Here is a 143,472-nt window from a genome sequence, read left to right on the forward strand (position 1 = left end):
TCGACTTGACAAGTTCAAGCAAGTGGACGTTGACCCATGTTGACCCATGTTGGATATAGAACCCGTACACTGAATAGCCAACTCATTAAACGTTTTTGAAAGTATTCTTTAATCTTAGGGAGCGAGAAGGTTCCTAGCTACTTAACCCACTATGCTTTGTCTACCACTAACTTTACCTATAAAACAAAGAAGCAAATGAAGACAGAAAGAGATATAGACATACAGAGGAAATGAAATAAGGAAGAAAGAGAGAAAGAAAAGAAGAGAGAGGAGAGGAAGAAGAGAAAGAAGATAGATATAGAAGAAAATATCAGTGAGCTGGGCTAGAGAGGAGAGAAAATAGTAAGAGTTATTTTTATACTCCTATTATTTTACATAATCAGAGAAAATATTGCTACTACCCCGATGATGTAGGCACACTTACTGAACCTCGTAAATATTGTGTCTCATTTACTTTATATTCCATAGCACACATACAACCGATTTTACAACACGTTATCAGCTTGAGAAGCTCTTATGTTAGTGGAAAACACAACGCCACAAATCCGGTGAAGCACTACCTACCTCTCACCTATGTCGGCTATAATTTCTTAGATAAGAAAATCCTTATATTTTATTCTCATATCTCTGTACTACTAATTTTCTTAAATCAAGTTTATATCTTGTTTCTTGACTGTATATCATTATTTGCAAAAGCAAAAAGGGTACAAACTTCAAATTTGCAGAAAATCTGATAGTCATGTTACGAATTGTAAAACTCCAACTTCTTGTTCTCAAACAAAACTGGACAACCATCTTATGAGTGCCAAAACTCCTTTTTAGTAGCTCAGATAGAAATTATTTCTTCACGAAAGTTGGTCGGTATACTCTTATCCATATCATACTAAATTTGAGGTAGATTTAACGGTCTGATCTTCTCATAAATTGCAGGCATTACATTTGACTCTAAAACTTACGGGAACCATTTCGGCTTTTTCAAAACTTATTGAAGGAAGGGCACCAACTGACTTATTGTTAGTATTACCCCCTGAGTAACTAATAGAACTTGGAGATGTGAATGAAAATAAAATAAAAAAGGATGAAACAAAAGAAAGTGGTAGACAAAGAAAAACAAAAGAACAAAAGATGAAGACTTAATCATTGCCTTTTATGTTTTGGCATATTTATGTGAATAATACTGGTTTAAAGTCATATCACAAATTTTATTTATTTAAAGCAATTTTTTTACAGTGGGTGGAATTATTACCCTTTGCTTTAAGCTTTGACATTTATGTGAATGATGTTGAATTAAGACCGTTGTCACAAGCTTTAAATATATAGAACTTGTGATATGGCTTTAAATCAGTATCATTCACATAAATATGCCAAATAAAAAAAGGCAATGATTAAGTCTCAATCTTTTGTTTTTGTTTTTTTTCCTTTTCTTTGTCTGCCACTTTCTTTTGTTTCATCCTTTTTATTTTATTTTCATTTCACATCTCCAAGTCCTATTAGTTTCTCAGGAGGTAATAGTAACAATAAGTCTAGTTGGTGTCCTTCCTCCAATAAAATTCGAAAGAGTCGAAATGGTTCCCGTAAGTTTTGGACTCAAATGCAATGTCTGCAACTTATGAGAAGATCAAACTTTTAAATCTAACTCAAGTTTTAGTATGACATGGATAAGAGCATACCGAACAACTTTCGTGAAGAAATAGTTTCGATCTAAGATACTAAAAATGGAGTTTTGGCACTCATAAGATGGCTATCCAGTTTTCTGCGGGATTTAAGTTTGTGGTAGTATTTCAAAGATTTGGAATGATACCACTGTTGGATCTTTCTGGAATTTTGATATGTTATGGGAGAGGGGATAAGGAATAACTTTCGTGAAAGAAGTGTTTATGTTTGAGCATAGGAATTTGGAGTTTTAGAGTTCGTAATATGACTGTCGGATTTTCTGTGAATTTGAAGCATGTACCCTTTTTGTTTCTATAAATAATGATATACAATCATGAAACAAGATATATACTTGATGGGGTGTGACATCCACACATATTTTTTTACTTCTCACAACCCTTTTAATTTTTGACCGTCGGATCAAATGAATTGAAGAAAATCAATGGACAGAAATTAACAAAGGATGTGTGAGAAGTAAAAAGAGGTGTGTGGATAACATATCCCTACTTGATTTAAGAAAATTAGTAGTACAAAGATATGAGAATAAAATACAAGAATTTTCTTATCTGTGAAATTTCAGTTGATAGAGGTGAAAGGTATGTAGTGTTTCACTGAATCTATAAAGTTGTGCTTTCCACTGACACAAGAGCTTCTCATGCTGACAACGTGTTGTAAAATCGGTGGTATGTGTGCTGTGGAATATAAAGTAAATGAGACACAATATTTACGAGGTTAGGCAAGTGTGCCTACATCTTTAGGGCAGCAACAATACTTTCTCTCATTATGTGAAATAATAAGAGTAGAAAGATAATTGTTACTGTTTTCTCTATTCTCCCTATCCCAGTTCACTAGTATTTTCTTTTGTATCTCTCTTCTTTCTCTCCTCTCTCTTCTTTTCTTTCTCTCTTTCTTCCTTACTTCCTTTCCTCCGTATGCCTATATCTCTTTCTTTCTTCATTTGCTTCTTTGTTTTATAGGTAAAGCTAGTGATAGACAAAGTTTAGTGGGATGAGTGGGCATCCACATTGAGTGACTAGAATTACAACAAATATTTTTTATTTTAATAAAATAATACAAGATAACTTTATTTTTAATATCGAATGATAATAAAAGATTGGTTGAAAGTATTTGAAAATATTGAAATGTAGTGTAAAGTGGAAGAATATGGTTATGTGTTTGTAGAAAAAATTATAATTTTTTTTATAGAGTTATTATACAAAATGGTCATTGAGATTTGCATGATCAATAGAAATGGTCCCTAAGATTGAAAATCAATAGAAATGGTCCCTGAGATTGTCCACCATCCATGATTTTAGTCCTTCCGTTAAAAACTCTTTGGACAATTTTCAAAACTTTGTAACTCAATCGATTTTTAACCAAATTCGACCGATAATATATCAAAATAAAGATAAGAAAGTGTAGAATAAGATTATGCCTATTTGGAAGCCCAATGATTGCCAGAGATGATCAGAAAATAGCTTGAAAGGTGACTGGTCCGCGGGAAAACTGGAAAACTCGCCGGAAACTGGATAAACTTTAAACGTTCATAACTTCTTCAATACTCAACGAAATTGAGTGATCAAAAAATGAAAATCATACTTCTTGACGAGAGGAAGAGAATGTTGTCTTTCTTTACTGCTAACTCACCATGATTTGGCCGGAAAACTGCTCAAAAGTGGCTAATTTGAAAATGGTTAGCCATTTTCGAGCTGTTGTTTGACCAAACCACGGCAAGTTAGCATTCGAAAAAGGTATCATTCTCTTCGTCCCGTCAAGAAGTATTATTTTTGTTTTTGAATCACTCGATTTGGTTGAGTATTGGAGAGGCTATGAACGTTTAAAGTTTTCTCAGTTTCCAGCGAGTTTTCCAGTTTTCCCGCGGGCAGGTCATCTCCGGCAACCATTGGGCTTTCAAATAGGTATAATCTTATTCTACACTTTCCTATCTTCATTTTGATATATTATGGGTCGAATTTGGTTAAGAAACAATTGAGTTACAAAGCTTTGAAAATTGCCCAAAATCTTTTTTAACGGAAGGACCAAAATCACGGAAGGTGGACAATCTCAGGGACCATTTCTATCATTTTTAATAATTTAAATTATGATTGACGTCACCCTTGCATCACATGGGCCAGGCGCTGAGCCAGACAATTATTGCGTTACTTTTCCATCGGGCTTGCCTTGAGTCCAATTGCCTGAGTGGACTGGAGTGTTTTTGGGATAGGAGGAGTGGATTGAGTTACCTATCCCCAAGACAATTAGCAATGGTGAAGTTGCACTTAAAGGATTGAGTTGCCTATTCCTTAAGAAAGTCTTCCTACACTGGAAGTGCTCAAAAAAAGGGAGAGAGAGAGAGAGGTGGAAGCGCGAAGTCATACGAATTTCAAAGGCGAAGAGATCGTGACCGCCTTTTTTTTGTTTGTCAACAGACGACTGTTAGCGGTAGTAGAAGAGATCTAAACCGTCCATATGGATCCGAAAAGTTCCGCTTTAATGCTTGAAATAAATGGTTATTTAACTCAAATGCTCTGGTTTCCAAAAAAAAAAAAAAAAAAAAAAACCCTTTAAATTATATATATATATATATTTAAAAAAAAAACCCTCTTTATAGTTCCGCTTTAGTGCAATTTTTGTTGTTGTTGTTGTACATATCAATGTACAAAGAGTCGGATATCAAATAACTCTAGGGCTCCAATTAAAAGAGTCGCCTAGGGTTCCCAAATTCTCAAGGCCGACCTTACCTCTTTGTTCCAGATAACAACTCCAACACCCCTAAGTTTTTGTGACTCTCTACATGCACCATCAACGTTAATCTCAAGGAAACCAAGCGGCGGTCTGGACCACTTGCGACTTTGGTGGGCACGAGGGGCCACGGTGTAGGCCGACTGTGAACTCTGCCACCAGCAAATGGTGTGAGCAACGATCATATCCGGTGTTTTTGATTTTCCTTTCTTAAGTTTCTGATTGCGAGCCTTCCCAATAGCCCACCAGACTATGAGTCACAAATCAAATTGGGTGTGGTTAAGATGGTAAACTAAAAATAGAGCCCAATCCTGCATAGAATTTAGGTTAGGGTCAGTTAGAGGTTTCCTAATAATCGTAGACAACCAAGCACATGAAGAAAAACAACAATCCATCACCAAATGCAATGTGGACTCATCATTGCCATTACACAACACACACTGCTGGTCAATGCCAACATGTCTTGAGGCAAAAGTTCCATGGATGGGGACAATATCACTGCAAATCCTCCAGACCCCAACTTTTACCTTTGGGGGAACCCGAGCAGACCAAATCTTTTTCCAAATCCCAGCATAAGCGTTGAGCCCAGCGGAGAAATAGGCTCGACTCGAATTATCCATCAGAACGCCGCAAGCAACGTGATACATTTTTAACCGTGAAACGTCCCCCGTTATCGTAATGCCAGATAAACTTATCGTCGAGGCATCTCCAACTTTAGGGCATATATATATATATATATGATAGCTTGGGACTTGACATCCGTAAATAAAGACTTGATAATGGAACCTTCCATTGGTGCGACTGTCTGAAGAGTTTGTCTTGTGTTGTGTTGTTTTTTTCTTTTCTTTTTGCTGGTATGGTTTTCTTTGTCTGCCTCACAAAGAACTATGATGACATGTTCGTGAAGTCTCATAGCAGGATTTCTTTGTCGAAAAAGCATCGTCTTGTGCAAGTTCATCAGAAAGTGATGAAAGGTTTTGTCCTCATGAGCGTTATCTTTCTATCTAGTGAGATGTATGTGGGATAGATTTTGTATTGTCTTTTTGTTGCGTTTATAATCATATCATTGTATCCTGATATATAATGTTCTTCGTTTTATTTAATTAATGAAATACTTATTACCTTAAAAGAAATTCCTCATCCAAACATAATGTCATGAATTTTTTTTTTTCAAACTTCAATTGTAATATTAAGGGATACCTACAAAATGGTCATCTTTGCAAAATCTTTACTTAGTAAAACTCTTTTTAGTAATGAACATTGATATGAAAATTCTAGACAATTCTTTACCAATTGGTCATTTTTACCAATCATTTTATTCTTTACCAAATAGTCATCTTCTACCAATCATTTTTCCTTGTATGTAACGGTGTATAAGTTGTATCTACTCTACAAATTCATGTACCCAAGTTGGCCCGGTTAGGTATATTTTCCATTTTTCCTACTCAAAATTTAAAATCCTTTGTGTTTTTACATTTTCCATAAGGACTATTATGTTTGTTGAAAATTCTGTAACAGTTTGTATTGGAAGGATGAATTCGATCTGGCATGCCAACAAAATTACAAACAGATTTATTTACATATATGCATGTAGAGACGATCTAGGTACGTTGCATATGGTACGTTAATATTCAAATACAATTTTTATAGAAATTATTATGCCATAGCTATTTTTTGTAAATAAATAAAAATGAAAGAAATCCCATTTATCTCTCTCGCCCAATCATTAGTTTGTTACTGAATACAGAAAAAAAAAATGTGTGTATCAGAAGGTGATTGAGAATTAGAAGGTGATAATAAGGAGATAAAAGAAATTTATATATGGGGATAGTGATTGATTATTATCTCAACCGAGTCATAACGATCAACTAAAATAACCGAGTAACCAGAAATTCAAATAAATGACTTTATGTCATGTTGAAGTTTTCACTAACGCCCAAGAAAGATTTACAATTTATTGCGAAAATACTATCCAATAGTCAATTAACTGAAATAATGAACAACTTTTTCTCTTGACATTTTTTGTTGGATACTAATAACGATCAACTAAAATAATGAAATAACTGATAACGATCAACTAAAATAGCGGAGTAACAATTATTATTGATTAACGATGTAATTCATCTCTAGTTAGACCATTACATTCAAGCGGTTAGGTCTTGAAGCTTTCATGAAAATAACCTAGCTAGGTCAATGGACGCGACCCTTATTGTTCCATATGCACTCTAGTAAGCCACAGAATTAAAGTGGAATACCATCCGGCTTCTAATTTCTTTTTATCACGAAATGGTAATAAAATTTATCCAACAAAAGGCAGTAGTCACTGAGAGGCGCGTAGTGACAGTGTGTCTCAGAGTGAGGCTCTAATTCTGGCTGTAACCGTACAACCAAAGATTGCCAACTCGTCGTGTCTCGTCTGGCCAGAAACCACCGTGCATGCACTTTGCTATTTACCAAATGAGTCCAAATTCCCTTAAATGTCTCAAATCATCCTCATCTGCAAGCTTTCACTGTGTGTATAAAACCCCCTCTTCCCTTCACTTGTTCAGACATACGAGAGAGAGAGAGAGAGAGAGAGAGAGAGAGAGGGAGAAACAAGTTATACAATAGCGGACCTCTGGAGCCATTTGGTATAGCATCTTTCCTTAACTCTAGTTTTTTTTTTTTTTTTTTTTATTATTATTATTATTATTATTATTTTTTTATATATATTTCAACTTATGTTTATATGTCATCATATCCAATTCCGATGATCTGTATGTGCTGATCCTTTCTATATGTTCGATGCTTCTGTGTTAACTAGAGGGATTAGTTTAATGGAGGATTGGTGGGGCTAGATAAAGATAGATTAGGGTTTTAAATTGGGTAGAAAACATCAAAAGAAAGGCTTCTAGATTTTAGTCTCACTTTGGATTGCGAAGGGCCGAGGGTAACGGCCGGGAAGAACAAATCTACTAAGGGCATAGATAAACTCATCCTCATCTGTAACCTTTCACTCTTCCCTTCACTTGGTTCAGGCACACGAGTTAAGAGAGAAAGAGGGAGCGAGGGAGGCTTATACAATAGGGGCACTTCTCGCGCCTTTTGGTATAACATTTTTCCTTAACTTTAGATTTTGATGTATATATCTTTTATGTTTGTATATCATCACATTCTAGACCTACTTGCATGAGATAGCATTACTCTTTTTAGCCCAAAAAAGTTGCATTAATCTGATTTCAATAAGGCTTTATTTTTACCACTCAATTGTGTTCAAATCAAGTGTAGAAGCTCTATGGAACAATTTCACTAGGGCTTTGTGTTGTCTTGTTAAGAATCCTTGCGAGTTTAAATTCTTACTGCGTATTATATAATTTCTTGAGCCGATTCTTAGTGTTTTTACTTTTGAATTGAATTCTCTAACTCTTACAGTTTTGTACTCTATGCCCTAAGAAAATCTAAGTTCTTGTTCATTTCCATACGCTTCTCCTAACCAGATGCAGCCATGAAAACAATGTGTGAGATATTATCAGCTGGCGCCAGTGAATCCAAAGGAAACTCTTCTCCAAGAAAGTGCACCAACACCGATCGCATCAGTGCATTGCCGGATCATATTCGTCATTCCATTACCTCATTACTGAGTATAAAGGATGCCATACGCACTAGCACATTATCCCACAAATGGAGAAGAACCTATGCTTACAAGTCAAGCCTCGAGTTTAATTGGCATGACTTAATTCCAAACCCGGCCAACGAAGCTCCTTTAGGAACAGTTTTAAGGGCAAATGTGAAGCAGTTCCAAGAAAAAATAGATAAATTCAAATCATGTTATTTGGGGACGAAGATTGAATCGTTCAAGGTTCACTGTCAATTTGGAAGTAGGCATGCGCTTAAAATCAACGGCTGGGTGGACTTTGCTTTTTCAAAGGATGTTGAAGATCTTGACCTAGCTTTTACTTGTGATGAGGTGCTCTCTAAACGTACTAATGATGTTTGGGAAGCCATAGACTACTATGATTTCCCTACTCATATGCTTTTGAGTGGTGAAGAACCAAAATTTATCAGGCATCTTTCCTTGCGGACGTGCACCCTCCGGTCAGATATTTTTACCAGACGGTTTAACGCCCTAACAAATCTTGTGCTGTCGGATTGTAAGTTCATCGGAGGTGTAGAGCCGCTTGCCTTTTCATCTGGGCCAAACCTTGAGTTTCTGAAACTGGACTACTGTAAGGGATTGGGAAGTCTACTGCGCTTTGACTCACTTCACCGTTTGAAGACCCTAACGGTGACCATGTGTGACGGCTTGAAGAGGATTGAGGTAACCAATGCCCCCAGTCTCACCTTTTTTCGTTGTCACGGCGATGGAAATATAAAGCTCACTTTGGATGTGGTTCCCAATTTGCAAGAAATGTATGTTGTTTTGGACGGAATCGATGTGATTGAAAGCTTTCTTAAGTTGGAGAGAGAAGTTCCTCATGTCCCCTTCCTTGGAATTGGCAAACCTATGCACAACTACCTTCGACCGGTTTAGGGCTATTACATTTTCCTTTTTATGACTAAGTGTGTGGAGTTTAAGGGAATTACATTTTCCTTTTTATGATTAACTGTTTACAATTGAGGTCTATTGAGCTTCGTTATGTTTCTTGTGATTGTAATAAGGATGCCCACTTAGTGGCGTGGTTTGTGTTTAAGGAGGGTGGCTCTTATAGTTGGTTTGAGTTTGAGTCGGAGTGGTTATTCAATATTCTGACGGTAGATGTAAACGTTTCCGTTCATATTTAATGAAATTTCTATCGTTGAAAAAATATAATATATATATATATATATCTACATCTATATCTTCTATATATATATATATATAGAGTGAGAAGGATAAAAAGGTGAAACATTCAAAATGTCCCAATATAATACGGTTAAATGGTAATACACAAATATAATAGGGTTAAAATTGTCATACAAAAAATAAAATATTGAGAGATGTTTAGATGCAGACAATATATATGCACATAGCATGAATGACAATTTACAACCATCAAACGCAAGGCACTAACACTTTCAAATTAATTGAGACCCTTGGACTACCCATCACATAAATAATGAACTACATCATTTCTTTCTACCCAAAGTGCCTTTCTCCATGGGGGACGAGCTCCCAAGGCGGTGGCGGCTGGCCTGAATCAATCGCATGATCGCCATGACACATTTATTTTGGAATTGTTGTGGTCTTGGGTCGAACACGGTAGTTTGGGCCCTGCATGGGCTTATTAGAAAATACAGACCCTCTATGATCTTTCTTTCAGAAACTAAAATGAAGGACCATAGAATTGACGGGGTATGCAGAAGAATGGGATTCTCTGGTTGATTCAATGTATCTCCTATTGGCAGGGCTAATGGTCTCAATCTATGGTGGGATGATTTGATGAAGGTTGATATCACATTTTTATCAAAACATATAATTGATGCTCGAGTTCGGGGTGTGGGAGACGCTAGGTGGGTAAGGTGACTGGAGTCTATGGCACATCTTATCAGGGGGAAAAAGGAAGACTTCTGGGATTGGATGAACTCTCACTTCAAGCCTTCAGACACTCCTTAGTTATGTGCGGGTGACTTTAACGAATTCATTTGGGAGTCTGAAAAATCTAGAAGGGCTGCGGTCCTTTATAACCAACCTCGATACTTGGCAAACTTTATGGAGGCCACGAAGCTCATGGACCTTGACTTTAATGGGCCACCATTCATATGGCGCGAGAATAGAAATGGGGAGTTGGTGGATGAGCAAATTGGCTGAGGACTTTGTAATCAACTCTGGCAGGCTTCTTGGCCAAACACCTCTGTCACCCATGGTGCGGTCGTGGGATTAGACCACTGCCCGATCATTATCCATTGTGAGCCGAGTTTGAGAAAAGGTAGAAAACTGTTCCGTTTTAAAACTTTTTAGGCCAAAGAGGAGGAATGCAGAAGGTTAGTCGAAGCATGCTGGAACAGCCCATGTAATGGGGACGAGATAACTAGATGGCAGAAATGGATAAACAATTGTACATTTCGACTCATCAAATGTTGTACATCTCAACTCATCAAATGTAGTAATGGAAAGTTCAAAATGTGAGCTAGAGAAATTAAGACACTGATGGACCAACTCGAGGAGCTCCAAATGAATTGCGGGCCAAATGCGGTTGAAATTCAGGAGAATACTATAAAGGTTGATAGGCTTCAGGAACAAGAAGAGAACTTCTGGCAACAACCGTCTTGGGTTAAATGGCTCCGTGAAGGTGATGCCAATACCGCGTTCTTTCATCAATCCACTTTGCAAAGGTGAAGAAGGAACAAAGTGAAGAAGATAAAGACGGAAGACGGAGTATATGAGGACAACCCAAGCCGTGTGAATCAGTTGATTGATGACTACTTTATCAAGCTCTTTACATTGTCAGGGCAGAGGGACTGGGGGCAGGTTTTGGAATGCATCACCCTAGCAGTCACTGATTTTATGAATCAATCATTGCTAATGCCGATCACGGAGGAGGAAATCAGAGAGGCTGCTCGGCAAATGGGCGGCCTAAGGGCCTCAGGACTGGTTGGTTTCAAGGAGTTTTTTACTATTCATTTTGGGACAATATTGTAAAATAAGTTAATAAGCTTGTCTTGTTCTTAACGACTGGTGATACCTGTCCTCGGCAACTCAATGTGACTCACATTGTGTTGATCCTAAAAGTCCCGAACTTGGAGTCGGTCTCTCAATTCCGGCCTATTAGTTTATGCAACTTTTCCTACAAAGTACTCTCCAAGGGTTTAACTAATAAACTAAAACCTTTACTTCTGAGTCTTATTTCTCCCATGTAGAATGCGTTTGTTGGGGGACGACAAATCCAGGACAACATTGGGATTACGCATGAGTTATTCCACTTCCTTAAGCTTAGAAAAACAAAGTGTAAGTTCGAACTCGGCATCAAGCTTGATATGCACAAAATATATGACCGTGTGGAAATGACTTCGTAATGAAGAAGATGGGGTTTCACCCTTGCTGGCGGAGGCTTATCATGGGGTGTGTGAGTTCGGTTAATTTTGCTGTGATCCTCAACGATCAACTGGGTAATAAATTTGCTCATTCGAGAGGTTTAAGGCGAGGTGACCCGCTCTCCCCGTATTTGTTTCTGATGGTCAATGATGTTTTGTCAAAGATAATTAGTAGAACCATTGATACCAAGTAGATGCAGAAGGTTTGGATGAGCACTCATGGCCCGTCCATATCCCATATTTTCTTTGCTGATGACACCCTAATCTTTTTGAAAGCTAACAAGGTGAACTGCCATAACTTGGGTCGATTATTTGAGACTTGCTGCTCAGCTTCTGGCCAGGCGGTGAATCTTCAGAAATTATGTGTATTTTTTAGTGCCAATACCCCTATGGAAGTTGCGGAGGAGCTGGGGATTGTTATAGGTATACCAGTGGTTTCCGATCCGGGGACCTATTCAGGAGTTCCAACTATATGGGGCTGTTCTAAATGTCGTGGGCTCACTTATGTGAAAGGTCTAATGATGGGGAAAGTCCAAGGTTGGAAGCAGTGCACTCTATCACAAGATGGCAAAGAGGTGATGATCAAGGTTGTAGCTTAAGCTATTCTAGTGTACTCGATGAATTTATTTAAATTTCTGGATGTTATCTGTAACAAGTTGGACTCCATGATTTCTGGGTTCTAGTGGGGGTAGAGAAATGAGGAGCGAAAAATTCATTGGGCATCAAAAAATACGTTTGGCCTTCTGAAGCAGGAAAGGGGTATGGATTTCATAAACTTTGAAACCTTTACTGACGCTCTCCTTGCCAAGCAATGTTGGAGGTTGATCACGAAACCGAATTCATTATGGGCTTCGGTTCTCAAGGCTAAGTACTTCCCATATTGTTTTTTTCTTGATGCACAACGGGGAAGCTGAGCATCATGGGCTTGGACCAGCTTATTAGTGGGAAGAGATATACTGTTGAAGAGGTCGCATTGGTAAATCATGAACCGGCATAATGTACAGATCTGGGTTGACAGGTGACTCCTATCCCTCCATTTGGGCCATCCCATTCTAGGTGGTGAGGTGCCGGTCACCAAGGATACTCGGGTGGAGACTTTTATTTGTCTAAGTACTAGAACTTGGGAACTCGACTCCCTTCAACCTTTCTTATCTATGGAGGATCTTAATGCCATCAGTGATATGCATATTGGTGACTCTATGTGTGGAGATAGGTTTATATGGCCAGCGACCAAAAATGGAGGGTGCTCGGTGCTACATCACCCCTCTTTATCCCGAGTTACCCCGAGTCGGGTTTGGAAGTTTATATGGAAGCTTCAAACCCTGGCAAAAATCCATAATTTTTTGTGGAAAACCTTACACACAACATTGGCCACGATGGAAAATTTGTATAAACGGCGTTCTGCCCCTAACCCGACATGCTTGATATGCCACAACCAGGAGGAGTCGATCGAACATTTACTCTTATTATGCCTATGAGTGGAGACCATCTGGTTTGGAAGGATCCTTAATCTCAAGATTGACAGGATTGATGTCTCGAATTGATGAAGTGGTTATACTCACTCTCAAACTAGCATGTTGGTACTAGTGGTAATCGTATGTCCTTACTATTGTATGTAGCCTTTACATGCTGGCATATATGGAAAGCTAGGTGCAACCTTGTGTACAATCAAAGGAAAATCAATCTCACACATGTCCTATATGCAATCACCAACTTGGCTAGAGCATTTTTTGAAGCAGTCTGAAGGAATGCGGAGCTACCTGAGCTAGTGATGGTGGCTGATCGATCGTCCTGGTGGTCCCCTTTTGCCACACCGTATACAAAAATTAATGTTGATGCCAGTTGGTCGGCTCTGACGAGCTTTGGGTTCGTGGGGATTGTTATGCGGGATACTGGGGGCTCTTTCATGGTAGCGATCAGGCATGCCATTCAGACTCCGTGTGTGGGTGCAGTTGAAGCCGTGGCCATCCTCAAAGGTTGTGAGTTTGGTAGGGTGATAGGGCTTCGAAAGGTTATCGTTGAATTTGATTCCTATGATTCCATTTGTTCTCTTTCGAATTTGCTTGAAAATGGCAGATGGGAGGCCTACCTTTTCATAATGAAAGCTAAATAGTTAGGGGAGTCTTTCCAGTACAGTACTGTTGCTGGTTTTGGACTCAAAGATCAGCCAACATGGCGGCAGACTGGTTGGCGTCGCAGCGGTGTGCGGAGATGTGGTCGTAGAGGTGTGCGGAGATGTGCGATGTTTCCTGGGTCAACAGACCTCATCTTTGTTAGTACATATGCTTCAAAATGATGGTTTACCATGTCCTCCGTAATGTAATAGGGGCAGTGGAGGGGGCGACGCGATAGCTTGGGTATGGCATCTTCCTTGTAACTCCCTCTGCTATTTGACATATTTATTTTGCTTTGTTGTCTACTTGCCTCGTTGTAGGCTTTCCTTGCTATGTTTGGCATCTTCGCCCAGGTAATGAATTCCACAGTTTCCCCAAAAAAAAAAAAAAAAGTGTCTTTCTCCATCGGAATTTCAAAAGGAAAAGAACGACATAATCTCCTCCACGTTTTCAGCATTAACAACACATTCTTTGCAGTTACATGGAGGAGCGATAACACCATTTAGTTTTAAACTGCTATTTTCGATTTTCAATCTCCCACATGCTCACATGAAACTCACATGAATTTTATTCCAATTAGTATCAGAGTTCCAGTTTCAGCCCAATTGGAAGCGCGAGACTGTGTTATACTGTTTGGATTAATTTGGGAAGATTCTTGACACAAAAGGCTTTTGCCAACCGTTCATATCCATCTTGGGTAAAATCTCATATCTCAAATTCTATTTTATAGTGAAAAGCTTCTTGCTTTTTTTAGTTTTTTTTCATTCTCTCTCCTTTTTTTTGTTATAGGCTCTAGACGATTCTATGCGTGCTAATTGCAACCATTGGACAAGAAACAGAGTTCAAAGCTTCGACTATTTTGGGTAAATCTCAACTTTACCTATTCAGTTTTGAGGATTTTTTTTTTTTTTTTTTTACTATTTGTTATGATGACGGATTCAGTGTAAGTTAGTTTGTATGATTTTGTATTCAGTATCTCTAAGTAAATTTTAGTTTGTATTTATTAACACGAATCAAAGAACAAAGGTTATCATAATCAAGGGTTCATATTATTGTGTTAATTTACACTGCATATTATTTTGATAAAAATATTGCATATTATATAGGGTTTTAATATGCAGATGGCAAAAAGTTTAGGACTTGTTTGATGCTCTACTTGAATTCAACTTTTTAAACTCAAATACAATTTTCAAGTTTTAGGCCTTAAAAACTTATTTGGTAGGACTATTTTCAAAACTCAGGACTATTTTCAAAACTCAAGACTAACTTAAAAATATAATCTATTATCTAAAAGCATAAACCGTGAGTTTTTATTTGATTTTTTTAATTTTCTCACTATTGTTTGTAGATTGGCAATGAAAAATTGAAGCGTCAATCAGGAACAAATGGGTGGAAATTGCAGCATTGATGTCAATTTTCTTTTCAAAAGAAACAGTGACATATAGACTTCATGGGTATTGTGAATAATGTACATGTTGTGATGTAGGTTTTATATTTTGACATTTAAGTTGTTTTGTATGTTGCTACGTGTCACATCCCGGCACGGGGCGGAACACTTCCCCGGCCCGCTCCACCACCTAGCACGATATTGTCCGCCTTGGGCTTACCATTCCCTCACGGTTTTGTTTTTGGGAACTCACGAGCAACTTCCCAGTGGGTCACCCATCATGGGATTGCTCTAGCCCCTTTCTCGCTTAACTTCGGAGTTCCTAAGGAACCCGAAGCCAGTGAGCTCCCAAAAGGCCTCGTGCTAGGTAGGGATGAGAATATACATATAAGGATCACTCCCCTGGGTGATGTGGGATGTCACAATCCACCCCCCTTAGGGGCCCGACGTCCTCATCGGCACACCACGCGACCAGGGTTAGGCTTTGATACCAATTTGTCACATCCCGGCCCGGGGCGGACCACTTTCCCGGCCCGACCCACCACCTAGCACGATATTGTCCGCTTTGGGCTTACCATTCCCTCACGGTTTTGTTTTTGGGAACTCACGAGCAACTTCCTAGTGGGTCACCCATCATGGGATTGCTCTAGCCCCTTTCTCGCTTAACTTCGGAGTTCCTAAGGAACCCGAAGCCAGTGAGCTCCCAAAAGGCCTCATGCTAGGTAGGGATGAGAATATACATATAAGGATCACTCCCCTGGGTGATGTGGGATGTCACACTACGAGTACTTAATGTTTTCATCTACTCTTTTTTTATTCACATCTACTTACTATTGTTCATGAACTTTAGGTAGGAACTTGCATCCAAAATCCCATGTTGTTTGACAATTGCATGAATAACATTTAAATCATTACTTTACGCAAAGTGAAAACGAAAAACATGACAACTTTTAAGGACGTGCATGATAAAGAAAAATTTCCTCTTTGCACAATACATTTAAAATATATCTTGACAATTACAATGAAAAAAAAAATAACACAATACACCTTTAGGGGGGCACGTAGCGTCTGTAATGCAAAAATGCCTCTTGCATGCACGTTAGTGCGTGCAAAGAGGCTAGTGAATAAATTAAGGGTAAATTATATTTCACTTCATCAATTTTGGGTGCAATTGCAATCTCATATAATATTTTTAAAACATTTTAATACAATACATTTAGTTATTATTTCATTTGAATTTTTCATATAACTGTTAAAAAAATATGTTCAGTTAACTATTAAGTGATGATGCGGTGTTAGTGAGCAAGAGACCTGCTCGTCTATTAGATTAAAAAGAAAATTTGATAGAAACTCGAAATCAGATGTTTAGGGTTTATAAGATAAAAAAAAAATCTGAGTTTACTACTTTCTATTTTCAGGGGTTAAAGCTTTTTCTTTTTCAAAATACAAAAATACCACTTCTACCACATTTTTCATACCATATTTTTACTATTTTTCTAATAAAGATGAGATCCACATATGCTAGCAGCATTACCTCTATTAAAGAGATAATACAAATATGGTATAAAAAATGTGGTAAGTATAACATTACTTTTCAAATAACAAAACTAACCACATCCTAGTCATAAAAGAGGTATCTTACATATATAAATCGAATTCCATAAGAGATATTAATGTAGTCTCATCTAATACCTTTTAGAACTGTAGTAAATTTTTTTTATACAATCATATATAAGTTTACACTAAGGGGTAAAAGATTAGTATCGATACGAATAACGAGATTCGAATCTAAGAACTTCACTTACAAGTAGAAGATTGATATTTAAGTCATTTCCGTAAAGATGGTGCTATCTACACGTCTTTTTTTTTTTTTTTTTACCTTTTACACACCCCTTCTGTTAATTTTTGTCCATTGATCATCTTCAATTCATTTGATCAGACGGTCGAAAATTAGGAGTGTGTGGAAGATAAAAATGAGTGTGTGGATAACACCACCAATCTGTAATTCTAAGTTACCGAATTGCAGCAGTTAAATCTTCTCTATCATTTTTTTTTCCGGAAATTCATCTCAATCATGTTTTATTCTTCTTTTTTTTTCATTCTTTATTCAGCGTTTACGTTGGAAGGTTTTTGAGCCACTTCCAGGGCTTTGGGGCCGGTTGTAGCCCCTCTCTCTCTTAGGTACGTGGAGAGTATGTATGAGTCTCTCCTAGTGAGTATTTTAATTTTGTATACGCGTGTGTTACCAGCATCTCCTATGTCTACTTCATTATTTTTGGTAGCTTCGATAGCTGATAATGCTGAGCACAAAATTCATGGTGGTGTGTTTATTACATGAGCTCTACAAGACTCCTCCCCTTGTAATGAGCTTAGTTAACATGAGCCAATTATGTCGTTTATCATGTTTAAATCAGATTTTAATAGTTTAACGGTCCAGTGGTATTCCTCTTCACTTGTAAGTTAGAGACCTTAAGTTCGATTTTTACCAAAGGTGAATTTAAACCATAGTATAAGGCTTAACCCATCCCCTTTCCTTTAATATAGTTAATATCATTATGTATAAAAAAAAAAAAAGATTTTAATAGTTTTAGGATTTTATAAATATTTTGTTATTTATTTAATTAATTACTTTTCTATTTGGATTCCTAAGATTCTGTAGTTATGTTATGTGATAAATATGTCATCTTAGCTTATAGTTTATAAATTATATTCATATTATTTTTAATTATACTTCATATTATTATAAATAGGTCATTTTTAATTTATTTATAATTAATGATTGAATTATTATTAATTTTTAACTGTCGAATAAAATAAATTAAAATAAATCAATGGATAAAAATTTAACAAGAATGTAAGAAAAATAAAAAAAATAGTGTACGACTCTAAACAACATTTTAAGGTAGAGAATTGTAATTTGATGACCCGCGAATCTTAAATCTTTCGCCCCAACATTTTTTGTATCCCCGCTTGAACAAAACCCTTGAAGCCCTTGAAGCCGCTCTGCTCCACACCACCATCACTTTTCAGCCATGGCGGAGCTCAAGCTCTCAGAGAGTCGAGACCTGACCCGAATAGAGCGCATAGGCGCACACTCCCACATCCGTGGTCTCGGCCTCGACTCTGCTCTAGAAGCACGCGACGTCTCCGAAGGCATGGTGGGCCAGACTTCCGCCCGAAAGGCTGCTGGCGTCATTCTCCAAATGATCAAGGAAGGAAAAATCGCGGGTCGGGCCGTTCTTCTGGCGGGTCAGCCTGGAACCGGCAAGACCGCCATCGCCATGGGCATGGCGAAGTCGCTCGGCCTCGAAACCCCGTTCGCGATGTTGGCCGGAAGCGAGCTCTTTTCTCTGGAGATGTCGAAGACCGAAGCCCTAATGCAAGCTTTTAGGAAAGCTATTGGGGTTCGAATCAAGGAAGAGACTGAGATTATCGAAGGCGAGGTCGTGGAGGTTCAAATTGACCGGCCTGCGGTGGCCGGAGCGGCTTCGAAGACGGGGAAATTGACGTTGAAGACGACGGAGATGGAGACCGTGTATGACTTGGGGGCGAAGATGATTGAGGCTTTGGGGAAGGAGAAGGTGCAAAGTGGGGATGTGATTGCCATTGATAAAGCTTCTGGGAAAATTACTAAGCTTGGTAGGTCGATTTCAAGGTCAAGGGACTACGATGCCATGGGACCGCAGGTTAAGTTTATGCAGTGCCCGGACGGGGAGTTGCAGAAGCGCAAGGAGGTCGTGCATTGCGTCACACTTCATGAGATTGATGTCATCAACAGCAGGTACTTACAAATGTCGGCTTGTGTTTTTTGTTGTCTTAATTTCGAGAGCATGGTGAACTATAAGCTCATGAGTTTGTGCAATCATATAATCTTGGGAAAGTTGCAGTTTTTGGGGGGTTAATGGAAATTTGCAATTAGCTTGCTAAGTTGTTATACATTAGTGAATGATAAGTGCATTCCTTTCTTAGAAGTTGCTTTTTTACAAAGAAGCTCGACCCCTTTTTTGTCCTTCTTCACCCCAAGAACTAGCTAATGCTACCTTTTACTCCCTGTCAGTCTACAGTTGAGGATGGTGATCTATGGATGCATTATATGATGTAGTTATCAGTGTTGTAAAGTGCTAAGAATCGGTTTGTGTCCGAGTTGGATGTTTCGTATCTCAGCTGTGATTTATTTGGACTTTAATTGAGTAGTAGGTTCGACTCATTTGGAAGTTAGAAAGCAGGAGCTCCTCTCCTCACTAATTTTCAACTATTTATGTGCATCAAGTAGAGAAAATAGTTTCCTGTTTTTTTAAAAAAGCATATGCAGGTTGTATAAAGCTACATGTACCAAGAGAAGGGTTTGAAAAACAAATCTTGAATTGCCAAAGTGACTATAGCCAAATCAAATAGTTGAGAAGCTTACTGGCCGCCTGTTGTGAGTTTTCTATTTGAGGAGCTTCACACATTTCTTTAATTTTCAATTTTTGTTTTAATGAACCATGTGAGAAGGGGAGAAGAGGGGAATTGGCATAGGATTTAGCCTTTCCAAGAGGCCCTTCTCTAACATCAACATTTTCATCACACCACCTTCCAGGCAAACTTGCTTTGAATACACAGCTGCTTGCATCTATTGGTGCCTACATTTCTTGGATGGGTTTATTTGTTACAACACTCCTAGGAAAACCTTCATTCAGTCACCTTCTTACCAAACTCGGAAAGTTTTAACCTTAAGAAACTTAAAGGATACATCAGAATCTGTCTTTTTTGAAGCTTGAACCCAAACTTGCTGCCGGATTTGGGTGAAACAGTGAACTTTTTTCTGTTGCTATAAAGGGGTTCCAGTATTTACCTCATTACTCAGTACTTTTATTGGTCACTTATAATTGCGGGTTAGAACAGAATATAACAGAACTATGTATCTATCTTACATCTTAGAATTTGCAAGAGAGAAGTATTTGTATCTTACATGCTTAGGAGTTATAGAATTTTATCTAACTATTAGTTTTTCGGGTTATTAAGGTTTGATGTAATACGTGTGGAGTAGAGTGGCTTCTCTCATAGGCACACATAAACATAAATCTCTAGACAATGTCTTTGAAATTTGTCGATCTATAAGCTTGTGTTTGGTGGTTTTATTGTGATCGTGTGAGCTGTGCCTGCTTTGTTGCTTTATGTTTCGAGTGAACTCTGTTTGGTTTCTGTATAAAAGCATACATTGAAACCTGCACCCGTAATTAAAGTCTGTTCAAATTTAACAAATATATCCTGGCTTGTAAGTTGAGAGGTTTTTTTTTTTCTTTGGTGATGGGGATGGGGGGGTTGTTCTCTACTTTAGACTCAGTATTGGCTGTGGATTAACGTGATATTTTGTTATCTGATTTAATTATATCTCTCTTCCAGAACACAGGGATTTCTGGCTCTCTTCACTGGTGATACTGGTGAAATCCGTTCAGAAGTGAGAGAACAAATTGACACAAAGGTAGCAGAGTGGAGAGAGGAAGGGAAGGCAGAGATTGTGCCAGGCGTACTCTTTATCGATGAGGTGCACATGCTTGACATTGAGTGCTTTTCATTTTTGAATCGTGCATTGGAGAATGAGATGGCTCCCATATTAGTTGTTGCTACCAACAGAGGAATCACTACAATCAGAGGCACAAATTATAAATCCCCCCATGGAATTCCTATTGATCTCCTTGATCGACTGCTAATTATTACCACCCAGCCTTACACAGAGGATGAAATTAGTAAGATTCTGAACATCAGATGCCAAGAAGAAGAAGTCGAGATGTCCGAAGAAGCAAAGCATCTGTTGACGAAGATTGGTGTTGATGCATCCTTGAGATATGCTATCCATCTCATAACAGCATCTTCGTTGGCATGCCAAAAGCGGAAGGGAAATATTGTGGAGATGGAGGATATTAACCGAGTTTACCATCTGTTTCTGGATGTGAAGAGATCAACACAATACTTGATGGAGTATCAGAGTCAGTACATGTTCAGTGAGGAAGGCGACGACGATGATACCAATGCCATGCAATCTTGAGAGAATTCGTCAGACTAGAAACGACCGTTTATTTTTGTATCTTGCTTTCGTGTAGTGGCATTACTACCTTACCTTGGTATGTAATGTTTATCTTGTTAGATTTTCGGTATGAATCTGTAATCTTCTTGGCAAACAGCAATTTAGCAGAGGATTAGTATGGTGACTTTCGTATTTTTACTTTTATTAATACAAGAGATGTTTAACTTCGAAGTAATCTAAACCAACATAGATGCGAATACCAAGGGAGCGCATCCCCTCTAGTCAATATCGCTACGCCCACATTGGCATAGAGGCTTTGTTACTTCATCCACGCCATAAGACTGACGGACTTACTATCATGCTCCTGTAAGCTTGAGCTGCAAAAGCACAATGACGACCAGGGCGAATTTAGGACGTGCATTCGTCCATCTAGCCCTTGCAGAAAGCCAGCAGCAGCAGCGTGTAAGGGAGTTCCGATAGGCCAAAGTTGAACCAATGCTGGTATTATCCACGAAGTTCCGCTCCCCAGATTCAAGAGGTTGGATCCTCTGCCCAGCTTTTCCAATTAACAACCCTCTCTCTCTCTCTCTCTCTCTCTCTCTGAGCTCACTGTTTTTAGTCAGTCGAAGATTTTATCGAGTTTTCCTTTTGCAACTCTTGGAACAGTTAGATTCTCAAGTGAACTTGTTTGTATGATCCAGGCTTTCTTCAAAATCTTAGAAATTATTTCACTTTGAAGTTATGACTTATGATAATATGATTGACAAACAGGCAAATGCACAGAAAAGAGAATGGCACGGAAAGTAGAACAAATTGTTGCCAGAACAAAAAACTAGTTACATAACGATGAGAAAATAAAGTCGATGAATTACAAGGCTGGCAAAGATACAGGAGACCAACCTTGTGTATCACCAAGTCAAACTTGAAGGAAAACCTAAGGAGTTGAGATGCCCTCAAATTTTCAGTTAACGCTTCTAAGGTCCCTAACTTTGTTTTTTTTTTAATTTTTTTTTTTTATTACTAATCTCTAAATGTTTTGTAGTTCAAACAGGAAACATCTTTAAACCAGCAGCAATCGGCATCCCTAAAAATCCGATGAATACAGTGGCAAACCATTGTGTCAAGGTGAGCGGTGCTGTGCTTGCAAATTTTCCCAGGAACTCGATAATAATGATTTGGAACACAACTGTGGAACTGAGGACTCCGACGAAGACATAGTTATCCAATATGCCCTTGAAGACATCTATTTCCTCCATGTTGCGCGAGCTAATCTCGTTGAAAACCTGCAAAACCAGAATCAGGTCACCCTCCGTAGGAGTAAAAAATCGCCAGCAGTAGTCCTCCTTGTACGAGAACTTTTAGAAAAGATTACCTGACAAAACACAAATGTGTTGAAAATCAGAGTGTTGAGGATCACATGAGAATCTGGTCCGTATAGACCAAACATTGCTTCTCCTTTTGCCTGAAGGAACCAAATCACCGTAAACTGATATAATGACTGCCCTAAAATGTTCCTCCACATTACATTGTTGATAAAATTCTGTCTCTTTCCAACCGGCGGATGCTTCATTAGGTCATTATTCGGAGGCTCAGTTGCAAGTGCAAGGGCGCCTAACGTGTCCATGATCATGTTGACCCACAATAGCTGCACAGCTGTGAGAGGAGCACTCCCTGAAGAACGATGATTTATGCAGATGCACAAGAAGTGAGAAATGATTCTATGATGGATAGTAAAATATGGCGAATTTCGTTACAGAAGCAGACAAACAAATCAAAATGCGAGCCTGCTAACCTGTCAAGCAAGCCGAGGAGAAGTTCACGATCAATGCAACTATATTGACAGTCAGCTGGAACTGCACAAATTTTTGAATGTTGATGTAAACCGAGCGTCCCCATTTTGCCACTGTCACGATTGTTGAGAAATTATCGTCCAGAATTATAACATCAGCACTCTCTTTAGCCACCTGAAAGCAGGTGAAATATGATTTGTTAAGGGCCTAAACTGTATCGTTTTCTTCTTGATCAAGAAACAAAAGGGATATGGTGGTATCCAGTATCCACCAATGCGAAGAGTCATATAATTTTGCACTTGCAAAGCGTAAGTACTCACCTCAGTTCCAGCAATCCCCATGGCCAGTCCAATATCTGCCTCGTGAAGCGCTGGGGCATCATTTGTTCCATCACCGGTTACAGCAACAACTTCATCAAATGTGGTCCGCAAGTGCTTCACCAGTGTATGCTTGTCCAGAGGTGAAGATCGAGCCATCACCTACACGAGGGCTCAAATTTCAGTGTCACAGATTCATAAACTATAGTAAGTAGTCAGTAAGAAGCAAATCCGAGCAGTTATGTTCCTTGAAAGAAATGGAGATAGTACCTGAATTTTAGGAATCAGAGAAAGCAATTCTTCCTGATTCTTCTCCCTGAACTCCGGACCTTCAATGGCTATGCCATCATCGGTAAGAATCCCACATTCCCTTGCGATAGCCTTTGCAGTATTTATATTGTCTCCGGTGACCATTCTTACTGTGATGCCCGCTGAACGGCAGATTGCAACAGACTCCTTGACACCGGGACGAACAGGATCCTTAATTCCCACAATTCCTATACAGGTATAACCAGAAACAGGAATGGGATTCTCAGGAGAGAAACCAGTTTCTAGTTCTGTATACGCAAGACATAGTGTTCGAAGAGCCTCACAAGCAAACTGCTCAATAGTAACTTTGAGATGGTTGAGGGATGCTTCATCAAGGGGAACAATTTCACCATTTGAGTTGATCACCTTTTCGCAGCTGGCCAGAACTACTTCGGAGGCACCTTTGGTGTGCGCTATCAAACCTCCTTCAGGAAGCTCCAAGATTACCCCCATCCGTTTCTTCGTTGAGTTGAATGGCTCAACTTTAACAAGTTTAGAAGCTTGTCTCTCTGCTTGGAAATTTCCACCAATTGACAATCCAAATTCCAACAAAGCAGTATCTGTAGGTGTTCCCAATAGCTCATGCTTTCCGGCTTTGTTAACCACAACTTCTCCACCGGTGTTGTTAAAGATCGATTGTACCAAAAGTTTCTTAGCAGACTCCGGAAGATCAGAGAACAAGCTAGAGGCCTCATTGGGTTTACTCACCTCCTTGACATTCATGCAAATGCAAGATTTCACAACGGTCATGCGGTTGGTTGTTAGTGTCCCGGTTTTGTCACTGCAAATGTTTGTGGCTGATCCCATAGTCTCACAAGCTGCGAGATGACGAACGAGTGCTTTATCGTTCATCATCTTCTTCATGGCAAAGGCAAGGCTCAATGTCACAGACAGCGGCAGCCCCTCCGGGACAGCAACAACAACAATTGTTACTGCAATAGCAAAGAATTCCAACATCTGCTTTGCATCATCTCCATTCCATCTCCAGTGTGTCCCCTCAGCCAGTTTTCGACTAAACAATCCTTGCATCATAACTGCAAAAGTCACGACGGCGAAGAAAAGTCCTATCTTTCCAATAATGGTTGCCACTCCATTCAACTTCACCTGCAATGGGGTTTCATCATCTCCTCCTTCGCTCAGAGTCGCCATCAATTTACCCCATTGGGTTCTCATCCCAACTGTTGTAACCATCATCTTGCATGATCCGTCTTGGACCTTAGTGCCGGAAAGAAGAAAAGGGTTTTCAGCAGTTACCATTATTGGCTCACTCTCACCAGTTAAGCTTGATTCGTCAATCAACACGGAGAATCCTGATACGAATAGCCCATCTGCTGGCACCTGGTCTCCAATAGAAAGATGCACAATATCACCAGGCAGTAAATCATAGATTGACATTTTCTGCCTATATCCATTTCTTGTTACTTGCATAGCAATCTTCTTTTTCTCCTTGTCCAAGTCCTTGAACTGCAGCGATTGGCGGTAATCACTTGTTGCTGTGACAAGAACAACCAACAGGATACTCGCAACGATTCCAAGTCCATCATGTGCTCCAACTGGCCACCCTTCCATTGCTATCCCAACTATCAAAGACACGAAAGCGCACACTCCGAGGATCATAAGAGTCATATCCTGAAGGGCTTCCCAAACAAATATAAAGAAACCCCGTTGCTCACTCTCCGTAAATTTATTGATTCCATAAATCTCCTGTCTTCGAGTGTGCAAGTCAGATTCGGTGTTGAGCCCATCTTTTACACATGTGGAGATCTTTTCTGCGATGCCGCTTACCCCGCCATGAAATTTGAGCTTCTTTACATCATGGCCTTCAACAATGGATCCCAATTCATCTGCACAAATATGAAAACCTGCGTCTGTAACTTCCTTGGGTACGACGTAGTCACTTGGTTGCACACCTGCACACATTAGAAATTTAGTACAGGCATAAAATCACCATGCCTTGTTATGTGATGAATTGATGGTGTTTATCTTTAAAGCCAAAGAGACTCGCCTTGAATAAATTGAAATGCAGCTTTTGAAACCAAAACAGCAATCCTCAATTTCTCCTGCAAAATGGTGAGTAAAAAATATATGAACATAGTTTTTCCGGTAAAAATAATACAAGGAAAACTACTGAAAATGATTTCAAAACATTAAATTTGAACAAAAAAAATCACCCTATAACTTTATTTAATAATAAAAACAAGAAAAAAGAAAACAAAAAAACCTAACAACGCGCATGCAATTGCACAGCGTTTTTTCCCAGATTTTGTTTGGTTTGGTGTGCTGGTGCTTTTCCCAGCTTATGTATTTGCTTCTATGGAGTTTTTTTTTTTTATTTTATCCATTTAAAATGTATGCGGCAACTTTTAAAAAAAAATATTTATGTGGAGTGATTGATGGCAGGAGAAAGGGGATTCAAAAAAAAAAAAAACTTGCAGGAGAAGGGGTTTTTTTTTGGAAGAAAATATAAAAGCATTCTTAGAGAGAACTTGTGGAGTTCATTAACATAACATATGGAACTCCAAAAAAAACTTTGAGTTGTGAACCATATGAATTTTCAATTACCTCCGGTTCTAATTGGTTCTTTGTTAGATTAGAAAATATAAAAAATTGAAAGAGTTTAATATAAAAGACTGGACCAAGAAAGAGACATTATTTATGAAACTACACAAAAAAAAAGACACTATTTATGAAACAGTATCAATTACCATGCACTATTTATGAAATTGGACAAAAAACTAGACACTATTTATGAAACATGACCAAGAACTAGGCATTATATATAAAAGTGGACCAAGAACTAGGCACTATTTATGAAAGTGGACCAATAACTAGACACTATTTATGAAACTGCATCAATTACTATACACTGTTTATGAAACATGACCCAATAACTAAGCATTATTTACAAATGTGAATCAAGAACTAGACATTATTTATGAATCTGGACAATAAATAGTGTAGTACCGTTTGGTTTCATAAATAGTGTTCAGTTTCATAAATAGTTCATAAACAGTGTAGTACTGTTTCATAAATTGTGTTTGTGATCTAGGTGAGTCAGGTTATTATTATTATTTTTTAATTTTTTTTAAATATTAAAATTGTGTCTTTTTCATAAAAAAATTTTAAGTTCTTTTGTCCCCTTTATTAAAAGTTAAGGGGTTTTCATTAAAATTTAAGATTTTTTTCATTAAATAAAATTATAGCACTGTTTTTTATTAAATTAAACTTAACTCAAGTTCTTTTCATGAAAACTCCCAATAATATAATATGATTGTCATCAAACGGCCAATTGAGCTCCAATTTAGACAAGTTATTGCATAAATGATAGATGTCTGATCGAGGGCATGAAAAATCATGGGAATCATAACGTCCTTTTCATGAAAGCTCCCAATAATATGACATGATCATCAAACGGCCAACTGATTTCCAATTTAGATGAGTTATTGCAGAAATGATCGATGTCTGATCGAGGGCATGAAAAATCATGGGAATCGTAACGTCCTTTTCATGAAAACTCCCAATGATATCACATGATCATCATCAAACGGCCAATTGATTTCCAATTTAGATGAGTTTTTGCAGAAATGATCGAGGTCATGAAAAATCATGGGAATCGTAACATAGAATGTGCTGTTAGCGTCATATTAATTTATTACCTAATTAGCACTTGAGCGTTATATCAATATGCATCGACTGACAGATGAGGTATTTCTAACAAGAAAAAGAAGAAGCATGACAGAGGTGAGATGAAATAAAGACCTGATTGGTACGGCGCATAGCAGCGGCCTCGAAACGCTTGGAAAGATTGGCAGTGAAGCGAAACCGCCGTTTCGGGTTCTTGACAACGCTGCAAAGGCTCCTCCATTTCTGCAACGTTTCTTCCGACGAGCCCTTCGCCTTGACTTCCCCGAACTCTTGCAAATAGCTCTCCATCGCCCAACTAACTTAACTACCTTTCTTTCGCTTCTTAACCAAGTAATTAATTATTTTGATTTATTTCAACCTCCTCCTACAGACTAAACACACATGCATATATATATAAGCAAAACGCGTAGAAAAACAACTTTGGAGGAAAGGAAGTTTCAGTAACATTTCTGGGAAAAAGGAGACGCATTGTGAAGTGAGGGCCTGAGAAAATAGGGTTTGTTTTCTTCTTCTCTGCGCATTTGTGTACGGAAAATACAAAAAACTGAGTGGAGGAGGAAGGACTGAGGATCCGAAGTTTTGGTGGGAAATTGCATGGCTTGAGAGCTAATAGCGGTTCTTCATCGTCTTCCGCACAATTGTTTGCTTATTTTGGACCAATCAGCGCGGTCAACACTCAAACACTAAAAACTGCAAAGTTTTGGAGTATTTTGTTTTTCTTTCCAAGTCCCAAGTGACGGACGTTAAATAGAGTTTAGTTTGAAGCAATTCATCCAAAAAAATATATAAATAAAGACCATATAAAATAATTCTAGTCAATTTTAATTTAGTTCTTAGTCTAGTGGAATAATGTTGGAAGAGATTACACATTTGAATCTACTTCGATCGTTGATTAAAGAAAATTTAAATGAGTAAGTGTCAGTTATGTCAGTTGATTAAGATAATTTTTGTGCCTTCTAGCACTCAAGTATAATCGATTTCTATATTGTTACGTGACATGATAAAAGAATGTGAAGAATAAAATTGAAATTTAAAAAGCTAACAACCACACCGCGTTGCGTACGCGTATGGCAGAAAAGGACCACGACTTTAGCGCGAACAAGAATATAAGGAAAGACCAAAAGCTTGTCCAAAAGTCTACTAACGTAATGGCATTGGCAACCATCTTCCTCTTCTTTCAAGTCTATTTAGTTTAATTAAGGGCGATGGTGCATGGAAAAAACATTTATGTTGAACCTGTTCGTAATTGTTTTCGTTAAAAACATTTTTATTGAGAGCACATTGAAATTATAGTTAAAATTCTAAGCGTTTTCTTGTGCATTCGCGCCTAATCAATCTACAAATACTTTTAACTTTTTATCAATTTGTTTGAAATGCTATTTAGGTTCGGGATACGAATTTGGAGAGTGAGAGATCTTAGATTTGAATATCATTCAAAGCTAATTTATTCTCCCACCTCCTGAGTGTAAATATATGGTTTTATAAAAAAAAAACTTGAAGGTTGGATTGGTCCTTTTATTTTTGGTTGATACAAAAATATAAGGGGTGGAAGATTTAACCTAAGTCACACAAATGGTCAACTATATATAGATTAGTGCTGAAATCATTATTTGCAAGATTCATTTTTAAGACTTCTCAATTACGAGAAATAATTGATACGAGTCTTTTTTCAAAGATTAATGTATAAGTAATCATTGACAAGTGACCATTCTACTTGTACTAAGATTGGTTTCACGATGTAGACGTTTCGAACTTTTTATTTTTTTAAAGATTAATGTGTAAATATCTTCTTGGTAGAGAAAAGGGAGAAACATAAACGAATGACCACAAAACACTCGTTGAAAATTACTTGGAACTTTTAGTCATCTTTGATAGGGTTAAAACAATTTGTTAATCTTCTGTTTTGATAGCCTTCAGAAAGAAGATACAACATATAAAGATGCATGGACCCACTAACATCCTATGTAAAAGCCAAAGCTGTAAGCTGTGTCGATGGACTCTTAAGCACGTTTTTTTTACATTGAGAAATATAAAATTTCAAGCAAAAATAGGGGTCAAATTACAAAATCCAGAATTGATATGTGAATCAATACAACAACAGAGGCCAGGAAAAGAATCCTCCTCAAATTACAAACAATACTCAAACAAGAAATCAACAATATAATTTGGGGGTTCCTCAAACCAAGGTAAAACTAAACCGACGTAAAGGACACAGCGGGAAAGAAAATGAGCTACACCATTAGCTTGGCGGCAAACATAAGTAGAAGCAGCTCTAGTGATCTCACTTAGCAACATTTTGAATCCTCCACAATTTTCCCAACACTAGACATGTTAATAGAGGGGGCGGGAAACTTAGTAATAATCTAGAGTGAATCGCTTTTTAGAGAGAATTTTGAAAATTTCCTTTCAGTTGCTAAAAGAAGGTATTCTCGCACCGCCAGAGGCTTCTCCAACCCAGATTGCAGTAGGATTGTATTTTATTTTTTTGCCTTGCTTGAATTCTAGCATGAAATGTTGATTATCTTTGTCCACGCAATTGGGTTTTTCTGCCTTGTTTTTCAAGGCCCTCTATGATCTTGTAGGAAATCTTGGATTCTAGTAGTCAACACATTAATTCCTTTTGGGTCTCAAGTGTTTCTTTATTGAATCCGCTTTTTACTCATGTGGCTTTTAGCCCAATGAAAGTTGTGAGTGATTTATATTAAACTTCAACTGTCCTAATCGTTTATTTTTTAATTTGCACTTTATAGATCATTTTTGCAAAATATTAGTTAAATCAGAAATATTTAAGGAATCTAATTAAGTTCAAATAAATTGACGAACACTATGTTCTAAGAAACATTAAAATTTTCATCATGACAATCAAATGAATAAATGGTTTCAGATTGAATTGATTTTTCGCAAGGATGATTTATGAATGAAGAGTTCAAATATGAATAGTTGGGATTGTTGAAGTTTGATGTGTAGTGAGTTCGCAACTAGTCCCCATTTTTTTAGAAAATGGAAAAAATGAGGAGCCCTTTGGATAAAGGCTTGCATTGAATAATTTTTTTTTTTTTTTTTTTAACTGGTGTATTGATTCTAGTTAACTTAGAGCTTTGGTTTCTAAATTAAAAATTTATAAGCATTAGTCATTGAACTTATCATAACGTGGAATGATGGATTTTGGGCATTGAGAACTTACATTCATTACTTTCCTCTTTAAACCCTATATTTTGCTTAGAAGTTTTGACGATGTTACTTAAAAGGATTATTGCTCCATATTATGATAAGTTTACTAATCACAGTATTTCAAGGATCAAATCAATTGAGTCAAATTATGGTCCCTGCGCTAATATTCTAATTTGCTCATAATTAAAGATGAACTAAGAGACAACAACAATGAGATAAAAGGAAACAAGAGTAAAAATCACTAACACTGTTTTTAGACGAGGAAATTTAAGATTGTTAAAAAATTCCAAAACGACAAAAAATTGAAATAACGAAATTTATTTTTTAGAATTTGTGAATTTCTTGTTTGGTTAGCATAAGGAACAACGGAATTGAAATACATAATTTAAAGTGTGTAATGGTGGAGGCGATGGGAACAATGACAGTGGTGGTGATGACCACGGTGATGATGGTGGGTGTTGGCAACGGCTATGGTGGAGGAGACAACAATATATGGTGGTGGTGGTGGTGGTAGCTGTAATGGTGATGATGGGTGGTGGTGGTCATGGTAGGTGTTGGTGACACAGTGGTGGTGCCCACTCATGGTTGAGTGTTTTTATATTTTTGTTTTTAAACTCACGCCCATGGAATATAGGAATTGAAACATTAAATCTAGTATTCGTTTGGAGGTGCTTTTAAAATCACTGAAAGTGCTTTTGATGAGAGTGCTTTTAGAATCAATCATTAGTAAAAATGCAAATGAATAATAAAAAAGCACTTGAAGTGTTTACTGCAATAAGCATATAACTGATGCTTTTGGAACCCAAAAACACTTTCACTAAAAGAGCTTTCAGTCATTTTAAAACGAGTCCTTAAACTTGACAATTGAAGGTCTTAAATTTCCAAAAAAATAAAATTATACATAATTCTAAATATTTATGTTTATGAATACAAACAAGAAGAATAGTGTATACGTGTCAATTTATAATTTTGATTTTCGTTCAAATTTCAAATTTATTTTCCGTATCTAAACATAAAACCAAAGAGTTTTATTTTAAAAACGTTTCGTAATGGGTTCTCAAATAATTAATTTAAAGCGTATCATCAAATCATATAAGTTTATTATAATCACCAAATCAAATCATTGATTCTTCTTCCCAAAATACAACCCGAGGGTTTTTGAGTATTGAAATCAACGGTTGGCAAGCGACGTGTCAGCAGAATACCACGACAACCGTCAATCACACACCACAAACTTGCCACCACGAAATAAACAAACCCTCTTCCTCTTCCATTTCGCTTCCCCTCTCTCTTCTCCCCCACCAAAATTTCTCACTCTCTCTCCTCTGTAAAGATGAGCAAGGGACCTGGACTTTTCACCGACATCGGCAAAAAAGCCAAAGGTGAGCAATCGTTCTCACTCTCTCTGTCTCTGTCTCTGCGATCTTTCTACTGTTTGTCGCGCTCTCGATTGCGCGTAATTTGCATCTAAAACGATGCGTTTTGGCTTCTGTTGCAGATCTTCTGACCAAGGACTACAGCTCCGATCAGAAATTCACCGTCTCCACCTACAGCGATGCAGGGGTGGTACGCATTCGATGCTCTAATTTAATTAAAATATGTACAGCTAATTGAGTAATCGAGAAATATAGTTTCGGATCATGAATTAGGATTCGAATCGGTGTTGTTATGCTAGTGTTGATTGTTTTAGCTAGATTATAGTGCCAATCGCATGCTGTTTTCGTCTCGGGTTCGAAATTCAGACTGAAGTATTTGAGAAGTGAGTCATTTTTGTAGATTATAGTTTTTCTCTGTCCAAGGAAATCGGTTTATACGTTTTGTTTCATAAACTAGATTTTATATTTTGCGTTTTTCGGTGCGATGTAATCATTCACTTAGGGCTCGTTTTGATAGCCATTTCGTTTTTAGTTTTTATTTTTCGGTTTTTGAGCTAGAGATGGAGGGAAAGCGTATGGGCGAAATGACAATGGAAAGAGGAAAGTGAGAGGTGGTGGGAGGGAGGAGGGGGAGATAATGTGAAAACAAGAACTAGAAAGTTAAACAACTTAAAAATTGTTTTCGGTTCTTTGTTTTTGTTTTGTGTCGCATTCTTTTCACCTTTCTTTCTTCACATTCTTCATTCCCCCTTTTTCCCACACACTTTTCTTCTATTTAAGCAGAAAAAAAAAAAACAAAAGTAAAAATCAAAGATGAAATAGTTATCAAACGGGCCCTTAGTAGTTTTTGAGGTTCGATTACTAAATTTTTGTTAGAAGACGTTTTTTTTTTCTGCTGTTGAGTGTTAAGTGTTTCCTTATCTTTGTTTTTCTTGAAAAATGAGAGACTGGGTTATCTAATTTTCATTGTTTCCGATATTTTAAGTACTTATCTATTGGGATTTTTGTGAAAAAATATCATTTACTCACATGACAGTTTCATTTGTTGTTACCCCATTTTTCAATCTTCCTCCTATTCGTGTGTACATATGTAGTGTGTTACTTTGCATTTTGTTCAATTTGAAGTTGTTACTCTGTATTTTATTTCTCCCTGTGCAGCTCTTTTCTTTGTCTCATGTTATTATAGACTTAAGACTTTTATGTGCCTGCATCTTATAATGACATAGGAAAAATCGCTTAGTAAAACCTTCAATACCTTTTTAATTAATAGAAAAAGTGAGCTCTTAAATACATGAAGGGAATATCTTGACTTATTAAACGATATGATTTCTGAAATTCCATCTCTTTCCTTCTTTAGTAAGCTGGAGTGAATATCTTATTTCTGAAATTCCTGTCATTATGATTACATTAACATATTTGAAATGGTATTTGTGTTTACTTAGATTCATCGTGATTTAATCTCACGTAATATCATACTGAAGCTTCAAAACTTGAGTTTAGAATTTGGGTATAGAATTGAAACAGTTGGCCCGGTTGATTAATGGATGAAAGTACAACAATTTTAAGAATAAACCTTGAGATTTTGTATACTTTTCTGTACATGAACAATGTCTTAATATTTTTTTTTCCTGAAAAGAAAAAAGAAGGGGACACCTGAAATGTCTTGTATTATCTATCATTTTTAATTACCAGTTTGGCATTTATTATTTGAATAGATGTTTATTGCTCAGAATTTCCATTTCCTGCTGTGCTTTAAGATTCTTGCCGTTAAAAATTTAAATGCTTTAGTAATAACCTTTTGAAGCTTTAAAAGCTTGTATTAGAATGGATTTAGAAATCGATGGCTGGTTTCTGAGTATTCTCAAGTTGACTAATTCAAAATTTCCCCTTCATTGGGATCGACCTTGAGATTGTGGTAGTGTTGGTTTATTTGTGCCTCTTCCTGGAAGTTGTTGTGTGAGTTTATTCCTTTTAACTGTTTAAGCGATAATATAAAATGTTGTTTTTGTTCCAATATCTTTTTTTTCTTTTTGGGATCCTTTAGGCCCTCACCTCAACAGCAGTGAAGAAAGGAGGACTTTCCACTGGGGACATCTTGACACAATACAAGTACAAGAACACAGTGGTTGATGTCAAAGTTGATACAGAATCAAACGTGGGTTGCATCGTTTTCTGTGAATATATTACAAACAATTCTCTTGTTCTTTTAAGCATGTGCAGTTTTCTCTTTGTTTTGGCAGATCTCGACGACCTTCACGATCAATGAGATTGTCCCATCCACAAAAACTATAGCTTCATTCAAAGCCCCTGATTTCAACTCTGGCAAGGTACAAAATCAGGGATCTTTAGGATAGGCGATGTTTACATTTAATTGTGCATTACTATCTGATAGTCATTTTTCAATTTTATTGTGCAGTTGGAGGTTCAATACTTCCATGACCATGCAACCTTCACTACAGCTGTTGCCTTGAGTCAATCCCCAGCCATTGATTTTTCAGCCACCATTGGAACCCCAACCATTGCATTTGGTGCAGAAGGGGGTTATGACACTACCTCTGGAAACTTTACGAAGTATACTGCTGGAATTAGTATCACAAAGCCTGATCAGTCTGCTTCAATAATTTTGTAAGCTTTTTGTACCATAACCTGTATCATGTACAATAGTTTAAACTCCGTTGTTGTAAGTATTAACCGTTTCTAATATCAGCTTTCTCTCTCTCTAACCTCTCAGGGGCGACAAGGGAGACAGTATAAGAGCATCTTATGTGCATTATATGGATTTGTTGAAGAGGAGTGCTGCTGTGGGAGAGATCACAAGAAAGTTCTCCACGAACGAGAACACTTTCACGGTGGGAGGACAATATGCTGTTGATATTTACACAATAGTGAAAGCTAAGCTCAACAATCACGGAAAGCTAGGAGCCCTCCTGCAGCATGAAGTCATACCGAAGTCGGTGCTGACAATATCTGGCGAGGTTGACACCAAGGCCTTGGACAAAAATCCCAGGTTTGGAGTGGCTATTGCCTTGAAGCCTTGATTCTTTGGTGTTAATGAATTCAATACCTGGTTCAATTTTTTGGCTGGCTCTTGATAGGAGCTCTTAATAATTAGTTCCACAGAAACAATTTTCTATCTGGCGATGATTGTGGATTGATCGTTTGAGGCTTGGGCCTCTAGCGTGGTCTTTGTTTCTTCTTTCCTCTATATTCTTTGGTTTATAATCATAGGTCGCTAAGGCGTTGCACATTCTAGTCTCCTTGTATGGAGAACCATAGAATTTTGATTGATAGAAGATTTGCTTGCATATATTGTTGTGCCAAGTGATATGCGATTGTTTATTTGCATGAGTGCACCTTCTTAGAGTAGCTTCGATCGAGTTTATAAATGCGACGCAACGTTGATGTTGCTGACTATTATGTTGCCGCAGTTATGATCAGTTTCTTTTTTGTTTAGCATATCTAACATGATTTTATAGTCTTCAATTGTAGAGGCATTAGCATGGTGTTTCGGTCGACATAGTTAATTTTGTTTGTGATTGAACTAGGACCTGTCCTAATCTTAATCCGTTACCTTGTCTTCTCACAATCATCACATTTTTAGAGTTATAGCCTCCACAATGGTGGACTCTAAGATAGGGAGGGAGGCAGGGAAGGGGTGGGGTGAGGCCATCGGCCTCGTTTCCTTTTTAATCCCGCTTAATACCAAGTGAAAGCTCAGGACTAGACATTGGGGTATAGTGAAGAGCAGAGCGCACCTCGCTCTCAATTGCGAGTGTCATTTATTCTAGTCTAAGACCATACCAAACGTAGTCTTGTAATCCTAGTTAAACCAGTAACTTCTAAGGTGTAACAAACGGGCTTAGAGACTTGTACGGTGGTAGATTTCTCCAAAGCAGACTGCTGGAAGCCAGGAACAAGTTCTTGGCTCTCAGTCCGCAAACATGTTTGCAGTGCACTTGAAGAGCACGGTTGTTTTGTAGCAATGATGCTTGCTTCACAACACCATATTTGGTACGTTGAAGGACTTGTTCGATTTCCCTACCAAACTCAAAAGCAAAAAGTGGATATGACGGAAAAATGAAATTTGGTCATTCCAATTATATTTCCGGCCGTGAAAGCTGGGGGATTATGAATCCTTGAAACTTAGAAGAGATCCAGAATTTCACACATCTATTTTAGCCTAACGGAAACAATCAGTTTCGGTAAATATCTATATATATATATATATATATATATATATATATATATATATATATAGATCCGAGTCACCAATTTTTTTTGACACAACATTCAAAACATACCTTTTTGCAAGGCTCACTTCATAATGTATTTCAACCATCTAAACCACTAACTTTTAGGTATTTCTTCAAAGATCATGTCTAAAAATCACTGACATAAGAAACCGTATGACCGTTGGATTAAGACTTAGGTTTCTTTGTAGAATTGTATTCATCTATTTTCTTCATTACAAATAAACGTCTTAAGGGTTTTGGATTTTCTAATTTTTTGCAAGAATGATCTATGAATGATGTTCTAAAAGATAGACGATTCGAGTCGTTAAAAAACATTACAATGTAGAGAAGTACCACAACGATCATAAGCAATCGACTTTTCACCTTGTCCAATTTGCAAAATACAAAGAACCCAACAAAACTCGAATGGGTATGGCTCGACATGGTCATACGGACAAGGACTTTATCAAAATACATGCGGTCTTGAGACAGACACAAAAGGTTGGAGAGTGGATATTGATTGATCTCTTCTTCATCTTCATCCATTTTCATAGCTAGTGATAAGTATGTCACAACTTTCAAATTATGAAAGAAAAGAAAACTAGGTAGAACTCAACATATTCACATGTACCGTTCATTTTCGATTAGTTGATGTACATTACTTTGTTTCTTTACTCTTTAAAATATCAAAGGCCAATGGTCATATCAACATTTTGGTTGATTACTATCTCAAATTCTCAAAATCGACATTTTCAATTAATTTTTTTAATTAAAAAATATATTTACATTAAGGTTGTAAAAAATTTAGACTAAGTTACACAACAGGCCAACTATAACGAATTGATATTGGACTTGTCATCTACGAAATTCGAGCATAAACCCCTCCCACTTACAATCTAAAGGAATATCACTAAACACTAGTCCAAAGTGACTTTCAATTTTGGGACCGACTGCAACACTTACAAGTACTTAGTAACATAACCAAACAGTCAAATATGTTCCTTAGATCTCATTACAACCTATCTAACCATATAATACAACATACTTGTTGCATTTTGTACCAAAATCCCCATGTTGAACCCGTCCTACAACTCCAGCAACTAAGAGCGGAAAATCAAACAAAAAATTTTCAAAGGCTGAAAAACGTTGGCAACAATTCATCCGAAGACACAAAATGAAGTGGAACCATGTTGAACCTGTCCTATCACCACACGGACTATTAATCCAATTACTTAATACCAATCTCCGCTATAATGCCGAAGTAAGATCGGACTAAGAAAAGTGAAGCGACTAGTGCGAGAAAAGCAAAAGCATAAAAAACTTGGAGCTACCGAATTGTTGCAAAACTAATGAACCCAGAACATGAACATGCTCAAAGACATGCTGAAATTTCATTACAGTTCAAAGCAATAATCTACTTCTTATGTCTTATAACTTATGAGAGACGAGTTCTATATAACGCATACATAGAACCACACACGATCCAAAAGACGAAGCACGAAGAGCATATGCTCAAAAACTGTTATGGCTAAGAAACTGAACCACAACCCTTATACAAACTATTCGGTATCTACATCAAGCATCAAAACCTACACATATCCCCTGCCTGCCGGCATAAAGAGTTTAAATCGGAATAATGAGACCTCAATATCATACTAAAATGATAGCAATCACATACAATGAGAACATCAACTTCACAATTTGGAGCTAATGCAACTGTATACTTAGAGTAATAACCAATTTTCCCAAAACCAGTCCTTAATCCAGTCCTAATCGAACTAAACAATCTCGATCATCGCCAAAAGGAACGTAGTCACAGACTCTATTGAACATAACAGGAATCCTAACGTTCATGTGGGCATAAACTTCATATCAAACAACCATAACAAATTATCAGCACAGAATATAATAAAACGAAAAACATTACCACAGATAACAAAATATAATGGCATTGAAAATGCAGCACAAAACCCATGTCCCAAATCCATCAATGCATAATCAAAATAAAAGCGCTTACAATAAAAGCTCATATGAAAGTTGCTAGTTTCTCTACCAAAATCAGATACCCAACTGAAATCAGTCGACGTTCTGCATGATATCCTCGGCGGTGAACTTGGTACCCTTGTCCTTGTCAGCGGCGGCACGTCCCTTGGCCTTGCGGTCGAGCAGAGACTTGCGGTCCTTGTCCAGCCTGAGCTTGGTGACGACCACCTTGGATGGGTTGATTCCGACGTTCACGGTGGAGCCATTGACCTTCTCGCGGGTGATTCGCTCGATGTGGATCACCCATTTACGGCGGTAGACCTGGACGACCTTGCCCTCGCGGCCCTTGAAGGTCCCGCGGACCACCTGGACCTCGTCGTCCTTGCGCACCGGCATGGATCGGACGTTGTACTTGGAACGGAGGTCGGAGGAGAGAGGGGCGCTCATCAGCACACGGCGCACGCTGGACGGCGCGGTGAAGTGAGCCTTGCGGTTCTTCCGCCGGGAGCTGGTGACGCGAGGATTGTACTTCATCTTCACTCTCGCTCTCCTAGGGTTTCGGCTAGGGTTTTCTGGCTGCCTCAACTTTTATAAGGAGAAGCTGCGCCTGGGAACGGCGTCGTGCTAGGGTTTTATCCATTGGTAAATGGTCAAACGATTTGGTATGAATTGGGCCGTTTGAGTGTGTGGGCTGCCTTAGGCTGCGGCGGCTTCTTTATTTGGGCTCAAAGAATACTAAAAGCCCACGTTGCCCCAAAGAGTACGCTACTTTTGTTGGAAATAAGAGCGCGTCCTCGTGAAAGATAAAATGAGTCGACCTTTGGGTTTGAGTAGGTAAACGAGCAAGAAAAACCCCGTAATTAAAAGTTTGGTAAAACTCACTATCCCGTATTGTTTAGTTGAATATGGCTCTGGTAGTCACACGACCATGTTTTCTCTATCTACCGTTATTGGCAGTGCACCTTGGTGTCTGCGATCGGCGAGATGCTCTCTGCTGGACTACGGGGTCTTCTTTCCTTGCATATATGTGGCGCTATTTTGTTGGGTTTCCATCGCTTGTTGATGGTTGTGGTTCGTGTTGATCTTGGGGTAGGGTACTATTACGGCGGCGTTGGCGGCAGTTTTCTTGGTTTTTCTATTTGTTTGTTTCTAGTTTTGGGCCTTAACTTTTGTTTTTGTATGGTAGGTGCACTTTAGTTGGTTATGCGACCAGTGGACATCAAATTCTCAATAAAGCTATCACAATGGATTCTGCAAGTAATCAATTCTCAATAATGTTGTATGACTTCTCCCTAGTTGGTCCTGCGACCGGTGGACATCCAATTCTCATTCACCTTGGATTGTTTCGACATAGAAAAGTGTTTTATTTGCTTTTCACCTCACTTCTTCCCATATGAAGCCTTTCTTGGTGATATGAGTTGGCTCTCAAGTGCTAACCAAAATACATTTCAATACCAGTCTTCTTGCAACTGGCCTTCATAAAGAGCTTCCTTTCCTCTTCTTTTTCCTCCATGAGCTCAAAAGGGTTAGATTCCATCTATGCTTAAATTAAATTTATATGGATTTCAATTCACCTTGGTTATGGATGGCTAAATGGTTTGACTTGGTACTTGGTTATATTAGTTTAGTTGGTTTTTAAAGGGACTTTGACTTCTCTGCTTGCCCATGCAACTAAGCTCTAAGAGATGGGTTTTGGTTTGGGCTCTTCTAGGTTGCTTAAACGCATCATCATTTTTAAGTCTCTAATAGGAGAAGATTTTCTCATGCAACTGAGATTTAGTTTTAGTGTCATCAATCGTCATTGTCCAATAAATATTTGTCACGTGTTTAAAAAATGTACTACCCGTCCAATAAATAATTGCCATGTGAACATTTCTTGAATAACGTACCTATTCACACCACAACCCATTCGGCCAATCGTAGAGACATGTTTAGGCCGAAAGTGGCTTTGGCCCCAAATAGTTTTTAGTGAAAGTTTGTCTTAAGTTATGTTAATAGCCCCCAATAAGTCTTTATTGGTGTTTGGGCCTGAAATACTAGGTTTGGGCCAAGTTGGTTGACAGTCTAGAAAAAAGGTTGAGTCTGGGCCCACTAATGTATTGTTGGTGGCATGACCGAGTCCTAGATGAAGTGGGATTGTTCAAGGATTATGATTAATTTCAGCTACACCTTCCCACTTGACGATTTCCCTTCGGCAACAACTCGCTCGACAGGAGTTCCTTTGGCGATCGAGTTTTCAACAGCATGTTTTTTCTCGGTAGTGGACGATTTGTTTTCTCGAAGGTCTTGGCCAACTTCTTTTGCAGGCGAGGTCGATTGAGTATCCTAATTTTTTGAAACGTTAGAAACCATGTTACGACCCATGTTTGCCAGCATCTTTAGCCATTTTGGCATTTGTTTGGTTAATTTAATGCTAGGGTTTTTGGTTACTCCATCGATGTGTCACGAGGCTTTTTTTTTTTCTTTTTTTTTTTGTGTGGTAATAGGCTTGGAGACTACCACTGTTGCTTAAGCCTCATTGATTTAATTTGTCGTCTTCGCAGATGTGGTTGGTAAAGGTTTGGTTGAGGTATTGCCAGTTGCCAGAAGAGTAATAGGCCTCTTTCTCTTCGCAGTTGGTCTTCTTAGCTACCAAAGCTTTTACCTCGGTGTTCTTTTTTCGGCGACGACCTGCCAATAAGAAGAAAAACAGCTGGGTTTGAGAGATAGTCTAACATACACTGTATATAGAGCTTATGCATACCTAAAAAAAAAAAAAAATTCTTACTTTTTTCATAATAATAATTTTTTATTTATAAAAGAGGACACACACACACACACACACATATATATATATATATATTGATATTTGGACGTACATTTCCTCAGCATCAGCATCGAACAATTCACCAGTGTATTTCTACTACTATTATGTGAAATTGTAAACGGTATCTGCGTTGGGGAAACGTGGCTAAAGTTTGAACCAAGTGCATCTCTAGTTGAAGTTTTCACTGGAGGCGTCAAATTTGGTGGCCGCCTCGCAGTTGTCCAAGGCGATTCTGGGTTGTGAGATTAATGGAACTAGACAGGCTTGGCGATATCCATGTTGACGTGTGAGGAAATTCAACATATAGATCTCATAGCTTGACCAGCTAAACTCACAGTCAAACAAAATGTCACGCATGAGGAGAATTGGGTTGAAGTTCGGCGTCTTCCATTTGGTCCCATTGCAGGCACAGAAGATCATTGTAGATAGGTATGGTCTTTTATGGAAGATTGTGATTTCATTTTGAGGCTAAAGAAATGGTAAAATATTACGTACGTCGAATGTCTTGGAGAAAGAGCGCCACCAACTGGAAGCCCATGGCTTCATTATCTTGAAAATTAGGACAACTTAATAGAAGTGGAGTCGAGTAAGTTTGGAGCTACATCTAAAAAATCAAGAGCGGTCCATGCTGGTGTGGCTCCATTTATTTGGCAGTTATATCAAATAAACTACGATAAAGATGGATGAGGATTGATGAGATGAAGGCCAAGTTTTGACTGCTTGCCAACGCTTCGACCATGAGCATGTTCTCGATCAGGAATGTTGAAATTTGACAAAAAATGAAAGTGCTATACCAGTAAATGAGAAAAGCCTTGTGTTCACCTTTTTTGTATAGGCTTGTTTTCTTTGTCGTCGAAGTTCGTAATCAAAGTATTGTTGTTGAGGAAGCTCTTGGCCTATTTGGTGATCGCGTCCTTCAACCAATCTTCATTTTCATCCTCGCTTTAAGCCCTTCAAAGCCCTCTTGTCGAAGATGGCTTTTAGGTCTAGACATATTGGTAGGTCGAGAGAGAAACATGTTAAGACTCTATTGAATTGTCACTGAGCATAATAAGGACTATCATACATGGAATTAATTAATTAAAGTCAAAACCATTTAAAGGATAAAATCCCTTGTTTGTAGGACACTAAATGATTGCTTCAGTTGTGGTTTAACAACTGACAAACGTGTAGGTTTTCAGGCTTTAACGATCCTACGATAGTTAGGATGCAGTTGGGGTTATAAGTCTATATAGGAGGTGTCCCTGCTAACGGGAAGATAACGTCAAAACAAGATCTAGAACTGTCGTTAGGGTTTTGATATCAAGTTCTTCAGTGAGTAGAAAACTCTCTGTGTTGTTGTTTTACTGCTTGTATGGCATCCTCAGGTATGATCATACTCAGACTTCTCATATATATATATATATATATGTATGTATGTTATTTGTGATTCTTAGCGAAGACTAATCAGTTGTAGGTCTAACATTTGGTATTAAAGCAAGGTTAGTCTACTTGGATTCAAAACTATTTTTAGTTTAAACATATCACATATAACCCTCAATACTTGCAAAACAAAGTTGAAGAATTTTAAGGGAACAAGACTTTGCACTGATGCACAATTGCTTAGAAGATCACGTCAAAATGGGATTTTGTCAAGCATTGTTGCATGAATTAGGTTGCAGGATATTGTAATTCATTTATCATAACATACATATTGCTCTCTTCAAAAAGGGAGTATATTAAATTGATCTAATCTTGTCCAAAGACCTGAGTTATGAAGGTGTTTAATATTAAATTAAGTAGCTATGTTAATGAAACTTGTAGTAAAGTGTTTCTTGCCCAAAGGTGATACCTTGTACTGCATGTTGTTTTCATTATTTGTTTCACTAACAAATTGTAGTGGCATCCTCAGTGAATCCCATGTCCCTGAATTTTTCCTCTATTGAGCCGCTCAATGGAGGAAATTACAAAAAATGGAGACAAGATGTTGAGATTATTTTGGGACTGATGGACTATGATTTGGCACTCAAAGAAGATGAGCCAGCACCAGTGGATGCAACTAGCATAGTTGCTCAAAGGTTGAAATTTGAAAAATGGGAAAAAGCTAATCACATGGCATTACTTGTGATAAAAAGATCAATTGGGGAAGCTGTGAGAGGGGGGACGTCCTACGAATGACAAAGTAAAAAATTTCCTCGAAGGCATTGAGGCAAAGTTCAAGGTCTCTGAGAAATGAGAGATAGGAAACCTTATGACAACCCTGACTACTCTGAAATTTGATGAAAGTCACACAATTAGGGAGCACATATTGAAAATGGTTGAGGCAGTAGCAAAGCTTAGTGATCTTGAAGTGCCTATTGATGACTCTTTTGTGGTTCATATAGCTCTTAACTCTATTCCTGAGAGTTATGAGCAGTTGAAGACATCCTACAATGCTTAGAAAGAAAAATGGAGTTTGAATGATTTGATTTCAATTTATGTCCAAAATGAGGTAAGGATGAAACGAGGAAAACAAGAGGCCGTTAATGTGGTGAGCACAGACAAAGGAAATAAGCACAATGTGTTTTCTGGTAAGCCAAGCAAACCCTTTAACTTTTCTCACTCTGCTGGAAATGATACTTTTTCCTCCAAGGGACCTCAAGGTTTTAGGGTGAATATGGAAAAGGTTAAGTGTTATTTTTGCAAGGAATATGATCATTTCAAAAGGTACTGTTCAAAACGAAGAAGTGGGAAAATAAAACTGAAAATGTTTGTGTTTGTGTTAATGTCAATCTTGTTGAAGTCCCTCCAAATTCTTGGTGGTTTAACACTGGTTGTTCGGTGCATATTACCAATTCATTGCAGGCATTCACAAAAAGGGAATTTGCAAGAAATGAAGTCTACGAAGTTCACGTAGGAAATTGAAATAAGGTGGCTGTGGAGGCGATAGGCACTCTAAAGCTCAAGTTGTCAACTAATTTCGAATTAGAATTGTTAGATGTTCTTTATGTTCCTAGTTTAACTAGAAGTTTAATTTCAGCTTCTAAACTTGTAAAGACTAGTTATGTTTTCATTGGAGAAGATGAAAGTATAAGGATTTTCAAGAAATGTAATCTCAATCTTTTACTTGGTATTTGTTTATTGGAAAATGATTTATGGAGATTACATTGTGATGTTGTTACAATTCCAAATTGCATGCAAGTGTCATCAGTTCTTAAAAGTAAAAGATCATTGGTTAATGAAAATTCCTCTATGATTTGGCATAGGAGGCTTGTACACATAAGTCAAAAGAGATTGGAACTTCTAGTTAAAGAGAACCTACTGCCAAGGTTAAACTTTGTTGACCTGCAAAACTGTGTTGATTGTTGGAAGGGTAAATTAACAAACACAAAGAAACTTGGATCAACAAAGAGTCAAAAACTCTTGGAAATAATTCATTTAGATGTTTGTGGTCCTTTCCCCACTAAAACTATTTGCAAAAATGTCTATTTTGTGACTTTTATTGATGATTTTTCTCTGTATGCTTATGTTTAGTCAATATATGAGAAAAATGAAGTGGCTAGTTGTTTTAAAACTTATCAAAATGAGGTAGAAAAGCAACTAGAAACATCAATTAAAATTTTGAGGTCGGATCGTGGTGGGGAGTATTATGGCAGGTACACTGAGGAAGGCAACAAAAGGGTCCAATGGCAAGATACTTGGAGGAAAATGACATTCAAGCTTAGTACACTACTCCCGGCACACCACAACAAAATGGTGTGGCCGAGAGAATGAACATAACTTTGAAAGAAATGGTAAAATGCATGATGATCAGGACTAATCTGCCAATGTTCTTGTAGGGAGAAGCACTTAAGATGGGAAACTATATTTCAAATCATGTACCGAGCAAATTAGTGAATAAAACTCCTTTTGAGTTGTGGATATCAAGGAAGTCAAGCCTCAACCATCTTTATGTGTGGGGTTGTTCTGCAGAGGTAAAGATGTATATTCAAATAGAAAGGAAGCTTGATCCAAGAACAATGACTTGTCATTTCATTGGTTTTCCAGAAAAATCAAAAGGGTACAGATTCTTCTCACCGAGTTTATCCACAAGGATTTTTGAAACTAATAATGCTAGGTTCATTGAAGATCAACAGTCTAACAATGAAGGTTTGAAGGAAGTGGTTTTTGAAGAAGATTTGATTGTTTCGTCATCTTTCAAAGAAATTCCAATGCATGCTGACACAATTGATTTTGGGGACGTGGGAATTCTAAGTCATATTGATTGCATGGATTAGCATGAATTGGAAGACTTGCAGCCAAAAATATTAGAAATGCAAGATAATACTCAACAAACTACTGTGCAGCAAGTTCTAATGCAAAGGAAGTAGTCACAAAGAAATAGGTCTCCATTCTCGAATGACTACATAGTATATGTGGGAGAGGTTAAGCATGAGGAAGGAATTGACAATGATCCAATCACGTACAATCAAGCAATTAATTGTGATAAAGCTAATGATTGGAAGGCTGCAATGAAGGATGAAATGGATTTGATGTACTTCAATGTAGTTTGAGAATTGGTGGAAAGAGGCGAGTTTATAAAACCCATAGGATGCAAATGGGTTTTTAAGACAAAAAAGGACTCTAGTGGGGAAGTTGAAAGGTATAAAGCAAGGCTCATTGCAAAGGGTTACACACAAAATGAGGGTTTGGATTACTCGAACACATTCTCCCAAGTTTCATCAAAAGACTCACTTCGAGTCATTCTTGCCCTAGTTGCACATTTTGATCTTGAGCTTTACTAAATGGACGTTAAAACGACGTTCCTTAATGGAGTTCTCGATGAAAATATTCACATGGTACAGCTACCTAGTTTCGTTGATGAGGTCAAGAAGCACATGGTATGCAAACTAAGGAAATTGATATATGGGTTGAAACAAGCATCAAGACAATGGTTTATAAAGTTTGATGAAAAAGTCACTGGTTTTGGTTTTATTGAGAACAAAATCGATGATTGTTTGTATCTCAAGGTGTATGGTTCCAAGTTTATTTTCATTGTCTTGTGCGTCGATGATATTTTGTTAGCAGGTAATGATCTAAACTTGCTGATAGAAACCAAAAGGCTGCTGTCAAATACTTTCGAAATGAAGGACATGGGTGATGCTACTTTCATGCTTGGAAAAGAAATAATTAGGGACATGAAAAGGTGCTTACTAGGGCTCTCGTAGAAATCTTATATAGAAAAGGTCTTAAAAATATTTAATATGGAGAGTTGTGCAAAAGGTAAAGCCCCGATGAGCAAAGGAGACAAGTTTAACAAGTCTTAATGTCCTAAGAATGATATATTGAAAAGTAAAGCATGTCTAACAGACCCTATGCTTCGCTTGTTGGATGTTTAATGTATGCCCAAGTTTGTACGAGGCTGGATTTAGCTTTTGTAGTTAGTGGCTTGGGAGATTCCAAGCAAACCCAAGGGAATATCATTAGACTGCTACCAAGAAGGTTGTTCGATACCTGCAAATGACCAAATCCTACATGTTAGTGTATGGTAGGACTGAAAAGTTGGAGGTGATTGGTCATTATGACTCAGACTTTGCGGGATGTGAGGATGATTGAACATCAACGAATGGGTATGTTTTTCTAATGGCTGAAGGTGCTATTTCTGGAGAAGTGCAAAGTAGAAGATTCTAGCTACTTCAACAATGCAGGCAGAATATATTTCATGTTTTGAAGCAACCCAACAAGCCATGATGTTGAAGAATCTTATTTCAGAAATGAAGATAGTTGACACAATTGCGAAACTAATTGTAATTTATTGTGACAACAAAGCTGCTATGTTTTTCTCTAAAAACAACAAGAAATCTTATGCAGCTCGTTTAATGGATGTCAAGTATCAGTCAGTCAAGGAGAAGGTGAAGGCATGAATGGTGTCTATAGAACACATTGACAACACTCTAATGTTGGCTGATCTTCTTACAAAACCTCTGGCAGTGGGAGTTTTCAAGAATCATGTGGCAAACATGGGCGCGATTGAATCTTTTGATTCAACTACTGTATGGAAGTAAAAGTTATCTTTCGTTTGATTTCATCTTTTGTTAAAAATTAAAGCTTGAATTCACGTACTATTGAGTTTTACCATGTTAACGGTTGAGGTTTTATTTCAGCTATTGTGTATATGTACAAATATATGTATGCAATATATTGAAATGTTGTGGACTGATGAAAGATTCATACTAAATGTGCTTGGTATCATAAGCATTCCATTGGAGCTAAACAAAAGCTTGACAATGGTGGATTGCTCTGATCAGTAGGAGCTTGGAAACAAAGCTTTGAATTTGTTTCGGTACTTATATCATGCATAAGTTATTTTGGCTGATGTGATCTTAGGGTGCTTGTATGAGTTGATGTATAAGATTTTCTAAGGTTCATTTCTTTGAAATAATTTATGGCAGATATACAAAGGGATTAATGGTTGTGTTGACAAAAGTGATCACTAAGGGATTAATTTGATTCAATACGTTGATAAAGGATACGATCAGTGATAATTCAAGTGGAAGAATATTAGGACTCTATTGAATTGTCACTGAGCATTATAAGGACTATCATATGTGGAATTAATTAATTAAAGTCAAAACCATTTAAAGGATAAAATCCCTTGTTTGTAGGACACTAAATGCGTGCTTCAGTTGTGGTTTAACAACTGACAAACATGGAGGTTTTCAGGCTTTAATGATCCCATGATAGTTGGGATGCAGTTGGGGTTATAAGTCTATATAGGAGGTGTCCCTACTCACGGGAAGATAATGTCAAAACAAGATCTAGAACTATCGATAGGGTTTGGATATTAGGTTCCTCAGTGAGTAGAACACTCTCTGTGTAGCTGTTTTGCTGCTTGTATCATGGCATCCTCAGGTATGATCATACTCAGACTCCTCAAATATATATATATATATATATGTGTGTGTGTGTGTGTGTGTGTGTATGTTATTTGTGATCCTTGGCGAAGACTAATTAGTTGTAGGTCTAACAAAATATCGATGGGAGGCCGACTAGGGATGTGTTGAGTAATGCAAAAATGTTGAAATGTCAAGGACGATGGGGCTCATGGGGCCGAGCAAGAGAATCATCATGGTGGTGGTTGGTCACCAAAAGTTTAGGGCCACTAACAAGAGCTCTCAATCCATGATAATTTCGGTACTGGAGATTTTAATGGCATCATAGACTCCATGTCTACAAAGCTATTCTTCTTCCTATTTTTGGAAATTTCACCAAAATTCAAATCAATTCAACAACAATTGGATTTGTAATCTCTATCTTAATTCTCTACAACTTGTAGTCTTTATCCTCTATCTTACCTATGATTTAAATGTTTGTGCTTGGAATTTTTTATTGATTTCTCCCTATTAATTTTAGTAGTATGATGACAAAGTTATCATGCAAAGGTTTGAAAGTATGAAAACTCGTCAAAGATAATTATGGTTGCGAAGAGATAATATTATCAATGGTTATGTTATTATGATGTTCTGGTTAGTAGTTTTGTAATTATTATCCGCCAATTGTTCACATTTGTGAAAGACACTTCCTCTGAAATTTCTCTCCGCCACTGATTTCACTATTAATTTTTTTTTCCCTTATACCAAAATACCCAAGGACTAACATTCTTTTGTTGCTATGATGCCTATATTTTTCCAAGTTAAATTTCGCATACGTACATAAAAAGTAAAACATCTTCTTATTTAGTATTTTATTTAGCTCAGTTGATTGCACGAAACATCATTCTGCATTTGCTCATTTTTCTAATCCAATCTTCAAGACTATTTCTTTGTATTGTCTTTGTTTCTAAATACGTGACCAAATAAAATATCTTCTTATTTAGTATTTTGTTTAGTATAGTATAATTGATTTGCACGAAAAATTATTATGCATTTGCTCATTTTCATTGGAAGAAATCTAATCTTTAACTTACTATTTCTTTGTATTATTTCTTGTCTCTAAATACGTGACTGAAAAATCTACAATAAATTAAAAGACAAAAAAAAGTAAATAATTTCAGAGAATGACAGAAGAAAAACGTGAAAATCATTTTCCCTTCAAAAAATCTATTGCATTAACCAATTTGGTGAAATTATTAGTTTGAAATATATATATATATATATATATATATATATATTTTTTTTTTTGAACAAATTAGTTTGAAATTTTGAGTACTTTCAAAATCACGAGGCAAACAAGACCACCTCAATTTTCAGGTTGACATAATTGAAGCTTTCACCACATGGCACGGCCCAATAAGCCTGTTTTCAGAGATAGGAAATACCAAAACAGAATTTAATAGGGTGTCCAAATCAGAAATTTCTTAAAGCCAACGATAAGACAGAATTTATGTCCGAAAATCATGTATATACGTGTCCATTTGTGTGTATAATTTCAATTATTTAGACGCGTGTTCATCCATAGTTAGGTGAAAGTAAGAGCCAACTAGTGTCTTGTATTTCGGAATATGGGACACTTTGAATTTTTATTTTATTTTTGAACAAACGATATTATTTATACTAATGGAATGGGGGAGTAGGCTAAGCCTCATAATGAACTAGCAATAATGTTGTTCAAATTCGCTTTTGACGAGAATCAAATCTAAGATCTCTCACTTACATTTGAAGAGGAAACTAGATTGTAGTACTAAGTGGTAAATGATAATTGTTAGAATTTGGATCTTGTTCAAAAATACCAATAAATAAATAAATTAATTAACAAGTAAAATTTTCAAAATATTTTATAATCCAAAGCACTGTAAGTTTTGTTACCATTGAATAAAAAGTAAAAACAGCATTGAAGGCAAAGGAGTGAATTGTTTGCTCTTCCTGGGCATGCATTTATGAGCGATCACATGCACGCCATAAATATACAAACCTAAACGAACGAAAGCAGCAAGGAATTAATTCCGAATTCTTCCGAATTCCTCACCCTTTCAAAACATAAAACCCTAATCGCATTTAAAGCAGCACACCAATAAATAAATATAAAAAAAGGGGGTTCAGAAATCAAAACTGCGTTTTTCAAGGAGAGGAGGAGGTTGGCTGCTGCTAACTGCTAAGCGGCAGGCAATGAGGGGTTGGAAAAATCTTGGAGTTGTTGAGACCATCTACGAGGAAGAAGACTATGAATTCTCTTCGGCTTCTCCTTCTCTCTCCCCTGCCCTCTCTTCTCCTTCCACTCCCCTCCACTCCAGAGTAGAATCATGGTAATTACATATTCTTCCCCTTTTCACCACGTTCCGGATTCAAACTAGTCATATCGTTTGTGACAAATAATTATGTAATACACTGATAATTTCTTGTTTTGTTTTTGTTTTGTGCGTAACTTTTAGGTCTCGGGCAACAGGGCAAAAAGCGGAAGTATTAATCCGAGTTCAGGGAAAATGTTTCCATCTGCACAAGGTCTGTGACAATTCCCCTCCTTAATTATAATTAAGCTGTTTGTATTTTCATGGGTTTTTTTTTTTCCAGTTTTTTGGGAGATGGGTAAAAAGAATGAAGGACAAGAAAGTATTTGCCATTTGAGAGAAAACGATGAAATTATGTTCCAATTTCTGCACATTTTCGTCTTGCCAGGTTGAACAATTAGAAGATGAAATTTGTATTTGTGGGAAATCATACAGTTGAAATTGGGGTTATTTGATTTGGAAAAATTTTAGGGACGAGATGCAAACTTTTTTGCTATATTAGACTGACAGAATCCCCATTTACTCCATGTGGTAATCCTATTTTATTTTTTGACGAGGCGATATCGCCGGTACGTTAAATTAAATTATCAAAAATGTTATTCTTGTTATATTTTTGTATCGCCATGATAGAGACAACACCCATTTTTATATTACTATGATATAGACAAAACTCATATTAGTTGGTGGCACCTACCTCTATTAGAGAGGTGGAACAAATACGGTATAAAAAATGTGGTACGTATAACATTACTTTAAATTATTTTGGTTTACGAAGTGATAAATTCAAATTTGAATGCAAACGTGTAAACACAGTACGTATGTAAACACACTGCTCTGGTAACTGTCATAACTCACACTTGCATCCCTAGTTTTTCTTCCCCAGTGCGATTCAAAAGCAAGAAGTTTGGGATTAAGTGTCAATAGTGAACTATGAAGTTACGAACTTCCATTGGTTTTTTAACCACCAGTTGGCCGCATATATAAACACACATTGTATTCCAAATTGTCCAGCGATTGGATTTGTAAAACTAAACACTACGCATCCATCCCTTTCTTAGTGAAAATTTGTCGCTTAATTAGAGAAGGGTAATTAATGCTAGGGAGACTAAATTTGTAAACAAAATTTTGTAAACTAAATGATATGAAAGTTGATAATTGAATTATTATTTAAGCGTGGATAAACGTGCTCTTTCCTATTAGTGACACATCATTTAATTTGTAAATTTTGTTTACAAATTTAATCTACCTAACATTACCCACCCATTAAAGAATGCAGAATCATAAGTTTAATTAAGCACTCGTATAGATGTAGATCGGCTAAGTTTTTTCGAAAACATACAGTTGCTTTTAAGCGGCTCGAATTCCCTCGTTTTATTTTGTTGGATTATTGAGCGCATGCCCAACTGTTAAATTCAGTAATATATACCATATATTGATGTATAAATAAAAATCTGTGTGTGTGTACTGCTACATATTATTTGCCAGCTACTGATGAAAGTGATTGTATACTAATTATCTCTCATTTTTTTTTTTTGTTAATTTATAGGATCCTCTGACATCAAGAAGCACATATTTAAAACGTCAGCTAACGGAAATAGTCTCAGATTTCACGATGCCTTTAAACATTTCAGCCGAAACATTCACTCTCGTAGCCGAATTCTGCTACGGAGCTCACCTTGTCATAACGCTGTTCGATGTCGCTGCTCTAAGGACAGCAGCCGAATTGCTTGAGATGACGGAGACCGACTACAATGGCGATGACAACTTGCTCCACTTAGCAGACACCTACTTCCGCCAAGTAGTTGCCGTTAATAGAGATTACGCATCTGTTGTCTTCCGTTCGTGTCTGTCTTTGCTTCCTGAAGCAGAAACAGCAGCATTCCTTGTTAGCAGGTGCATTGAGGCGTTGGCTCTGTCGAGCGAGGGTGACAACGGTGCTGATTGGTTGAACGAGGTTATAACGGTGTGCCCAGAGGATTTTCAAATAGTTGCGGAGGCCATCCAACGCTGTTTTGGAAACCACGATGTTGTTTATAAGCTCGTTGATCTTTATCTTATGGTAAGACATCAATCACCTCACGTTTGTCTTCTTCTTCTTCTGTTAATGCTATGTCTTTCTTTGTCCTTTGCAAACGGCAAGTGTCAAATTAGCCACCTAATTAGAACTTAGTGGAACGTGAACATTAGCTAGGTTAAGTTTGTATGTGTTATGCCGTTTTGTTTAAAACTATATAGTGAATTGTATTGTCCGAATCGGAGTTTTTTAGTTTTGTTAGGTAAACTAAAGAATTCTGTAGTTGATATAGCTTCTTCTGTGTATCCATATAAAAAATGCTACATTTCACAGAGATACAGTGGAAAGATTACAGAGGATGAGAAAACTCAAATATGCAGTTCAATTGACTGCAGCAAGCTCTCACCACAACTCCTTCTTGAGGCAGTCCAAAACCCCATAATGCCCCTTCGGTTCATAGTCCGAGCCATGTTGATTGAGCAGCTCAAAACTCGCCGCACCATTTTCTCCGCAGCAGCAGCAGTAACTGATCATACCCAAATCCAACCTCATCACCGCGACCATGATGGTCATCATCACCGTGACAATAGCAAACAAATAGAGCCCGTCGCAGTCAACACTCTAGGCTCGCTCCTTCAACGTGACACAGTCCACCGCCAATCTGCGCATCTCAAGGCCACAATGGCGGCCACAAGCTCGCGGATACAAAGTTTGGAGGAAGAACTTAATGGCATGAAGATGTTGCTGCACGAGTGTCATGAGAAACAGGAAACAAACATATTAATGGACTCGGGGCGTAGGTCTTCGAGCTTCCATTTTGGCACTAGTGAGAACAATAAGATTGTAAAGGGTGACAAAGCATCTGCTTCTTCGGCTAGTTTTCGGATTATCACTAGTAAAGAATCGGCCGAGACAACTGGAGGGACTTCTAATTGGTCTTCTTCTTGCAAGGGGACTCCGAGATCGACCAAGAAAATTAGTGAGAGGTTGATAATTGGATTGAAGAAGGCGTTTAGGGTTTCGGGTTCGGCTAAAAAGCTCGTCAAGGAGAACAATGTCTATGGGGATACTGGACGTGGATTCGAAGACGGCATCGCTAAAGATGTTATGGTGATCAAGTAGGGTTTTAGGTTTTGATTATATCTCATATTTCGTAGCTAGCTGATCATCATGAGACCACTTTTCCAGTGCAGATTTTATTGAGGAAAAAGAAGCAGTTTTATGATTCAATATTTCAATATCTTGTAGATGTAGAGGACTGGTTATGTTATCCAATTAATGCCGACATCATTTTTGGTGTTTGTAAAATCCGTGGAATTCTGGAATGGAGAGAATGTTGCAATTTACAAACGACTTTTTTACTGACTAGGCGATTTTGTGACCAAAATTACGTGGAGGGTGATGGTTAGATATTTTCTTTAATAGTTTAGTTAAAAATCTAATTATCAAGCGCCACATAATGTAGTCCACAAAAATGATCTTCCTAGTATTTTCCTTTGTAGAAAGGCACACTTACCGAGTACACCCACCACATCAAAATTATCCTTGTATGACACACTTAATCGCCTTGGCCCAAAAAAAAGTGCTCCACCGGTCCAAAATTGGAAGGCAATTGGGCCAAAGGCCCTTTCTCCTGCCTTGCCTATTCATGCATGGGCTTGCACTTGCGGGCTTTTCTTGCTGACATCGGCACTGAGCTTGGGCTCCACCACGTGCAACCCACCAAGAACAAGATAAAAAGCCCTCAGCAGTTGGATTTCCAACGTTAAAAAAATTAAAAATTTTAAGTTGTGCTGTGTGGCACAATTTGGTGTATATGATTTAATTTATTTTAGAAATCAACGGTCATGATTAACCCAAAAGAAAAAAATTACCAAAAAACACAAATTTTTTAAGGAACACACTTAAACAATTTAATTATTATTATTTTTATTAATTATGCTTGTTTATAATGCTATGTTTGCTTTGTATTTAAAATTAAATTATCAGAGTTAAATAGGGAGTTTTATTTCAAAGAACAAATTTACTTAGTACACAATTACAAGGCATACAAATTAAAAAAAGAAAAAAAATTGAATAATAATCGTCATTGCCCTTCCTCTTCTTAAACTGATGTTGCACAATGACAATTAATGTTTAAAGTGAATACTAAAGACAATTTCACTGCCCTTACCCTTGCCTTACCTTTACCCTCTTAAAACAGGTGGAGTTACTCTAACAGCGCACATAATGCATGCCATAAATACTCTTGTCGTAAAATGCTCATATCATTTATGGCATGCATTTAGGGGTAGGCATAAAAACCGTGGAACTACCAAACCGAATCAAACCACTACAAAATAAATCATAAAAAATTGTGTTAACAAAAAAAATGTCAACGTAGGTTTAAGAACCGGACCAAACCATTCATACCGGTTCTGGTTCCAGTTTTCATGTTAGTAGAACCACTTAGAACCGAACCAAACCATGAATACAAATAATTAATTAAATTTAATAGTTGTATACAGGTTTCACCTAGTGCAACTGCATGGGAACATTTTTCAATTTGACATTCATATTTCGATTTCATTTTTTTTTATTTTATATAAAGTGATCTTATAGTGTTTAGTTACATCTTTTTTTTTTTTTTTTTTCTCTTTCCCTTTTCCTGTGGTTTTTATTTTTTATTTTTTTTAATCTCTTGATAAGTCTCTTTTGGGCTTAAATATTGTATTCATACTAACATTTTTACTACATAGTAGATGTATTTGTATGTGTGGATGTATATATGTTTTTGAATGTTATATGTACATTTGAATTGTGTTTCCTTTTTTGTTTGCTTGGTGTCAACAACATTTGCATTTTGATTTAGTATTTGAACATTATATTTTATTTGCAACTTCTTTCTTTTTTTATCACATAATAGACTTTGTTAAATTAGATGTTAGATTAGCTACCAGCAGAGTTTGAACGCACGCCGTCATGCAAGGGCTCAACACTTTTCCACCACTGTAGTAAATGGCCACTTGCTGTTTTATTTGTAACTTTGTATAACCATTTTTGAATCATATTTGAATGCAAGCATGCAAAAAACAAGAGGAAAAAAAAAAAAGTAAACTTTGAATAACATTTTGATTTGGTATTCAAACGACTTAGTATTCGGAACCGTAAATCGGCATGGACCTAACCGAAACCAGTGTGGACCGAACCGTATGATTTTAGTAATAAATTTAAGCAGAACTGCATTGAACCGTTGATATTTCCCGATTCCGATTTCGATTCCATTTTGAGGGTGGAACAACACTGAATTGCACTGTGCCCACCCTTACATGCATTGGCACACCATAAGTAGGATTGTCTTCCCTCCCTTTCCTTCCTCTCTCATTTTCCTCTGTCTTTTTCTCTATAAAGAAGTCAACATAAGATATTGTTATGGCTTAATCGTAGCCGTTCAAATTGGAGGGGCGGAAAGGAAAGAGAATTTAGAAGGGAGAGAATCATTCTCCGACACACCATAAATGATACAAATTTGCAATCACATCACTAAAATAGTGTGCCATAAAATGTAAGATAATACTTAGGTACTCACTAGTGAATACTCTATGTATGCACTTTTTCATTTGGCCCCAAAAAATGAAAAGTCACGTGTTCCTTGTTTTTTAAAGCCCAAGAAAAAAAAAAGCATGTCCATTATTTTTTAAAACAACAAAACATGTGTTAAAATATCACAAAATTAAAATGAAAGTACTCACACCCAAGTATTATCCTAAAATGTAATATGCTACCTATTTAAGGATGAGGATCATCTCCGGATCCTCTTAAGCTGTGAGGACCCTAAGGATCCTCACATTCTATCTGTTCATCGTACATCGTGCGGCCAGTTTCGTTAGGTACTATTTGTGTTTAATTTTAAATAAAAAAATTAATAATAAATTCTGGCTGCACGATGTACGATGAATAGATTGGATGTGAGGATCCCTATAATCCTTAAAAAGAGGGTTCGAATGGGATCCAAATCCCTAGTTAAGGCATTAAATGCAAGCCATATTTTCTCTTCCAACTTCATATTAAAATGTTACATTAAACAATCTTTTCAGAACATAACAATTGCATTAAACTCAAGTACAATGAGAATCATAAAAGATGACATGAAAACATATATCAACATTAATCAAGAGTGCAAACTTAGCAAGTTTGTGATAATCTCTAGGAAGAACAAAATGAAAACTCAAAAATCGAAAGCTTAAAAGATCACCGGTGGAACTTTGCACTACCCCAACTGTTGTCGCTGAATTGCTTTCCACAATCACATAGGTCAAGTCTAAATCAGACACTAACTCTAAACCCACGGACAACACGATTCCAAATAAATGAGTGTTGGGGTACTTTTAGGTCGAGATGGACTTAGGCTTTGAGAACGTCTCTTGTCTCCCTTGGTGCGGATTCGTACCAAGTCCCGGAATATCTCGAAAGAGTTAGCTTGTCTTAGGAAATACCCTGGTAACATCAACGGCTCGAAGATAACATGATTGATTAAGATAATGACTTGCTCAAGTGAAGCGTTATGTGGAAGCTAGAAGATTGTCGGTTTAACATGAAAGAGAAGAGATTTGCATGGTTGTATGATATTCTTGACTGGATAATCTAGGTTATCCTAGTGTGATAGTAAGGTTTCTAATGGCTGGGATCTTTAATGGAAGGTTATGGAAATTACTAAGATTGCATGGATGATGATGTTTGAGGCTTGGATAATGTTTCTGGGCTAGATGGAATTATATGGGCTTATTTCCTGGGTGGTTCTCTTCTATGCGTTCTCTCTATCTCTCTGTGTTACCTCTCAATCTTTTGTCCATTGTCTTTAATGGTTTCCCCCTCTCCTTATGTAAGTGAAAGGTTCTTCTTTAGGCTTCAAGGGAATCTCCCTTTGTGGCTTTGTCTTCCCTTCATTTCTCCCTAGCCCTCATATTATTCCCCCATTAGGTGTAAGGTAGCTACACCATTAAGACCTGTAATCTGCTTCTTCCCAAGGTGCGACTTTCCTAGGGTGGCCTTTCGCAGGAGCTACTTCTGGTAGCGCGCCTCATGGATTTCACGCGTTGGTTGTCTGTGCAAACTAGGAATGGAAAGTCAACATTAAATTCCTGACTTGCTGTGTGTAGCATGCATTTAGTGCATAAATCTAGTTTAGTCATAACTAAGAGGGTTATCTTGCTAAGGAAATGGGTAAACTAGGCTAGTTCTTTCTCAATGTTGCTTGCGTGAAATGCAAAGGGTATGGGTTTGGATCCTTGGGCCCTTAAGTAGCCTAAAGTCTTCCATAACCCCAATTCCTTGTAGGCCCAGTAACCTTCCATAACCATCCACACTACAATCTACTTGACAAGCCTCGAATATATAACTTGGGCTTCACATGAATAATGACTAGCATGAGGAAGCATGATGTGATGAATAGGCATGAGCATGGCGCAAATATCTGTCTTAGTCACTGTGGTATAACATGTTTGTAAATATATTTCTCATCGATCCCGTGCCTTGGCATGTGTTTAGGCTGGAATATAAGCTTTACATGATAATTGGGCCTTAAGACTTAGTTGGATTGATGTGTGACATTTTTAGGCCCTAACATTAGCCCCTTGATTATTTGGGCTATAAGAATTCTTGAAGGGGCTGAATAATTAACCCCAGGCCTGAGGGATTCCTTTTTTGAATGTGGGCTTCTTGATAAGACTCTTCCTCTTCCCGTGTGGCAACTAATAACTCCCTGCCATTGTGCTCCCTTACTTCCCGTGCATGTCCAGTCATATGGAGAAACTCTAGGTATTCCCCGCCTCCACTTGGTAACCATTACAAATTGCTATTCTCCCTAGGACAAGTATTTAATTTAACCTTGCTTTTTCTCTCAACCTTTAATTTTCATTTCTTCTTCAAATCTTTCATAACTGATTTTCTTTCCAAATTCATCTCTACTTTCTATGCTAGGTTGTGCCATCCCATCCGTGATTCTCCTGCTCGTGACAAGGTCTTCCTCGGGTAAGGAAGTATTTCTCTTGACCTTTTTGAATTTTTCTTCTTCTTTCTTCTTTCTACTTTCTTTGTTTGCCCTGATGATGAAAGTAGGCATGCGTTTCTTCCTTTTGATTATGTATTCCAAAGATTTTAGGGTTTTAGCATGGGCGCACAAGGGGTGCGGTTTGTTCATTCAAGAAATCAAATTCAACTCATTGGGAGTCCTACTGCTTCGAAATCTTGTGTGTTCGCCTTTTGTGATTTCTTTCTTACTTTTCATGTGTACTGCGTAATTATCATTGAGCCTAGCTTGTTTGCATGTTGGTGCTGCTTGAGTAAGATTAATTGATTTATTGCATTGATCTACTTGACATGATTAGCTTGACTGCATATAACCTGTTTTTGCTTAGATATACGTGTATGATACTTTCTCTGGCTAGATCTTTTAGGGCTTTGATAGCATGGCATGTGTAGGGAAAGATGCATGTGTTTTGTGTGATAATATGTAGGGAAAATAGTCTTATGTTAACGTCTTAGAATTTTGCATGAAAGGCTTTGAATTTTATGAACGTACCTTTTTGCTTTCCTAGAGTGATGCGAAAATAGTTAAGCACACAAATTAAACCCTCTTTTTGACAATTGTAGTAAGTATGTAAGTAGGGATCTTTCTGGACCGGGGATTAGGAGGGATTGTTAACCACTTGGATTTGACTCAAAAACGTAAAATAACAATATGAAACACTATACTAGACTCAAGGAATGCAAAACTAAACTTTAAAACACTAAAACAAACCAAAAGACTCAAACATTACCCAAAACACTCAAAACTGCCTTAAAATCACTTTCTGGGCAGTTTTGAGCACTTTGAGTACTTTGGACGAATTTATGTAACAAATTGAATCATAACACTTATAAACACAAACTAAATTGATTTCTAACTAATTTGACAAGAAAGTAAAGGGGGATTTAGGTTTTGACGAATTTAAACTAAAAGAACAGATTGTAAGTAAAAGCAAAATGTAAATGTGAATGTGTGATAGAATTGAATGGAATGAAGGCTAGCTAAGGGGTTCATCTCCATACATGTTATACTTGCATAATAAAACGATTTCCAATTGCATTTCTATAAATCATTAATTCTCAACACTCCAAGTTAACCGTGATGCACTAATTAACCTTCAAATCTTCCTAACGTTATTGAATTGGATGATTGCATACGACAACCCAAAACATTCCCCACAAGTCCCCTACATGATTGCATAATAGAGATACAAGCAAGAATCATTACGCTCTATGAAAATTATAAGTGTTGACGAGGCATTCGTTACTATGATTGCATGAAACTTATGCCAAGAATTCGTTTAACGCGATTGTTTATAAGCAACCTCCACTACTTGTGAATAAAAGTTCGTAACTATTAGGTGAAACTCACTTATATTCTAGCGTCATATTCATGCATGAAAATTAAGCGTGCACTCTCAATAAGCATACATAAATACGTTATCAATCAAACAGTTAAACAAATTGAATCCACAACTTATGAAACGCAATTAGAAGTAATCAAATCAAAATGCAAGCATAAACATATATTTCGAATCCCCCCTAGCCAAGGGGGGGTTTAGTTCCTCATACAAAACAAAGAGAATTAAAATTAAACATTGAAATCAAAGAAACACCTAAACATTCCAACAACTCAAACTTGAATTGTATGAACGTTTAGGCCCTCTTCTCTTCCTCTTTATTGTAGCATAAGGTCTAAGGGATGTTGTTGGTGTGTTGAATGGATTGGGGAATGATTGAAATGGAAGAGGAATGGTGTTTGGATTATAAGGGAGAGATGGGAAGCCACGGCAAAGGAAGTTTGGTGGTGTGTTTGTGGTGTGTTGTGTATGAAATGAGATGTCTTGGTAATGGGAATGCAAGGGCTTTTATAGGAGAAATGGAGGTGCAAATGGCTGTTTGTTTAAGCATGCATGTGCTGGAATGTGGTGGAAAACAGCTAGGAAAGCTGGAAAGCACAAGGATCCCACGGCATTGACAGTTTTTGATGTTGGAATTGCATGTGTGTGGGAAGCTTTCTTGCTCATTTTCTGGCTGCATGATGAAGAGTTAATAAATAATGTATGTAGGTGGCTGCAATGATGAAGAGTTAGAGCTGGAAATGAAAGGGAAAGCTGGAAAGGGGAATGAATTCCACGGCAAAGGGTGAATGGTGCTGTTTTGCATGGAATGGTTGCTGTTTTGCATGTGAATTTTGTTTGTGTGAAGTGTGTGTGAATGCATGTGGGTTAAATGATTAAAGGGGGTGGAAGATGGCTGAATGATAGATTGAATAATGAGGCTCTAGGGTGGAATAAATGGTGCGGCTGAGATGGGATGATGAATGAATGGAATGAAGTGTGTATGCACGGTTTTGGTGTGGAGAAAGGGGTGAATGTGTGGCTGATTTGTGGTTTAATTAATGAAAGAATAAAGGGTGCATGTTTGAAGGATTAAAGGGACATGTGGGGTGTAATGCATGTGGCTTGTTTGTGGAATGTAGGAGGGGATACACGGGTTAGGCTTGGTTGAATGATGATGATGCATGTGATTGGAGAGGATGGGTGAGTGTGCATGTGGATTAATGAATGAATGGTGGTGTAATGATGAAGTGTGATGACTGAAAATGGCAAGGGAAGGCACGGCACAATGTTGTTTTGGTTCTTGAAATGCATGTGAATGCATGTGAGTGCAATATGAAAAGAATGGCTAATTAATGTATGTAGGGTGCAGCTAGGTTGGAAAGGTGTGGATTGTGGCTGCAATTTAGGGAAAGGAAATAGGTTTAATGCATAAATAAAAGGGCAAAGTGGCTGCAATGATGAAGACAAGCTGGAATTGATGTGGAAGGCACGGCAAGGGATGGTTTCTTGATGGTTTTGGGTTTGTGATGCATTGTTTGATTGGGCTAGAGGTTTTGCATGGCTCAAAGGTTTGTTTGATTGGGCTAGGCCCTTTGTTTTATGTCCCAAAGGCATACAAGGCCTTCAAATTCGTCCATCATCTTAGCTCCATGGATAAGTTATCCAATCCATGCCCAAAAATGCTCCAAATAGCCTCAAAATGCACTTTCTTGCTCCCTAAGCCCTTAGAACCTGAAAACACACAAAAGAAGCATAAAGGACTAAAATAACTAGAGAAACATAACGTAAATGCACGAGAACAAGCCATTTAAGTCGCATGAATATGCTCCTATCATATAGCGTGCTTGCTTGTTTTCCCAGGGTGTGCCTACTTGCTTTCCCAGGGTAGATCCATTGTCGTGCTTCGCTTCGTATGCTTGTACATTTTTTCCTGCATGTTTCACTGGCTTGTAGTATCTATGGTTTAACGTTTGCTTTCCATGGGTGCGTTATGGCTATGGAATCAATAAAGTGTCTAATTGTGGTGGATGGTTCCATTAGGGACAGTCTTCAACGAGGTAGGTCGTCGCTTCATCTTGGTTCTCAGAATAAGGCTTTCAAGGAGGATGAGCCTTCCTTAGACTTGGTCCCTTTTATCAATCCCAGACGCATTTCCTAGTGCTGCATCGAGAGTGAGCTATTTCCCACCATGCCGATCCACTTTGAGTTCTTCTGTGGTGAGGCCACTAGCTGAGCAGATTGGGTGGATACTGAACTTGGCATGGCGAGCCAGTGTGCGACCTTGACAAGGGCCAAGGTTTTGAACGTCATTTTCATGACCAAGAAGCAAGTTGTTTGCCTTGAGCCTGAACTTCTTTGCCATGTGGTTAGGAGGTGGATTTCAGATACCTATACCTTCATTTGTGCCTAGGGAGAGTTTACGCCTACTATGAAATATGTTGCCAATATTATGCATTTTTTGATTGTGGGTATTGTGGATTTCTTCCACTATATTTTTTATCCTGCAGACGTTGATACTTTTGATATTTTGAAGAAGGGTGTCCTTACTTCTCCGAGTAAGGCTTTCGGCTTCAATGAATGGATCAAGCATTTTTGGCAGAAGAAACAAGAACTAAACTAATGATTTGAGGCTATGTTGTGTTTGTGGCTAAGCCGCTTCATCTTCTGTGATAGCGAAGACACTTTCAGCCACCAAGTGATTCCTTGGGACATTGCGATTGTGTGTGGCTATGTGATCATGCTGGCTTCGTTTTTCCTTGGGCTTCTTTACCATGAGTTGGACTAGCTTCATTCCTTTGAGGAGCAAGTTGTGGGTAATGCCACGTTAAAGAGTTTCCTCTATGTCAACTTTCTACAAATCTTCCTGTAGAAGAGTATCAAGGGTCTGAAGATAACCCCTTACCTTTTCAGTGCAATGAATAACCGCTATGTCATTGACTTTTTCTCTTACTAGCCTGAAAAGTTCTCTCTGGCTTACCATTGGTTCACGAAGATTCTGGCAAAGAAGCAGGACTTCTTGGAGCTTTTACATGATGTGAGTAGCTTTATCTTTCGTCCATATGTGTCAATACCTGAAGGTTTTATGTTTGTGATGTTTTTTAAAAGCTTGATTGGCTTGCTGGTTTTAAAAGCTTTTCTTTTCTTGGCTTGATTTTTGCAATGCTAAACTTGACATTGATTTTGCATTGTTAGGCTTGACATTGATATGTTTGATTACTTTGAAAAAAACATAATTTGCTTGACTCGAATGGTTTTGCATAGCGTGTTGGCTTCGTATGTTACATGAGCATTGCTTTGAACCACTGAGCAATTTACTTGGCATTGATTTTGCATTGCTAGGCTTGGCATTGATTTTGCATTGTTAGGCTTGGCATTGATTTGTTTGATTACTTAAAAAAAAAAACTTTATTTGCTCGACTCAAGTGGTTTTGTATGGCGTGTTGGCTTGGCATGTTGCATAAGCATTGCTTTGAACCATTGAGCAGCTTGCTTGGCATAGTCTTTTATTGTAGCCTTAGCATGATTTTACCCGTAGGGCATTTTGCTTGGCATGGGCTTTTCTTATAGCCTTGGCTTGATTACTGCTATAGCTTTTTTAAAAGAAATCCTTCTAGTTACTCTTGCCAATGTAAAGAAACAAATGTACCAAAGATTTTGACAAAATGCCCATTCATTTCATTAAAATTTGGGGTACATTAATCATTCCATGGCTTTACAAGGCCTCATAGAGTAAGCAAAATGATCATCGTATAGAATGAGCTTGTTCTTCTAAAATAAGCATGAATGTTTTAGTAGTAATAAGGCTTTAGGCACTTTACATTGATAAGCTCCATTAACATACCCTTCTTGATTGATATCAAGTAGTAGTAACTGCTCCGATAGGCTATTTTGACCACAAAAGGACCTTCCCAATGCAGGGCAAAATTTGAAGGTCCAAAGATCTGCCTATTTATGTGCTCGGTTGTCCTGAGGACAAGATTTCCTTCCTTGAAATTGTGTGGCTTGACTATGCGATTATAGGCTTTGGTAACTTATTGGTGGTATATGGCTGTTTTTCTAGCTACTTTTGCCTTTTTCCTCAAGTAACTCAAGGTATTTCCATCTCCAGCTTGCGAATGCTGTAACATCCTATTCCACATCGTTGAATGTTAAAACTCTTGCTCTAGGCATCATCATTTCCACAGGGGAAATAACTTTGAACCCATACACCAACAAGTGGGGAGAAAAAAACTGTAGCATTCCTTGGAGGTGTGCGATATGACCATAGGACGTTTAGGAGATGCGTTATCCGGCCCCCAGGGTAGTTGTGCACCATTTTTCTTAGAATCCTTAGTGAATGTCTTATTTGTGGCTTCAGCTTGACCGTTTTCTTGAGGATAATACAACATGGAATGACAATGCTTGATCCTGTAACCATTGAGTGTGGTACTTACTTGTTTGTTCACAAAAGGTGTGCCGTTATCGCTTACTATCTTGTAAAGTATCCCAAATTGACAAACCATGCATTCCCTGATGAAATTAGATATTGCTGCTCATGTTGCTTTCCTGTAAAGGATTGCTCTACCCACTTTATGAAGTACTCAATGGCTAGGCCTTTGGAAGTCAAGTTGATTGTTCTTATCAAATCGAGCTTCCGAGTATGGAATGGCCATAGGATGCGTATATCTTGCAGTAGTGTTAGAGGCTTGTGGATTAAGTTTCCATGGACTTGGTATACATGGCATCTCTTGACTATGTTGCGCATGTCTTCCCTCATGGTTGGCCAATAGTATCTTAAGTTCAGTAGCTGCATGTACACATTTTTCTTCCTTGGTGCTCGTCGCATTCTCTAGCATGTACCTCCTGCATGAATTGTAATGACTCGGATGGCCCAAGGCATCTCAATGGTTCCTCATTGAATCATTTCTGGTATAAAGTTGCTTTGTCCACGAAGTATTTCTTGGTTGTCCTTTTTAGTTTGCGTGTGCCCTTAATATTGCTTGGCAATGTTCCATCGACACAAAAGGTCATGTATGGGGATTTTCAATCATTAGTGCTGGAAACTGCAAATGCCTTTCCTAGAGAAAGTTTTCTGCTACATTTTGGACATTCGGCTTGGATGTATATGGCTTGTTGCTTTATCTCTGGCCAATAATACCCTTTTCCTTTGTAGTCGGCGATAAAGGCTTACTACTTGGTCGACTCCGTATATGGCTTCATGAATTTCATGCAACTGCTGGTCTAAGGCATCAGGTTAACACTTATCCGGACATATACTTGTAGAGTGTCCCAGCGACGTTGATGTAATCCTTAAGATATTTGATGTTGAGCTCTTTGCTTGGCTTGGAAAGTTCCCTTTTGACAGTTTCCCTCAAGTCGTTATCCTCTAACGCTTCATCTGTGAAGGCTGCATTAATGGCTGGGGCTTCCTTCTGATCACAGCAATGTTGAGTTGTTCTTTAACGAAAGCAACCTTCGAACCTAGTGTGGCTTGGGCATCCGCATATCTGTTAGTTGTGCCCGAGAATATATTCCAACACCACCTGCTTGAAGCTTGCTATGAGTTTCTCGGCCATAATGCGGCATAATGCCAATGTTATTTCCGTTACTATGAAGATACCAAATTCGAGTCCCCTACGACTTGTATCCTTTTTGCACCCATTTCCCTGGCTATGGAAAGGCCCATGACAAAAGCCTCATACTCCACTATGTTGTTTGTGCATGGAAAACTTAGCTTAAAAGATAGGGCAATAGCTTGGCCATTTGGATTGACAAGTATAATGCCAGTTCATCCTCCCGTGGTTGTGGAAGAACCATCAAAATGCATGACCCATAGCTTATTTTCCACATCGGTGGCAGCTATCTTTGGCTGTGTAACAAGGATTTCTTTGGAAATAATGGCTGATTCATTTTGGGAAACGATGTTAACATGTCTATTACAGCTTGGCCTTTGATAGCCTTAGGCGTCACATATATAGTATCGAATTCGAAAAGTTGGAGCAACCAACATGCCAAACAACTAAATAGTATGGGTCTAGTACCTTACGGGGTCAGACTTTACAATGCAGCTTGTGGGTTAGGAAATAGTGGCATAACCCTTGTGATGTGTAGGCAATAGCCAACCTAAGGCATTTAGTCTTCTCATAGCGGGTTTCGGCGCCTCTTAGCTGTCTGTTGACATAGTAGATTGATGTTTCTTCCTTGACTGGACTGTTCTAAACAAGCAGGGCTCATACAGTAATGCTTATTACAGCTAGGTAGAGCTTGAGCAGAATGTCCTGGACATGTGTCTTCATGGTAGGAAGGTTGGTGACTAGCTGTTGGACTCGTTCATAGGCTTTCGGTGCATTCCTTGGCCCACACAAATTCCTTTCCTTTCCTGAGCAGTAAGGCGAAGGCTCATGTTGCTGCTACTAAATCTAAGATGAAACGCCAAATGTATGACAGCTTCCCCATCAAGCTTTTCAATTCTTTTACATTTATTAGAGGCATGAGAGTTCCGATGGTGCGCACTATTTCTGGATCTACATCAATGTCGTGCTGATACACCAGGAAGCCTAGGAACTTGCCCGAGGAAACACCAAAGATGCATTTCTTGGGTTTTATCTTAACCCTTATACTCGGCATCTTTTCAGGACTTCCTAGTGCCCTTCCTTGGTCTTGGATTTCAAGATGAGGTTGTCTACATAGTTTTCCCCCTTTTTTCCCATCATGTCACGAAAGATTGTCGTCATTGCTCATTGATAGGTGGTACCATCATTTTTGAGTTCAAATGGTATGACTGTGTAGTAAAGGTTTCCCAATAGTGTACGAAAAGTCATATTCTTAGCATCTTTGGCAGATATCTTGATTTGATTGTACCCACTAAAGCCATCTATGAACGACATCAGGCCTTGACCTGAGGTTGAATCAACCATGATGTCCATGTTGGGCAGTGAAAACTCGTCATTTGGGCATGCTGCATTAAGATGTCGGTAGTCGATGCATCTCCGAAATTGGACAATATTCTTCTTATTTACTAGGACAATGTTGGCTAGCCAAAGAGGGTGCTTGACAAGCTTGATGAATCTGGTTGCCAGGAGCTTTTCTACCTCGACTTTGATTTTAGCTTCTATTTCTAGGTGGAAATTCCTTCTTGGCTGCACTACAAGCTTAATCCCATGCTGTGTATTTAGCGTATGGCACACTAAATTTAGATCAAAGCCTGACATTTCTTCATAGCTCCAGGAAAATACGCCATTGAACTCCTTTTGCAGGCTGACTAGTTCTTTCTTTTCCATGACATATTAGTAAACACTAATTGAGATCATTATTTGTACAGAGGTCTCATCACTTAAGTTTACATCTTCAAGCTTTCTCGCCACTACAGTGGATCCATCGTCCATGCATTTTGGCATAGGCATGATTTTTTACAGGGATCCATCCTCGGCAGCAGATGCAGGCATGTCTTCAGTTTCCTTAGGGGCTTCACTTACTTGGTATGCAGTGTTTCCATACTTGAGGTTTTCCCACACAATATGGTCAGGCACCCCAATCCATCATAAGCGGTAAACGACACGGCCGTTGGGAAACACAACCGTGGAGCATTAAGGTAAAGTGTAGACAAAGACATTGGCATTTGGCTGTATACGTTTTCCTTTTTCCACAGTGGCTTGGAATTCTTGGTCACTGAGATCTTGAACATCTTCCTAAGGGGGTAAAGGTATCATTGAGGCCTGTGATATCCTACTTTCAGCACTTGAGAAATCATTATAGAACTCGGCATTAGAATTGTGAACCTCGTTTAGGTTGAATGGCATCTGGTTTCCCTGAATGTGAATAGGCCTTAGACCAATCTTTTTCTTAACGCACTGATGGTAAATAGAGGCCACGAGTTTGTGCTTGTTTATCCATGGCTTTTGGAGCACAGCGTGATAGGCTGATATTAATCACATAAAACTTAGTAAAGGACCTGACAGGGCCAATCTTGAAGTCGATCTCGATGTATCCAATAGTTTCCTCATTGCTGTTCCTAAACTCACTGATAGAGATTTGAGATCCTACCACATTTGACATTAGGATGTCTGCTGCAGTGAGCACTGCTAATGGCAGAATGTTGACGGATGAGCCATTGTCAACCAAAGCTCACATGATGAAAACGCCATTTATTGCCCTTTCAGGTATAGTAGCCTCTAGTAGTCAGGGAAAGCCACTTCCATGTCTTCGTTAGTGAAGATAACGACGCTGTTGTTATCAAGGAAAGCATTCTGCAGTTGGGCAGTATAGCATTAAGAGCCATATGCCTCATTTGGCATGCCGTATAAGACCATCAAATATTACTAATAATACGAAACCGGTGTTTGGTAAGTTTGGTATTAAATAAGCACCAGATTATTTAATCCGACCCCATCATTTTTATACCCCTCCCACCTACTTCATTATCCCATCTGCCACCTTGGGATTATTCGTTGGACACCTGCCAAAGAAAAATCACGCTCACCTTTCTCAGACCTATCCTGCCATCAGTTATTGAGGGTCACAACCTCCGATTAACACCAAACAGATTCAAATAGACATCTAGAGGTAGCAAATCGAACGATCCACATCAAGCAGATACGAATAGAGAATTGGAGGTAGTATATCGAATCCAGGTGGGAATCGTGACCTCCGTTCCTGGGTGTTGCGACCTCCATTTCTGGGCATCACAATTTGAATATCTGGGTTTATGGCTTAATTGCTAATTGATTTTATTGGGGTGTGGGGATTAAATTCAAAATTGGAAGAGATTTCATATGGGAGTTGGAAGTCTAAAACCGAGCTGCGTTAAGTTGAAGCCCCAAACCCAAACCTCGTATCTGTCACAATTTGTTGTTGCCGTTTGCCAAAACCCAGATCCAAGAACCTTACTCCTAGAAACTTGTCGTCGCATCCTCTGCTTCAACATGTACCACTTAAACTCGTTGTCTGTGCTCCACGCCACTGCTTGACACCATCCACCCATGCTGGTGCAATGGCTGCTGGGTTCTTTCTGCATTTGACAACTTTGTTTTTGTTTTCTATTCTTTCTCTTTTCCATTAATCATCAAAATGGGTTCCTGCATTTGACAAGTTTTTTTATTTTTTATTTTTTTTCTTTTTCATTAATGCTTAATTTTTTTCTCTTAAAAAAAAAAAGTTCTAAGCTCTTTTATCCGATACAGTACAAACACAATATAAATAATACGGCTATTAGTCTAATACTATACCAAACACTTGATTAATTAGTCAGTACTATCCGATGACAAATTATCCTATCCGACTGAAATGGTCAGTATGGTCCGAGCCGCCAAACGAGGTCGTAGTCCTCGGAAACATGCATGAAAGCTTCAGCAATAGCAATCCTTGCTTCCAGGCCATATTCAAGCTGGTTGAATAGGGATTTAAACTTCCGATTTTCTCGGAAGACCTGCGCTACAGTAGGCCTTGCCCTTAGGAAAGGTAACGCTCAGTTGTGTTGGCTTCCATGTCGGCAAGGCTGTACAAAGTCACACCCGTCATTTCCTGGTTGAACAGTTGTTCTTCCGAGGTTCATTCGTCGTATTTTTCTAGCATATTGATGGTGAATGTTTCACTTAAGCTTGGGGCAAAATCTATAAGATTTGTATCTTTATCCCTCCATCCCTCAGCTTGAGGCCATGACGTGTAATAGTTTTGCGGCCTTAAGTATTTGCACCAGTAATCCTTATCCATGTTCCTAGAAGATTCCCAAATAGCTTTCGGTGGCTTGGGGTCATTGATCCACTAGTGGTAGGCATCATCATCTCTGGAGCATATGATGACAGCTATTACCTCTTTCCTTCGGCGTTTCGGCAAAGGATCAATGTCTATGGCTTGCGTCTTGTACGGCAGCTCTAGTGTCCTTTTCGTGGATTTTTGCATGGAGAATTTTTCACAAAGTTTGGCATCCAATATAGGGGTGTTCTATATATTGATGGTAGCGACAGTACCTGGGATCCTTTCTATCTTCCTTGGAAGGGGTTTTGTATGGCTGTGGCAGCTTTAAGGCCTCATCTGTGAACATGGCATGCATGATGGCTTGGAATTCCTTATCGCTCACTCTAATGGACAATAAGTTTCCTTATCACTATCTCTTTCCTTCATTTTTTGTGGATTGTAGTCAAATCTGTCATCCACGATTAGGGCATAATGAACTTTCTTCTTGTCAGTTTTCCAGGATTTCCCCGTGGAAGGCTTGATTGACAAGCTGGTCTTCCAAACTGCTTCCAAGAGCCTCGACAACGAGCTGATATCGATGTTCTCTAAGTACACCCTGTAGTCAGCGACAATGTTGCTGATGCAAATCTACGCAAGAGCTTCCTCGTCTTTCTCATCATAGTAGTTAAAGGCGAGGTCTTATAAACGTTTGACAAAAGCCACTAGATTTTCCCCATGCTTTTGACGCGTATTGTTAAGTTGGGTTGAGTTGAGTTGAGTTGTCGTGACCCTTTCCTCATACTAGAAGTAATTTTTTCAGAACTTACCTGCCACATATTCCAGGTCTAGATGGAACCTGGTGCGAGGGTGGTGTACCAAGTATAGGCATGATCAATTAGACATTTCGAGAACTCCTTGAGACAAAGGTTGTAGTCGTCGGCATAAGGACCCACAACGTTATTGAAACGATAAATATGTTCCTTGGGTTACCCTTTCTTCCGTAAAAGAAAACGAGGTTGAGAGTCTCGTATCCCTTAGAGTATGGCATGTGGAGAATGCTAGTTGGATATTATGGCTTAGAAATATATTTCAATCCTTCGACCTCTTGTGCAGCTCTTTTTATTACATGGCCATGATGTCTTCCTAAGTGACGAAAGGTGGTGTTTACTTAGGACCTTTGCCAGCAACAGCAGATGACTCATCATGGGAAGCTTTTTCCTTGGGCGTGCAATCCTTGTCACTGGCTTTCTCGCTTGGCTTCAAGATTGAGTTTTTCAACTTTTTCATAGTCGCATCAATTTCTTTTTGGGCTTTACCTAAAACATGAATGGATGCGATGATGTCCAACATGTCATATTCGTTTAGGTTTTCCTAGCTCTCCTGGTGCTGGCCTTAGCATTAAGACTTGTCAAGTTGGGAAACAACCTCGCCTACGACTAAGGCATTGCCACTCCTGGTAGTGTTTCTTCTGGATCTTGGAGAAATTGAATCAAGATTGCGACCTGTTCCCAGCATAGTTGCCAATTTATGTTGGGGGACTTTTAGGTCGAGGTGGACTTGGGCTTTGAGAACATTATTTTGTCTCTTTTGGTACTGATTTGTACCAAGTCCCGGAATATCTTGAAAGAGTTAGCTTGTCTTAGGAAATACCCCGGTAACATCAATGGCTCAAAGATAGCATAATTGATCAAGATGATGACTTGCTCAAGTGAAACGTAGTGCGGAAGCTAGAAGATTATTGGTTTAAGATGAAAGAGAAAGGCTTTGCTTAGTTGTATGACATTCTTCACTGGATAATCTGGGCTTTTCTAGGGTGATAGTAAGGTTTCTAATGGCTGGGATCTTTAATGCAAGGCTGTGGAAATTACTAAGTTTGCATGGATGATGATGTTTGAGGCTTGGATAATGTTTATAGGCTAGATGGAACTCTCTAAGCTTATTTCCTGGGTGGTTCTCTCCTCTGTGTTCTTTTTATCTCTCTCTCTATGTTACCTCTCAATCTTTTGTTTGTTGCCTCTAATGGTTTCCCCCTCCTTAGGTAAGTGAAAGGTTTTTCTCTAAGGTTCAAGGGAATCTCTCCTTATGGCTTGGTCTTCCCCTTTTTTTTTTCTAGCCATCATATTATTCCCCTTTTGGTATAAGGTAGCTGCACTGTTGAGACCTGCAGTCTGCTTCTTCCTGAGGCCGGGCTTTCCCAGGGTAGCCTTCCGCAAACACTACTTCTGGTAGCGCGCCTCATGGCTTTCGCGCGTTGGTTGTCTGTGCAAGCTGGGGATGGGAAAGTCAGCATTAAATGCCTAACTTGCTATGCTTAGCATGCATTTAAGGTAGGAATCTAGTTTAGTCCTAACTAAGAGGGTTGGCTTGCTAGGGAAAAGGGTAAACTAGTCTAGTTATCTCTTAATGTTGCATACGTGAAATGCAAAAGGTATGGGCTTGGATCCTTGGGCCCCAAGCAGTCCAAATTCTTCCATAACCCTGATTTCACGTAGGCCCAATAACCTTCTGAAACCATCCACACCACAATCCACTTGAAAAACCCAAAGTATGTGACTTGAGCTTACCATGAATAGTAACTATCATGAGGAAACATGTGATGAATAGGCATGAGCATGGCATGAATATCTAGCTTAATCACCTTGGCATAGCCTGTTTGTAAATATATTTCTCATCGATCATGCGTCTTGGCATGTGTTTGGGCTTGAATGTAGACTTTGCATGACAATTAAGCCTTAGACTTGATTGGATTGGTGTGTGATATTTTTGGGCCCCAACAACAAGGAACTCTCACAAAAAGACATTTGTTGACCACAATTATCTAGTAGGTTTTAATATTCCTTAACCCTCATAAATTACAAACTCATGAACAAGGATAATAGCTAGAGTGATAAACTGAAACTCATCAGACTGCATCAGGTTTCTCATATATAATACGAACTTGCTGAAATGTTAAACATTAATCAAATAAGAAATTCGTCTAGTTCGGTTCAATATACTGAAATTTTTGGTTTAGGTTGGTTCATTTTGGCATTTACTACACATTTGTGAATTTTTTTTTTTTTTTTTTTTATAGGAAAACACACATTTGTGATTTTTGGCCTTGAAGCTATAACATAAAGTGCTTTTTGTTTGGTGAAATTGTACTTGGGCCATGACAATAAACTATTTGCACGATTCATGTTGGATAGATAGGAAGAGAGAACTAATTTAGGATAATCCCAATCACAAAGTGTCCATTAACAAAAGAAAGTCACCAATTAGTGGCTTCTATGTCAATTACCACCAAAATCCCGATTGGTTCCACAACGCAATCACTATCATTTACCTAAGTTTTGAGGTACGCCACTTATTACTATAGTCTAGTGTTATTTCTCTTTATTTGTAAATAGGTGGTTTTAGGTTCGATTCTCAATGAAAGCGAATTTGAATCACATTATTATTAGCTCATTATGAGGTTAGCCCGCTCCCCCACCCCTTAGTGTAGATAATATATTTTGTTCAGAAAGATAAGAAAAGTTTTAACGTACAATTACGACATTTTTTTTGGTGCCACTTATGATATACAAGTTTGGCGCACGTACCATTTATGTCAAACTTTTGATTAGGAATTTGCAAAATAAAACAACAGAGTGTCAAGTGATGTGGCCTTGTTCGATTGGTCAACTGAGTTGTCAAGTGACGTGGCCTTTTTGTTTGGTTGACCTTTGTGTCACTTGGATTCGTATTCCTAATGAGTGGGATTTTTAAAGCACACATACATTTCCAAGCCAGACCACACTCAACATGCTATAGGTGTGTTAAGATTTTGACAAGGATAAATTCAAGAGTTTTCGTATTTAAACAATCAAATTCTACGTTTCTCTTTTATCACGTAATATGATCTTTATTTTTTCATTTTTCATCACGTGACATGGTCTCCTTCTCTTTATTAAGTGAATTTATGCTCACCTAAAAAATGGTAATGAGCATTGCTACAATAGTATTCCTCTTCATTTTTATGTGGGAGGTCTTAAGTTCAACTTTCGTGAATAACGAATTCGATATTAATTTGTATATCTTACTCATTAGTGTAAATACATCATTGAATAAAAAAACATATTAAATTATTCAAATACACAAAAAACGTGCTCGCTATGGTAGGTAAGAAATATTTATTTTTAGGCAATAAGTAGAAAATATTTATCCACTCAAAAAGAAATTGAAAGTAATTTGTATTAACGACTTCCATCTTATAGTGTGACATGATATAGAAAATAAAAAAACTACATTTATGTGTTTTTATAATAAAATGAATGAAAGACAGCTCGATACAAAATATGTGCTACACGATTACTTTTTTATCAGTTATTTCTTTTTTTTTTGTTTTTTTTTAGGAAAAGAAACGACAATATTCATCAATAAAGCTTCAACTGAACATTGAAAACATGTATAAAACATGAATCTCAATATAATTACAAAAATGCAAGTGGTCATCTACTATAGTGGTGGTAAGTTATTAAGCCCTTACATGAGAGCGTGGGTTCAAACCCCGTCGTTAGTTAATATCCTTTTCTGTTTTAAAGTAAGTTAGTATAGGATATTGCTTATTAAGCCTCGTCGTTAGCTAAGATCTCCATCACTTCTGTTTGAAACCAAATCTTCTACGGTCTTTCTGTAGTCTTAATCATTAACTGACACGTATTAAGTTTCTAACCGTATAATTAAGAAAAATTATGTTTATAAATATAGTGTCAGTTAATGATTGGGTCTATAGAAAAATCACATCTATTTTAAGTGTAGAGGGTTTGATCTCCTTTTGTTTTATGATAATTTAATACATAATATCGCTTATTAGAAAAAAAGAAAAAAGAAAAAAGAAAAAAAAAACTGTGAGAGTAGGATGATGCTCATAAGAGCGCGTGGGACAAAACTCCCTTCCCACCATAACCGTTGCTGGATTATAGGGATGATAATTCTAACCGTTAAATCTGATAACTGTGAATAACTGTCCAAATGGATTGGATTCGGGTATGAAAATTTGGGTATATTTTGGGTATGCGAACAAACGGTGAATATTATTCGGTTATAGTTTTGGATATGGTTATAGGGGTTCCCAATCTATATCCGTACCTGAATCCGAACTGAATAATATATATAATATAATTATATGTATATATATGTATCTCATTATTCACTGAATCCATTATCTTGAGAATATAAAAATTGCATTGTGTGAGTTACATTTTGTGACAAAGTTCAAAAGTTTTGATATGAATCAAAATCTATGAAAATTTAATACTATTTATGCGAGATATTAAAGATCAACCAATATTATCAATGTTTAGCTTTAATTTTTATGTTCCACAAAATCCATTAATTAAATCATTTTATACCTCAAATATTTAATGACGAAATTAATATTTACTAAATTATTATGCGTAAATTAGACGAACATATTTTTTGTATTAACGAAAATAGATATACTCATTAAACGATGGAAAATCCGTTATTCATTGGGTATGGTTATGAATAATACGGGATGGGATGGATATAATATTTCCGTTCCAAACTGATCCGTTGCCATTCCTACTGGATTCTGAAGATCTCTCTCCTCTGCAAGTCTAGAGAGAAAGAAGAAGAAAGAGAGAAGGCGAGAAAGAAATGGAACCAGAGCCATTGATTGTCGTCTCAAGAAAACGTATTCAATCGACCAACCACCTCCTCTCGCGCCGCAACCAGTCCACCTCGCTCTCCATGTCTGCCCTCCACGTCTCTCTAATTTTGCAAAACCACTAAAATTAAAATTATATTAAAACCCAAATTTTCCCTAATTGATCCATTGATTGTGATCTCTCGCATTTTCTTGGTAATTGATGAGTTTGGTGAAGTTATTGAAACCGTCGATTTGCGGCCCCCCGCGGGACATTGAATCTGGACCGTTGGTGGCGGTGGCGCCGTCGTTGACGGCGGCGAAGCTGGGGGTTTCGAAGGTGAAAAAGGCCGGCGCTGCGATTGGATCCAGGCTTTTGCGCCCTATTAAGGCAATGGAGGACCCGACAGTTTCTTTGAGGAATGATTACCCCGCCATTTCTGGTACTGCACTCGCTGCTCCCCTTTCATTTCAAGATTTCTCTGCTTGTTTTTAAATTTAATTTGATTTGATGTCATTGGAAATAAAGTTCTCTGCTTTCGTGAATTACAAATCAAAATTTAACATGTTTAGTAATTTTGTTAACCCTTTTCAAATATAAGGTCTTTGGTAATATTGTGAGAATATATACGATTATCTATATATTTTTATGTATGTATGTATACATCTTTGGGTGGAAATGGTAATGGAATGGGGGAGAAAAGTAAACTCTAAAGTTGGATTCCCATGTAATAAAAAATTGACATTTTAATTTTTCTGTTTCCCACGGAAAAAGAAAACTGGTTTTGTATTAGTAGTAAGAGTTGGTTTGGTATTGTTGTTTTTTGAAAAAAAAATTATTTTTGCTGTGATGTAAGAATAAGCTTATTTTTATTGCTTCACGTTTTCAGCTTTTTTTTATTCAAAACTGTGAAAATAAACTGTTTTTAAGAGTTTACCAAACATCTTTTTAAGCACAGCTTTTTTATTATACCAATTTTTTAATAAAAACGCATCAATAAGTACTAAATGATTGGTTCTGGAGTGGACTCATTCTTTTTACTCTCTTCTTCTTTGCCACTTTGCTATGTGGTAAACCGCTCTCCGTATCTTTTTCTCCTGTACACAACATTCATGCTGTTAAACTCTCATCGGTGCTGCCAGCCGCCATTTTCGAGCTCAATTGAAGCATTTCAAGTGATTCATAGGTTGATGATTCAGTAACCATATGAACCTTGCTTCTTTGTTTGCCTGCTTATTTATTTTTCGGTCTAGACGTAATTCAGCTAGCTGATTGTGGAATTCTTGCAGTTTTATTTATCAGTCGGCCTTGAATTGAACACGATACATTGAATTTTGTACTTGTTTTGAGCCTCAAAGGATGTTCATACCTCTTTGAGGTGTTTTTCTCTTTGTTCATTTTTTTCCCAGTTCTGTAAATGACACTTGATAAGGATCCATGGTTTAGATTATGGAAGGCTGTTTGCAGAATTTAGTGATTTTATATATCGTTGAAACTTTAATGAAATTTATTGGCATTAAACTATTGTTCTAGAATGTTGTAAGATTACATACTGTTTTATATGGATGGATTTACGGTTCTAATTTTGAACCAACCATCTAATTAGGTAGAAATTTGCACCAGATGTCAACCATGGATAACTCGGCAAACATTGTGTGGCATAAGTGCTCGGTGGAGAAACTTGATAGGCAACAATTGCTTAAGCAGAAAGGCTGTGTCATATGGATTACTGGTCTAAGTGGTTCAGGTTTGTTTCTATTCACTTTTGCTATACCAAATGCTAATTGGCGTCTCAGAAGCAATTTTTGTTATCTGCATATTCCCACAAAGTTTCAACTCTTTTCTTATGTAGTTATTCTTATAAAAAATTTATTATGTTATTTTCATAGTTCTGAAGTTTGTAAGATTTGGTGGTTTTCTGTTGTGCATATTATGGGAATCTGTGACTTGTAGTTAAACTTGCGTAGAAGTAATCATGCCGATATGGTATATAACCCTTCTGGCATTATGCATAATGATACCTACATGAAAGGTGGTGACATTATTTGACCTCAGCTTTCCCTTTCAAAGAAATATGTCAAAAGAGGATAATGAAAAAGAAATTAACTAGTATGAGTGCATTATGTATCTCGCCCTCTCTCATACACAAACACACGCATGAATGCAAACACACAAACACGCGCAATGGAATGGAAAGAGATGACTTGTTAGCTAACAATCTCTTTCTGTGTGCTTTCCTTTAGTACCAATATGTGCTGGTTCTTAGTTGTAGTATTGCTGATTATACCTTTACTTTTATTTTGATAATATGTAACACATTGGAGTACCCTGTAATTTTAGTTTTAGCTAATAGTTGTTAGCCACACAGAACCGAGCGCAATGGCGTTTTAGGATTCATATAGCCGACCCCACTTAGTGGGAAAAAGCTTTGTTGTTGTTGTAATAGTTATTAGCCATTTCGGAGTGTTTACTGCAGGGGCACAATATAAAGCAAGAACTATTAGAGAAGAAATTTAACACATTAACTTTCTCCACAATTGGAAGACTTTTATGATACATCTTTATTTACTGCGGTAATTCTTTCTGTTCAATTTGTCACTGCATAGTTTACGCAATCTCATAACCAACATTATCATATCTTGGTCTCTGTATTTAGGAAAAAGCACTGTGGCATGTGCTTTGAGTCAAGGCTTGCACATGAGAGGAAAGCTCACCTACATCCTTGATGGTGACAATGTTCGTCACGGTCTAAATCGTGATCTTAGTTTCAAAGCAGAAGATCGTGCAGAAAACATACGAAGAATTGGTGGGTATTTTTGTAGTTAAATTATTGGCTTTTCCCTTTGTTTTCTATTATCTTTTTACTGATTTAATTGTAAAAATGAAAAAGCCGAGGTAGCTAAGCTCTTTGCGGATGCTGGCATCATTTGTATTGCTAGCTTAATATCTCCCTACAGAAAGGACCGAGATGCCTGCCGTGCACTATTTCCCCAAGGAGATTTTATTGAGGTATGTGGTGTCTTTAACATGAGCAATGAATTCAATCCAAAAATTTGACTCATTCAATTTGGTTTTATTACCACCAAATGAAACAAAAGACAAGAGGCTCTATCTTGCCAGTGATGATTGATGAACTGATAAAACTCACAATTCTCAGGTGTACATGGACGTGCCGCTGCATGTGTGTGAGAATAGGGACCCAAAGGGACTGTACAAGCTTGCACGAGCTGGAAAAATTAAAAGTATTTTCTAGGAATTTGCATTTAAAGCCAATCCAGTACCAAATTATACTTTTGCATTATTTCTTTCCCCATCTTATGTCGAATCCTTGGGATGCGATCATACCAGCTCCCATGCACTGGATCCCATCCAAACTCTGAAGTTAAACGAGTTTGGGCGAGAGTAGTACTAGGGTGGGTGATCTCCTGGGAAGTCCTCGTGTTGCATCCCCCCACAGCCGACCCCACCTAGTGGGAAAAGGCTTTGTTGTGTTGTTGTATTTCTTTCCCCACCCCTGCGAAATCAATCTTACCAAATAATGAGCGGTGGATAATTTCTTTGCATTCTGCAGGCTTTACAGGGGTTGATGATCCATATGAGCCACCATTAAAGTGCGAGGTACGTAAAATCATGCTTCTGTGTAGGGTAGCATTCGTTTTGCATTTTTCTGAATGAATTAATTACTCATCAGACAAAGAGAAGAATAAGAATGATTATGCTAGTGTGATTGGCTTTGGTGGTATAGATATATGCGTATGCAGTTCTAAAGATCTGCTTTGCAGTCTGAAAAGAAATTATATCTACGTTCATCTTAGTAGTTGTAACATGTAAGGAATTTTATGTATTGAGCCATCCTGTGGAATCCCAATTTTCTGTGTAGATTCAGAATAGTTGAACGATCCAAATGAAAGTGCGCTGAGGTGTAAAAGTTTGGTCTTGACTGGCACCATTTCACTAGACACCACCTTGCTAAACTTCTATTAATACTGGACCAGGAAACAATGAAATCACCTTGCTAAACTTCTATCATGTCCTGTATTTCCTTTTTTTCAGTTTACTGTTTTCTTAGTTTTTATTGGTCCAATGTTAATCTCTAAAACTGGAGTCCAACTTATTGATTTGCAGATGGTATTGCAGCAGAAGGGTGGGGATTGTGTCTCCCCAGGCGAGATGGCTCAAACCGTGATATCATATTTGGAGGAGAAAGGGTATCTGCAGGCATGATAGAAGAAAAGGGCTGTCGAATTCGTTGGTTGGTACCGCTGCTGCCTTTTCCTGCAACATAACATCCTGCAAAGAACATTAGTTTTACCAATGAATAAGTAAAGCGAAGACAGAAGTTATTTTCTTGTTCCCTGCAGCTAGGAAATTGCTCGTTTCCTGCGTAATCAAGTTCCTTCCATCAAGTTAAATAATCAATCGATTAATTAACTTATTTGTTTGAAAGCTGCCTTGCCCAACGTGGCTTTCGATCATTCAACTAGTAATAAAGGAGTGGAAACAGGGAAGGAGTATCATGTTTTCATTGTGTCATCGTGTAATGAAATTGGACGTGTAGAATGGTTTTCGTGGATGCTTTTTGTGTTTGGAAGAAAAAAAAATTTATGCTGAGGTGTATACCAGCTGAGATATAAACAGAATTATCTTTGCAGTTCAATTCGGCCTCTGAATCGCGTTGTATTTCTGTATTCCTTTAGATTACAAAGAACGGCAACAAATCTATACCAGAAAGAGTGGTAACATTGACAAATTGGATGACATTCTTGACACGTATGACAATCCAGCTTCTTTCCATTATCAAATTTTTGAATTTTAAGACCCTTTGTAGTTCAATTTAGGTCAGATTTTCCGAACTTACACGTGTTTTATTTTGACAGAAACTTTCATTGAGTTGGCTTCAAAGATCAATACTTTCTTAATATTTGTGGGGGATTGTGACTTCGTCTGGTTATGGCTGATTTCTACTTTTTTTACTTTTTTATCTTCTCAAGTTTTTTGGATGTTTGACGACTCTGACAAAAAAATGTAAATTGCTAATGAAATGTAACAAAAATACTGATATAAAAGTGCATACGTGTAACAGAAACCATCTGTCTAATTTAAGTGTCAAATTACAAAAAAATTCAACGAATTACAAATAAAAGTATATAGTTACACTATTGTTTGAGTACTCTCGACGATTTCTGGCCCTGCAGCTCGACTGCTTCTAAACCTCGAAAGGAAAGAGCCTAGTTTTCGTAGCTCTAGGATTGCAGCGATGCATCCCAAAGTACCGATGATGGCAATGTAAGCAAATTTCCACTTGTTTGCCGGCTCCAATATGTCAAATCCTTTGAAAATATTGGTGATGCTTAGGACGATTGTTCCATACCCCACAACCCAATGAAACCAGTTCCAATATTTCCTATTCTCGTCTGTCTTCTTTGGCCTCAAACAAAGAGCTACCGCTACTTGAATCGTGGCAAGGACAAACAGAGTGATGCCGATGCATCTATGCCCTTTGTACTGAATCCCCGGAGATTTAGAGCCAAGAAAAATTCCAGTTCCCCACCCTGCAATCCCTCCAAGAAAAGCCAGCATTTGGCATCCTCTATGAGCATGAAACCATGCCGGATCGGCCCCTTCAACCGTCTTGAGATACCTTGCCACGATTATGCCGATGGGCATAAGTATGCCCCAACTGATGGTATTGATAATTCCATGCGCATATTTTAAGGGGCACGTTGAAGTACTTCCCTTGCTTGTTTCAGTTTTCCCGGAAAGAAAATCTAAGGTTCCAAAAGATTGCACATTGGGTCCGGAAAGCGAGTGCATTCCGGGGGTGTTCCCGAACATGGGTCCTTGCTGCCAGACGTGGTGCACAACGCTGACATTGTTCGGAAGGCCTATGATCGCAAAGATGATGAATTCGTTGTTCTCATAAACCGCGGAGACGTCGTACAAAGGGAAGCTTACATTCCCTTGTTCCAAATGAGTACCGTAACTTTTAATCGGTGAAGAATAAACCGTCATAGTTCCATCGGTTCTTTTGTAAGCGACAATGGCTTGTGAACCGACCATGCCAGTAGACGTAGGGTTTATGGCCCATGCAACCCATCTCGAGTCACTCACCACAGATTGTGTGAATGCAATGTCAACCGTGGCTGTCGACGGATAGTAATTCCAGTGGATCGTCGAGTTCAAAACGGGCAGAGTACTGCATGCGGCGAAGGTTTTCTTGTTGGAGAAGACATGGGTCGTGCATGGCGATTGTGCGGCGGCTGAGGAGGAGACGGTAAACAGTAAGCAAATAACAAAGAGAGACTTGGAAAGTGCCATAATTGTTGTCTTTCTGGTTAGAATTTTGAAGAAAGCAATAGATGATCGTTTGTTGTGGTTCGTTGGCTTCTGCCTATGCCTATATATAAATTGCTAATGCAATGATTTCATAATCCTACACGGAGTAGAACTGCTGGTTGCTTGGGAGCCAAGCCCTTTCTATTTTCTAACTAGGAAAAGGAAACCCAATACCAGGTGGTTTCCTTCAAATTTTTAAATAATATTCATGTTAACTTTTTTCCGCCGCGTGAAAAGATTAGCATAAAATTTAATTTTGTTTTGTATTAAAACAAATTAATTTTGTTTTGTACTTAGCATTAAGTAAATATAGTTTTAAATGTGGTTTTAACTTGTGTAATTATCAAAGTGCAGGTGTTGTTGGTGAGAATGGGTTAAATGGGGGTAGAATGTGGCACACTGCCTCATGAGTTAAAAGGTGAATTTTTTGGCCGTCGCAAGCATTCCGAATCACTGAAACTGAATATATGATTTATTTTAAGAATTGTTAGACAGCTATTTCCGGTGCGATCTTTCCACCACCAAAGGAAGAATGCTGATGGTACCCAAAGATGAAATGAGTTCGAACAAATTGAAGTCGTAGGATACCAATTATTATAGACTAAAAAGTTCTTCAGTCCTCGAACTAGTTGTCTACGATCCAATTTACGGGATTAACAACATCTATTTGGAGACAGAAAGTTCTTCATTCTCAAACTCAATCGACAGACTGATCTGCCTGCTCAACTGCGTTGAGCTACTAACTTGATGCATGATCTCGGCTAAGTGGTTAAACGCAGTTGAGATCATGCATCAATTAGTAGCTAAACAAATAAAGGGTCGGAAAGAGTGCTGCCAGCTCAAACTCGCCAAATCGATCTCATGAATTCTCAGGTAACAACCCATCATGTCTAATTGCCTGCGAATATTTGTCTACATTTGTCTGTCTAGGATTTCTAATATTCGGCAAGTGAAGGACGACAAATCAAAGTGCGTGAAGGCATTTCAACGATTCGATTTCAACTTCATTTCTTTGGCAAAAATTACGAAAGGGCATGCCGGAATTCACCAGTAACTGTGTTATACCACAAACCCAATTGCACTGAAGTCACATCCTACATGTGCCTAAACCCTATTGCCTCATTGGGTGTCTAGGATCGGCTTCGATAGGATAACTCAGTAGATTCAGTAACTGTTGAATCAAGAAATGGATGCCCACTTGTTTATTTTGTCCAAGTGTCCAAGCGAAGGCAGAAGTTTGCAAGGGATAAATTTCTTTCGTGACTAATCCATCATTCTACCCTCAACTGGTAGTTTTATTCAACTCTTCATTCAATCTAATAAGTTATACAATTCAAACAATCCTAGACACGAAATGAAGCCTAAATTCAAACTTTACAAACAAAAAATTTGCTGGGAATTACTTACCTACATGATCAAACACAATCCCAGGGAGAGCATTTTTGAGAAATGTTATTTTCATAAAATTCACTATAAATGTTTGGGCCCAAAATGCTATTTTGGGCCGAACTTAGAGTCATTATTGGCACAATAGTATTTATCTAGAATCTTGTTATGGGCCGTCCAGTCAAGGTCAACTGAATCCTATTACGAAGAGGTTTGGTTTGGATAAGGGTGAGTTAGTCAAATCCCAATGCAATAAGGAGTCTTAAGGCTAAGGATGCTGAGAATTAGGGGATGAATATGGATTCTTAAAGAGTTTGGTTCAAAGTCTTATAGGAATTAGGATTGGCCGAGACCTGATCGAATTAGATTGAAGAGTTCTAATCCTAGTCCATTTCTAGCTTGGTCATGAGGGGATTTGCTGTTATAAATAGAGAAAGGAGTGCATCATTCAAGGCCCCTCCAATTCAACACATAAATTGCCTACACAAAGCTTCTTAACAACCTTTGAGATTTTATCCTCTCCCTCTTTCTTCCCGCCAACACATCTTTAGTTTGGATAAATAGCACTGTGAAGGCAATCGGCGACATGTTCAGTTTGGATAAACAGCACTAGAGCCGTAGAATTAGCCGATCAAGGAGCACCTTTAGTTTGGATAAACAGCACTGCTTCGAGACTGACTAGTTATTTATCCAAGTCTCGATCGACGAGGATTTTTGAGTCCTTGTTGGTAGAGGTCGTCTCATCAGCCTTCTCGGCGAAGTGAGGTGTTACAAGTTACTAGGCTCGGCAAGTTGAACGCCGAGTTGTTTTATGATTAGATATTCATAAGTACACTTTAAAGTTCGGCATTTCGATGGCCAAACCACATTTACCATCAAGACATACATCTCTTTCGAGTATTTGTGTCCATATAGTTTGGTGCCAATTCGGCGTGCTTATACTCTCACGAATATAATCACTGTGACCGAACCTAGAGCCAACAATTTGTGAACTTCACAGATCTAGCAACCTTGTCTTTAGGCTCTAGAGCCCAAAGGCCGAGACGTGTTCCTTCCTCGGTCGCAGTCGCAAGATCAAGAAGTCAGCAGTGCGCTCAACGCAACATCAACATATTTTACTCCCCGACCGAGCTTAGTCGTCGAGTTGGCACGCCTCACACATAACCGAATGACGTAGTTAGCTCATTATTTACTCGGTATGCCCTTCATGTATGCTTGGTAGTTTTTAGGGTTAACATTTTGGCACGCGCGATGGGACCTAGTGCTAAAGCTACGAAGTTTGTGACCATTGAGACACGGTTAGTAAAAAAGAAAACAGTCATGGGAAAATCGAAAATTAATCCTCCAATCTAGAACCCAGGACAAGACGGCTTGTTACAGGCACATAATCCTTCTGCTGTTGTGACACTCAAAGCCACAAGTGTGACACGCCGAGAAAAGGAAATTAGTCTCGACGGTCAGCTCTATGATGTATAAATCCCCACTAAAACAACAAAAAAACATTTTTGTTGAAGGATTAATGGAGGATTATGACAAGGATAGTGGTGAGGCCTTTAACCTACCAACTAGGTCGTTTCTTTGACGACGACTTGAAAAACAATCTTGGCAATTTGAGCAGATGTTCAGCCAAGAGGTGAAAAGCATACTTAAAGACATGCGAGATAATAACGCTATACACAACAAGTTGCTTGAAGTCCTGGTTAATAAAGCTCACGAAGGTGGATCTGCTGATCATTCCAGGCAGCTTCTTTTCAAGAATAACCCATTGCCAACAGTACAGGCTGATACATGATCTGCACGGCTCAAAATGATTGACTTAGAAAAAAGTGGCGGGCCAACCAGCAGATCAAACGGATTTGATCAAAGAGCAGAAACATCATCTGTTGATATGGTCGAAGTTCAGAGTATGATTGATTCGGCCTTGAAAAAGGGGCCGAAGTTTCCAAAATTCATTCACCCATATCCTGCCTTTGAGTACCCCAAGGGGTTCATGATCCCAGATTTCAGCATTTTCGCTAGAAAGTCGTCTATGTCATTGTTAGAACACGTGGCTCGATTCACTGCTCAATGTAGGGACATTAACAGTGATTTCCATAACCTACGATTGTTCATTTTCTCATTAACCAGCTTAGCATTTGCCTGGTATATCAACCTCCCACCCAACTCCATCCAAAGTTGGGAATAACTATTTGAGAAATTTCATGACCAATTCTATTAATCAGGGATGGACGTGTCAGTATCTTCTTTGGCCAGGATGCTCAAGCCTCTAACGAGTTGTCAACGAAATACCTTACGAGGTTTAAGTCGGCCAAAAACTGGTGCCGAGTACCTCTCCCTAAAGTCGAGTTCGTTAAGCTTGCCCTAAACGGCCTAGATGTGGAGTACAAAAAGAAATTCTTAGGGGAAAATTTTCGAGATATGTACAAACTGGCTCAACATGTCAAGCAATATGATTATTTGCTCCGAGAGGAGAAGATCTCGATATACCTATCATGAGGAACAATCTATAAGAACTCTACGGTCAGTTATGCATCGGCCGATGGAGAAGAGTCCCAATATGCCAGTATAGACGCGGCCGAGATAGTAATAAAAAAACCATACATATGCAAACCATTGGCTCATGTTAACTCCAACGATGCCAAAACCTATTCGGCCTCTGTGGAAGCTGCTGTCAAAAAGTCCAAAGTCTACACTTTCGACATCACCAAGGCCGACGCCATCTTCAACTAGTTATTACTTGTGAAAATTGTCAAACTTTGGCCAGGGCATAATATTCCCAAGGCTGAAGATTTGAAAGGAAAAACGTATTGTAAGCACCACAACTCGAACAAACATACGACAAACAATTGTGTCATATTTCGTGACATCATCCAAAGCTGGATCGACAATGGTAAGCTTAAGTTCCCCGAGAAACATATGATCGTTCACGTCGATCCTTTTCCTTCGACGACAGTGAGCATGGTAGATGCTCATCTACCAAAGGATAAAGGAAAAGGGAAGGCCGAGTTCATTCCAATGCAATTCATCTTTAAGCAAAACTCTCGGCTGCGATTGAAGATTGATTTATTTTCAAATGAGCCACCTAAAGATTTTTTAAGACCAGCTATTGTCGAGTCAATGTCAGACTCTAGCACAGAGGAAACTGATAGACCGATATTTTTATGTAGTCGGTGCAAAGCAAACGTCATCTTAACTGAGTCGAAGGAAAAGCCACTTCAGGCTGAAATACCGCAATGGATGCCCACAGTTACGGCAACATCCCAAAAGGTACTTGGTGCAAGCCAACGCTAGAAAGTTTTCGATAGGCTTAGCTTCCAAGTACAAGATAACAAGCCATCTTCGGCCAGACGATGTCTTAACTTTGACGCGCCGTTTTACAACGAGGAGTATTGTGTGTGCAACTCTAGTAGTTCAGGTTCATTAGCCAACCAGCGCACCTTTAAACCATCTGAACCACGTGACCAACATTGGTATACCTACAACTCCTCCACCGATGTATATATCGCGTTGTCCAAATCACAAAAACGTCGGCGCTAAAGAATAGACTGTATGGCTCGTTGACGAGCAGCCCAAACTACCTTGACCACCAAATGGCAACTGAAAGAAACAATGGATACGAAGATGACCGACAACCTCTGGCCCTCATGGCCGAGCTGCTTCAAGGAAAGAAAGTGATCGATCATGACTTTGAAACCACGATTGAGGAATCCGAAAAGCAAATTAAACTACTTCTTTGGCCTAGGGAGATGAAAGCTCACCTCGAGCACTTCCAGAAGTAAACCGAAAGCAAGCTTCCTCCACTACCCCCACAAAAGCCATTAATCAAAGTCCGACGGAATCTCCACCCATTGTTTCTCAGCGAAGCTTTAGAATACATGTGGGAATTCCACAAGAAGCATTCGGCTAACGACTTATACACTACTACAATACAGGCTATCACCAGCAGAGCTAAAACCGACAAGAAATCCAATTTCTGTTGGAAATTTGGCAAAAAATCCGACATAAAACAATGTAATGTCGGATTGGAATAGGGACACTAATGCTAGCGTCACGAAAGGGCTTCAATGTCGCTTTGTATGCTTAATCTGCCACTACTCAGCGTGAGTTAAAAGTGACACTCAAGCTGACGTCAGTTTAAAGCGTCGTATAATTCAACCTAGTGTCGGTTAAAAGCGACGTGAACTAATAAAATAAACTATATATATCCAACCTAATGTCGGTTTTATCCGACATCATGATAAGATAAACTAATAAAATATTCTTTAACCGACGTCAGATAACAATTAAATAAATAAAATATTCAAACTAGTAACACTCTTAACCGACACCACCTTTGTTAATAATAATAAAAAAATTTGAAAATCTGCACTCGTTTCCAATTAATTGTAACTAAAAAAAATTGTTTAACCAAAATAATAAATTTAAGTATAGGCCAAAACAAACATTAATAAAAATAATTAACAAGAAAAATAGTGCCAAAATATACAAATATTTTACATCTAACATTCCACATAATATACAAAAACTAACTGTTGGGTTCTCAGTCTATTTGGTGGTTGCGGCTGAAATCTTTGAAGTAACATCGCAATCAACTGATTCTGCCGCTACTTTGATTGTTCCATCTTAACCTCTAGGTCCGCCATCCATTTATTAGTATTTTCTTGCCTCATCCTCAACTCATTATTTTGAGTCATCAACACTGCCATTGAACTCTTAGATGACCTCCTAGAGGAATTTGATGTAGAAGATGAAGAAGATGCATAGGACACCATATCAGGAGTCACCCCATGACCATATCCTCTGACTCTATTATGAGTCTCAGGACCCATTGTATCAATATAAACTCGATTCCTAAGTTCTTCATTATCCTCTTGTCCCGACTCAATCAAAGTTTGTAGACTGCTCTCCATTGTTGCCTTGCATTACAATTTTTAAAAATAAAAATTCAAACAATCGTAAAACAGATAAATAAGCTATAGATAATAAAAATTAATAACAACAAAACACTAACATGAAAAAATCAATTACCTATACACTCCGAAGTTTCATCAATCTAACTTTTATCTTTTCGTGTATGACATTCATGAAAAAAGGTTACATGATCTGCCTCTTTCCCATGCTTCTTCCGCTTTATCAAAAATAAAATTTCTAACAACTATAGATTATTTAAAACTAATAACATTTCTTCAAAATGTACAATCCATACAAATTCTTGCCACACTCTTGCAAAAGATTTGGTTCCAGTAGTATGGTTCATTGTTTTCATTTGTCTATTAATCTTATTTTTTTCAGCAACCTGAAAAAAAAAAACACAAAGTTTTTAGACAAATTTAAAGTGATAACGAAATAAATCATAACAATTACCCTTGTTTTTTCTCTATTCCAGTAAGCTACCAATGCAACCCACTGTGCAGGATTCACTTCGCGAAGAAGGTGACTGCGCACCTCCGCTGCTTTGTTAGTATAAAACTTTTTTTTTAACTTATTTCTAAACTCTTTGTGCGCATGCTCTGCAACCTTAAGCGTCATATGGCAGATCATAGGCATTTTTACTATTTCTGCATCTTCAAAAAAAAAACATTTCCCTACATCCATAAAAAATAAATAAATAAACAAATAAATAAATAAAAACCAAGCTAATCAATTATTATTACTATCATTGACTTGTTCTTCTATTTTCAAGTAAAAATAAAAATATCTATACCTTTATTCTCTTCCAGAAAACTTCCTTATCTTCTTCCTTAATCTTACGCCAATCACTCACCAACGGGAGATTTCTGTGGTCTCTAACCTCCCCTGCTATATATTTTGCAAAAGCACTAGAATTATCACTAATGCATTTTCTGGAAGAATCAAATGAACAAAGTTGTTTCGTCCATTTGGGAATTGAGGATCCACGCCTCCATTGAGATGTTCCTTATTAATACCACAAAAAAAAAAAAAAAAAAAAAAAAAAAAAAAAAAAAACCAGGAAAGCAATGTAAATTTTCAATTTAAGCATAATATAAGTTTAAACACAAAACAAAAATTGAATTTAATAATAATTCAGAAAAGAACCGACTTCGAACTCCTCCTCTTCCAAATGAAGTTCGTCATAACGTTGATCTTCACTAGAATTATCCATAGCACAAGTTAGTGGAAGGAGCAGGAGTATGGCAGAAATGAGGGAAAGAGTAAGGCTGAAATGGGAGAAGAAAAGGGAGTAAATGAGACAGAAATGAAAGATAGAAATGGAAGCACGGAAGTAATGGGAAAGAAGAGGGTTTGAATATGGATTAAAACTTAGCTTCGAAATATGAACACGTTACGTCGGTCAAAACTGACACTATATCTGAATAATTGAACTTTGCGTTGGAATAATTGGCAGTAGTGTCGGAATAATTGAACTTTGCATCGGAATAATTGAACTTTACATCGGTTCAAACCGACACTATCATTGACACGACCTAGATACACGCAGCTTGACACACTTTTGACTGAAAAGCCGTGGCGTCGAAATAGGGACAGTTTTACGTCGGTTTAAACAGATGTGACCCTGACAGAGTAGCAGGCGTCTCGAAATTAGGCAAGTTTGCGTTGGTAAAAACTGACGTGAGGCTGACATGTCAGATGTGGCGTCGAAATAATCAGAGGTTGCATCGGTTAAAACCGACGCCAACTCTAACACGTACTGAAAAAGCTCTTCTAAACCATTTGCCTGTGCAAAAAAAAGGGGGAAATTCCTGCCCAAAATATTTCAATTAAACCGATGCAGATGACGTATGCCGTCAACTAAAAGCAACAGGAAACAAGCCAATAAAAAAAAAAAGATTTAACCCAAAGTTAAAAAATAAGCAGTTATGTTATCTCATATAGTATTTTAATAAATAAAATTTAACTTATATATAATACTTAATAAAAAACAGAAATATAATTTTATGATAAGATATCATCACACACAAATTGAAACATGGTCTAATCAATACATAAAATAATTAATATATATATTCCCTGTCATCATCTGTTAGCTCGTCGTCGGCATTGGCATGATTAACGAACTTGGTAGGCAACGGTAATGATTCAAGAAAATGAGTCTTTTCCACACCAACCCTTGTATGGAAATTTTCATTATCAAGAATTCGATCATCCAAGTTAGGTATGGCATAATCATTAATTGCACCACTATCCTTTAATACGTCAAACAAATCTCTCAGCTGGGTTCGAACAACTACGTGCCAAACTTTTTCAATTGTGTCCTCCACGTAAAATGCTTGTAATGCTTGTGATGCTAATATGAAAGGATCCTCTTTAAATCCCAATTGATTGAAATTCACCATAATAAATCCATATTGATCGGGTCTTCATTCTTCATGGACTTTCACTATTAACCAATTCGCACTTAAATAACATCACAACTCGACCCCAAACTAATTTAAATCTACTTAAATAAATTTAAATCTACTTAATAAATATATATTTACATATATATATAAATTTAAATATACTTAATAAATATATATATATATATATATATATTTAAATCTACTTAATAAATACACACACACACACACACACACACACACACACACACACACACCATTGAACTTGATGGGATACGAATTCTACGAAACTAATTTCAATGATCCAACCGTCAAACTTGTTTGTATATGCTTCGAAATCGCATTGGCAAAAAATCGCAAAAAAAAAAAAAAAAATTCAGAGATCAAGTAACGAGACAAAACTTTTCGACGGTTATAAAATGAAAAATCATGATTTAAGTGTTAGTGAATATATCGTTTTGATGGGATACGCATCCTTCGAAACTAATTTCAACGATCTAACCGTCAAACTTGTTTATATATGCTTCGAGATCGCATACTCCAAAAGATTACAAAAAACAAACATTCAGAGATCAAGTAACGGGACAAAACTTTTCAATGGTTATAAACAAAAAATCATGATTTAACGGTGATTTTAACTCCGATTTTGATTATTTTTTACACCTACACTCCTTGACCCTATATGAATACAATGAATGAATTTGATCTTCAATTTAAAATATTTACACTAGTGGATACCACAAGATCTTATGTTATACTTAATGAAAGTATAAATAAATTCTAAGTGTTAGTGAATCTATTGTTTTTATGGGATATGCATTCTACGAAACTAATTTCAACGATCCAACCATCAGACTTGTTTATATATGCTTCAAGATCGCATACACCAAAAATGGAAAAAAAAAAACATTCTGAGATCAAGTAACAGGACAAAACTTTTCGACCGTTATTAACGAAAAATCACGATTTAACGGTGATTTTAACTCCGATTTTGATGATTTTTTGCAGGTACGCTCCTTAACCCTATATGAATACAATGAATGAACTCGATCTTCAATTTAAAATATTTACACTAGTGGATACCACAAAATCTTATGTTATACTTAATGAAAGTATAAATAAATTCTAATTATTAATTTAACATAATTATTCTTATATTACTAAATATTATAAGTCCATGTTATATTGAATATTGTTAATTTAACATAAATGCTTATAAATATTATTCATTTCCATTTTCTCATAACAATTCAAGTGACAAAATTAAATAATTTGACTAAATATTTATTAATTTAACAAAAATAGTAGAAATTTATCTAAGTACTTAAATTAGAATTTTTAAATAAATAAACTTGTGTATCATACAATTTAAAAATGAAAGAATTTAGTGATAAAATTCTGAATTATGGAAGAATTCCGTCGTCGATCAATTCTTTATGTACTTAACCAACTCAAAAAAATTCCCTACAAAAAATAAATTGTAAATAAAAATTAAACATAAGAGGAGAAAATAAAAATATTACAAGTAAGGAAAACTTACTGTTGTGAAGAAGGAACAAATGAAGTTGGAAGAACAAATAAGAAAGGTGCAAGAGAGCACACATGGGGAGGGTTTGTAAATGGGAAGAACGAATAAGAAAAACGCAAGAGAGGAAGAAGAATACACGGGGGATAGTGTATCATCAATTTGTCGCTTACAACCAACACTGGGTTTCAAAATATTTAAAAAAACTAAAATCTATGTCCCTAAGAACCGACACAGGCTTTAAAATATTTTAAAAACAATAATTAGCGTCGACTAGAAGCAACACTAATATTTTATGTAGCTTAAAAGCGACACTGTATTATTTAAAGCGACACTAGTATTTAAAAATTATTAAAATGTATGTTGGTTTTAAGCAACATTAAATGTTTATGTCGGTTTAAAAACGACATTAAATGTTTATGACGCTTATAAGCGATGGTAAATCCAACGTCATGTGCAATAAGTGTCGCAACTGTCTAGTCTGACATTATATTATATTAAACCGACGCCACCTACTTACATTAGAAGGCTTTTTTGTAGTAGTGATAGGGTCTACCAAAAGCATGCCAAGAGGCTCTTGATCTGGCATTAACTTGCCCTGATATCGAACAAATCATCCAAAAAACCATGGATCCGAGGATGAAGGCTAGATTCCAGTATATACACGAGGCTCAAGTTCTCTGCTTTGAGGTAAACCTATATACCGATATTCATCATGTCGACCTTTCCTTCTCCCTTGAGAACCTCCAATATTTGCGGTATCATTTTGAAGTTTTCTCGGCCATTGCCCTCTTCGGTCTCAAGACCAATGAGAAGGAACTTATGGCGCAATTAAATGCTTACCTGGACATGAGAAACACCCGCATCGCATATCAGGAGCGGACTCGCAAGGCTTCACAAGAGCAACACAAGGTCCTCATGCTGAATGAGCCCGAAGTCGATGGCCAAAACAAAACGCGTCTAGTGGATGCATCGCATGAACGTATTATCGTGGCGACCAAATAAGATTAGGCGGATAATGCCCATGAGTAAGATACCCTGCCCGGAAATTCTAGAAGATGAAGATCACAATCCAATGGGCCATTCGATATGTCGAATGGTTGGTGAACATCGTCCCTGTTTTAAAGAAAAGTAGTGCTCTACGTATTTGTATCGATTTTCAAAATTTGAATTTGGCAACCCCTAAAGATGAATATACAATGCCAATTTCAGACTTGTTAATCGATGCAGCAGCAAACCATTAGATGTTATCCTCCATGGATGGCTATACTGGTTACAACCAAATTTTCATTGCCGAGGCCGATGTCCACAAAACCGATTTTCGTTGCCCGGGGGCACTCCGGACTTACGAATGGGTCGTTATGTCGTTCGGCCTGAAAAATGCTTGTGCCACATACCAAGGCGCTATGAATACTATTTTTCATGATTTAATTGGCACCATCGTTAAGGTATATATCAATGATGTTGTGGTTAAATCGAAACATCGTCGAACGCATTTAGATGATCTTCGATAGGCCTTCCTTCGTATACGCCAACATAACCTTAAAATGAACCATGCCAAATGTGCCTTTGGTGTATCGGCCAACAACTTCTTAGGTTTCCTTATACATCATCGTGGTATCGAGGTGGATGCGAATAAAGCTTGAGCAATCATTGATGCTCCGCCCCGACAACCAAAAAGCAATCACAATCGTTACTCGATAAAATCAATTTCCTCCGCCATTTCATTTCTAATTCGGCAGGGAAGATGAAAGCTTTCTCCATACTCCTAAAACTTAAGGATTCTGACAAATTCGAATGGCGCGAGGAGCACCAGGACGCCTTCACACAAATTAAGGTTTCCTTCGCTACCCCATATATCTTTGTGCCACCTCGGTGCGACAAACCCCTCAAATTGTATATCTTGGCCACCGAGGAGTCCGTTGGCTGTTTTCTTGCATAAGACAACGACATAGGGCGGAAGCATGCCATTTTTTATCTTAGCCGGAACCTTAACTTGGCTGAGAAAAATTATTCACCCATCGAGAAATTTTGTTTAGCTTTGTTTTTCACTGCGTCTAAGCTCAGGCATTACATGCTCCCTTATATTACCCAAATTATCACCCAAATAGACGTTATTCGATACATGCTTACTTGGCCGATAGTGAAAGGCCGAATTGGAAAATGGACAATGGTACTGTCCGAATTTAGTTTGCAATATGTGCCCCAAAAAGCTGTAAAAGGACGGGCGCTGGCCGATTTCTTAGCTCAACACCCCTCTCCATACAGTTTTAGGAGCAACGATGTCGAAATTGGCATGGTAGAAACACGTGACAATTATTAGACGATGTATTTTGATGGCTCTAGTACCTCGACCTCGGCTGACATTAGAATCGTCATTTAGTCCCCTGACCACCATCGATGGTATTTTTCTCTCAAGTTGGATTTCGATTATATAAATAATCAGGCCGAATACAAAGTTCTTATCATCGACCTTAACGTCATTCATGGCTTGAGGGCAACTCGCGTACTCATCCTTGGTGATTCAAAACTTGTGATTAACAAACTCAACGTGGACATTTCATTGCATGAGTTGTATTATGACACCCTATTATATGGTTGTCAGTTGTTTAGCCGAATCGTTTGCAGGCATTACATTTAAGCACATCTCATGAACTCGAAATACTGAAGCAGACAAACTGGCTCAAATAGCCTCTGGAGAATAACTCCTAAGGGGCGAATTAGGCCGGGTCATACCATATGATCCGCACACAAGTGATGTCCTTACCTTTGTTGTTGGAACGAGAGAAACCTGTAGATATCTGCGCGGTCGAGACATTACTAGACGATTTGATAAGTTTAATTATGTAGGATCTTGATAATCCTAGTAAACACGACTGCAAGACAAGGGTACATGCCACGAATTACATAATGTATCAAAATGAGCTATACCGAAAAGGTGAAGACAGTCTGTTGTTATTGTGCTCAGCCCGGAAAAAGTCGTCTAAGCTATTACGGAGGTACATGAAGCAATATGCGAGGCTCATCAATCCGGACGCAAAACATGATGGTTGCATCGAATACGCTCGAGGTTGTGTACAATGTCAAATCCATGGGCCCGTACAGAGAGTCATGGGCAAACTACTTCACTCAATCACTAAGCTATAGCCGTTTAAAGGATAGGCTATGGATGTGATCAGTAAGATTAAGCCATCTTCTGGATCGGTGAAACATGCATGGATACTTGTAGCAACCAACTACTTCACCAAGTGGGTCAAAGCAAAGTCATACGCCGAATTAACATCTACAGAGGTCTGCAATTTTGTGGAGGAAAATATTGTGACGAGATTCAGTGTATCAAAAACGATTATAACGGACAACGACATGATTTTCACAACCGACAAGTTTAGAGAATACACGGTGAGTTTAAAAATTCATCTTGATTAGTCCACGCCGTATTACCCATAAGCAAATGGATAGGCTGAAACAAGTAATAAAGTTTTGATCGGTATCCTTGAGGAAATGAAAAAAGAAAAGTCTGGTATGTGGCATTTGAAGTTAAACGAGGCATTATGGGCATACATAATTTCACTCCGGTCAGCAATAGGGACAACCCCGTATGTGTTGACTAATGGACATGACGAGATGTTATCGGTCAAGCTAAGCAGAAACTCGTTCCGAGTTATCGAATAAAACAGTTTATTCAGTGCAGAGTATAGTCAGGCCATAAGGCAAGAGTTAGAAGACTTAGATGAAGCTTAGCTCGATGCCTATAACTTACTGGTGGTGCAAAAAAAGATTGCCGAATGAGCTTATAATCGACAAGTTAGGCAAAAGATGATCGGCAAAGGTGAATTAGTATGGCGAACCATGTTGCCAGTAGGGATTAAAGACCCTAGATTTGGTAAATGGTCACCGAATTTGGAAGGACCATTCGTCGTGCACAAAGTTCTTGGCAAGGGGGCATACCACCTCAAGGATCAAACTGGTTTAATTCATAAATTGTCAATCAATGGGAAATTCTTAAAGAAATATTATCTGGTCACTTGGAAAATGCAAGAATAAAACTTTAGGGTTAATATCAGTTTACTACCCTCAAGTTTTGTGATTTTTAACATTTAGTACATGAAGTTTTTTTCGTCCCAGAATCATACCTAAAGTGTTAATTTTGGGACAGTCTCATACATCTGTTAGTCCGGCAGTTAAGTCTTCCATTAACTGATGACATGGTGCCCACGTGGACAATGACTGGGTGCCACGTGTCAATAAGGGTCTCACGTGGATATTAAAAATTAAAAATTAAACATTAAAAAATAAAAAAATTACAAAAGAAAAAGGTCGTCTTCTTCCCCAACAGAACTCGCTCGATCCTCGGCACCCACCCAATTCGCCGCCGCCACCCCATCCCTGGTCAACCCGGCCCACCTCCTTCAGGTCTGCACCATTCTCCACCAGCAATAGAACTCGCCCGAGTCACATCTCCACTCAAACCTCAACTCCTCCGCCTTCCAACTCACCCACGAGTTCTTCCTCTAGGTTTGCAACTCCTTCCCCCTTTCATGGCGGTGCGTCTACCTCTTCTTTTAATACACTCAGTCCCACCACCCCGATTTCACCCACATCGCCGCCTCCTAGCAATATATATTTATGGGTAATCAAAACCTAATAACTTCAACAAGTTTGGAATAAAAAAAAAAATTTCTAAGGAAAAGAGATTAAAAATGGAAAACTTTGAATATTATTAAAAAAAAAACCCAACAATTTTGTTCAAGAAAAATAGGAAAAATAGGAAAAAATCTTTACCTTCCAGAACATTGAAGTGTGTTTTGGATCATATGAGAGAATCAAATTGTTAAATCCAAATTTCTAAGCCGATTTGTGTGAATTTTGTAAGTTATTTACAAGTTGAGGTCGGTGCCGTTTCTTATTGTTGGCAAAGTGAACTTTGTAAGGGGATGAGTCGCAGAAGGTGGGATGGAGACGAAGTAGGGGGACCTGGGTTCTCTGTGGAGAGAGGTGCTGCTGGTTGAGCCGTTGGTCTTCTTGGATTCGGGTTCGTTGGGGAGTTTGGGTGTGGTGTGTTGGTGAAAATGGCGGTTTAGGGAGTTTCGGAGTGGGTTGTCTGGAGGAGAAGTGGATGTGGGATATAGTTGGTCGGAGAAAATAGCAAGGACAAGGTGGGTACTTCGGAGAAGATAGAGGTGGGTGGGACGCGGATAAGAGAAGGGAAGGAGATCAAACTCTTCTTCTCGGAGGAAGACGATTGAGCCCAAATTTTTAAATTTTAATTTTTTTTTTTTAAATATCCACGTGGCCATATTGACACTTGGCTCTATGTCATTGTCCATGTAAGTGCCACGCCACCAATTAACGGTTGATTTAACAGCAACCCTAACAGATGTATGAAAATGTTCCAAAATTATGACTTCATGTACCACTCTGGGATGAAAAAACTTGATGTACCAAAAGTTGAAAACCAATAAACTTCATAGTAGTAAACTGAGATTAACCCAAAATTTTATTTCATTGATTTTAAAAAGGCATACAAGTTAAAAGTAGTTAAGCATCCTACAACTAAAGACAAAATCCTAAGGAGTTGAAGGAAGAAAAGCTTCAAGAACAGCCTTCAGTTCTAGCCACTTTACTTCGTCTATCATAACCTCAGATTGCCGTGTTATCTTGTTAAGCTTCAGTTGCTGAATCTGCTTTGCGCCAACTGCATACTCCGCTAATCGAGGTTTGTTCGACTCAAAATCTTTTTCAAGCTCAGAAGCAACGCCAACCTCTGATGTTGAAGTTTGGTAATTTAACGATCAAGGTCGCCCAGTTTTTCCTTCTTCGCCTTTATTGCCTTGAGTTTTGGATGGAGAGCTTTATGAGCAACCATTGCAACCTTGAGGTTGTCATTTGCCCGAAGAGCCCTCTTGAAAATAGTAAAATATTGTTGAGTTCTTTCTAGGACAGATGACAAATGAATAACAGACTCATTGCTCAGCAGGCTGCCGGATGCAAAGTTGTTCAGGCACTATCCCACATATTCGAGACTTTTGCATTGTAGGATTTGTGAGGTCAAGAAGGACAGAAACTCTTGTAGCTTGGCGAATATATAGATTTGGCCATTGTTGTAAAAGGCTCGGCAGCCTTCCCAGAGGTACTGGAGAGAAGGGCATCGAGCTTGACCTTCTATGAAGGCTACACATAAAGAGTTGTTAGAAAAGAGAAATTAAAAAGACGGTAGATAAGGAAGTTGTGTTAGACCTGCCGAGAAGAGACTTCAGCCATGTCTACTGGTTCGTTGCTTGAACCCAGAAAGCTTAATGGTCGAGCCTAGTGTTTAATGCAGCATTTTCATTCATGCGATCGATGAAGGCTATCTATGTTTGATGGCCACTCGGGTGGCCAGGAAATATAAATAACGCCCTTTGGCGTATAGAATTTTTGGTGAAATAAGCGATTGGGCACTGGCATTTAATATCTTCTTGGTTTAGAATTCCAAGGCAGGAAATTAATAAAAGAAAATGATGAGGGTTCTTACAAAGGTCGAAGTGATCTCCTGAAGAGGAATGCCGAGATTCTGGTCTTGAGGATGAACTGGCATCTCTGTCGTCGCTTTTGGTTCAACAGGAGGTGCCGTTTCATGTCCCATGCTTACTTCGGTTGCAAGAGCATCGACTTGGCCAGCCACCTCGACCTCTGGTTAAGAATTGGTTGAAAGTTTAGCCGGTCGAGGGCGTTTCACCAGTGAGGGTCATTCGCTCTCATCCTCTTAGACATAAAGGATGATTAGTTGTCAGTTGGGAGATATAGTTAAAATAAAAAAACATAGAAGGAGATTTTCATACCTCTTCTTCCAAGACGACCACTGGAGTTACCTTTGGATTAGGGGAGAGTTTATCTCGGCCGTGGTGGCCACCACCTCCACTATAGTAGTTGCTCGGTCGATATTAGCAAGAGCAACGACCAACTCTAGAGGTGTAAGTTAATCGACCACAGGTGCAGCGACCGGTTCGACCACAACAACGGCTTGCATAGCGGGTTGAACAACTGTCATTTGACCCACAATTGGAGCCAAGGGTTTAGCGGCACTTCTGCCGAGACCTGGTTAACGGAAGAATGAGAGAGGCACTAAGAGTGGTTGCTCTTGTGGTTTGACTCGAAATAACATGTATCTCCCGCTCTCCCTTCTTTGCTTTTTTCTTGAGGTGTTTTTGACGCTGGGCAACGTTACCAGTAGTCTCGGCCTCCAGGTGTGGCCGTTTGCTCGGTACGGTCAGTGCAGCAGGGGCCGCTACTGGAATTGGTTTGGTTAAAGGAGCGGTGGTCACAACTTTCTTAAGAGGATGAGCAAGTTTTTATTTTTTGCTGCGACCATCGCAATCATATTGGCTCATTTTATGGCACGATCACCTAGAAAATTGAGTTTGAGTCAAAACGAAGTTTAAATGAAGGAAACTAACAGAAGTAAAATATATATACCTTGAGCCGTTTCTTTGGATTTTGGGGCGAGAATCTTCCTTAGTTAGTCGCCGAAAAGTTTCTTTGAAACTTCCTCGACCGAAATACCGAAGAAATCGTTGACATAGGCATCCCACCAATCGGCGAAGGTACTGGTGCAATGGGTTTCTGGGATATTCAGTTGAAGGCGGAACTTAGTGCACCGTTCTTGGAATTCCCATTCGGCTTCATTGCATTCCCTTTCCGAGGAACTAGAAAAGCGTTCTCGGCTCAAGAGCGAGCGAGAAGTGAGGAGTGGCATAGGACAGGCCTGAAGATAGCCCAGCTGACAAGCCGTGAAGTGAGGGTGGTAAACTTCCCAATTGGCCCGTCGAGCATCGCAGCCGAATAGAAGGTCACGAGTGAAGACAAATGACTTTCAAGCTTGTCGAAAATCGGCATATTCTGCTTCTTCCCACTCCGATGTAGGGAACTTGATGAAAGAAGGGTATTTCTGGAGGTGGCATACCAGAAACTCGTTGTCCGGTGAATCTTCAGGGCCGAAGAAGTACTTAAAGACATCTTCAGTCGCATGAGTGGGGTGCAATGCCAGTTAGAGGCCCATCGCTTCGGAGGAATTAAGGCTAGGAATTTTTCGGCCTCAGTGTGCAGAAGTAAACCTGCAGCCATAGTTAAAAGACCCAGAGCGGGCCGTTTTAGTGCAGATCAATTCTCCTTACTGAAGCCTCAACCAAGCACCGAGAAAGGTTGGCGAGAATGGTTGGGATGAGGGCTAGGATGTGGCCATTAGCCAGAGCTTCGGCCACTGGCATATTCTCGGCTAGACACTTATTCGACTTGGTACAAAAAAATGAATTTATTGTATCAATATAACAAGAAGGCTTTGTGTTCCTTGTTCTTGAGATCTTCCCCCTCTAAGCCAGCGAAGTGGGTGATCAAAGTGTTGTAATTGAAGAAGTTTTTCTGCAGCTTGTGCACATCGTTTTTCGACGGTTCCTGGTCGTTTTTCATTAAGGCTTCAACGGTATGCTCGTCGAAGACTGTGTTCAGATCGAAGTCGAATTAATACCGAGAAATAATGGTATCAACTGGAATACCAGAATGAACTGGAAAACCAGAAGGGGAAATGCCAAGTATGGCTGTGACGTCCAACATAGTCGAGTCAATGAGGTTGAGAAGAAGGACCATAGTGTTGGTGGCCAAACATCAGAAGCTCAGGGCGACCATTAAGAGCTCTCGATCTATGTTGATTTCAATGATTAAGAGTTTAATGGCATAAAAAATGCCGAGAGTTTTCCATTCGCCCCATAGTGAGGCTCCATCCGAGTAACCCAAGTAGCCTAGGCCGCAAGGGTTGAGGGCCAAGCTCCCTAAGGTTTGGTCGATTCCTACTTCGGCCAGTCATACCCTTGAAATAGAGGTTTAAGGCAGTTGGCCTTCAACATCTGGGTGATGATTTATGGGATGTCCTTCTTGAAGAAGGGTCTCAGAGTCTGGTGGAAGGCTCTCGAGTCATCTTCGGATTGGATAGTTTTGATGGCATTCCGATCAATGATGTCTCGGCACTTGTTGCATTCCTCAGTAAGCTAGGTGATGAAGGTATTGGCAGCCATTGATGAAAGCTTGAAGGTTTTCTAGGTTTCAAAGTTTGGTTTCTGGGTTTAAGAGCAAATGGTAAGAAATTCTGAAGTTTTGAAAGCGTAAAATGTCAAGTGAATTTAAGCTGGGTATTTATAGGCACTTGGGAAAAAGATCAACAGTTTGACTTTAAAAGAATGAGGAGTAAATTCGACCAAAGAATTTTGTAATCATGACAGATATTCAAAGATCCAGGTGAAGATGTCGAAAAGCTTGCGAATCAAGGATGCACTATTGCGTGTGATGGCGAGGTTTATGGCGAATGGACGTTTCAGTGCCTGCACACTTTGACGTCATTATTAAGGAAGGACAAGTGGGCTGACAATGGCATAGCCACCCACAAAGCTAAGGTGGGTTGTAGCCCAGGGAAGTTTTCTGTAAAGGTAGTGCTATCCATGCACTCATTTTTACTTCTTGCACATTTCTCTTAATTGTTGGTTGTTCAGATTGAATGAATTCAAGATGATCACTAACAAAATATTAATAAGGTTGTGTTGGAAGTAAAATGGGTTTGTGAATAGATCTATTCTTTTGTAAACTCATGCTTATAGCCTACTCAATTTCAATACGGAATATTATTTAATGTATATTTAGTAGAGGATAGAGGTAGTAAATAATACGTTTTATGCTAAAAATTATAAATTAGTTCTATCTCCATTCCCCCTTTATTCTATTCTTTAAAGAAAAAGACCATTTACCCTATGTAATTTAGCTTCTGTGCTTTTTACTCAAGAAAAGATTAATAAAGTTCTTTAAATACACAATTTAATCCCTATCTCCGCAATTCTTGACTTTCTGTTGCAATTTTCCAATGAAAATTTTACCATTCGACTATATCCGCATTATATATAATTTATTTAGTATTTATAATATTTTATAAATTATATATTTTATATTATATATATAATAAAATAAATTTCCTTACCTGTCCAATTTCTAATGAATCAAGATAACCGTTCGTTCCGAAATTTTGATTTGTTAAATATTACTGATTTTACAATATGAAATATGAAAAAATAACAACCTAAATCTTCAATCTTTCCTTACATCAGTTCCTCACTTCTTTCTCTCATTCAAAACCGTGCATGAGACTTTCATCTCGCACGGCTCCTAAGTGATAAAAGAAAGAAGAACTCATCTTCTTTCTTTTTAGAATTTCTTGTAAAAAGAGAGTAAATAAATAGTGGTATAGATATATCATAAAATGGATTTCTTCCGTATTGGGATTGGGGGATCGGGCATTTCTGGAGAGCAACAAATGGGTTATATTATATCATTTCATGGCGGATCGGCAAAAATTTGTCCCTTTTTAATACATTTACCTCGCCGAACCTGGGGTTTTTGGTGCATACAACTATTTTTGTTGGAACGTCCGAATCATAGAGCTACGACACAATCAAACCCGAACGAACAAAGTGTTGAATTGAATCCCTAAAACGGACTATGTAATGTACTTTATCTGCTGGATTACGGGTGGGCATTTTGACGAAGAGAAATGTCTATCTATTTTATTTAGTTATTCAGTTAAACCAATGAGTCGTTATTGTAGCAGATAGCAACAACCATTTCATCCGACATGCGTAACTTTCTACTATTTTATTACTTTCTACTTTACTCTTTTATTTTCTTTTCACCTTTGGTACGTTCTTAATCTCTTTATTTACTTATTCTTGATTTAAATAGTAGGTTAATTATTTATATGATCCTTGAATTTATCAATTAGGATTATGATTTTGAGAATAGTTTATATTATATTGTTGTTATTTTATATTGATTATTATATAATTTTATATAAGCAAAAAAATAAACATATAATTTTATGGTACTATTTTTAGCTAATCCACCCAAGAAAAAAGTCATGGCTCCGCCCTTGTGGGCTGAGGAACTGCCACGTGGTAGGGAATCTGACAGGTTTAAGAGATCGTGCAATCTTATTTAATAAATGCGCTTGGGTAGAACTTATAGTCATTCTCGGCCCAATAGTATTTATCTAGAATCTTGTTATGGGCCGTCCAATCAAGGTTGGTCGAATCCTATTACGAAGAGGTTTGGTTTAGATAAGGGTGACTTTGTCAAATCTTAATGCAATAATGAGTCTTAAGGCTAAGGATGCTGAGAATTTGGGGATGAATCTGGATTATTAAAGAACTTGGTTCGAAGTCTTCTAGGAATTAGGATTGGCCGAGACCTGATCGGATTGGGTTGAAGAGTTCTAATCCTAGTCCATTTCTAGCTCGGCCATGAGGGGATTCGCTGCTATAAATAGAGAAATGAGTACATCATTCAAGGCCCCTCCAATTCAACACACAAATTGCCCTGTGCAAAGCTTCTTAACAACCTTTGAGATTTTATCTTCTCCCCTTTTTTTCCCGCCAACACATCTTCAGTTTGGATAAACAGCACTGTGAAGGCAACCAGCGACATCTTTAGTTTGGATAAACAACACTAGAGTCATAGAATCAATTGACCAATAAGCACTTTCAGTTTGGATAAACAGCACTGCTTCAAGACCGACTGGTTATTTATCCAAGTCTCAGTCGACAAGGATTTTCGAGTCCTTGTTGGTAGAGGTCATCTCATCATCCTTCTTGGCGAAGTGAGATGTTACAGGTCACTAGGCTAGACACGTTGAACGCCGAGTTGTTTTATGATTGGATATTTACAAGTACACTTTAGATTTCCACATTTCGACAGCCGAACCACATTTACCATCAAGACATACATCTCTTTCGAGTATTTGTGTCTATATAGTTTGTTGTCAGTTTGGCGTGCTTATACTTTCACGAATATAATCACCGTGACTAAACCTGGCGCCAACGATTTGTGAACTTCACAAATCTAGCATCCTTGTCTTCAGGCTCTAGAACCCAAAGGCCGAGACGTGTTCCTTCCTCAGCCGAAGTCACAAGATCAAGAAGTCAGCAGTGCGCTCAACGCGACATCAACATATTTTACTCCTCGGCCGAGCTCGGCCGTCGAGTTGGCATGCCTCGCATATAATCGAATGACGTAGTTAGCTCATTAGTTACTCGGCATGCGCGCCACGTAGGTTTGGTAGTTTTTAGGGTTAACAAATTCATATCACCTGTAAAAAATATTTTGTAAAATACTAGAAACTCGTAATCATTTGAACTTACATCTCATACCATCACAACATTCACTAAAATATTAGAGAAAAAATTATGATAGTTTATATGTTACATAATAATTTAGTGAATCGTTATTACCACTCCAAAAATTTCATTTTGGACTTCTCAAAAGTGTATTTTTATTTCTAAACATAGAAGGTATAGAGTGCAAAATAAAATTTTTGGAGTCCTAATAACAATTTTCAGAATTGAATTAAAAATAAAAAATAAAAAGAGAAGGTTTCATGAAAAGGGTTTGAACTAAGTTTATTTTAATAAAAAAACCGTGGTATAACTTTATTCAATGAAAAAAAAAACATAAATTTTAATGAAAAATCCTTAAATTTTAATAAAGATGACAAAAGGACTTAAATTTTGATAAAAACACACAACTTTAATATAAAAAAAAAATTTTAAAAAAAAAAAAAAAACTTGATCCTCATCCATCAAAGACACTGTTTATGAAACTGAACGGTACTACATTGTTTATGAAACTGAATGATACTACATTATTTTTGAAACTGAATGGTATTACACTATTTATGAAAATGAACAATATTACACTATCTATTGGTCCAGATTCATAAATAATGTATAGTAATTAGTATAGTTTCATAAATAATGTATAATAATTGGTACGGTTTCATAAATAGTGTCTCATTCTTGGTCCAATTTCATAAATAATGTCTAGTTCTTGATTCACTTTCATATATAGTGCCTAATTCTTAGTCATGTTTCATAAATAGTATCTAGTTCTTGGTTCAATTTCATAAATAATGTCTCTTTCTGTCAAGCTTCATAAATAGAATCTCTTTCTTGATCTAATTTTTTAGTTCAGTTCAGTTTGAGAAATAGTGCATTCTCTGCTTAATCAAGAACCGCATGAAAATGGTCAAGTCAGAAAAGCTACAAACTACCTTTTCATGGATGAGGTAAACTAGTGTTCAAACGGTCCGCTGGTTGATGGATTAAGAAGATGTCTGTATGCAAGTTCGATTGTCTGGACGAGGTAAACTGGATCTTAACCATAGAATAAATGTCTGTATTCGATTGTTTTTGAAAGGCAATAAAGGTCTGTATCCTCATCATCAACTTCATCTTCATATTGTACACCTGTAGAACTTGCTCTCCATGACCTCGTGAACTTAAACAGCCAACACTTGTGTATTCCGACGGACTGAATCATGCATGTAAAAAGAAGACCATTAGAATGTAGGGGAGTAGACCATTATGAGCCTAAAAGAGTAGGCTAAATCTCACAATAAGCTAGTAATAAAGTAATTCAAATTTATCTTCGAGAATCAAATATAAAACTTTTACTTTTTAGTGAACATGCCCCAAGTTAAGTTAATCTTGAGACCAAAATGACAGTTTTAAACGTGACCCGAAACATCGGCGCCGAAACGATTTTCTTCTCCCCCTGAAAACAGGCGTAGACTGCGTTTCACCGCCTCAGTTGCAGGATTCAAAACGAATCCCTAGCTTACTGCAGATTCCGATCGATTGCAAATATCCAGAGAAACAGAGAAACTCAATTGCAATTGGGGAAGAAGAACAGCCAAACCCTAAGTATCGATCAATAAATTCAGTATCCGTCCACAATGGGGAAGAAGCAGCACAGCAAAGATCGAATGTTCATAACCAAAACGGAGTGGGCCACAGAATGGGGCGGCGCCAAAGCCCAGCCCACCTCCACCCCCTTCAAGCGCCTCCCCTTCTATTGCTGCGCGTACCCCTCTCTCTCTATATTGCACTTTTTTTTTTGGACTCAATTTCAAGTTTTGTTTGTTAAATTTGGTGCCTTTCTTTAATTTTTGTTGCAGGCTTACGTTTACGCCTTTTGAAGATCCAGTGTGCACCGCAGACGGCAGTGTTTTTGATATACTGTGAGTTTTTCATATTATGAGATTCTTGGACACGTTTAATTTTGAGGGTTTTTCATTAGCTTCATTGTTTTTGCTGAGCGGAAATTTTGTGTGACATGAATTTTGTTTTTGGGTTTTGGGAAATGGGTGCAGGAATATAATTCCATATATCAGAAAGTATGGGAAGCATCCTGTTACTGGAGCTCCGCTGAAGCAGGAGGAGCTCATACCGCTAACGTTCCACAAGAATTCTGATGGTTTGTGCTTGTTAACTTTACTTTTGTATACGTTTATTGAATTATGTTTTCATTGGATAGAGTAGATAGGGGTTCATGTGTGATACGAGAAAATGTGGGATAGTACTACCTGTTTTAGTTAGTTGAAGTTGGAATATAAGCAAAACTGGAATTATGGCAGTCCATCGATGTTTATTTTTTCAGTCTTGTGTTGACGGAAATGAGCGTAGAATTTTTTAGTGAAAAATTCAGGACAGGACAAGTCTATCTGAGTGCATAAAAGAGTTGAAGTTGTAATGGAAATTTCGTTGCATATCTCCAACCAGCGAGTTGGAGAATGTTTATAGATGTATACATAAATTTTTGCATGAATTTAGTGGTTTATCGATAATAATCATAGAAAATGCAAAATAAGAAATTGCTTCCATGAGGTGAAGTGGTAATTGCTTTCCCAGTTTTAGAACCAATATAACTATGTAAGTTTTGCATAAAGGAACATAGCAGAAAGTCGTAAACCGTTAAGTAATTACATGTCCAGTTAGAACTTTGAGGTTAAAAGTGTTTCTGGTACCCCTTTGGTCAAACCAATTTCTACTACTTTGCTGTTGACAGAAATCTTATTGAAACTAGTTTCTAAGCACAGTTTTATATTTTTGGGTAAGCCCATCATCCAGAATCATTATGATGGATATTTTTTAACAATTAGTTGGTCTTGTTGTCAACCTTTGTGGGGGATATTATCAGCATAAATTTTCATAGTTTCTTCCTCTCTATATGAGTATGTCAGCCAGAGGTTTCTTCTTTGCTTCACAATTTTTATACTTCTGATTTGGCAGTTCATAATTTGTTGTTTAGGTATCATCTCTTCGATGATTGAAAACTTTTTTTCACTTGTTGTGTAGGAGAGTTTCAGTGTCCTGTTTTGAACAAAGTTTTCACTGAATTTACACACATAGTGGCTGTGAAGACAACTGGAAATGTCTTCTCCTATGAGGTTCGTTTTCTTGCTATTATATAGTTTCAATAGTGTAAGTTATATTTAGATTGTATGTTATACATACAGTTGTGCTGTATACTTTATTATCTCACTTTGGCTTTCTCTTTTTAGGCAGTTAAAGAACTCAACATCAAGACCAAGAATTGGAAGGAGCTCCTCACAGATGAACCATTTTCCAAGGAAGACCTGATAACCATTCAGGTACAATTTTGAGATAAATCCTGTTTCCTGTTTTATCAATATGTTGCAAGTTCTTGTTTGAATATCACATTGGTATTTATGGATGCTCTTTGCAGAATCCCAATGCACTTGACAGCAAGGTCCTTGTGGAGTTCGATCATGTTAAAAATAGTCTGAAAATTGATGATGAAGGTGAGCTAGAGGCTTCATTACCCTTGTGGGTCAACTAATAGTGTTATTTTTCTTGTAATAGTTTCTATTTATTTTCTTCTTTTTCATTTCATCTCTTTTTTTTTTTTTTTTTTTTTTTTTTTTTTTTTTTTTTTTTTCTCTTCAGATTTTAAGAGAATGAGTGCAGACCCAACCTATAATATAAATGTAAATGGAGATATCAAGCAGATGCTCAAGGAGCTTGGAACTGAAAAAGGAAGGCTAGCTGCACTGCATGGAGGAGGTGGTAGCAAGGCACAAAATGAACGGGCTGCTGCACTTGAAGCCATTTTAGCTGCAAGATCACGTATTAAAGAGGATCAGAAATCAAAACCGAATGGGGAGGTGAAAGCTCAGGCATATAGTATTGTGGATGCTGCTTCTGCTTCTGTGCATGGAAGAAGTGCTGCCGCCGCCAGAGCCACATCAAGTGACAAAACGGCTGCCCGAATAGCTATGCACAAGGCTGGTGAAAGGGCACCAGTGAATGCAAAGATGGTTAGTGAATTTTATTTATAATCTCTTTTACCCAATATTAAATGGTAGGAGCTACAGTATGATTGTGTTTATATTTTAAAAGAGTGGTGTTCTTCCAGCATCAATTATTTTTCCTCGATGTCTGTTTTAACACAATTATTAATTTCAGGTAAAGAGCAGATTCACCACTGGCGCTGCTTCGAGGTCTTTCACTTCTACCGCCTTTACTCCTGTTACTGAAAATGAATATGAATATGTCAAAGTTGAGAAGAATCCAAAAAAGAAAGGATATGTACAGCTACATACAACACATGGTGATCTGAACATTGAGCTACACTGTGATATAGCCCCCAGAGCTTGCGAGAACTTCATCACTCTTTGTGAACGTGGCTATTATAATGGAGTAGGTTTTCATAGAAGCATTAGGTATGGTGATATTCTTTAGTTTAAATTCCATGTTCATGTTAAATTCTTTTTGTGAATGAAAATAGCAATGGTTTACAATCTATCATTCTCTTTTCCGTGTAGGAATTTTATGATTCAAGGTGGTGATCCTACTGGAACCGGGACAGGAGGGGAATCTATATGGGGAAAGCCTTTTAATGATGAAGTGAACTCCAAGTTACTTCACTCTGGAAGGGGTGTTGTCAGCATGGCTAACAGTGGGCCGCACACTAATGGCTCCCAATTTTTCATCCTTTACAAATCTGCAAATCATTTGAACTACAAGCACACGGTTTTTGGTGGAGTTGTTGGTGGGTTGACCACGTTGGCAGCAATGGAAAAGGTTCCCGTTGATGACAATGACCGACCTTTGGTAAGTTCATAGTTTTTCTTTTATCAAAACTAGAGACCTACATTCATGCTTTATAATTTTTGGCTTTTCAAATTAGTTTTCATGTCTATTGATTTGATTGTAAGCATTTTATCAGGTGTCCATCATCCTAGTAAACGTTTAATACTGTTTCAAATTGTCGCTTTCAGTCTAGATCATGCTGGCTAGACTTTATGGAAAGCCCTAACGTAATATTGTTAGTTCTCTTTTATAAAAAAACTAGTTCCCGCTTGTTGCAGAGTTTGTGTATCTGTCATGCACAATCTTATAAGTAGTAGTAGCTGAAATTGTTACGAGTTTTAAACTTTCAATCATGTTAGTCACCACAACATATAACTTACTGAATGTTTTTTTTTCCAACTAAGATTAATCTCCTGGTTTCCGAGGCCTCACTTTCTTTTTTTCTGCTGTCTTATGCAGGAGGAAATTAAGATAACAAGCGTCACAATTTTTGTTAACCCTTACACGGAACCTGATGAAGAAGAAGAAGAAAAGGCCAAAGCTGAGGAGAAAGCTCAGGATGAAGATAATGTTTGTTACTAGACCCTTAAATTTGTGCCGGTGCTTTTTTCAACTTTGTTCCGTTCTTTACAATAATAAAGCACCGCATTTTGTGTTATTTTCAGGACAAGGTCGGGTCTTGGTATAGCAACCCTGGTACGGGAACAGAATCTGGCCCTGGTGGTGGCGGTGGTGGTGGTGGTGTTGGGAAGTATTTGAAAGCAAGGAATGCTCTACCTGAATCCGCAGCTGTTGATGCCGGTCTGACAGAGCTTCCTTCGACAAAGAAAAGAAAATCAGGAGCTTCCGCGTCAAATTTTAATGATTTTTCTTCATGGTAGTCGGTAAATATCCCAAACGTTGTATTGTACCATATGTAGATAATGTTTTGGAGGAGTGAGTAGTCAGAGCAGAGCATTGTAACCTAATTTTTTTGAGGTATACAAAGAGCAGATCGAACGTCCGCGCAATAAAAAAACATTACTTATGGATGTTCTTGAAAGTAACAATACCAAAAGTTTTCAATTAATAATTTGGAATTAGAATCAAATAACAAAAGTTTTCAATATGACTTTCAGTGTATTGGTGAACGCTCTTAACCACTTGAACTCGCTTTACTTTCGGAGTCCTGCTCTCCAAGGGTTGTCATTTGAGGACCTGTGAGTATCAAATGCATATTAGTCATCAGATTACATTAGTTTATATCCAAAGCTTAAAATATTTAGAAAAGTTGATATGTATGGTGATGCTTAACAACCGGGTAAAAAACAAAAAACCCCAAAATCAGAAACCCAATTATTACCTTGAATGATCCAAGGGTTCTCTTCATTGTAGTTCTCTTTTGACAAGAAAAGTAAGTACCACAAGAACCAAGCTTTATTGAGGTTTGCTATAAAGTCTAAACATGAAAAATAAATAAATAAATAGAAAAACAAACCAAGGGCATAAGATTGGATCGCTGCGTACGCTTACACCATGCCAACTAGGCAGGGAGAACTCGACTAGCTGCAACTAATATTTATAAAAAAAAAAAAAAAATCGAGTGCTGGATTGTCTTACCGTATAAGTTTTTTTCTTCAACCTGTTATGCTTTGGATTCAAACTCTCTTAGTTCTTCTTCTCTTTCGTGTAGCTTAAACTCGTATTATTTTTATTTGTTTGGAAAACCTAGTATTATCGTTTGTAATAAAAAAATGTTTACTAAAAATATAGAACAAGCTGCAAACTAAATTGAATTTAGGATATTACAAATATTGAATAGAGAAGGGTGTGTCCAAGCACATGCATACTGCATGCTTTCTCTAGTGATGACAGGGGTGTACGTAGAACATATCTCTGAATCACTACATGGTGTTCAAAGCAATCTCTCTTTTTCAGAACATATCTCGGAAATTTGATGACAAAGTTGCCAAAAAAAAAAAAAAACAAAAAAGAAATTAAAGAACTTGAAGTATCATCGAATGATTTCTGCAATTTGATATCGTATTTCAAACATCTAATTGATTTGCAAATTGTATTTTTCATCTAATTGATTGGAAAATTGTGTTTCCATTTGTTGGAGAGGCTCATTAATCATATTAGTACCAAATGAAGATTCAATTTCTATAAACTCTCAACAGTTAATAAACATGTACATGGTGTGGATGCAAATTTCAAGGCTAAGAGCTTCACGCGTCCACGATGAATGTTTGGGCCCGCCGGGGGGGGGGGTGTGTTGGGGGCTATGGCCGAAGAACCTCCGATGCCAAAGTTAGAATTTTGAGGGAAAAGTGTTTGGAGAATTTAGAGAATTTAGCAAGAGAATTCAACTTGAGTTTTGAAGAGAATAAGGTAGTATTTATAGGGTGTGGCCGGCCCCTTTAGGAGGAGGAGGGCCGGCCACTTGGTTGGTATTTTTGGTGAGGTTCATTATTTGTAGCTAATTAGGAATAATTGAATAATAAATTAATTAATTAGCTAATTAATATAATTAAAAATGAATGATTTGGGGGTTACCTTGTGGAGAGGATTTGATGAGGATGGATGAAATAGGTTTAAAAATAAATACTTATTTGGGCATTTTTTACTTGATTGAGGGATGATTGTCCACTGCTCGTGCGTAGGAATTCCGCCGTGCCTCAAGGATGATTTTGTTATTTTTATCCAAAAATCCACATGCCGGCTCTTGATTATTTTTACTCCACACATGGTATAGTTTACGATGTGGACTTTAGGGTTCTATATCCTTCATTTTTTGTTACAAAGGGGGACCAAAGCTTGAGTAAGACGCAAATAACTAAAAATTAGGTTTTCTATCAACTAGGCGGGACTAGACGAGTTGATACAATTCCCTTGCCTTACTTTGTCTCATTTTAAGTTCTCAGATTCCTTCATTTTTTTCATTTTTGTTAAGTAAACATGTTCAATCAACTGAATTAGAACAACTCCAACAATATCATTTAGTAGTAAGTGAACAATCAATAGAGAAGATCATCAAAACAAAGAATTGCCCAGGTCCATGAACTTCTCTATATATCTTGTTTGGATGGAGCTCTACTTAATCATAGTTAAATTAGTTCAAACATCACTCCACTACAATATTTTATTTTATTTTACTAAAGAAAAGACTCAATTTAGTTAACAACTCTCAATTAACCCCACAGGTAGGGCCTCCTAACATCATCAACACGAAAAGGTTATTAGATTAATTAGTTCCTAAGAATGATTAATTAAGAAAAAAAGACGTGGTCATGACTGCAACTTTGTAACCACGGGCCTACAATTTTCAGTTTCCATAACAAATTAAGAAGATATACTCTTGAAACACATGATTTGATTATAAGTGTGTTGGTCTAAGTACTCCCAATTAATTATTTCTTCAAGTTCAACCATATTCCGACTTTCCTTTAACTATAAAAGATAATAGTTTTCTAACAAATAGCTAAAATTAAACCCACTACATTAAGAACATAAATCATCGCCATCGGTCCTAATCCAAAACAAATTTTCTATTGTTGAGGCAGTGACATTTCATCTACATTATTCATAAGAGGAGGATGATGATGATGATGATGGTGATGGCGATGATAAAATCAAACAATGAGCTATCACAAACAAAACATCCCTTAATTATATCTGCCTTGAAAGTTTATCACCTTTACCTTCTCTCTACTTTATTCTTTTCTTACAAGTTTATCCTATTCTTAATTCGCATTAACAAGGATTTATATAGTAAAGGAAAAATTAGGAAGTTTGTTTGAGGTCATACTATACTTTCAAATCGTAGATTAACCAAATTAAACAACTTTTTTTTTAATTTAATACAAATAATATATATGAAATATTTATATTTTAGTATTTTGTTGAACATTTTGGAGTTATGAGATTGTAAATTTAAGGTTTATTTTTAGCTGAGCCACCTGTAACTCTATTTCAATCTCACTTTGCTCCCTATAACTCAAAAGTCACCATTTTATTTCCTGAAACTCAAAATTCGTTTCACTTTGACTTGTGAACTCTCTCTTCTCCCTGAAACTTATAGGTCATCTCTTAAAACATATGTGGGACCCAACACCTAGTAAAACTATCCATTATGCATCGACATTCAACAATCAGAGAATATTAAGTTTCAAAGAAATTCAAGAGATGAAAAAATAAAAAAGAAATTGATTAGCCTGGCTCACCCATATCAAACACACATGAGAAATTAATAGATCTAAGGCAATGTGGAGCGAATTTTGAGTTTTATACATACGATTTTCCAATTTCAAGGGGTAAATTGGGATCAAAATCAAGTTTCAGGTGGCAAAGTGAAACGAATTTTGAGTTTCAAGGAGTAAAGTGATTACTTTTGAGTTATAGGAAGTAAAGTGAGATTAAAATTGAATTCCATGGGGCATAGTTAAAAATAAGCCTAAATTTAAATTTGAGGTTGACAATTAGTTGATAATTTTTTTTTTTTTTTTTAAATTGGTAGGTGTAAATTTTTTTTTTTTTTTCTGAACAATTATTTCTACATAGCATTTGAAATTTTTATTGGTGAGTGCATGTTAAACTGCAATATTGGTTAACTAATAACATTGATTAAGTTGCCACTTAGTAATACGGTCTGATGGTATTCCTTTTCACTTAGGTCTTAGGTTCAAATCTAGTGGATGACGAATTCGATAACAAATTAGGTTATCTATTGTGTGGCTTAGCAGAACTCTCATTCCCCTTAGTGTAAAAATATAGGTGTACTAAAAAAAAAAATTTGATTAAATCATTGTAATTTGGTTTTTTTTTTTTTTTTCCTCAAACGAAAAATGCAAGAGCTTAACATCTTTTCACCATTGTAAAAAAAGGCCACTTGCTAATTTGGTTGTTTTTAGAATTTAGACAAATTGCAGTGTGCAGTTAAGTTGGTACGCAGTTTGAACCGGATACCGAACTCACCCAAGTCACCTTCAGTCCTTGCTGAAATACAAAGTTAATTATTTAATGAGATGAATTAAATTTTCTGTATACTTTATATACTATATGGTATATTGGAACTCCTCATAGGGAATATTATCTCTTCTGTTAGTTTCTTGGGAATTTCAAGATGGACGGTGCCCCTCTTTGCTATTATATGTATTAAAAAAAAAAGAAAAAAAAAAAAGGTTGCTTCCCAAGAAAAATTCTTCAAACCCACTTTTCAGCAAAAGACAGAGTAGTCCAAGCATGGAATTTTCCTAATAATAATGATTCAGGAAGAAAACCAAGAAGAACAAGAAGAAACCATTAAAATTCCTGTTTTTATTTTCAACACCTTCTACAAAATACAAACTCACCAACTTCACAATTCACATAAGAACAAGCACCATATAATGTTTTCCAAATTATATATATATATATATATTTGAAATTGAGGAAACTAGTAGCCTAGACATCTGGGGGTCAAGGAGACAAAGATTTTCTCTCTAGAAGGAATTATGTTTGAGCTTCAAGACAACAAGGTTAGGACAATGAAAAATCGAGTTGGGGACTTGGGAACTTGTGGTGAATACAATCATATATAAACAATACCGGATAGATATTTGCTACCTAGCTACCTAGCTACTGCATGGAATTCTTAGATTTTTGAGAGAAAAATTGAAACTATGAACAAAAATAATGGTTGGCTAGCTGTATTGCTATAATATGTTATGGAGTGGAGAGATTAGAGAGAGCATGCATGTTTGTGTTTATAAACAATCAAATTATATGTAGTCTGATCATTGAGTGAGCAAAAAGAAAGGCAAAGTGTGGGAAAAGAAGTGAAAGTGCGAAGGGAGGCCCTTGGGTTTTGGTGAAGGGTACATTCTGGTATTGTTTACTACATTAGATATACGACATTGGTGTATGGGTTAATAATGTAACAGCTAAGAAAGGAAAAAGTGATGGGAATTTTGGCAGGGTTTGTAGGGCAAAAGGGCTTTCAAAAGGGGCTTGGGATGCAAGAAATTGTTGTGAGGAGTGGATTTTAATTATATTCTGTGGTGGTGGCTTTGATGATGATGACGATGCACGCCGGCAGCTTTACTGGTGTCTTCATCTCTCCCTCTCTCTCTTCCCTCAAAACCCAAAAGGCACGCCTGCTCCCACTCAAAACTATTCCAAAACTCTAGAGAGAGAGAGAGTGAGAATGAAAAGATATCCACTACCCATTTGGTGATCTAGACCCTGTTAACTTTTTCTTGGTCTTTTTTTCATCTTTCTGTCAGATGGAATTCTATTTCTAAAAACACCACCAAGACAGTCCATTCCACATTCTATGTTTCAACCGGAAAACTCCCTGTATATAATTTTTAGTCAGTCTTGGTCGTCCATCAATACCATTTATCTGTTTATTTAGAAAAGGAAAAACTATCCATTAGATTCCCACTACTCACATGGTCTCATATATTCTCCATGGAATAGGCTTAAGCTAGAAAAGAAGAAACCAAACCCCCCACTCACATATATTCCCCATCGATTACACCAAGAGAAAAGCAAATCTTACCTACTTAACATTCCCAAATTACCCTCCACATCTACCTCTTGCTAAGATAATTCACCCAATTAAAGGTTATATTGTATACGAGTTTTATACTTTAATTAGATTTTAATATAACATGTTAAATTGTCAGATAGTTATGTTAATTAAATTATGAATGTTTTCTTGAAAATTTTCATCTATTATTAATATATAGTTATAGGTAGGAAATTAGTTATATTTTAATAAAGTCATGCATATTTGTTCATGATAGATGATTAGTTTAGTTCTCAATAGCCTTCTTTTTACTTATCCAACGCAACCTCCCCTCTCCTAGTCCTATACCTAGGTTATTGAAATTAACCAAGCTAAAATCCAACTTGATGCTATCCTCCCCACCTTCTAATCATTTTCTATCCCCCATTCTCCCACAGTTAAAAACTCGAAGACCCATCCATCTATCCATCTATCTGCTGTCCAAAACAACCCAAGACTGTGCAGACACACATACACACACACTCTCTCTTTCTCTCTCTCTTTCTCTTTCTCTCTCCCTCTCTGAAAGTTAAGTTTATTGATGTGGGTCTGTGCAGGTTAAATGGATACCTTGTTTAGGCTAGTCAATCTCCAATCTGATCACCATCAATCTTTCACCAACTCAACCACCGCCAGAACCTCAACACCTACAACAACCACCACCACTTCTAGCAGCTCCAGATCCTCCTTCCTCAGTAACCCTCCTTACCCTAATTACCCCCACCAAGACGACGACGTTGGAGAAGAATGCTTCAACTTTTTCATGGATGAAGAAGACTTCTCCTCGTCTTCTTCCAAACACTACTTCCCATCGAACCACCCAACCCCTCCCACCCCAAACCCTCTTCCCAACATCACCACCACTCCCACCCCAGCCGACTTCTCCTTCTCCCCCTCCCTCGTCAACTTCGAGCTCTCCAACGACAAGTGGGCCCCGGAACTCCTCTTGGAGACCGCCAGAGCCATCGCTGACAAGAACAGCTCCCGCGTCCAGCAGCTCATGTGGATGCTCAACGAGCTCGGCAGTCCGTACGGAGACACCGACCAGAAACTCGCCTCCTATTTCCTCCAAGCTTTGTTCAGCCGCATGACCGACTCCGGTGACAGCTGCTACCGAACCCTAATATCCGCCTCGGAGAAAACTTGTTCCTTCGAGTCCACAAGAAAAACGGTGCTCAAGTTTCAGGAGGTCAGCCCTTGGACCACTTTCGGACACGTGGCGTCCAATGGCGCGATCATGGAGGCTTTTGATGGTGAGCCAAAGCTTCACATAATCGACATCAGCAACACTTACTGCACCCAATGGCCGACTCTGCTCGAGGCGCTGGCCACTCGAACTGATGAGACGCCGCACTTGCGTCTCACCACTGTTGTGGCTAACAGAGCCAACGACGGTTCTGGTGGCGCAGCCGCGCAGAAAGTAATGAAGGAAATTGGCGCGAGGATGGAAAAGTTTGCCCGGTTGATGGGCGTGCCTTTCAAATTCAACGCCGTCCATCACTCTGGCGATCTTTCCGAGCTGAATTTATCAGAATTCGATATCAGAGACGATGAGGCCTTGGCAATCAACTGCGTCGGCACTCTACATTCGGTTCAGTCCGTCGGGAACCGCCGCGATTATCTTGTTTCGGCGTTTCGGAGCTTGAGGCCGAGGATCATTACTCTCGTTGAGGAAGAGGCTGATCTCGACGTTGGAGTTGACGGGATTGACTTCGTTCATGGGTTTCAAGAGTGCTTGAGATGGTTTAGGGTTTACTTCGAGGCATTGGACGAGAGCTTTTCCAGGACCAGCAACGAGCGGTTGATACTCGAGCGAGCCGCCGGGCGAGCGGTAGTGGATTTGGTGGCCTGCTCACCTTCGGAGTCTGTGGAGCGGCGCGAGACCGCCAGTCGCTGGTCGAGGCGTATGCATGGGGCGGGGTTTAGTCCTGCGATGTTTAGTGATGAGGTGTGTGATGACGTACGCGCCTTGTTGAGGAGGTATAAGGAAGGTTGGGCAATGACACAGTGCACAGATTCCGTCGCCGGAATATTCTTGTCGTGGAAGGACCAGCCGGTGGTTTGGGCTAGTGCTTGGAGGCCTTGATGATACGGTGGCTATTGATCATATATTTCACGTGTTTTGGTTTTTCTGGCACGTGCATGGAATGGCACTTGTGTTCGGAAAAGGAGGGAGGAAGATAATAGTGCTTTGGTTTGAATAGAATTAAGTAAATTAATTTAAATTTTCGTGGACAACCTTGTTATTGATTATTTGTGATTTTTTTTTCTTGATTTTTATTGGAAATTAAATAGGTTATGGTTTTGAATTTTCACCATCTTGTCTGCAAGTCCCATTTTTAGTTACCAAATCAACTCCCACTAACCCATGAGTGTTTTGCTAGTATAGAATGAGTGGAGTCCCATTCAAATGCTCATACATACATACATACATACATACATACATACATACATATATATATATATATATATATATATATGTGTGTGTGTGTGTGTGTAAGCAAAAAATAAAGGGGTTTTTTTGATATGGGTCCAAAATAACTAAAAATTGGACCTATTTCAAAAGGTGATCTATAAAATTGGACCTATTTCAAATTTTCCCAAAAATAAATAAATAATCTGTAAGCTACTAATTAGGTCTAACTTTGACTAGAGTTGGCCAGCAACATTATCTCTAGCTCTGTGTTTAACCTACAATTAGTCAACTAAGACAGAAGTACTACAAAATTAAGCACCCTTGTGTTTTTTCGTTTTTCTGATTTTAATTTCGTTCAATTTTTCGGGGAGTGGGTCCAAATTTGAAATGGGGTGGTTTGGTTTGGTGTATTAGTTTTAGGGGATGATGTGATCAGCTAAAAATAATTAAGAGCTCCAAAAAAAGGGTGTTTTTGTTAATATAATTGAAGCGTGTTAAATATTTAATTAATTAATTTTTGGGTTAAACTAAACTATAAAAAGGTCGTGATCTATTTTTGGTGCCGTAGAATATTAGGACGGCCATGGAGTTGGTTGGGTTGTGTTTGGGGAATCTCATGAAAAAGGTGGTTTGGTCAATAGTGGCATAAGGGTTTTGGTGGCCAGCACGCTGTCTATGATTTTGATATGGTCTTCTTCTTCTTCCTCAGGTTCCTCCTTTATTATTTTTTTCTCTCTTCCTTTTCCAAAAGCTTCACATCCGAACTCTTTGCATTTGTGGTGGTGGTGGCGAAACTGTACTTTTTGGCCCACGGCAAGGAGGGGGACACACATGAAATGTGAAGATTGAAGATATCTAACAAGATTTTAAAGGGGGAGTTTCTTTTAATGAGAGTTGCGTATGTTAAAATCCTTTTGAGATGAGCCCCTCCACGTTGACATGCCCACTTTTCCTTCACTCACCCTTGGGGCATCGTGATATAAACAAAAAAGAAATCGAACAATATACCCTAGCACCTCATGCTGGAATTCATAGCAACTTGAAATTCATCAGGAATTGAGAAATGTCCCCAACCTTTTTATCGAATATATGGAAAAATAACAACCCTAGCACTCTAGAGGTTGATTGTAAAGTGTCTCTCAACTCTAAACTTTCTAAGAGTGCAAAATAATAAACAAATTAAACAAATGAGAAAATAACTAAAAGGTCTTATAACCCCGTCTTAAACTAGTAAATGAAGAAATTTGGCCAAAACTGCCTTATGTCAAGGCTAAGCGATGTATTTTGTTCCACTTGCCATTTTCTGAAATAGCGTGTCATAAATCCGAATCAAACACTAGAACCTAAATGTGTAACACTTAGCCCTTGGTGTCGTAAATACAAGTACACATTCCAACTATTATCCTTTCAGTCATCTGTTCTACATCGCTCTTCCCACAAAAGGATCAAATTATTCAATATTTTTATGATGGAAACCTAAAATCACGTAAGAAAAGTAAATTTTCGCACTACAATATTATTCTCGATATGTACTCCACCATTACTTTTTTTCTAGTTTGATTTGAATAAATAAGAAAAATATAAAAATAAGAACTGAAAGAGGAATGCAACAGAGTAAATATACTTAATCTGCAGATTAGTTTTGGTCTAATATGTGGTTTAGATTAGCGCTGATGTGAAGAAACGTCTCATATTAGAAGTTTACCAAATCTTACATGTTCTTATATAAGGAGTTAAATTATTCTTCATATTATTTATTAGTTTTATGATGACGTTGAACTTGCTTAACAAAATAGGTTATTAATATTTTTCTCATTAGGGTATTTTTCAAAGAGAGGTGCTTGGGGTGGTTGCTTGCCCATGCCCCTCCTTTTAGACTATGCTATATGGATTCAATCTTCTTCCCTTTTATCGCTTCGGCCATGGCCCAGCTGTTGCCCTTTTTTCTAACTTTAAACGAGATGGCCATGGCCCAGCTGTTGCCCTTTCTTCCCTTTTATCGCTTCGGCCATGGCCCAGCTGGTTCAACTTGCAACGTGTTGAAGATGATCATATCATATATATGACGCAAGCAAAAACCCAGTCAAGCTCTGATGGCCTAGAGTTTTTATTTGGACAATATATATACACAGACAGAGGGAGCCTTAGAGGGTGGATTTCCCATTTTTTTCTAAAATACGGATATTCAAACTGTTTTATTCTTTAAAATGTGTTTCAAAGATCATCCTTGCATAAATATTAGCCAAATTAAAAATATTTGAGACATTTAATTGAATTAAAAAAAATTGACGAACATTATGTTCTAAGAAACATTAAAATTTTATCGTAATAATTAAATAGACAAATAGTTTTAGGTTGAATTAAATTGTCGAACATCTCTCTACAATATAGCGTAGGTCTAGTTGGATGGATGGATGGAGTAGATAATTTCCTTGATTATCAAATTGCAAGGATGATCTTGAATCGAGATTTACAAAATAAACGGTTCGGAACGTTGAAATTCGATGTGAAGTAAATCTCCCAACTAATCTAATATTTTTCATAAAACGTGATCCCTTCCCTCAAAGGATATATATATATATATATATATATATATAGACAAATAGATGGCAAGAATAATGTTTTTGTTATTTTTTTATAAACTGAAATGAAAAAAACACCCCTTATAATTTGCCTTCTTTTTTACCATATAAGAACCAAGCCTCTTTTTTATTGTTATAATTAGTCTTCTGTTTTACCGTATAAAAACTATACCCTCTTTTTTGGTCAATTGGTCTAGTACAAGGTCCGCCTGTACAATGTAGAGCAAGATCTAATTTCGAGTCATGACCTAAAACTTTTCTTCAAATCTAATGTGATAATCATTTATTTATCAAAGCTCATAAACAAGTTTTGTGCTTATGATATAATCATTTCTATACTAAAAATTTAAAGATCCACCACTCGTTTGATTAAAACTTTCCATGCCAATACAAAAAAACAAAATCTTTATTTTTTCTCCCATTAAATAAAATTGAAATGATTTTGCCTAATTTCTTTTTTATGGCTTAAAGACCCCTCCTAGTCTAAATTGTTGGCTCCAACATTGGTCACAATGTGTACGTACAAAGGCAACAAGCTCAGGCAATCAGCAGGACATCGGTACAAACAATAACCATAGCCATTAGCCTATCAACATCGACTAGAGTGAATGTACTCCCTTTTGCACCAAAGTTCGAATATATTGCTCTACAGTTCACATTAGTTTAAAGTAAAATATATTTTTAGTCCGGAACAAAACGAACCCTGAAGTATTAACTGTTATACTTCTACTTGATTATTTTCTCATACAAAACCAAACTTCTTCAAACGGGCCCGACTGACAAAGCCCAAAGACAAAAGTTTGACTACCTCCCCGGCCCACTTTCCTCCACGGCCCTTGTCTGCGTCCGATTTCACCCGCTTCTTTTTTCCCTTATACCACACTTCCAAGTCCCGACCTTCATTATTCATCTTCTTCCTCTAATCCTTGTCTGGTTCTCATTCGCCTGTAATTTCTTCGTTAACTCGCCCCTCTTTCTCTCTTTTGCTTTCAAATCCGATCGCAACCCCACGTTGTACTTCAATCAGCTCCCTTCCCGCAGGTATGCCTAGTTTAGGGTTTAATTTCTGAATTTTCTGTTAAGCATTAATTTATCATATTTAAGTTCTTTCGATTTCTGTTTCTGATTTTTTTGGTGCCTTTGAAATTGAGAATCTGTGGACCGTGAGCATTTTGGTACTAAAAGCCTGGTCCCTTATTTTATTTTCCAGCTATGAATATAATCACCAATTAGGGTTTTCTGATTGGTTTTTTGTTTTTCATTTTGGGTTCTCAATTTATGAATTGTGTGGTCAGAAATAGGGACTGATTAGTTGTTTTTGTTGGATTAATTGCGGTTTAACAATGATGACATGTTGTGTTCCTGTATCAAACTAATCTTGCTGGACTTTGCTAGGTATTAGGGTTGATTTTTTTTCTGAAAAATGTTAGATTGAAAACAAACCGTGCTTTCCGAATTCCCATTTTCTTTGTTAGAACCATTTTTGAGTAGAAATTCTTATGACTGAACCACTGGAATAGTAGTAAAATTTCATCTGGTGCTTAAAATTTCCTTTCACTGTCCTGTTGGCTGTTGCTATCTCCCTGTCCATTATCTTTGTAATTCATTAGAGTTTCCGTATATTTTTGGGAGTCTCTGAAGTGTTGAGTTTTGATTTTCAGATTGATTCGGCACCAACTTGGGCACCAACTGTTGGAAGCTTGGGGATCTTGAACCTGAAAGAATGGTGAGTTGTTTATTTGTTTTGTTGTCATTGCTAATTCTATTTGTGTGCTATAACAAATTTTAAAGCAAGCATGAAATTTTGATGTATTTATGGTGTAATTGCAGGCGACACTTGCTGATTCATTTCTCGCCGACCTTGATGAACTATCTGACAATGAAGATGATATAATTGTGGGTAACATCTGCCCTTCGTATAGGAAAATATGACCATAGAGGCTAGTCAGGGAGATGTTAAAATCATCTCTCTCTCAATATCTGCACTGTAAGTCATTGTATAATTTTTTTTTTCTTTTCAGGTTGAAGATGATGCTGATGCTGGAAATATGGAAGAAGATGTTGATGGGGACTTGGCTGATTTAGAAACACTTAATTACGATGATCTGGACAGTGTTTCAAAATTGCAGAAATCACAAAGATATACAGATATAATACAGGTTTGTAATATATGAATGCCTTATTTTTTTTGTGCAGTATTAGTATTGATATCTTAATGTTATTTTGTGTACAAGCTTCGTTGCTATATTGTTTCACTTTGTCCGTAGCTTCCTATTTCTTATGCTGATATATGACCCGTGCTGATATATGTGCTTCATATATCTCATGACTTAAGTTTCTATGCAATTTTGTCCTTTCTAGTCTTTAGGTTGTCGTTCAGTAGGTTTATCCTGGAATGTGCATATTGGCATGTATCTAATGGTAATATGGTGTTTAAATTGCAGAAAGTGGAAGGTGCATTGGAGAAGGGTTCTGATATGTCAAATCATGCAATAGTTTTGGAAGATGATCCGGAATACCAGCTGATTGTGGACTGTAATGCTTTGTCTGTTGACATTGAGAATGAAATTGTAATCATCCATAATTTTATTCGGGACAAGTATCGTCCAAAATTTCCAGAGCTGGAATCACTTGTGCATCATCCAATTGATTATGCTCGAGTTGTTAAGAAAATTGGAAATGAAATGGACGTAACCCTTGTTGATCTGGAGGGGCTTCTACCTTCAGCAATTATTATGGTTGTGTCAGTTACAGCATCAACTACAAGTGGCAAGCCGCTTCCAGAGGACGTCCTTGCGAAAATAGTTGAGGCATGTGATCGAGCCCTTGCTCTTGATTCAGCAAAGAAGATGGTGCTTGATTTTGTTGAAAGTAGAATGGGCTTTATTGCGCCAAATCTGTCTGCTATTGTTGGTAGTGCTGTTGCGGCAAAACTTATGGGGACGGCTGGGGGTCTCACATCCTTAGCTAAGATGCCAGCTTGTAATGTTCAGCTTCTTGGTGCTAAGAGAAAAAACCTTGCTGGGTTTTCCACTGCAACATCACACTTCCGCGTTGGTTATGTCGAGCAGACAGAAATATTTCAATCTACACCTCCTTCATTGAGGATGCGTGCATGTCGGCTCTTGGCTGCAAAATCAACACTTGCAGCACGGGTGGATTCCACAAGAGGAGATCCATCCGGGAACACTGGAAGGGCATTCCGGGAGGAGATTCGTAAGAAAATTGAGAAATGGCAGGAGCCTCCTCCTGCAAAGCAACCTAAACCACTTCCAGTTCCTGATTCTGAACCTAAAAAGAAGAGAGGTGGTCGCCGACTAAGAAAGATGAAGGAAAGGTAGTGTATTGTTCTGTTGTTTTATACTTCTCGGTAATTGTTGATTCATGTACTGATATTTACTAATACAGGTATGCGATAACAGACATGAGGAAACTGGCAAACAGGATGCAATTTGGTATACCAGAAGAGAGTTCGTTAGGTAATCGTCTCTTATGTTAGTAAATTTGAATTTTAGATTGGTATTATTCATATCTACATGGCCAAATAAAGGGAGGGGAAGGCGATCCTTTCACCTACAATATCATGTACATCCTCTCACCTGCAGTATGGGTAGCTCACTTGTTCATTAAGGTGGTGACAATGTGAGCCCCATTTACGTCAAGGATTGGGATCTGTGCAATTGCATGGAATATGTTACTATTGCTATATCTTAATTCTCATTCTGTTGTCGTCCTTGATAATAGGGGATGGACTGGGTGAAGGTTATGGAATGCTTGGTCAGGCTGGGAGTGGCAAGCTGCGTGTATCAATGGGTCAGAGCAAACTTGCTGCAAAAGTTGCTAAGAAGTAGGCTTTTCCTACCTTTCTTTAGTTATGGTTTTTCTTTTATTTCTAAGTGAACTGTCGTCAATCTTAATGTGGTTTTCATTGATGCGAAAATTTTACAATGCTCCTTTATGGCCGTTATATCCTTGCTTCTTAATGGCCGTTATATGTCAGTCATTGGATCCTTGACCAAGGATATAACGGACAAAAACCCTGGTTTATAGAACATACTCTGGACCATACTAGAAAATTCCATCATTTATCTTTGAGTCGTATTGATTTATACTATTTATTGGTCGTAGTATGAGATAGACCTTCGCTGATATCATGAGCTGCATATTCTTGTCAGGTTCAAGGAAAAGAATTATGGAAGCAGTGGTGCTACGTCTGGACTAACTTCAAGTTTGGCGTTTACACCTGTGCAGGTTGACTTGACTTCTTACCTTGCACTTGAGTTCTCTCTCTTATTTACAAATGCATTGGTTTCCAAAGCTTAAGTGACACAGAAAGTTGTTTGGAAACTCATACTCAATAACAATCGTCATTTTTCCTGCAGGGTATTGAGCTTTCAAATCCACAGGCTCATGCGCAGCAGCTTGGCGGCGGAGCTCAAAGCACCTACTTCTCAGAGACGGGAACATTTTCAAAAATCAAGAGGATCTGATCCAGACGCATACAGAAGAAGTTTTCATGTGTCCTTGAGAATTTGCTGGTTGCCAATTCCATGAACACTCAAGTCGAAATGTGTAAATGACTAGATGAAGTCGTATTTCCTCGTTCTTGTGATATAGTAGTTGTTTACCTTCGGTGGATGGTAATAAGAGTGGATGTGAGTTCAGAGATCAATTTTTTTTTTATCGGATGTACTAATTCGTAGTGCCTTCTTGCCCTTGCCCTTACCCCGTTTTATGTGCATTACAAAGTTCTTGGATTAATTGTTTACTTTTCTCTCAAATATTTATTCATAATATATTGGACTGCAATAACCAATCAAAATTAATTTTCTGTGTATTTTAAAATTTTTTGCAGTAGTAATGGTATAGAGAGAGCCAGTCTTGTACGTGGGGGCAAATTTGGTAATGCATTTGACTAGAAATTGGTATTTTGCTTCACTCATTTGACGAGTTTGATACATATTTATTACCTTGTCTCTTAGTTGTAAATATATTGCTGTATCAAAAAAGTTGGTTTGCCTTACTAATCGATAGCAACTTATTCTCTTTTGTAACTGCTCAATTCAAACTCGAGTTTAACGAAGCGTGTATATTGCCCTGGCCATTAAGCCTAACCCATTATTTGTCAATTCTACGAAACATATAACATGGCATGATGGGTGAATTGCCGCATGGCGTTCTTTACCAAGGAAATGAGGACAAAAACTTACAAGTTTTTATTTAATTGGTACGGGACACCACTGTACCATATAAGCTAGCTTTTGACTCAGGAGCAGATTTGAATTTGAGGCTACCTTTCAACTTTCGGAAAAAAAACACTTAGCACAATACCAACTAGCAAGGCGACAAAATTTATGGGAAATAATTTCGGCACATCCCTTCTTCCCTTGTGCACAATCCTAACTTACAGAAACACGTTAATCTTAGGACCTACAATACGTTGTATTAAAAAGTTGGCATTCCTTTCTTCCAAGGTCAAATCTTAGCATTCTTGAATTTTAAGGGACACACCAAACTTAGTACGATTGCCTGTTAATCTTTCATTTTCTTTCATATTATGGGACATGTTACATTTTCAAAGAAACTGGATAAAAAGGGGTCAAAGGAAAATCTTCACTCGCATAAGAACTTGAACTAACGACGAAATCAAGTGATATTAGAAAAAAAAAAAAATTATGTGATTAGCAATCTGTTTCCGCAAGCACTCTTCCTCAAAGCTAAGAGAGGTTGACCGGCAGTGCTTGAGACTGAAACATTCTATAAACTCGTCTTCGTTTCTTCTGCGTGCAAGTAGACTATATGCTCTTCATTTACGGTAACACCACCACCATGGCAACTTGGCAAGCCAGTGAAAGAATATCCATGGCCTTCATACGTAAGATACACAGATGATATAAGAGAGACCCTATATTCGTTTCCACCCGCTCCACCCCTGAGGAAGTTTCCACTTTCTATGCCAATATATTGACACTCTTGACCATAGCGGGAACCCAAATTTGTAATCGAGGGGCCGGTCAGCTGGCCCCCCCACTATCAAAGGCAACCATACATATCTTGAGTCTCTCAAGTCTGCCGGGTTCCATCTATCTGCCATGAAGATAAATGAACCAGGAAATCCCGGCACAGGAAGCACAAATGTGCTCTGTGCAAAAAATGTAGTAAGTCGAGACACTTTGTTCCCTCCAGCGCAGGGGGTTCCCATGGTCTCCCATGGCCCCATGATTGACTCTGCTGCATGCGCCAGTGCCTCATTAGGAGCCCATCCGGAGCAGCCTGAAGTAATCATGTAATAAGTTCCTTCATGCTTGAATAGAGCCGGGGCTTCCCGACGTTGTCCCACAAAAATTCTTCTCATGACGTTCGTCACGTGAAGGTAATCTTCAGTCAATGGTCCAATATGAAGTTCATTATTGTGGTCGGAGGAGTATATTAGATAAGCAACACCATCATCATCTTTGAAGATTGTCATGTCCCTACTATCAAATCCATGGGGTTGTTGGCTGTAGAGATAGTCAAAAGGACCAGTTGGGTAATCACTAATGGCAATGCCAACAGAAGCTTTGGTATAGTTAACGTCATCAATGTGCATCCACATAACGTACTTCCCTGTATGCTCATTGTAAATCACTTTCGGCCTCTCAAGAACATTGAATTCGTGGAGATCATGTGTTTTATTTTCTTTTTCTGCTGCCAATACAATACCTTCATTTTTCCATTTCCATAAGTCGTTGGAAGAATAGCAACCCACTCCCATGATGTCAACCTAAATAAAAGACAATACAGAAATTCAATGCTTAAATTTTATAAAAAAACTCCGGCTGAAAAAAGAAAAACGGATGAATTAAAAAGGACTCATAAGTGCAGCAATGGTGAACAAAAGTATGCATCTAATTATAATGCTACGTAATGAAGTCTAGAATAGCAACACATGGCTTACTGGAAATCTAGCAACACTTACTGAAAAATGAAAAAACACCATACCCTCACTAAAATAAGCGAACCGTCAATTTCATACACAAATTTTCAACCCCCAAAATCCATATTGAACAACTAAAGCTCTTCTATTTTTTTTTTTTTAAAACAATACAGTATGTCATTTTACCAAAAAGTTCATGCTTTCCAACTTGAAGGGAATGTAGTTTTCGGATCCCACTTTTTGGTCAGATAGTTGTCATTGCACTTTAAAGGCCTTGATCCACAATCACCTACTTTACCAAGCAAATCCGCCAGATCTTTCACTTACACGGTTCTCACCTACGAAGGAGAAGATTGCATCTTTTGTGCAGGTTCCAACATGAATACAGAAAGGCAAATTGAAACCCAGTTGGCATAAATTCTAGCATGGTGTTACAAAATATTCTCAGTCCAGCAAAACGTGCAGGCCTATTGATTTTTAGGTAAATGATTTAGAGTTGGCGAATCCATAAGCCTACATGAAGTTGCTTGCTACATCTTTAATCTATCAATACAGTTTGAATCATAAACCCTGAAACTGAACTTTAGGGCTACTCAAACGCTTTCTCATCAGGATTAGCCAAGTGGATGATTTTACAGTATTCAAATGAAAGGTTCTAATCAACAGGAGATACTCACAGAAGAAATCCTACATCTCAAAACATACCATGTGAACGTGTTACTAGAAACTGTTAAAGCGATAGCACAATATCAGATGCAACCTAAGAGTTAGGTGGATATCAGGTGTGGCCCTAAGGGCCCATTGCGAATTGCTGCAGCTTTTGCATCATCTTAGGTCTATTTTTTAATTCCTTAGTGCGATACGTTTTCTAATTGCTGCTCTGCAACTACTTCATAATATTAGTATATTTTTTTCTTTATGATCATCTGTCATGGTGTCACTGTATTTTGTAAATAGAAGTAACTCATTCAATAGACTTGGATAGAGACATGGAAAGAGACTTTATTAAAAGATATGGAGTACTTGGAGCTAACAGAAGACTTGGCGCAAAACCCAACGTAGTGACGTTTTAGGATTCATACAGCCAACCCCACTTAGTGGGATAAGGCTTGGTTGTTGTTGTTGTTGTTGTTGAAGTTGTTGAGTTGTTGAAGTAACATATTCACTAATCGACTAGGGTAAATTTCTTTCTTACTCCATGTCATTATCTTAGTAATAGAATACAGTCATGACTATAACATGCCAATTATGCTGCCAACCCTAAATGCAATTTTCAGTTCAAGAACCAACAAATATGGGATCACCACTGACTATTGCGTCCCCTGAACCTTGGTTCTTTGGTATTGTGCAATTGTAAATGGCTTTTCACTTCTAATTTTCTACTATCCCACCGCACCTATTTAATTGTTATAAGTCGGCAACGTATGTACAAGGTAGGGGAATAAAGTCAAATACAAAACAGAAGTAGTAACCTGAATAGCAGCTGTAATTCCATAATCCAGAGTTGATATCAACTAATATGAAGGCAACACTCTAAATTAGCTTCATTTAGGTCAGTATAAACCTGGATTTCAAGGTTAATTTATTCACAGAGAAATCACAGATGCAATTAAGATCTATATTTAGCATCAACTACGTAACCCCGATGTTGTAAAGAGACCAAACAATTAACGTGTGGAAAATAGCAATTTCATCCCTAACAAGCCATAAGGACTGACATTTTAAATCAAAACCATAGTTGAGAACTATTCAGAGGAAGGTAAATCACTTACCCGAGCTGCTCCTTTTTTGTGAGCATGGTATGTGGGCCCATCTTTATACTCCCCATACCAATAGTATGTCCTTGATTTTTCATCGAATAGAATACCACCTCCATGGGCTTGAATAGGATTTCCATCAGTATCCATCCAAATCCTTCCAGGGAAGTAGTAGTAGCTGTCATTTCCTGTGTCCTTCATTGGATCAATATCAGGCTTCAGGGGAAAGAATACGTGTCTAATTTGAGAATTCTCATCAAGAAATTCATCAATCAGAGGAGTTGGTCGCCTTAGTTTTCTTTTTGCAGCATGTTGGGGTCGCTTTCTCTTCGGAGGAATTTGGATGTTTTCCTCTTCCACCTGTTCAAGTTCATCGAACTGTGGGTGATGACTCACTTGGACTTGAATTTCTCCTCCCAACCTATCCTTTGGCTGAACAAGAGTGTACAGATGAAACATAAGAAGACATCCCACCAAGCTCCACACCACCGCAGACGTTGAACAGATGTTCCCTGCATTGCAATCGAAATTGGTTAGTTTCCTGTATTTGTTCCTCATCCTCATTATTCTCTCTAAGATAATGCTGAGTTAACAAAATGAAACCTAGGGATATCCCATAAAACCCAACCAAATACAAGTCACAAGCTCACGCCACGCTGACCTATATGGCAGAGCAGTAGTAAATCCGCTTGAACATTTATGAAAACAAAAGAATTTCAACACAAATTGGGACTAAAACAGTCTCAAATGATTTAGATTTACACTTATTTTCATAGTGCTATACATTCATCAACTCTAGAAAAATCCGCCGTCAACGGCCGAATGTGCATAATTCAATACTACTCGCCAACGCTGTGTAGGCAACCCTTAACTAGTTTCTTATTCAGAATGTACTGCAATACACAGTTGAACTTACTATAATAAAATTCATAAAATACTAACAGAGCTACTTGCAAATGAGACAACCAGGAACTGACAACAGAAACCAATGACTTAGACCAATTTCGGAAAACAGAATGAACCAACCAAAACAACTCAAAACATGCATATCAGAGTCCAAAACCCACTTGAAAAATTCACCTAAAAACCACATTAACCACCACAGTTTAAGAATCCAGACATGGGTTTCCTAAATGCAATAAAAATCAAAACTTTCACCACCCAGAAGCAGAAAAAGTGACAAAACTCAAAGAAAGAACTTACCTGAAAACATCTGGAGCATGAATTTGTGCTCAAATTCCTGGGTTTTGCTACTGATATTGTTGCTCGACCACTACTTGAACAAAGTGGGAAACTAACAAGAATCCAGAGAGAGCAGAGAAAAATATCCTGGGTCTTCTTTTTCCTATGAAATTGGATCTCAAGGTTGATGATGTTGACTTGGGACCAAATGAGGTCTTTCTTGTTTGAGAAAGATACATCTGGAAGATTTTGAAAGCAAAACTTTTTTTTATTCCTGGATTCTGAATTAAATATTTACTTACTTATTGAGCAACCGCCTTCCATTTTTTTTTTTTTTCGTTTTTTTTCTTTTTTGGGTCAGAAGAGGAATTCATTGATAAAGTAGGGAGACATAAGCTCCAAAACATAAGACAAAGACTAGGACAGCACCAGCCACGAGGCTGCGGTCAGGATAGAGCAAGACAGAAATTAAAAAGATGTGTGAATAACACATCTCAAAAATAAACAAAACAGTCAAGCCATGGTTTTAGAAGTCTATAAATACAATGCCCTAAGACAAGCATAAAGTCGACAATTTCTACATTGAAGGGCCGAAATTCTCACAAAAAGAGAACCTCTGCCAAATCTTTGAAGACTAATACGCTGCCAAAGCTCTCTTCAAATAATGTACAACCAAAGCCAAAGCTTTCTTTCGACCTAAGCCAGAGTATTCCCTTGAAGAATCAACAAGCACTTGTGCCGATTCTTTCAAGACTTTGTTGCAAGCTCAAAACTTGTAACGACGTTCGATTCAAGATTAAGGTGTAAAGACCCTTGAATCAACGAAATCCTACATCAACACTACCTTTTCCGTAGCCTTAAGGTGAAGACTATCCACACATTGTTTCCAGCTCAAAATTTGAAGCAATCATTCAATTGTTCATCCTAGATCAAGTCATCACGACCTTTGGATCAACAACCTACGCATCTACATCAAATTTGAAGACTACATCAGAGGAAAATTGTAAACAAAGATTGTAACCCTACAAATTCATCAATACAAATCTACTTTGTACACGTGTTCTCGTTTTATTCGTTACAGAATTTTCGTGTTTACAGTATATTATCTCACCTCATTGTGCCTTTATTTATAGTAGTAGGGAAGATAAATTTCTTACCCTAATAAGATTTACACGATCACATTCCTAATCTAATAGGACTGCAACACTCCCCCTTGAATGTGTAAATACTTAACCAAATGGCGTATTAGGTCTTCAATGATGAAGTAAGTATAATTAATGAAGTCGTCGGCACAATGAGCGAATGTGAGTCTCAAATCAATGAAAGAATGCATAAAAGGTAAAACTCACAAAACCTTGCTATGGTAAAACCCAAGGTGGGATAAAAACCCATAGACTAAGGAGAAAAATGAGAAGTTGCATTAAGTCAAAACTATACGTCTTCTGAAAGCAAGTAAAAGAACTCATAAGGGTATGACCAGTCCAGGATGGGTGCCTCGTCAAAACCTAGTTAGATGGTAAAAACCTAGTGGGAAAATACTCATAATCGTAGAGAAAAAAGTACATTAAGATTACATTAAGATCAAGTGAGTATACTTCTGGATACTCCCCTTGAGTTTGACAAAACTTCCAAATGAGAACTACAAGCATTGCATATGAATAGTTAGGCATACCAATTCTTTGTACAAGCTTCTAGAAAGATGACTTCAACAGTGATGTCTGGTAGATGTCGGCAAGTTTGTCTGGGATTGACTTGCATAACTTCAATCTCCTAATGCTTTGCTGATGTAGACGCAATATGTCTTGCCGTTGACTGCGTTGATGTATCGTGTCTTGGTCAGGTTGATACATGCAACATAGTCTTCATGAATAGTCGTTGGAACTCAACGATGGATAAAAACATCAAGTACTTCGAATATGCTCAACAAGAGCTTTCAACCATGACTTACATGTGGCGTAGTGAAGTGAGGTAAGTCTTGTAACAATTCAAAGATTTCACAACTAAGGTCATATCGTGGACCTCCAAGATATTGCGATATCCCTAATAGTAAAGACATAACCATTCGGGGATATGTTTTACGCGGGTTTGATAAGTAATTAGCGTCAGCATAACAAATAAGGCAAACATCATTCCAAGGATCAGGGGGTCAGATCTACTCGAGATGTATTAAGATTAGCTCAAATTTGCAGTACATTTAAGATAGCGGAAAAATGTCTTTAATACCAATTCAGTGGCTACGTGTAGGCGCGATGTTGCATCTTTACCAATAGATCAACAACGAATGAGATGTCCTATCTAACGCAATAAGCTAAGTACAATAAAGCGCAAAGTTGAACTCAGGTATGGAACTTCAGATTCCATAAGCTCTTCAAGGGTCTCATTTGCATATAGTGTATGGAAGATCATAGGTATACTCAAAGGTAACACATTCGAGGTGTAGTTCGACTGGTAGACCAAAGTATTGTCAAAACAACGCTTGAACATCAAGTCAAGGCATAAACGAGTTTTCCCAAGATCCATCATCTTAAATTCCATCTTTAAGTGCAAGACAATTTTCTCAAGCTCTTCCAGAGTCTTAGTGAAATTCATGTCAACGACATAAACTGCAACTCTAGCAATTCGAAATAAGACTTCATAGTTTAACACGCAATGGCATAATTCAGTGATCAAATAATCACTTAGACGGGCATACCACATCCGTCGAATTGCTTCAATCCGTAAGTGAACGCCTCAAACAAATTGAGAGAGTGTTCCATGGTTTGGAACTATTTGAACTAATCCATGTAATTCTTTGAGAACTTAAATGTAAATCTTCGTATCAATATCCCCATGGAACACTAACAACATTCATAATGCTGCAATTAGTCACAGAACATTTAAGAGAAACCTTGTGCCATAAGGCGTGCATCATATCGTACTATTTCATTTATCTCATTACGCTTCCTTTCCCACTAATAACACAACAGGGTTACCTTGGGCAGTGTAGGAACAATAGGTCCAAACACATTTTGGTAAGAAATTTAACCTGGATTGTAATTTCGATTGTCTAGTCAGTTCTACGTTGTCATTAATCAACGAAACACGGTTCGATATCGTCCCTTTTCATTTATGTTAGTAGCTACCATATAAGTGAAAACATCATCGATGATAATCTCATTCCAATTCCATTATCTCATCCAAACTAGGATACTGGAGCAAGAACTTCAAGTCTCAAGAGTAATCCGGACTAATCTCATGAGATGGAAATGAGGCAATGATCTAGTATAGATTCATTTTATGTCATGACCTTCCTCTTCTAGGGAAGTGAATCCTATGAACCGAGTGATTTGTCATGCTTCAGGCCGAGACAGATTGATTGGCTATCCATCAATGTACCGGACCATCCAATAAGGGTGGCCAAACTGTACAACAGAGATGGCACATCCTTCGATGATGCTAACTTGACGTCCATTAAGTACGTCTACCCTTGCAAGCATGTTTGCAGCTGGTATATGATTTCGTCATTTTAGCTAGATCAAAAGAATGTGTCTGGAGCAACATTGTGAAAGCTAAAATACATCGCACTTGCTTATCACACTTGTGCGGTACAGGGATTGAGATGCGATATAGTAGGTAACGTCCACATAAATTTGCGATGTTCTACAAGAACGTTAACGTTCTTGTCTTCCCCTAACGGCAAGAATACTATCTCATTGAAGTGATCATCCACAAATGAACGGTAAAAAGATCGTATGCAAGGGCTCTAAAAAGCTAGTGCAAAGGAGAATCATGATCGAAAAAAGATTCACATCCTTCTTTGAGGACCCATGTTGGTATGTTGTGGTAGCGCAACTTGGCACATAGAATGCACACCCAATAACATAAGTACGAAACGTCAGGTTCGTACCCAATAACCAACTGTAACGTCAAAATGGTTGGGTAACAATGGCCTCAAGGCGGACCAACATAGCTACGTACAAGATTGCATAGCCCTAGGCAGAAATCGAAAGCTTGGTGCATTCACCAAGGTCCAGATGATCAATTAAATTGAGCTTTATGATCGCTTTGCGAGGCTATTTGGGGTGAACATGAGAATTCAATGTCCAATTATAAACCCAAAAGCAATGCAATACTTATCAAAAACCTTCGATATAAACTCTCCGGCATTATCTAGTCTTTTAGACTTTATGGGATAATTAGGGTGGTGAACACTTATAATCGGCCAAGAGGTTTGCAGCAATATGTGTGGACAAACATGTGACCAATTTGTTGATTCATCAACCAAAACCATAAGTATTTATATGGTCCGTATTTTAGTTGGATTAGTCCACATATATTCCTTTGAATTCACTGTGAAAAGAGGGCCATGTCGTATAATTGCTAGAGATGATTTAGAAAATCAATTTCCTTAACGAGCAGGCTTGGCAAAATGTGCTTATAGGCACAAGATCCTTACTTCAGGTAAGGAGATGCGTCGTAAATCGTTGTTCGACCTAAGTGTCCCAAAAAGTTATGCCAAGACAAGTAAACTACTTGAATCACCCAGCTTCAGGCTGACCACACGTGGCGTAACCCAGTCAGGAAGTAGCCTATTGGCCCCAAAATGAAGCTTCAGGCTCATATTTAGAGGTGATGCAAAGATATTACACTCCATTTTCTTCAGTGGTTTCATTCATGATCATGGTCATCTTGAATATTCTTAAAACTCAACGACGTTCTTCCAGAACGGGGAAAATATAAGGTTTCTTAAATGGTAATTTAGTACTATTCGTACAACAAGGAGTGTGCCAATGCTCTTAATCAAGTTGGATAAACCTGAAGTCGTTGCTAGAGATGTGATTTAGGTATAAAGATGGTGTGCGTAGTACCGTATTCATCCAGCCAACTAATTTTCCCACATTCGTACCTGATCATGTATTTAATTGAATTTGGTCACATGTATAGAAGAAATATGATTCAATTAACTCATATTCGAGGACAATATCGATAAGATTATCCATAACTGAAACAAACACCATACTTGAATCCAAGAACATAGAAGAATGTTCACAAAGTAAATGGTTTACTAAGGAGATTTGGCTATTAAGGACATCCATGTCAAAATTCTGCTCTTTCAACAATGTTTGGTGGAGCAAAATTAGTCTCACATATTGATACGAGAATGGTACTCCTCAATGATATTGGTAGGGGCATAAACAGGTGCATAACCAATGATCTATTCCATCGAGACGAAAGTAGATTCTGTAGGGTTGAGGTTTAGAAACAATATCCTTTATTCTTGAAGTTTTAGGTCTTAGGTGCCAAGGATCATGCTTCGGGCATGATGCCACATCTTGGCATACCCTAATTCTATCATATATTTGTACAAACAAACCCGAAATTGGATTGTGAGTGAGACAGACCAAGACGTAGGTTTCATAAGCTCCAACCGAAGCCGAAGAGGTCTGTTCGGTAGGCTTATGCTGAAGCAAAGCAATACCATTTGGTGCACTTCTGCCGAAACAAAGCATGCATGTTGGTGCGTCCCTTGTCGAAGCAGATCACCACTATTCAGTAGACTCCAGCCGAAACTAGGCTAATATCGTTTAGTATACTCCAGCCAAAGCTGGGTCTATATCGTTATCTCATATTTGTGGTAGTAATTAGATTCGAGAATTTGGTAAACATTCACTCTCTATACTACTGCTTCAGGAGCGAGTTAGAAACATAGAAGGACGAGAAAAATATTCTCCAGTCAAATTCAATCGGATTTATAAACTCATTCACGGACGTAATCATGGTGTGCTTTAGGCAATATCTTTCATGATTAGATGGTCCGTAGAAGCGATCCAAAGAGCCATGGAATCCTCGTTCGAGAGATATTTCCATTTATTATTCTTCGGGCATAAGCCTTCGTATGAAGATCATAGCAAAGGCTTATTCAGCTCTTCCATGCCATTGTTGGCTAAAATGGTTTCTCAGCTTCTTGATAGTCAAGTGGAGATTCACGTCTTGTACCCACATAAAATAGTTTCTGTTAAGAAACATCCAAATCAGTGAAATCAAAATTATTACAGTTCGATAATCCACTAAATAGAGAGAACAAGATTGTGATTGGTGCTATGGAAATAAGATATACATAAACATCAAAGTTAGAACATTCAGGTTCTAATACATGGTTTTCATGAAAAATGTCGGGTTTTCATGGGTGTATTGTTTTATGAAAACTTCGGGCTTCAAAGGCACTAAATTTGAAGCTACGGGTTCAATTTAGTTTATGAATGTTTAGTTCATAAAAGAGAGGTTCCCGCAAGAACACAAAATACAATATACAACTAAGTGTAGTAGATCTGGGTTGCTTCAAGAACTCAAGTGTGAATGCTTTAGGACTACGAAAAAGAGTCAGCGGTTCAAAAAAAAAAAAAAAAAATATTGAATCGTTAATGTCCAAAAGTAGGCTTCATGCCAATAATTTTGGATGTCTTGTCATATTAGTGGACTGCTGGTTACTTTAATTAATTCAATAGATCGAGACCATTCGCGATTGATCATAGAAGCAAAAATAACATTTGTCTAGGCCCATTTATTGTTTAATGTTGGTTGCAAGCCACACAAGAAAAATAAAGCCACCCTAAATCCTCGGGTTGGCTACGATGGGCAGCCCAATAACCTGCAAAGCAGGCTACGATGGCACGGGTCGAGGCAAGGGAATAACCCAATAATAATATTTAGGCTGTGAGGGACAGTAGCCCAGCATCAGGCTGGCTGCGGGCTGAAACAAAAGAGAAACCAGCCCCAGATTGGGCTAGGGGTATCGGGATGCTGCGGGCCCATATAGGTTGATCCAAGGCAAGCCCAAAATTGGAGGGCCAATCTGGAAAATAATTTTCAAGCCCAAACAGTGGGTTGGGTTTGCATGTGGGTTAAGCACCGAGACGCCCAAGGCCTCGATGGGTTGATCCAAACACACCCCAGCGATGTTGGGTGTGTGCAAGTCGGAGAAGACGATGGCGCCACCACTGATAGTGGTGGTCATAGACGGCGAGACGAGCCAGGGTTGAACAGGAACCCTAGGATTCACAACGGAAGAGCTTCTCGACATTGATGGTGACGAGGGTGTTCCAAAACCAGTGAAATTTCACAATTTCATCAAGATTCAACTGGACTCTCAAGGTTGGAAGTTGAATACGACATCCAACTGTCGTGCATTCGGTGAAAAAAGACGGCAGGGGTTCGACTTCAAGCAAACCCGAGGGTTGGTGACAAAGACGACGGAAAACGTTGTCATTTCTGGATTTTGGGTGCATGAGCAGTTCGACTCCTTGGCGGCTCGGCTCGTCGACTTCTAGCCGTGGCTCAGCGCATGGCTAGGGTTTAAAAACCCCTTTTTTCTCTATATGTTTTTTCGATTTTTTTTAAGGTTTTCAAAACCCAAAAAATAAAATAAAAAATAATTATGCTTCTATTTTATTTAGATTCTTTGACTCACCAATTCCACGTAGAGATATATAAGTCCATAACACATGAACATATATATATTGACAAACATATGAACATATACAATATATATATATATATATATATCGAAAGGAAAATATAAATGTAGGGGATTCATACATCATGGGGAATGTTGTCATGCTTCACGGTCTTTTCAAATATCCTAATTTATTTTAAAGGAACCTGATTGACAAAAAACAATTGAGCCTTTGAATTTATAGAAAATCCTTCTCAGAAAGCCGGAATTGCATCTCCAATTCGTTGTATCACGTTCAACAAAGAAAAACTAAATTGAATCAATACCATGTAGATCTATTCAATAAAATAATAAATTAATCATAAAAAGAATGATTAAAACGTAATACTCCCTTGATTGAACAGCGTCAAGAGCGTACCGATAACGTGTTCTAAGCCTAATTTATTGAATCATATAAAGGACAGAGAGAGGGGGGTGCGGTAATAGTAGATAGAAAGAGAGAGATGTGTAATTGTGAGGTGTGTATTATCTCAACCCCATTGTGCCTTTATTTATAATAGTAAGGAAGGTAAATTCCTTACCCCTAATAAGATTACAACTCTAATAAGATAATATCTAGTCTAAGAGATATCTCATATATGTATGATAGGATTTACACGATCATATTCCTAATCTAATATGACTACAACATTTTCCAAGTAATGAGGTACACTACTCTTTGAAAAATAGAGGTGTATTTTTTGTTTCTTGATTAACAAAATAATATATGGTTGTCTTTTGATGTGTCAATCTCTCTTTTCTATATTATTTTTATTAACTAATATAAAAAAATAGTAAAAATTAAAGTTTTATCAGGAGAGTCTGCAGTTATTACTATGCCAAATTCCAATCATGTTTAAGCTATACAATTGAGAGAATAAATAAATAAAAGTACAGAACAATAATTCCTAGAACATCAATAGGAAAATGAAACATAACAATAATAAATCAATCTTATGTAAAGGTTTTTCATTCTGGTGTTAATTTAGTGAAGCACTTTAGATACAGTGTTGGAATGTAAGCATTGCAGTTGAATTCATGAAGGATCCCTTGAAACTGCATAAGCTTTAGTTCTGTTCTTGCTTTGTAAATGAAAGGTTCAGAATAGAACTAGCTTATATGCTAGATGTTTGCCATCTGTCATAGCAGATAGGCGTTTTAAGTTGGTCATGTGCACAGCACATGAGTCATGTTTGAAACTTCGAATGGAGCTTGGGATATCCTCCGGCAAGAATTCAAAGGTGATAGCTTAAGTTAGAAGTGTAAAATTGCAAGGGTTGCATAGAGACTTTGAGTACACTAGGATAAGAGATGACGAATCTTTGTTTGCATATCTTACTCGTTTGTTTGATACCATAAATCAAATGAAAAGTTTTGGTGAGGAATTATCTAGCGAGAGAGTAGTTCAAAAATTGCCTAATAAGCTTGCCTTGATCCTATGATTTGATTGTCCGGTGATTGAGCATTCTAAGTATCTTATACTCTTGAGGTACAAGAAGTTGTAGCTTCATCGAAGGTTTTGAACAAAGGTCAGATAAACATTGTGAGAACTCAATTGAGAAGGCATTTGCTAGCCGAAATGTAGGTTCCAAGTATCCTAAATCTCGGTCTTTGGATCTTTGAGTTGTGCTGATTTATACTATTTATTGGTCATAATGTGAGATAGAGCTTCACTGATATCATGAGCAACATATTCTTGTCAGGTTCAGGGAAAAGCATTATGGAAGCAGTGGTGCAGCATCTAGACTAACTTCAAGTTTGGCGTTTACGCCCGTGCAAGTTGACTTCTTACCTTGCACTTGAGTTATTCTCTCTTATTTACAAATGCATTGGTTTCCAAAGCTTAAGTGACATAGAAAGTTGTTTGGAGACTCATACTCATTAACAATGGTCATTTTTCGTGCAGGGTATTGCTTTCGAATCCACAGGCTCATGCACACTAGCTTAGCAGTGGAGCTCAAAGCACCTACTTCTCTAAGACGGGAACATTTTCAAAAAACAAGAGGATCTAATCCAAACGCATACAGAAGAAGTTTTCGTGTATCCTGAGAATTTTCCGGTTGCTAATACCATGAACACTGTAGTCGAAATGTGTAAATGATTAGATGAAGTCGTATTTCCTCATTCTTGTGATATGGTAGTTACTCACCTTCGGTGGATGGTAATAAGAGTGGATTTGACTTCAGAGATCAATTTCAATTTTTCAGAAGATGTACTAATTCAAGCTGATGTTTGTGCTTTCTGATAGACATATATTGTGTAGCTGAGATACTGCCACTTGTATTCATATTAGAGAGTTTGTTAGGATCTCTGAGAAGTGTATAAATACTGTTGTATGAGATTACTTAGCTAAGAAGAAAATCAATATACTGAAAGTTTCTGTTTTCTATTTCTCTGTCTTTAGAATCTCTCGACTATCTTTTTTCTCGCACCACATTTTTTGTAGGTTAACATGGTATCAATCGCCATTAAAGCTTGATCAGCTTCTTCGATCCGAGTCTTCCGCAGCTTCTTCGTCTTCCTCTGAATTCTTGCTTCGTGAACGGGTGTCTTGATCTATTTGACTTCGTCTTCTCTGATTTCTCGGGTTTTCTTGCTCCCTGGTGTTCTGCAACTACGATCTGGTTGCGTCTTCGCCTTCTTCAATTCGTGCACTCCAGGTGTTTGGTGCATTGTCTCAGAGAATTTCTGCAGAGATTTGGTTGTTGTACGAAGTGTCATTCAGCAACAATGGTAACTGCTTCTCAACTTCAACTTCTTCAATCTCCAATAACTGCCCTAGTTTCATCAATTTCTACATCTGTGAATGTTAAGTTGGATGATTCGAACTATCTCAATTGGCACTTTCAAATGAAATTACTGCTTGAGAGTAATGAAATTCTAGGTTTTGTCGACGGCACTCACCTCTGTCCTCCTCGACAATCTGGAGACTCTAGTGTTAATTCTTCCAACTCCACGTTTTCTTCTGATAATGATGAATATTTGGTTTGGATGATGCATGATAAAGCTCTGATGCATTTACTTACTACTTCTTTGAGTCCTATGGCTATGTCTTGTGCCATTGGTAGTACAAGCTCTAGGGATCTCTGGATTCGATTGCAAGAACAGTTCTCCATTGTCTCCAAGACTAGCATATTCCAGATGAAGTCCAATCTGCAAACTACTAAAAAGGGATCTGATTCTGTTGCACAATACTTACAGAAAATCAAAGAGGCCAAAGATTATCTATCTGCTGCTCGGGTGTATTTTGTTGATGAAGATATTGTCATTCTTGCACTAAATGGCTTGTCACCAGAGTATAATACTTTTACAACCGTAATCCGGGGGAGTGAGAATGTTATATCTCTGAAAGAGTTTAGGACACAATTACTTGCTGAAGAAGCTATTCTGGAATCTACTATTAATGTGCCATTTATGACTGTTATGGTTGCAAGTAATTCACCTCAGTGGGCCCCTAATCAATCTAATTTTATATCTGGTGGATTCAAGCAATTTAATTCTTACAAAAACAAGGGCAAAGGCAGGTTTCATCAAAATAACAGGAATTATTCATCCAGGCCATATTTTCCCACTCAAACACATGTTCTTCAAACTCCAAGCCTGGGTGTTCTTGGTTCATTTCCTCATCAGCAGCAATCCAGTCATTCTACTCCCTCATTACTATCATGTCAGCTTTGCAACAGTGATGGCCATTCTGCGCCATTCTGTCCATCAAATTCTCTTGCGAAGTTAAGATGTCAAATTTGTGGCAGGTTGAATCACAGTACATGGTTCTGCTTCTACAATGACAGGGGTCCTAACTATATTGGTGCTGAAAATAGTTCATTTCACTCTCAGATGGCTTCTTATCCACAACACATGAATCAATATTCTCAGATGTCTTCTTATCCACATCAAGGATCCTCGTCACAGTTTCATGCTCAACAACAACTTCAGTCTCAAGCACCAATGCAGGCTTTCCATACTATGGTGATACACCCATCTCCTCCAGTTGCTTCTTCATCTAATTCTCAAGTGTGGATAACTGATTCTGGCGCAAAAATCATATGACTGCTGATCTCTCCAACCTGTCTCTCGCCTCTCCTTATCCCACTAATGAAGTCATTCAAACTGCCAATGGTGAAGGTTTGCCTGTATCCCACATTGGTAGTACTGTTCTAAAACCATCTATACATACTATAAAACTGAATTATGTGTTATATGTCCCCAAATTAACACAGAATCTCCTATCAGTACATCAAATCTGTTTGGATAATAATTGTTGGCTTATTTTTTATGCCTTCTGTTTTTGGATCCAGGACAAGGTCACAGGGAGGGTGCTCTATAAAGGGTTATGCCGTAGTGGACTTACCCAATCTCATCTCTAGCCAATGTGTATCCTGCAACTTCTCAAAGCATTATTCCAAATAAAGCTCTACTTGGTCAGCTTGTTACCTCTACTACCTGGCACAATAGATTAGGCCATCCATCTAATTCTGTTGTGTCTCTCATGTTGCATAAGTCAAAAGTTGCATTTACCAAAGAATCCAATCCTGTTATGTGCCAAAGTTGTCTAGAGGGTAAATTCTGCAAACTTCCTTTTGCATTGAGTGTCAATAAATCTGTAACTCCTTATGAAGTAGTGCATAGTGATCTTTGGGGTCCTGCACCTAGTAAATCTGTGGATGGATATAGGTACTATGTTACCTTCATTGATGAATGTACCAGGTATTCCTGGATATTCCCTTTGATTAATAAATCAGATCTTTGTGCCACCTTTATTGGTTTTCATGCTTATGTTCTCACTCAATTTTCTGCACACATTAAAATATTGCAAAGTAATGGTGGTGGTGAGTACATTAGCAAGTCTCTTCAATCCTTTCTTCTCCAAAAGGGCATTTCCCATCATAAGTCTTGTCCTTATACACCAGAACAAAATGGCATGGCTGAGCGAAAACACCGACATGTTATTGAAACCACAATTACTTTGTTGCAAACAGCTAAACTACCTTCCCAGTTTTGGTCATTTGCATGTCAAACCACCATTTATCTCATTAATAGAATGCCTACTCCCCTCCTACATAACAAGTCTCCTTTTAAAGCTTTATAGGGTGTTGTTTCAGTGATTCATCACTTGAGAACGTTTGGTTGTGCTTGTTATCCTTTCTTACGACCATATACTGCTACCAAACTCCAAGCTAAGACTACAAAGTGTGTATTTTTGGGGTATGCATTAAACTTCAAGGGGTTCATCTGTTATGCAATTTCTCAACATAAATTCTTTGTGTCTAGACATGTGGTGTTTAGTGAACATGAGTTTCCTTATACAGATTATTGACACAAAGCACAACCCACTCTATCAATTAAGTTCCCATTACTGCTATGCCATCTATGCCTGTGGTCTCCTCACAGAATGTAGTCACCATTCCCCCATCTAATACGTTCATTCCACCCACATCCCTTTTGCCTGATACACAGAGCTCTACTCAGTCCATTACTGGTGCAGTTTCACCCACTAATCACATCCATGTGGCACTTGATCATTGTCCTGATACACTACAAGTGGTTCACTCCATACCACCATTAATTATACATCCTATACAGACTAAGAGTAAGAGTGGTATCAGCAAGAAAAAGGTTATTTTGTCTACACTTGCTCCTTCTATGGATCTTGACTTGTCCATGTGTGAACCCAAAACTTACAAATCTGCTATCAAGAGTTCTGTGTGGTTTCAAGCAATGAAAGAGGAGATCAATGCTTTGCATACTCAAGGAACATGGAGTTTAGTTCCTTTACCAGCTAACAAGAATTTAGTAAGGTGTAAATGGATTTTCAAACTCAAGAGACATTCAGATGGTTCAATTGCACGACATAAAGCTCGATTGGTTGCCAAGGGATTTAGTCAAGAACCTGGTCTAGATTACAGTGAGACCTTTAGTCCAGTTGTTAAACCCACCATAGTGAGGATTGTTTTAGCACTTGCTGCTCACTTTAATTGGTCACTCAGGCAACTCGATGTCAAGAATGCATTTCTCCACATAATCTTGCAAGAGGAGGTGTATATGGCTCAGCCACCTGGATTTGAGGATCCCCAGAATCCAACTTTGGTATGTCAATTGCATAAATCCCTTTGTGGATTAAAACAAGCCTCGAGGGCATGGAATGATTAGTTTACTTCTTTTTTGCCTAAGTTGGGATTCTATAACACATATTCTAATTCCTCATTATTTGTGAAAACTACTGGTACCAATATTGTGATCTTGTTGTTATATGTTGATGACATTATCATCACAGGCAGTGCAACCACTGAGATGCAGCAAGTCATCAGTGACTTAACCTCTGAATTTTATCAAGGACTTAGGTCTTCTTCACTACTTTCTGGGAATTCAGATTTCCAAGACTGGCAATGGTTTATTTCTGTCATAACAGAAATATGTGCAGGATTTACTTGTTAAAACAGAAATGCTTGACTCCAAAGCTTGTGAAACACCATGTTTGCCTTATAACAGATTACTCAAGGATAATGGTGAACCTTATTCTAATCCTACCTTATATAGGAGTGTGGTAGGTGCCCTACAATATCTCATGTTTACCAGGCCTGACATAGCTTTCTCTGTGCATCAAGTTTGTCAGTTTATGCAGAATCCCATGGTTTCTCATTTCACTGCAGTCAAAAGGATTTTGCGGTATTTGAAAGGCACTATGACTCTTGCCATTACCTACTCTAAAAGGGATTTGGCAATACAT

At 37.9% G+C, this 143,472-nt stretch overlaps 12 protein-coding genes and 2 non-coding genes across 16 annotated transcripts; 10 read left to right on the top strand and 4 right to left on the bottom strand.

The window, feature by feature from the left end:
* The first annotated feature begins 7,888 nt into the window (after positions 1-7,888).
* Positions 7,889-8,905, top strand: LOC137747860 (F-box/LRR-repeat protein 25-like). Its single transcript, XM_068488000.1, has one exon. It carries the CDS (start codon positions 7,889-7,891, stop codon positions 8,903-8,905), a length of 1,017 nt encoding a protein of 338 aa, XP_068344101.1.
* An 8,922-nt stretch (positions 8,906-17,827) lies between these two features.
* Positions 17,828-21,124, top strand: LOC137747251 (uncharacterized). Its single transcript, XM_068487325.1, has 2 exons — positions 17,828-18,667; positions 20,272-21,124. Exons 1-2 carry the CDS (start codon positions 17,919-17,921, stop codon positions 20,912-20,914), a joined length of 1,392 nt encoding a protein of 463 aa, XP_068343426.1. The 5' UTR covers positions 17,828-17,918; the 3' UTR covers positions 20,915-21,124.
* LOC137749115 (small nucleolar RNA snoR109) lies at positions 19,260-19,339 on the top strand. Its single transcript, XR_011070184.1, has one exon. It is a non-coding gene; the product is annotated as a small nucleolar RNA snoR109 (small nucleolar RNA).
* Positions 21,125-21,885: 761 nt separating the features above from the next.
* On the bottom strand, positions 21,886-27,632 carry LOC137747250 (calcium-transporting ATPase 2, plasma membrane-type-like). The gene is made up of 7 exons (XM_068487324.1): positions 27,069-27,632; positions 25,315-25,369; positions 23,271-25,219; positions 23,004-23,162; positions 22,686-22,857; positions 22,266-22,564; positions 21,886-22,176 (listed from the first exon to the last, which is right to left on the bottom strand). The coding sequence occupies exons 1-7, from the start codon at positions 27,240-27,242 to the stop codon at positions 21,937-21,939; spliced, it is 3,048 nt and encodes a 1,015-aa protein (XP_068343425.1). The 5' UTR covers positions 27,243-27,632; the 3' UTR covers positions 21,886-21,936.
* Positions 27,633-31,355: 3,723 nt separating this feature from the next.
* Positions 31,356-34,915, top strand: LOC137747123 (mitochondrial outer membrane protein porin 2-like). Its single transcript, XM_068487137.1, has 6 exons — positions 31,356-31,507; positions 31,624-31,691; positions 33,546-33,656; positions 33,742-33,828; positions 33,918-34,126; positions 34,233-34,915. Exons 1-6 carry the CDS (start codon positions 31,459-31,461, stop codon positions 34,537-34,539), a joined length of 831 nt encoding a protein of 276 aa, XP_068343238.1. The 5' UTR covers positions 31,356-31,458; the 3' UTR covers positions 34,540-34,915.
* A 2,708-nt stretch (positions 34,916-37,623) lies between these two features.
* LOC137746966 (large ribosomal subunit protein uL24z-like) lies at positions 37,624-38,299 on the bottom strand. The gene has a single exon (XM_068486969.1). It carries the CDS (start codon positions 38,248-38,250, stop codon positions 37,810-37,812), a length of 441 nt encoding a protein of 146 aa, XP_068343070.1. The 5' UTR covers positions 38,251-38,299; the 3' UTR covers positions 37,624-37,809.
* Positions 38,300-49,480: 11,181 nt separating this feature from the next.
* On the top strand, positions 49,481-53,042 carry LOC137748785 (BTB/POZ domain-containing protein At3g49900). Its single transcript, XM_068488966.1, has 4 exons — positions 49,481-49,700; positions 49,827-49,896; positions 51,229-51,741; positions 52,030-53,042. Exons 1-4 carry the CDS (start codon positions 49,564-49,566, stop codon positions 52,816-52,818), a joined length of 1,509 nt encoding a protein of 502 aa, XP_068345067.1. The 5' UTR covers positions 49,481-49,563; the 3' UTR covers positions 52,819-53,042.
* A 21,301-nt stretch (positions 53,043-74,343) lies between these two features.
* On the top strand, positions 74,344-79,109 carry LOC137747137 (adenylyl-sulfate kinase 1, chloroplastic-like). 3 transcript variants are annotated; one of them, XM_068487161.1, is made up of 7 exons: positions 74,344-74,807; positions 75,972-76,112; positions 77,022-77,171; positions 77,256-77,374; positions 77,523-77,607; positions 77,937-77,983; positions 78,491-79,109. In XM_068487161.1, exons 1-7 carry the CDS (start codon positions 74,588-74,590, stop codon positions 78,587-78,589), a joined length of 861 nt encoding a protein of 286 aa, XP_068343262.1. In that variant the 5' UTR covers positions 74,344-74,587; the 3' UTR covers positions 78,590-79,109. The 3 variants fall into 3 exon arrangements, with proteins under 3 accessions (XP_068343262.1, XP_068343264.1, XP_068343263.1); XM_068487163.1 differs by having other exon boundaries at positions 74,689-74,807; positions 75,976-76,112; XM_068487162.1 differs by lacking the exon at positions 74,344-74,807 and adding an exon at positions 75,395-75,743.
* Positions 77,697-77,815, top strand: LOC137749070 (5S ribosomal RNA). The gene has a single exon (XR_011070151.1). It is a non-coding gene; the product is annotated as a 5S ribosomal RNA (ribosomal RNA).
* A 407-nt stretch (positions 79,110-79,516) lies between the features above and the next one.
* LOC137747861 (cytochrome b561 and DOMON domain-containing protein At5g47530-like) lies at positions 79,517-80,683 on the bottom strand. The gene has a single exon (XM_068488001.1). The coding sequence runs from the start codon at positions 80,681-80,683 to the stop codon at positions 79,517-79,519; it is 1,167 nt and encodes a 388-aa protein (XP_068344102.1).
* A 23,815-nt stretch (positions 80,684-104,498) lies between these two features.
* LOC137748439 (peptidyl-prolyl cis-trans isomerase CYP65) lies at positions 104,499-108,837 on the top strand. The gene is made up of 11 exons (XM_068488589.1): positions 104,499-104,860; positions 104,955-105,017; positions 105,150-105,253; positions 106,135-106,226; positions 106,341-106,430; positions 106,526-106,601; positions 106,747-107,117; positions 107,266-107,522; positions 107,625-107,913; positions 108,352-108,462; positions 108,558-108,837. Exons 1-11 carry the CDS (start codon positions 104,733-104,735, stop codon positions 108,771-108,773), a joined length of 1,797 nt encoding a protein of 598 aa, XP_068344690.1. The 5' UTR covers positions 104,499-104,732; the 3' UTR covers positions 108,774-108,837.
* A 6,072-nt stretch (positions 108,838-114,909) lies between these two features.
* On the top strand, positions 114,910-116,812 carry LOC137748612 (protein SHORT-ROOT-like). Its single transcript, XM_068488780.1, has one exon. The coding sequence runs from the start codon at positions 114,984-114,986 to the stop codon at positions 116,505-116,507; it is 1,524 nt and encodes a 507-aa protein (XP_068344881.1). The 5' UTR covers positions 114,910-114,983; the 3' UTR covers positions 116,508-116,812.
* Positions 116,813-120,287: 3,475 nt separating this feature from the next.
* LOC137747031 (U4/U6 small nuclear ribonucleoprotein Prp31 homolog) lies at positions 120,288-124,224 on the top strand. The gene is made up of 9 exons (XM_068487026.1): positions 120,288-120,460; positions 121,081-121,145; positions 121,250-121,315; positions 121,441-121,578; positions 121,864-122,756; positions 122,828-122,898; positions 123,164-123,266; positions 123,595-123,670; positions 123,802-124,224. The coding sequence occupies exons 2-9, from the start codon at positions 121,143-121,145 to the stop codon at positions 123,907-123,909; spliced, it is 1,458 nt and encodes a 485-aa protein (XP_068343127.1). The 5' UTR covers positions 120,288-120,460; positions 121,081-121,142; the 3' UTR covers positions 123,910-124,224.
* A 571-nt stretch (positions 124,225-124,795) lies between these two features.
* Positions 124,796-129,605, bottom strand: LOC137748689 (uncharacterized). Its single transcript, XM_068488863.1, has 3 exons — positions 129,296-129,605; positions 128,108-128,604; positions 124,796-126,182 (listed from the first exon to the last, which is right to left on the bottom strand). Exons 1-3 carry the CDS (start codon positions 129,312-129,314, stop codon positions 125,325-125,327), a joined length of 1,374 nt encoding a protein of 457 aa, XP_068344964.1. The 5' UTR covers positions 129,315-129,605; the 3' UTR covers positions 124,796-125,324.
* Positions 129,606-143,472: the final 13,867 nt, after the last annotated feature.

This window comes from Pyrus communis, chromosome 10 (assembly GCF_963583255.1).
Source record: "Pyrus communis chromosome 10, drPyrComm1.1, whole genome shotgun sequence".
NCBI classification, from domain to species: Eukaryota; Viridiplantae; Streptophyta; class Magnoliopsida; order Rosales; family Rosaceae; genus Pyrus; species Pyrus communis.

Bases quoted from the DNA above. Each gene is read 5' to 3' on its own strand.
- LOC137747860 (XM_068488000.1), top strand. From the start codon at position 7,889: ATGTGTGAGATATTATCAGCTGGCGCCAGTGAATCCAAAGGAAACTCT.
- LOC137747251 (XM_068487325.1), top strand. From the start codon at position 17,919: ATGGCGGAGCTCAAGCTCTCAGAGAGTCGAGACCTGACCCGAATAGAG. The intron at 18,668-20,271 runs GTACTTACAAAT...TCTCTCTTCCAG, and splicing joins ATTGATGTCATCAACAGCAG to AACACAGGGATTTCTGGCTC.
- LOC137747250 (XM_068487324.1), bottom strand. From the start codon at position 27,242: ATGGAGAGCTATTTGCAAGAGTTCGGGGAAGTCAAGGCGAAGGGCTCG. The intron at 25,220-25,314 runs GCGAGTCTCTTT...TAATGTGTGCAG, and splicing joins TGCATTTCAATTTATTCAAG to GTGTGCAACCAAGTGACTAC. The intron at 22,565-22,685 runs GTTAGCAGGCTC...ATCGTTCTTCAG, and splicing joins CTCCTCGGCTTGCTTGACAG to GGAGTGCTCCTCTCACAGCT.
- LOC137747123 (XM_068487137.1), top strand. From the start codon at position 31,459: ATGAGCAAGGGACCTGGACTTTTCACCGACATCGGCAAAAAAGCCAAA. The intron at 31,692-33,545 runs GTACGCATTCGA...GGGATCCTTTAG, and splicing joins CCTACAGCGATGCAGGGGTG to GCCCTCACCTCAACAGCAGT. The intron at 34,127-34,232 runs GTAAGCTTTTTG...CTAACCTCTCAG, and splicing joins CAGTCTGCTTCAATAATTTT to GGGCGACAAGGGAGACAGTA.
- LOC137746966 (XM_068486969.1), bottom strand. From the start codon at position 38,250: ATGAAGTACAATCCTCGCGTCACCAGCTCCCGGCGGAAGAACCGCAAG.
- LOC137748785 (XM_068488966.1), top strand. From the start codon at position 49,564: ATGAGGGGTTGGAAAAATCTTGGAGTTGTTGAGACCATCTACGAGGAA. The intron at 49,897-51,228 runs GTCTGTGACAAT...GTTAATTTATAG, and splicing joins AATGTTTCCATCTGCACAAG to GATCCTCTGACATCAAGAAG. The intron at 51,742-52,029 runs GTAAGACATCAA...TACATTTCACAG, and splicing joins TCGTTGATCTTTATCTTATG to AGATACAGTGGAAAGATTAC.
- LOC137747137 (XM_068487161.1), top strand. From the start codon at position 74,588: ATGAGTTTGGTGAAGTTATTGAAACCGTCGATTTGCGGCCCCCCGCGG. The intron at 77,375-77,522 runs GTATGTGGTGTC...CACAATTCTCAG, and splicing joins CCCAAGGAGATTTTATTGAG to GTGTACATGGACGTGCCGCT. The intron at 77,608-77,936 runs GTATTTTCTAGG...TGCATTCTGCAG, and splicing joins ACGAGCTGGAAAAATTAAAA to GCTTTACAGGGGTTGATGAT.
- LOC137747861 (XM_068488001.1), bottom strand. From the start codon at position 80,683: ATGGCACTTTCCAAGTCTCTCTTTGTTATTTGCTTACTGTTTACCGTC.
- LOC137748439 (XM_068488589.1), top strand. From the start codon at position 104,733: ATGGGGAAGAAGCAGCACAGCAAAGATCGAATGTTCATAACCAAAACG. The intron at 104,861-104,954 runs GTACCCCTCTCT...TTTTTGTTGCAG, and splicing joins CTCCCCTTCTATTGCTGCGC to GCTTACGTTTACGCCTTTTG. The intron at 106,602-106,746 runs GTGAGCTAGAGG...TTTTCTCTTCAG, and splicing joins TCTGAAAATTGATGATGAAG to ATTTTAAGAGAATGAGTGCA.
- LOC137748612 (XM_068488780.1), top strand. From the start codon at position 114,984: ATGGATACCTTGTTTAGGCTAGTCAATCTCCAATCTGATCACCATCAA.
- LOC137747031 (XM_068487026.1), top strand. The intron at 121,579-121,863 runs GTTTGTAATATA...TTTAAATTGCAG, and splicing joins GATATACAGATATAATACAG to AAAGTGGAAGGTGCATTGGA. The intron at 122,757-122,827 runs GTAGTGTATTGT...TTACTAATACAG, and splicing joins CTAAGAAAGATGAAGGAAAG to GTATGCGATAACAGACATGA.
- LOC137748689 (XM_068488863.1), bottom strand. The intron at 126,183-128,107 runs GTAAGTGATTTA...TCTTTTATTTAG, and splicing joins ACAAAAAAGGAGCAGCTCGG to GTTGACATCATGGGAGTGGG.